The sequence below is a fragment of the Triturus cristatus genome, chromosome 5_1 (assembly GCF_964204655.1).
Source record: "Triturus cristatus chromosome 5_1, aTriCri1.1, whole genome shotgun sequence".
NCBI lineage: Eukaryota > Metazoa > Chordata > Amphibia > Caudata > Salamandridae > Triturus > Triturus cristatus.
The window spans coordinates 663,109,561-663,253,739 of NC_140587.1; positions in this window are offsets into that span (position 1 = coordinate 663,109,561).

Sequence of the window (144,179 nt, forward strand, 5' to 3'; positions counted from 1 at the left end):
ATGGGCCTCTCAGTGAGTAAACGTTGGAGTAGATAGAGCAAACAGTAAAATGCCAGTAGGGTTAGACCCCTTTTCCTATCCCCCCAGGGTCCTAACATCGGAATCGTATACTATCGAGTGGGTGTTTAGGGAAGGGGACTTCCCCATTTGGATTGCCTCTCCCGTCTGGTGGTATATGAGGAAAGGAAAAAAAAAAAAAAAAAAAAACATTATAGGTTTAAAAAGAATGTTAGAGAAAATATAAAAGTAGTAATTGGATGTGATGGATGTTTAGTGAAACATGTCAAAGGGAATTTTATCAACCAGAGAAACTGAGTTGGGAAACTGCAGATAAGAGAGAATGTTTGTAATTAGCGCTTCTGCAACTGTCAAGCCTTGGCATAGTGAAACAGAATTACTTGGAGATTTTGACTGCTATGAATATTCTTTTAATGCAACTAAAGTCAGCATTCATTGCACAATTTTTCCAACTTACCTACAAATGTTAAATGATGAGATTGAACAAGAAGGTACTATTGCAGCTGAAAGAGCTAGAGAAAGTTCACAAAGCAGTCAAAGTTCTGGTCCACTGATTCAAGATCCACTGGAACAACCAATTATTTAAAATGAAGCAGCAATAGCCATGAATGAGATGGAATCTGCAATGCAGCAAGCACAGCAGGGTATTATTCAGTTTGAAAAGTTAGAGGAACAACTAAATATTGAAGAAAAATATATCTACAAGTCAAACAACAGGTAGAACATGGAAAGCCCATGTTCATCATTTAAACGTATTCTATTCTACATTAGTGGTCTAGCTGGAACAGGAAAACATTTCTTAATAAAAGTTTTGACCAGTTATCTACACAAAACTACAGAATATCATTTATCTTGTGTCATAAAAGCTCCAACTGGATTAGCAGCACACAACATTAAATTTACTTTACAATGATTACTTATGCTACCTGTTGAACATGATAATAAATTGGAATATGAAAAGCTGTCGGGAGAAGCTTGTTATGAAATCTCAAGGCTACTGAAGAAACTAAAACTTTTAATCATTGATCAGGTGAGCATGGTGTCAAACTTAATGCTTGTGTTTGTACCCTTGCGAATGCAACATATTTTAAAAATAGTTTAAAATGTTCTGTTTGGAGGAAAGCAATTAATTGTATTTGGAGACCTACTACAACTTACTCCTGTTAAAGGACAAACTGTTTTTAAAACACTTTTCCATGATGAAACAAGGAAATCTTTGGGAAGTATTGGTAATGTAAATATTTGGTTAAACTTTGAATATAAAGAACTTGTTAAGAATATGCAACAAGCAAGTGATGAAGATTATGGAAATAAATCTTAAAGACATAAGAAATGGTATGTTGACAGAACATGGTAAACAAGCCTTAGAAAGCCAGCTACTAAGGAACTTGTTTACACCTGAAAAAACAGCAGCAGAAGTAATGTACAATATGCTTGTAGAAAACAAGTTTATAGTTTTCCTAATGCCTACATTGCAAGAGTGTTCTACTATATAAGCTATTGACAAAACCACCAGGGAGTAACAACTCTTCATACTGAGAAACTGCAGGTTAGATTCTTTGGAAAAGTCTGTATCTAAAACTGCAAGATTAGAAAAGACTTTACATGTATGTAAAAACTATCCAGTAATTTTGCGGTGTACTTTAAATGCAGAAGAAGGATTAGTGAAGAGAGCAATGGGAAAAGTTGTTGATTTTGTAAATTTTCAAGATAGAGATGGAATAACATTTTTGATTATAAAATTATAAAATTTGACCACATTAATGAGGTAAGACAGATTTTGCATTGTGTTGTAAGTTTTGTGCTTGTATAGGACTTGTATAGTCTTGGACAGCAGTTTTCTCTGTCTCTAGCATATGCAGTAAGTATTCATACATCTCAAGGTTTAAAAATATACAGTGCTTTTGTAAATATTGGGAGCAAGGTGTTCAAAGAGGGAATGGCATACGTTACATTGTCTTGAGTAAGAACATTGTCTTGTTTGTATTTAATCAATTTTGATGAGAAAAAGATGAGTGCTGATGCAAATTGTGTAAGAGAGTACAATCATTTAAGAAGACTTTATGCTCCTCATTTAGGTGAATATCCAATTTATGAGAAATGTGTAGTGCATCAAAATAGAAATATGTCAAACTTTCAACTGTGGTTGAAAATACAAAAACAATTGAAGACAAAATTAAAGGCTTTAAGAAAAAAAAAAGTGGAAAGTGTTGATGACATTGTAGGATACCAGTTGGAAAACATTTCAGGTATCAATTGTTATGCTAATGTGATTCTGAATGTTGTGTTTCATTTACTACATCTTCATCATGATATCATGGAAAATCTTGAAAAAAGATTTTGTTCTGCACTATGTTATTTATTTCTACAGTTGGTAAGTGACAGAAGTAAAATGCATACTGCGTATGGCATTCAGGATCTTTTAGATACATGTACTGGTTCATTGACATTTACTCTAAACATAGAACAAGATGCACAAGAATTTCTAATGCTCATGCTTGAAGTATTAGAATATGAAGGAATACACATTGATAACTTATTTGGGCTAAGTTACAAATGGAACCATAAGTGTGAAGAGTGTTCATTTATTTCTACCACTGAAATACAAACAGAACTATTCCTATACTTAACAATACCAGACTGCAAATTCGTACAATATAACAAATTGTTTAAAACATCAAGTTAGGATATGATCACATTGTAGATCAGAGATGTTCTCTACATTACATATAGAAAGATTTGGGAAATATGTATTTTTAATGTTACAACGCTGTGGAGAAAATGGAAGAAAATTGGAAAGAAAAATTACAAATTTTAAAGGAAGTCAAATATCTATTTCAGGAGGAACTTATACAACAGTGGCTATTTTCCATGATGGACCTACTACAACATCTGGGCACCATACTGTTTATCTAAAGTGTAACAAATGATGGACACATTTCAATGATGCCCACCTGGAGTTCGAAGCTAGATTGTCTTCTCAATTACCAAATTCTTATATCTTATTTCCCCAGCCAACGTTTTGAGAACATCATTCGGCCTACTGGGGAAGATGTCAACAGGAAACAGAAAGCTCTGCAATCTATTAGTGTTTAGAATTAGTATTTTCATTATTATTTTGCCTAAAAGATAAAATATTTTGTAAATAGTGTTTAAAAGCAAATAGCTTATATATTTGTTGTCAATAGTGTACCATATGTAAATGAGATGGTACATACTTTCGAAAGTATTTGTGATACAAAATAGACTTAATTTAGATGAAAGAAGTGATTAATAAAGTGTAGATAGGAAAATGCATAGGTATACATATTGATAATGATGTACTATGTTGATTTGTGGCTTTTTGTACAATCAATTTGATTGTTTATTCCCATCTGTTCAATTATGATGCTACATTCAAATCACTGTGTGTGGTGAAGTTATGTGCTACCTGAGAACATCAAAAAAGGGAACTGAGAATGTTATCTAATTATAAATTAATGTTATGTTCCCAAACATGTAATTTTATATTTTCTCTTATATATTACCATTAAATAATAGTTTTTCTTTTTCTTCTTTATAGAAGGTACTGTTCAAGATTGAAAACAGTTGTAATGCTGTTTAGGGTAATACTACTCTAAAATAGATTTACTGAATGATGTATCTAAATTACTTGAAAGTTAAAAAAAACATAATACAATATTCATGATACACTAGAGAAATGTTTAACATGTGTTATTTGTTTCTAATATAAATAATCTTTATCTTTTAGACTATTTGAAAAGTATCATCCTATCCATGAGGACCAGTATCACACTTACTTTCTGCAAAAGTGCATACACCAACAAAAGTGCTTTTATTGTGAGTTACTTTCTCCTCATTATAAAGGGCAGGTGTGTATTGAACTCTCTATTCAAGGACTTCTGTGATGCATACATAGGTAACAGATATCTGCTTCTGTGACTTAATGCTTTAGTAGAACTGATAAGATTTGTGCACCTGTTTGATAGCTACATAGTTTTTAAGTTAGGGTCTTCAGATACACGTGTCAGAATACATACCTCAGTCAAGATAGCACGAAGATATTCAAACTTGACAGAGTGCCCTTTCCATTTAAATCAGACACCTACATTTAACGCGGTCTACTTTATGTGTACCTTTCCAGACACTCATATGAATTTGCATAAACACAAATCCATCTTCCATCATGTTTTAAACCTCACTTTTCTCTAGCAGCTTCATTATTCACTGTCAGCTCATAAACTTAGGCCTGGGCAAATATGAAAGCCAACTCTTCTTGTGTTACTGTTGTAAGTCTCACTATGTTTCTCAAGCCGTCAATGTGTGTGTGTGTGCCTCTTTGTGGTGTCATGATACATCAAAGGAAGCCTCCACATACCAGAATACCTCAGTTTCACACTATATAATTCTAAATTTGTGAACAAGAAAGTGTATGTATTACTGTCTCTTCCTTATACAGGACAGGACAGTATTGAAAGTGCTTTTTATTATATATGAAAATTGGACAGTTTTGAAGTTTGATGTATTTTTCATTTGAACAGGTATTTTAACGTATATCATAGTGTAAATAGGCCTCAGGTTTAAATGATAGAATCTACTGTATATGGTACAAGCCATGCACTTATCCATTCATACACACACTACCTGTACACTTATGAGTCACATAGCGACTAGCTTTGCACTCATCCATTTACTCAGGGAGGACCTATGCACTCATTCATTAACTCAAGCACATTCCATGCACTCATGATCATCACACGACTTTATTCAAACTTGGTAACACAAGTCATAAAAGTACAAATTCATCCTAAATATTACAAAGCATATAATATAACCATATATATAAAGTTTAAAAGTAAAAAGAAAGAACGATATGTCAGAATTGTCATGATCATGATAAACAATTTTCGGTAAAACCCATTTAAAATTCAGTTAAAAATTCTATAAATCTCTTAATAACAGATTAAGGCCATATTACAAAAATAAAAAAACAAATCTATCTTAATTATTACTAATTAGACAGCGGCCCCCGTTTTCATCTTTCTAATACAAGCCCACAAAAATGAAGCTAGGGAAAAACATACAAACGAATCGGGGGGGGGAATCTTTAAGAAATACATAGCCTACCCTACATTGTTTGAATTTGTGATACCTTAAAATTGGGAGAATATATATTTTTTCTTTCATCAGTGTAGTACTCAAAAAATAATGTTAGATGGAGGTCTGACTGGACGGAGTGATTATTCCATGGGTAAGGTGACAAATCTGAGAATGTATATCTCTTTTCCGGGTACCCTAACATTAGTGGGATCAGGTTCATTCGGAAACGCAGAAGGATAAATCTATGCTGTGTGTTATTAATACAAGAGAGATAATAAAAACCTTCCCCTGGGTGGTACTAGATCATAGGCAATGGAGGATTTTTGATGGAGTTTTTTTCCCTTTGGCCGTCATTTGCTCTCTGCAAGAATAACTCTATTATCCTTTTCTTCGGAACCCTTCTACAAGATTCAGGGTCCTGAAATAATTCGCCTAGCCCTAATGCGTTCAGTTGTGTCTCCACATAGTTTAGCCAGCCAATCATCTTATAATAATCCATCTTACAGATTCAAGCATTATCCATGCGCTCATGCCTTCACCCAAGGAGTACCCTTGCATACATTTCAACATTCATACACTACTCCTTACACATATCGATTTGTTCATGCACTACCCATGCACTCATCCATTCACTCAGGCACTACTCAGGCAGTCATCCAATCACCCAGACACTACTCATGCACTCATCCAATGACTCAGGCTCAACTCTTGCACTCAACCATTCACTCAGGCATGATGCATACACTCAATACAAATACATACAAATGACGCAGGCACTACCCTTGCAGTCATCCATTCACTCAGGCACTACCGGTGCACTCATCCAATGACCCAGGCACAACCCTTCCACTCATCCATAGACTCAGGCACTACCGATGCACTCCTCTAATCACCCAGGCACTACACATATACTCATCCATTCACTCAGGCACTACCCATTGCTCCATCCATCATCCCCTTTGGTATCGATTTGTTCGCCCTAAGCTGGCAGGGTATGCCCAGATGTGGGTACCTTGCTCACTTTGCCACTGGATTCAAGATAGCCTGGCTGATGAGGGTTATGAACCTGAAACCGGGATGCTTGTTTCCGATCCAGGGAGGACATGGCTTGGCAGTTCGGGCTGGACTGTTCCCCTGAGGCACAGGGTCAGACTGATTTGCATATGGCTATGTCTGAAATGGGGTGGTGGAGTGAGCTAAAGAATGATGATGGATTAAACCCAGATCAGTTGACTGGGGGTGAGTGTTTGATTTGCTCTAACGCTCTGTCCATCATCCCCTTTGGTATCGCTTTGTTCACCCTAAGTTGGCAGGGTATGCCCAGACGTGGGTCCCTTGCTCACTTTTCCTCTGGATTCAAGATAGCCTGGCTGATGAGGGTTATGAACCCGAAACCGGTCCCAGGATGCTTGTTTCCAGTCCAGGGAAGACATGGCTTGGCAGTTTGGGCTGGACTGTTCCCACGAGGCACAGGGTCAGACTGATTTGCATATGGCCATGTCTCAACTGGGGTGGTGGAGTGAGCTAAAGAATGATGATGGATTAAACCCAGATCAGTTGACTGGGGTGAGTTTTTGATTTGCTCTAACGCTCCGTCCATTATTCCCTTTGGTATCAATACCCATCACTCAGTCATTCACCCAGGCACTACCCATGCACACATCCACTCACCCATGCACTACGCATTCACTCATCCAATCACTCAGGCACTAGTCTTGCACTCAGCTATTCACTCAGTCACTACCCATGCACTCATCCATTCTCTCAGGCCCTACCCATTCACTCTTCCATTCCCACAACATATACTTGTTCTTTTTTTAACCAGAATAATGGTTCCAAAAGAACCGTTTTTTATAAACTATTTTCTAAATTGTTTGTTTTGATCTATTTTGTAGTTCTTTTGGTGTTTTTTAACATTTTTAAAAATGAACATTTAAACAAAGAAACAAGCACAAAACAGCATGCCAAATTGGGGAGAAAGAAAATCAACAACAATGGTTGTTAATGGTGTCCAACATGGTTTGGACAACCTGTTGCCCCACACTCAAAACCGAAATACATTTAGGGCAAAAAAGTCCTGCCTAGGTGAAATCAGGCACTGTTGGAGAAATGCTCTGCAGCCTGTCGCCCGGTCTTGATGTTCCAGGCTGCGCATCTTGGCCACCTTCATTCTCTTTCAGTCTTGCAAGTTCTGCCCGTGCAAGCTGGTTTTCGTGCATGGTCTTCAGATGTTTATACATGGAAGACGTTCAACAAGAGTACTTCTTCTCAGAGACAGCACCTTACAAATGCTGCAGGTGATCTTCAGTGCCTCAGGACTTGTTCTGCCCCTCAGGAATTGTAAAAAATTCCCACACCACACTCTCCTTTTTCTTTTGAGGTGGCTCCTCTTCTTCCTCCAAAAGATTTTGCCCCTTTTTCTTCATGCAGGTCTGAAGAGGTGGCCATTTTAAATCTTCAAATTCAAGATCAAAAAAACACCAAACCACCTGAAAAATAGCTTCTTCTAGAATGAGTGTGTCTTTTGCCAACCACACCCTAAAGTAGAAGAAAGAGGGTGGGATCTACCTAGGTTAATGATGACAGGATGTTTAACCAATAAAATCTCTTTTTTTTGTGTCACATGCGGTGCGCGACCCCTATGCGGTGGCACCACATATCCAATGCGATTCTGCAACTTCTTTTAGTTTTACATTTCAACGATATTTGGTTGTATCTTATAATATTTGATTTACAAATAACTGTACCACTTCATTTGAAATAAAGCAAATGAATCTATATTTATATACAATGTTATTGTAAAAAAAACCTTTAGATTTGCATCCCCCACGCAAATCCGGAAGTTGCGATCTATGCCGACATTCCTCAACTCCTGAAATTATGATTAAATAAAGTTTTAATAACTTTTTCTTATTAATATACAAGTTTTTTTACTATCTTAGCAAACTTCTAACCTAGAATTTAAAATTATTATTGTCTATATATATGTATTAATATCACAAATAAAAAACAAAGAGTTGCGTCTGGACCGCGATTCTGCATTTAGATTTTGGAAACAAACAAGGAGAAACAACATATTTTAAACCAAAATATTAAATAAATCAGTGATTATAAGTTGTGCATTATCATAAATATGACTATTAGAAATCAAGCTGGAGCCACGATTCCTACACCCACCCGGAAGAAAGGCCCGGTAGTGTGCACGATGGTATCACAAACCCACAATTTTACATAAATTTCATTTTTGATTTGTCTTTAGCATAACTACATATTTATTTTAATACTCTACTAGTAAACTAGGACCCTTAAGATATACATAAAGTATTAATTTCACTATATTTTATAGTTTTAAATATATAAATGTGTTCACGCACAAAATATGGAGAACAACTCTATTTTTAAATTTATAAAAACCCAACTTTTTAATGCATTTTATATATTACCTACTGGCGGTCGCCAGTAGGTAGTTGTAGTTAGAACCTAGTTTCCATAGGAAAAGCATTTTTTGATTTGCTAATAACTTTGGCGTCATTTGACGAATCTTTGTGAAATTCTCCAAAAACAAGTCTATCTAGGTCAGCTCCTATCCTGAAAGTTTGGGGGTAATTTGTCAAGCGGGGGCTGAGAAAAAAGGGGGTCCCAAAATGTGTTTTCCCCATGTTAATTTCCATAGGATGTTTTGCGACGAGCTACATCCCGAACTGCTGAATGGAATTACCCCAAATTTGGCAGAAAGGTAGAGCTTGTTTCAGAAAGTGACCTTTTTTTTAAATGGTGTAAATCTGTTCAGTAGTTTTTGGTATGGAGACTTCGATAAATGTTTTTATAGAGTTATCCATATAGTGAGTTATCTACTGTGATGGTTAAAATTCATTATATAGTTATATTTTTTTATGTGGTGGTGGCTATTGAATTCCTGCTTTTGCTTTCTGCTTTTGCAATGTAACTGAGGGGATCGCAATGACCAACATTATCTCGATCTCCGGCCTTACAGCGAAAACGGGTATTAGAGATGGTTATTCTAAAATACACTAGAAAAACCTGAGTTTAAAGTAGACATCAATAAACCCCTAGTGTGTAAAATACTGTAATATGTGTACATATATGTGTTTCTCACTTTATGTAAAAGGCGCAATTGTCACAGTTAACGGCATCATCACAACGTCCCGAATAACGCCGAAAATGGAAAATAGATCTGAAAGATGCTTTATAAAGAAAGTTAGTACAAAAAATATGACTTTAAACATGCTTTGAAAGAACTTAGGGGCATATCAACAAGGGATTTATCTCTGCTTTTTTGGCTTTTAAAGCCAAAAAAGCAGAGATAAAACTAGCGCCCTATCAACAACAGGGTGCTAACACGCAAATTTGCATGTTAGCACCCTTTTACTCTACGCTTCGCCTTGCATCTCTAATGAGATGCAAAGGGGGCGTTCCAGAGTAAAATAATAGGAGAAATGTCGCTAAGCGACATTTCTCCTATTATCAAGAATGTCGCTAACCCTGTTAGAGACAAAAAAAGCAGCGCTAACCGCGGTTAACGCTGCTTTTTTACGTCTGCTAATTTTCAGACATAGCCATGATATCCTATGGAAGGAGGATAACATGGCTAAGTTTGCCTGTCCCTATCAACAAGGTAACGTGTGACTATCGCTGGGTTTCCAGCGATAATCACACGTTAGCCTGTTAGCGTGTAGATTTTTATCGCTATTGAGATAAGCGATGCTAATAGCACGCTATCTCAGCGATAAAAATTCACGCTAGCCGGCGATAATTATCCTCACGCTAAGAGCGCTGAGCGATAATTATCGCCGGTTGTTGTTGATATGCCCCTATGTATATAGTAATGAGTAGGACAATGTTCTGAATGAATTTTTTCACATATTATTTGGGATGTGTTGGTGGCCATTGAATGTCTGCTTTTGTTTTCCATTATCACGACGTGCCCACAGGGATCGTGACTAACGACGTCATTCCGGTCACCGGAGTCACAGCGAAAATAGAAAATCGGTTTTAGAGATGGTTTTTATATAAACTCTCTAGAAAAACATGACTTTAGAGAATACTGTAAGAAAACCCTAGTGCGTAAAACATTGTAATATGTGTGTATAATAGATCTGAAAGATGGTTATTAAAGAAACTTAGCACGGAAATATGAGTTTAAACATGCTTTGAAAGAAGCATGTACATAGTAATATATGTGTAGGGGAATGTTCAGAATGGATTTTTTACATAAAATTCTTGGATGTGCTGGTGGTCATTGAATGTCTAAATTTGTTTACCTGTTTTTGCGACGTGTCCACGGGGATTGCGACATTGTTGCTAAGATCCCCAGAAACCAAAGGAGAAAGCCTTTAGAAAACAACTTCACAATATTTTGGGTACTAGGGTGGCTCTAAAAAGAACCGTTGTGTTGGCTGTGTGTATATGGCCGCTATACATAAGAGCGGACGCGGAGTTTCAGGTTACTTAGAAATACCTTGTTGCCTTCATCTGTAAAGTGCACTTATCATTTCAATAAATTCCATGCATGTTAAAATGCAGATTCTTGTTGTAGATGAAGCCCATGCGATGGTCTCTGAGGAATGCAGTAACAGCTTAATTAACGTGTTTTCTGGCTTTGTCAATCTGTGGGCAGAATATTTTTGACTACTTCCATTTCTGTCTTTGGCATACATTAGAGTAGACCAAGATAGTATAAGGGGAAAGTGACATCAGTTCTGCCAAAGTTTCTTTCGTTAGGATTTCCAGCCCTTCCACAGTCAATGTGCCTAGGTTATTGCCACCACAGTGTAAAATCATGAGGTGAGGAGCTTGGGAATCCACAATGGATTTAACAAAAGCCAGCAACTGATTAAACATTTGGCAAACCCAAGTCCCTGTCAATACCTCTCTTTTTTGCAGCCTCTTTGACCCAATAGATTTAGCTGTGGCCCACAATCCAAACTCTAAGCATTTTGAAGTGAAGGAGCAATAGTCCAAAGGAAAAGCTGTTAAAATGGAGGTTTAAAAAAAAATATATATATTTCATTGGATGCTGTCAGCATGAAAGTGAATACAATTGGGTAGTGTGTTGGATGCCTTAGCAAGAAGTCTCATCATTGGCTGTTGTTTAAGAAAATAAATGAAATACAGCTATGGATGTGCTTTTGAATCTGTGGAGTAAAGCACAACTGCTGTATCTTATTTCAAAGCAGCATGTTCCTTCTAGAATGTGCTGTGAATGTGTGACCTACTGGTTCCACTGGATTGCTAGGTACACTGAGCTAAGCTCGAATTGGGGGCAATTATAAAAGTTGACGAGTGAATTTAAGTAATGGCAAGTTTTAATTTCCAACTCAGGTCTATGTAATAAACTGTTGTGTAGTATTTAAATTTCGGAAAAATAAAGCTAGATATAGGATGAACTCCAATTTTTTTCACGATTATTCAGCGATCATCGTGAAGACATCACGAAAATACGCCAATAGGAACCTTTTTTGAAAGAGAGGGAAAGGATTAACAGATGCTAACCATTCACAAGTGGAGATGCAGTAGTCTCAAATGAAAGACAGGGTTTAGTTTGCTGCTTTTCTCATGATGATAGAGTTGATAGTTGAAGAGTTGCTACTTTAGAGTTGCTTTTTGTGAGAGTGGTGTACCATTCTTGTCCTTAGGTTTTACAAATCTTAAAAACTATCCAGAAAGAGCTAAAACAACAATATAATCTACAAACTAAATTCACCGATATGTATATAACTTTGTAATTATTTTGCAAACTTACATTTTAGAAATGAAGATGTATATGGGAGTTTGATTAAAAGGAGTATCATAGTGATGTGAAAAAATATATGAGATGAACTGTATCTATTAGAGGGCATGTGTTTAAGAGGTTAGTGGTGAATGTTTTGGGAAGTAAGAGAAAATGAATTAGTGCCTCTTTATTACATTGTGTATTTTATTGTAAAATAACAGTATAGTCTTGTGGAACGTTGCAATGAGGAGCTAAGAATGTTTGAAATGTCTAAACATGATGTGCAGAATAGATACATCTGTTATGTGCATTCTGGAAGTTGTAGTACCTTTACTTACATTATTACACAGGAATAGTGTAGTGAGAAATAAAAGATGAGAACATGTTGCCTGTCTGTATGTAAATTAGAAAGAAGTAATACTTGTTAGGTATGTATTGGGAAGTGTTTGTCAATGTGGTTTTTAACTTATATAACCGCTTTGCAAATACTTAGATGGCGAGATACAGTTTTTATGCTTGCACATAGCTATATATACAGTGGGACTTTTGAGTTGATTTCAAGATGCAGAGAGGTATATATTTTTGGAAAGATGGCTTGAAGGTGTACATCTATTACAAAATCGCATATATAGTTACATGGTGCTCTATGTTCAGTAAGGCTGATGAAAATGTTATTTATATGGTGACGGTAGTGTTTTTTTTTAAACATGATTTGTTTAAAATTGAGGAGGATTAATCGTGCAGAATGCCTCGAGAGTTCTTGTGCTAGCTTCATTTCGAGTATAACTTTTGTTTGAGATATTCTGAATATATGTTTTAGAAGCAGAAGTATTTGAGAAGTGATGTCAAAGTCAAAGTCAAATGGTCTTTATTCGGATAAAAATATCCATAAAAGTACAATTCATCAACACCAAAAGGATATAAATACAGCTTAAAAACAGTGATAAAAACAAGAGCAATTTCAAAATTCTAAGTGCAGGTATGGGCAGAAGTACAGGAGGAGCAAATAAAGTGCAAGTATATTCAATGCATGTAGCATGTAAACATCAACAGTTATATCGTTTTTGGCAAGCAACAGTCAAAAACATGTTCTAAATATATAGGTGCAAGTTGTCCACCCAAATTCGAATAAATCAAACTTATCCAGACATATAATCAGGGTCATGAAGAGATGTACAGACTAACAATATCAATAGGTGTGCCAGGCATGTGGTAATCTAACAATGGCCATAGATGAACAAGGACAGCTGATGGATGCAGTCTTATGTAGTAACCATCGTATTCCGTGAGCGTATAGCCGACTGTAAAAATGAGCTTGCTCTGAAAATCATCTCATCGCTTCCTAACTGTAATATTTCAGTATATGCCAGTTTATGGTCAGTGATAGCTTGTGACCTGAAATAGGGGATAAAATACTGTTTTGTGTATCGAATGTAAAAATTACAAAAAAGCAGAAAATGTAAAGTTGTTTGTTTTAAACCATTACCACAGGGACAGGGCAGGTATTCAAGATTTTTATTAAAACCAAGTGGAAAGCAGAGTGAGTATTTTATGCTCCCATCCCTAAGGCGAAAGAGAATGCTCCTGTTCCATCTACCAATATTCCTTTTCAAATATTCCTGTGGGGAGGTTATGTTATATCCCGGACAGGACAAAATGGAAATATGTCTAATTATTGATGGTTTAAGAAACTCTGAGCGTTCTCGATCCCTTCGGAATGAGTCATATAGTAGCTCTCTCACTGTCTTGATATTCATGCTCTCTGCATTATGGTGATGGTAGAAGATGTGTTCCAAGTCCACACTAGATAAGCTTTCTTTTACAGCATTCAACCATGGTATAGACCTGCCCCTATCGCACTTAAGGCAATCACTGATTATTTTCTGTGTTAAGGTTGCTGCCGGGTTTTGCCAAATCTTCAGCCAGAAAAGAGCTGGCCGGGATTTGATGAAATCCTCAACATAGTGCAGGTTTAGCTCTTTGTGGCAGATGTAAGTGGGTGAAGATATTTGGGCCCCCAGAACCTTCCTGCAAAATCTGTTTTCTTCAGTTTGGATGCCACTGCTATTGGCGTACCCCCACACTTCGGCACCATAGGTTGCGGTTGGTAAGCATGGAGATTTGTAAATTTGTATTAGGGGCAACATAACCTCAGCCCTCTTTGGCTGTTGTAGGCTAATAATTGAATTGACTGCCTTGGCAAGTTTGTTTCTGCCGTGTGCTGCGTGTGCCAACCAAGAGCCCGTTTCTGAAAAAATCAAGCCCAAATACGGAAAAGTGCTTGTGCTTTTTAAGATGTTATCACCAGAAACTATGTGATTAATACGGTATTTATTAGGCCCGCAAGACATAATATATGACTTCTTAAAGTTGGTACACAAATCCAAACCAGCCATAAAAGAGACAAATCCCGTAATTAAAGTGCGTAGTGCTTTGGGTGTGCGGCCCATCAAGACCGCATCGTCAGCGTATAAAAGTACTGGGAGTAAGTTGCCATTGATATTCGGCACATCACATGAAAGATTGGACAGGGATTTATTTAATTTGTTTATATACAGAATAAAAAGTAGAGGGGCCAAGACACAACCTTGTCTGACCCCTCTGCCAATTAAAATATCCCCGGAGACCTCTCCCTCCTTATTTATCCTAACTCGTGCTTTTAGGTCTCTGTGCAAGTGTGCCAGAAAATGAACTAGTGACTCATCTAATCCATAATTTAAAAGAATATCCCAGAGTTTCGAACGGTTTACGAAATCAAACGCTGACGACAAGTCCATAAAACCCAAATACAGGGGGACTTTTTTAGCAACGGTGTACTTACTTAAGATGAGGTTTAAATTCAAGCATTGTTCAACTGTTCCCACATTGCTTCTAAATCCCAGCTGGCAGGGATGGAGAATGTAATTTTCCTCTGCCCAAAGTCTGATTCTATTAAAAATCACCCTGCCCAAAATCTTCAGTGTGTTATCTATTAAAGATATGGGGCGATAACAACTAGGGTTTAATCTGTCGTCTTTTTTAAAGATGGGTACAATGACACTACTTGACCAAGTATCAGGAATTTTGGTTTTGGACAAATTGTTGAAGACATTACACAGCAAAGGGGACCAAAAATCTGGTTCAGATTTAATCAAATCAATTGATAGTCCATCAGGACCAGGGGCTTTATTCCCTGCGCTTTGATTAATGGCATCTTCCACTTCGGAGATGGAAATAGCAACCTTGATATCTGTACAGAAAGGATCTGTAGTTGTTACTGGGGCTGTGTATATTTTAGCAAAATGCTCCTCCCATGACTTAGTTGGTATATTACAGTTGATGGGGGTTAAGTTGGATCCCATGGACCTCAGAGCTTTTACTTCGCCCCAGAACCCAGTCACATCTTTCAGTGCTGCGGTACGTGCCAGTGAATCCCACCTCTCCTTTAAAATCTCATCTGAACGTGATTTTGTGGCTTGTTTATAGCTTTTTCTCAAGGCCTTAACCAGTGTCATGTTCCGGGGTTTATCGGCAAGTGCCTTACGCAGGTCCCGGTTGGCCCGTGAGCAAGCCCCATCAAACCATCTATAGCTCTTATTGTGTTGTCTAATGGGCTTAGAAATTTCCTGCTTGATAGCAGAACATAGGCCAACAAAAGCCTCAACAATCTCTGTGTCCTGGCAATCGCTGGACAAGCATGTTTCCACAGTTGTAAGGTGAGATTTTATAATTCGTTCGAGTAAGATTTTATTGTTAATGCCTTTCCAAATTACTCTGCATTTGTCGGTGGATACGGCCAAATCCCTTGCCCCAATTTCTTTCCTTTTAGTAAATTTATTGACAAATTTAATCGTTGTCAAAATGGGGTTATGGTCACTGTAACAAGTTGATAGGACCTCAGCTTTAACAAGACAATTCTCAAGGGCCGATGATATAAAAACATAATCAATGGTGGAAGAACAGCCACGACCTGTATAGGTGGGCAACTGGTCGGTATCGGGAGATCCACCGGCTTTTGCCATTACATCGGTTAGATCCCTGGAGGATAAATAGTTGAACAGTTCTTCCCCTCTTTTACATGAAATAGTCGCGTGGGATGAGGCTGTGGTATTCTCCATTCTATTATATAAGTGTGCATTAAAGTCTCCCCCTAAGCAGATGCCGTCCAATTTCCCAAACTTATTGCCTGCTAGCAAATCATCGATAAAATCAAATAAAATGATAAAATTCTTATTCGGGAGTGATTTAAAATCATTATTATAAAAATTTATAAAACATAACGTAATCCCGTTTGAATATATTGTGGCCTGGAGATGACTATCGTTTGTCCATAAGGATTTAGTGGTGCATCCTGCGGTAATCTTTATCCATGTGGATAAGCCCCCGCTAGGTCGACCAGCTTCAGGGATTGGGGCAGTGCTATTAAGACAAACAAAACCCTCAAGTAGCAAGCTGCTGGTGCACCAGGTCTCCTGGAACATTAGAACGTCAAAATTGCTGACCATATTAGTCCACTCTACTATGTTCATTTTTGATTTTAGGCCAGCAATGTTCCAACTTAATATTTTTAGATGTTGGGCAAAGGGCATGTGAGTACAATTGGAAGTACTTGAGGTGAAACGCTCTACCAAGCTAGCCATTTGAGGGTTCTCGGTGGGACTGGGATTGGACATAGCCCAATTAACTGTTGAAACCTCCCGAGGCAGTGATGCAGTGTTTGAAAATTTGCACGAGAGTCAATCCTGACCCTCCAAGTCGGTCAGAACATCGAACCGATTATGTACGGGATAAGTTGATAAAATAAGGTGATGATTACTTTGAGGTGGTCTGTAGAAGAAGCCCAGTGGTAAGGCAGTTATAGCCGTTGCAATATTAGGGTGGATAGTGTTACATTTTAGAATCTTTTTTACCAAGGGGGGGTACCTGAAATTTATGACAATACAGTCACCCACAATATTTTTTGTCAGGGGACCAACCCATCCCACCCGTCTCACCATCAAGATTGCATTAGCAGACTCCGTGCCCACCCCCTTGAACCTACATAGCCAATCAATACACTTATTCTTGAGTTGATCCCAAGACTCACTTTGGTTCTCTTTTAGAGGTGGTACTCCGGCTAAGATTAAAGCGTAAGACATGCCTCTGGCGGTAGATTAAGTTCCGGGGTGGCATGTTTTATAGGCCGGGTAGGGATGATTGACTCATGGTTAGTAAGTGTAGTTAGATTGGGTGGTACTATCTCGGGGGCGGCTGCTATTGGATGTGGGGGGAGACGGGGGGATTGGTATTCACAGACATTGATGACAAAGATGGTGTGCTAACCAAATTGCTTGATGCAGAATTGCTGGGCAAGCACGCCCTACTGCCATCACATTTATCACATATGTTATCTACTGCAGTTAAGGTGCGTTTGCCACTTCCTTCTTGAGTCCCCTTATTGGTGGCCTCCATGTCTTTCAGTAACCGTTCCCCCCTGCATTGATCGATGATAAAAGTTCCTTTCCTTTTTGCATCTTCCTTCTTAACTAGGCTTTCCAGTCTATCCAGACGTTTAAAAATAAGATTAAATTGTTTATCCATTAGACTTTTCAGTTGATTAAAAGTTGAGTCCACAATAGTATCAATTAAGTTTTCAATTGGCCGTCCCGGCATGCCATGTACAAGTGTTGGCTCAGTTTGTGTTTGTATACACGATGAGTTAGTGGTTGCGGTAATGGTCGATGAGGCATCAGTACTATTGATTGGGCCCTGTAAGTGTGTGCTTACGTTAACCGATCCCGCGTTTGCTATAGATTTCCCACGTGTCCACAAACTCAAAGGGGTGGGTTGGGTTTTATTGTTGCGTGGGGGTTGTTTCCTTTTGGCAATAGGTGCTTTAGTAATGCCACTCTTCCTTTTTCCCCCAGTGGTCTTGGAAGCTGGGGCTGATTTAGCGGTGATGGGAACAGCATCCATTTCCTGCTGTGAGTCAGCTATTTCAATGATGGGGGTAGCAAACTGATTGACCTCTATAAGTCCAGATGAACTTTTATGTTGAGTGGGGTTTGCAACTATTATGTTAGGTGTGAGCGGCACAGGAATCAGAGAGTCAATATTAACCGCACCACGGGACATAGGTAGATCGACTGTTTCGTTAATAAGGGTATTTTGACCCAGTGAGAGTCTCCGTTCGGTGGCCTCAATTTCCGACGTGACCAACAGAAAAGCATCTTCTATCATGCTTTCCAGGGCCGACGTGATGATGGGAGGACTCCTAGGGCCCGGACCAGAGGGGTTTGCAGATGCTTTCCCCATGGAGAATAAATGCACACACTAACCTTTGTTCCAGATGAGGAGAGTGCTTGTCCGAACAGCAAATCAAGGGAGGTGGCCCGGCCCTGCCACTGTCTGCCCCTGACGGCCACAGACGGCCCGCCCTCTGCCCGGGCTCAGCCCGGCGACGCCCGCGCGCGTCCCGCGACGCGGGGGGAACCTCGGCTGAAGTAGCGCCTCCGGGCGCGCTTTCCGGCGGATGTGGGCGGGTCACTGGAGGGCTGCTGGGGGCTGTAGTCCTCCTCCACAGCGGCCTCGGTGCAGTGGGAGGCGGCGAGGGAGACTACCAGCGGCTCTGTCCCCCAGCCCTGGAGCCAGGAAAGAACTTCTGCGTGGCGCTGCGTTGGCTGCTCAAGGTACGATCCCCCCGCTCCTCCGGGGGAACCTCGGCTGAAGTAGCGCCTCCGGGCGTGCTTTCCGGTGGATGTGGGCGGGTCACTGGAGGGCTGCTGGGGGCTGTAGTCCTCCTCCACAGCGGCCTCGGTGCAGTGGGAGGCGGCGAGGGAGACTACCAGCGGCTCTGTCCCCCAGCCCTGGAGCCAGGAAAGAACTTCTGCGTGGCGCTGCGTTGGCTGCTCAAGGTACGATCCCCCCGCTCCTCCGGGGGAACCTCGGCTGAAGTAGCGCCTCCGGGCGCGCTTTCCGGCGGATGTGGGCGGGTCACTGGAGGGCTGCTGGGGGCTGTAGTCCTCCTCCACAGCGGCCTCGGTGCAGTGGGAGGCGGCGAGGGAGACTACCAGCGGCTCTGTCCCCCAGCCCTGGAGCCAGGAAAGAACTTCTGCGTGGCGCTGCGTTGGCTGCTCAAGGTACGATCCCCTGTTGCAATGAGGAGCTAAGAATGTTTGAAATGTCTAAACATGATGTGCAGAATAGATACATCTGTTATGTGCATTCTGGAAGTTGTAGTACCTTTAGTTACATTATTACACAGGAATAGTGTAGTGAGAATTAAAAGATGAGAACATGTTGCCTGCCTGTATGTAAATTAGAAAGAAGTAATACTTGTTAGGTATGTATTGGGAAGTGTTTGTCAATGTGGTTTTTAACTTATATAACCGCTTTGCAAATACTTAGATGGCGAGATACAGTTTTTATGCTTGCACATAGCTATATATACAGTGGGACTTTTGAGTTGATTTCAAGATGCAGAGAGGTATATATTTTTGGAAAGATGGCTTGAAGGTGTACATCTATTACAAAATCGCATATATAGTTACATGGTGCTCTATGTTCAGTAAGGCTGATGAAAATGTTGTTTATATGGTGACGGTAGTGTTTTTTTTAAACATGATTTGTTTAAAATTGAGGAGGATTAATCGTGCAGAATGCCTCGAGAGTTCTTGTGCTAGCTTCATTTCGAGTATAACTTTTGTTTGAGATATTCTGAATATATGTTTTAGAAGCAGAAGTATTTGAGAAGTGATGTAGGTATGTAATTCGTAAAATGTTTTGTGCTTTGAAAATTTTCAAAATGTTGTTTTCCATTTTAGAAGCTTAATGATGCATGTGCACACTCAGAAACAAAGCAATATAGGTTTCTAGAGATCCATGTGTGCAATTATATATCAAGTGTGATATCTGTATTTCACTCACACATAGCTCAGAAGAAAATAATATATACAGTAAAACAGGTTATTGAAAGAAGGAGATAACCATTGAGTCAGAGATATAGTCACAGCTGTTATTTATCTGACAGCAATGAAGATACTTTCACAGTCAGTCAGGCAGTATTAAGGCCCTCATGCAATCACCCAGCCACTGTTCCGGCAGTCGTCAAATCACTGATTCACTATCCATGGAGTTATTCAATTACCCAGACACTACAAATGTACTCTTGCAATCAGCAGGCAGAAATTATGTAGTCATTGAACTATGCAGGCACTACCCATACATTTATCTAACCACCTAGGTACTAATTATTGACTCATGCAATTAACAAGGTTGTAACTATGCAATCATTACAACTTTTGTGCAGAACCTATGCAGTCATCTAAACACCCACTTACAACCCATGTAGTCATTGAAATACTGAGGTGTACGTGCGCACTGATGAAACACTCAGGCACTACTCTTTCACACATCGAATTATGTACAGAGTACCATAGTAGTAAAGCTATCACCCATGCAGTACCCATGCAGAACCTATGCATTCATTTAATTACTTTCCTTCAATCTCTCAAGCTTTAACAAAGGAATCATGCAGTCACTGAGACACTAGTCATGCACTGATCTAATTAGCCAGGCACTACTGGTGCACGTATTCAATTCACCAGACACTACCCATACAGTTATCTAAACATCCAGGCACTAACATTTCACTCAACCAAAAACAAATGGGCAGGATTCAATCACTGAAACACTATCCATCCACTCATCTAATAGGCTAGCTGCTATGCATGGGCTTAAGCAATCATTTATGCACTATCCATGCACTCTGTAAATTACGTATATAGATACTCTGTATGCACTCTTGCAATCATCGAATGACTAGAATTGCACTCTTTTAATCATTCCCCCAGTATCTATGCATGTATTGAATTATTGAAGCATTAGTCATGCACTTGTCTGATCATTCAGGCTCTACTCATGAAATCATCCTAACATCCAGATACTAGTGATATACTCATGCAAACACGCAGGCAGTCACTATGCAGATATGGAATGACCCATGGAGTTATGACATAGTCAGGGAATCATCTACACACTACTTGTATCCTCAGGAAATCACCTAGGCACTACCTATGCACTCATTTAATCATCCAGGGAGCAATGATGTATTCAACCACAAACCCATGTATTTACACGTTTTACTGAGGAATATGTAGTCTTTTAGAAGCATGTGGGGGACTATATATGCAACCTGTCACACACTCTTTGCAAGTACTCGGAAGAATTAGTAAGATATATGGTTGGATATAGATTACTGTGCAGATTTTTATGTGCAGTGTTTCCCAAAATTTAAATCTGATACATTTAAGTAGTAAAGTAATGAGATACTAAATATGCCATTGACACAGTGGGAGAGAGGCATGCAAATAACTCTTATGGTGTGTTTTGGGATTTACAGTGTTGAGACACTGTATGTACTCCTACACGTGGGTAATGTGGCGCAGAGCTACAAACCCTTTGGCTGCGCCGTGCTCAATTACTTTCAAAGCACAGGGATGTATCATATGTACAACAAAATGATGGATCCATGTCCTTTCACATGCGCTTGCGCACAACTGGCTGTCATGCTCCAATGAAGGCACCCTTGCAGCAAGGTGCTAGGGTGCCTTTGTTGTGGGGATGATTGTTTTTGTGCAGGAACGCACACCTTCCTGCACAGAAACAATCACAGGGGGTGTTTTCCTCTTTCTATGTGTGCTGCAGAATGCAGCATGCATAGAAGGAAGAAACAATTAGTAGAAATAAAATTATTTCTCAATGTTGTGCCTCCATACGCCTCCCCTGGGTGGCGTAGAATTCTGACATATTCCCAGGTTTACGAATCATTGTAAATCTGGGAATGTGGCAAAATGTATGGGTGTTGCATGGGAACACCCACAGCAACACCCATGGCACACTCCTTTCACGCAAGGTGCAGCGTGAAAAGGACACATATTTACAAGGCCACAAAAAGTCACACAGAGTGACTTTGTAAATATTGAGCATCACACTATGCCAATGGTGTGTCAAAAAAAGTGACGCTTTGGCGCTTGGGGCTTGTTAATACGCTCCCTTGGCTTGATGTTCATTTTAAAGTTTACTTCAGAAGGGATAAACTGGTCTTTCACCATGTATAAGTTAAAAGTGAGATATGGTGCAGCTGTGTCATAGGACAGGATGCTAAAATGTTAAAAGGTAACTAATAAATAAAAAAATTTGTTTTGCTTTGGGTTTGCTTTATTGAATTGAAATAAGTGCATGCAATAATATAGCTAAGTTCATCTGTAGATTCAAAGCTGCAACATACCATAAAAACTGTTTTTGTATTATGTGTAAGTTAGTACTAAAGTAGTTTGTACGCTGGCTAGGGTAAAATGTAAAATATACTTGTTTTTTTTTCAAACAGAACAAGATATACATAAGTACACACAGTTAGAATGCCTACAAAAGCTCAGATGAAAAAGCAATGAATAATGGTAGTCCCATAGCAAAAGAGGTGATAGTACCTAGAAATGTAGAAGAGGTTATTGCAGAACAGGAACAAGGAAGGTGTAGTCAGGGTCCTGTATACAAATGGAATTGTAGTAGTGTTTGTAGTATTTGTCAGCAAGCCATTGGTATATTAAGAAAATTCCTATGTATCTTTCCAAGGCGAACTTTAAAACACAAAATAAGTTATACCACTCAACAATGCTAACTTTAGTTAGGAGGCTGTACTATGTGAAAACTCCAGCTTTATGTTTAGGAGAAAAGAATAGAGCACTTTTGCATGGTAGTGTGGCAGACGTAGAAAAGGTTTGTGGTGATATGCAGTTTTGTTTCTTTGGCCCTGAGCAGGAATCTAGGGAAAATGAAAAGTTATTAAAAGGAGACTTTGCAGAGCAGGACACATATATTACAGTTGGTAGTTTTAAAAAAGAGTTAACTAACTTTAACACAGTGTTGACTAAAAAAGTAGAGTATCTTTGTATATGTTGTCGATACATGTACTCGAAGGTTTAAACACAGACGGTTGACTTATATTTAAAAAGTGAAAAAGTAAATAATAATGGTTTGACTTGTCTATATGGAAAGTCATATGTAAGTAGTGTTACAATAAATTAGAAGATAATAAAATGAACAACACATAGATATTAGATACATTTTGTAAGATAATAAAATGCCTGCTAATGTAGAAAATCTATGAAGGGCCAAATATAAAAAATAAATCAACATTTATTATTCTTTGCAGCATTGTGAAGGGCAGTGATGGACTGCTCTCCAGAAGTCACTACAGCTCCTCAATCCATGCAGTATGATGCCATCAGGGAAAACTGTGAAGGCAAATATTGAAGTTGATATTGGATTTTTGAATGTACTCTCTGCTTCGGTATTGTTGTGGCTGTTATTGAAGTCAAGGGTCCTTCAGCTTTGCGTTGCCTTCTTGCTGCTCACTGTGAACTCCTCTAATGAAATGTGTAAAAAATATCAAAGGGGAAACATATTAGCATGTATGATTTTTGGCAGCATTGTGAATAGCTGTAACACACTGCTCACCAGCTCTTATAACAACACTACAGTACATGCAATACGTGGACATTCTTGAAAACTCTGGAGCCATATCTGTTGTAGTGGTCTCTACCTCTGAAGGGGCTTTCTGGCTGGGGATTGTTGCTGCTGCCACAGATGTAGATGGTCCTACAGCTTCCCTCTGCTTGATCGGTAGTTGGAGACGTTTTCTACGATAAGTTTTAAGATGATATAACATGAACGTCATCGCTCTGGTTCTTCTGATTCCACTTTAATTTTGTGGAAATAGTTTTAAAAAGTTAAACATCAGCACAATTTTTAAAATCAGTTTGAATGACAATCCTTAGTTTGATGAGTCTTTTATAGTTATGTTCTATTTGTTAGTTTTGAAGCTGAATTTTTTTAATCTGTTCTTTTTATGTATGTTTTGTTAAAATTAGGTCAAACCGGTATACTACTAAACAGCTAGTCTCAGACTTTGTGTCAAATATGTCTATATATCTGTTTTAGACTTTGTCATTTGTATCTGTGACTACTGAATTCATTGTGACCTCCGGTGTTGCTGTGAAGAAGGAAAATGCATTTTTTTATTTAGTTATTTCGACAAATGAATACAAAGGGGAAAGTTAAAATGATATCTTACTAAATACCTACACTGAAACCTAATGTAAAGTATCTCTATACATGTATTTTACACTTTGTTAAAAACACCCGGTATCCACAGTGTGTCCTTGGCAATGGCACTCAAAGAATCATACAGGCACTACCTGTGCAATCATTAAGGACGTCCTTTCTCCACAACTCTGAAAACGAGCCTCCTGGTATAGCACTATTTGGGGGATTAAATCCAATTGGCTAATGAGGGATATTTGGGGGCCAACTATCACTCTTGTTACCTCTAGCAAGTTCACACAGTCAGTTTGCTAAGAGGTCTTTAGAGGCCACATCTCCTTTCTGCACCACTCTGCAAATGCATTTCCTGGCACACTCCTGGTTGGGGAATGAAGTTCTCCTGGATGCTAAAGGAACCTGGGGATGAAGAAGCCCTCCTGGTACTTTCTGTAAGTTCTACTCAGCGGGATTCCTGAGAGCTTGTCAGAGACCCCGCCCACTCTCCACACCATTCTGCAAACACCATTGCTACTTAAAAAAAACATGGCAATTCACTGAAGGAAACCAGTAAGTTAGGAATTAGATTTTAAAAAACCTTAGAAATGTACTGAAAAAATAAAGCTTAAAGGGCTGTTATAGTTAGGAAATAGTATAATGAAACCTTAGATATTCACAAAAAAAGTTGCAGGGATGTTATAGTTAAGCTCAGATTATAAACACACAAAACCAGAGAAATTCAGCAGTTATAGTTAGCTGAGCTAACTATAACTCACACCCCTGCAATGCATTGCTTATGATCTCACATTTTAAATCACTCATGACATGGTCAATTACATCACTGATGACATCGCAAATGACATCACTGATGACATCTCTGATTACATCATCCACAGAATCTCTGACACACCCACTTACACCCCATGTAACCTTTCATATACCAACTCCAACTTTCACTCTATCATTCTCAAAACCATTGAAACACCCATACCAGTACTTACATACCCATTCACTGATTTATAGGTCTACCCACACATCTACTCAGTCACCCATACAGCCACTCATACACAAGCTCATTCACTAATAAGGCCACTAATTTATCTATTCATACAGCCACACAGTCGCTCACACACTCTCAGTCACTCACAGAGCTACTCACATACCTAGTCATTCACCCATAGTCAATCACACAGCCACTTACTCACCTATATAGTTATACACATATCAACTCACTTATTCATACAGATGCTAACACATACACACCCATCTATGCAGTCATTGACACAAGCACACACTCACCCATACAGCCACACCCACACTCACTCACACATACAGTCACTTATATACTCCAACACTCACCTATACTGCCTTTCACATATCCAGTTACTCACCCATATACAACTGACACATCCATTAACTCACTGATACAGCCATACTCTCACTCATTCACCCATACAGGCCCTCACAGATGCACTTAAGAACCCATACAGCCACTGACTCACCCCCTCACTCATCTATGGAGGCAGTCACATACCGCCTCGCCTACTCATACAGACACACATACACCAATACAGATACTCAGGCAACCAATCCATAACACATACAGCCACTCAAGTAGCTACTCACCAACCCATACAGCCACTTACACACCAACTGACAGACTGATACATTCACACAAATTAGTTACTCACCCATACATTCACTGAGACACGTATAATCACTCACCTATACAGTCAGTCACACATCCACTAAATCATCCAGACAGGCACTCATACACACACTGAATAATCCATACACCTTGGTGTATATATATTTAACACTCATAAACTTTTTAGAAACACTCAGTCACCGGATGATGTCATCAGTGATGTCATTTGAGACCACTTCTGATACCTCCATTAAGTCCCAACTACCCCTTCTGTTACCTCTAGTAAGTCCCACACAGCGGTATTTCTAAGAGGTCTTCGGAGGCCATGCCCCCTTTCCCTATCTGCAAATGCACCTTTTCACCAGGTAATAGGAGGGCATGTTGGCCCCCAAGGACCCTCAGCATTTAAAGGGACTTCATTCTCCAACCAGTAGTATGGCAGGAGGTACATTTGCAAGTGGTGGAGAAAGGGGGCAGGCCTCCAATGACCTCTCAGCAATACCACTGTGTGGGTCATACTGGAGGTAACAGGAGGGATAGTTTGCCCCCAAGGAAACTCAGGAGCCCAGGGGACTTCCTCCCCCAGCTAGTAGTACACCAGGAGTGGTAGTGGAAGGGGGTGACCCTCCGTAGACTTGCCAAGCAGGCATTTTTTCCATTTGTTTGTTTTCTTAGGGGAGGGGGGCCACATGGCCCCCTCCCAGGCTGATTTCGTCCCTGAAGACCCCATCCTTCTTGGGCCCGGTTTCCATTCTGGGTACCCTGGTCCCACCCAGTGCACTCAGTGACTTTCATTGAGGACCGAGGGGGGAGAGTGGAGGCCCCTGTGGTCCTTGCCGGTATCCCACCTCCAGCGGGAGCCAGCATTCCTTTCACACAGGGAGCTTCTGGAAAGGCAGCTCCCTGTGTGTGAAAGCAATTCTGCTCTGCTTTCAGCAAGCTGGAAACTGAGAGTTTGCTGTGGCTTGATGGGATCAGTAAAGCTCCCTCCAAACCACAGCAAACAGCTATGTTCTGGTGGTGGGCACCCCAGGACATAGCAGGAGCTGGCCCTGAGGAGTGGCAGTTCCAAGGACCATGTATGGCTCCAGGAGGGGAACTGCACAGTTCCCCCTTTCTTGGATTTTGCCCTGGGAGGTGGTGGTCCCAGGGGCGTGGACAGGCCAAGCATGCTAACACACGTACATATATTAAAGTGCCCCTAGGGTTTGTGGGGGTCCCCAGGGTCTGTGCAACCCCCGCATTCAATTTTACATGGCCCCAGGAAAGTGGCAGTCCCCCAGGCTGCTGGTGGGACTGTGCGCCACCCCACATTCAATTTCACAAATCCCCGGGGAGGTGGCGGTCCCCGGGGCTGTGGGGGGGGGCCAGGTGGGCCCCCACATTGCTACAATTTTTTGCATTGGGGAGGTGGCAGTCCCTGGTGCTGTATGGGGGCCATGTGCCACCTTCATTAATTTAGCATTCTTTGCCCCGGGGAGGTGGTGGTCCCCAGGGCTGCTGGGGGGCCATGTCCTCCCATTAGTTATTAAACAATTTCCCAGAGGAGGAGGTGGTCCCCGGGGTTGTTGCATAGGCACCCTTGCATAGTTACAAAACAGTGCCCCCCAGGATTTGGCCTACCCAGGGGCTTCTTGAAAAGAAGCACCGGAGCACGCACTTCTTTTTTTTTCAATTTTGCTATGAATCTGCTGAGTCACCTGTGAATCTGTGGCAAAATTAACCACCAAAAAATGATTTTAATCCCCTGCGTGGTCTGTGTGGGACCCCATCACCAATTCTAGGAGGTCAGGGTAGCACTATCCTGTCCCCCTTTGTTTCTTTTTAATGTTTATATGGGACTCAGCCTAAGCCAGGTCCCAGGATGTCCGGCAATACGTCCTGATTGAAGTGTTGGCAGCAATAACATTTCAAAATGGGCACTGTTAGATCTGCGGAGGATCCGCATCCCTACATTTGCAAATGTGTGTTCTGGTTAATATCTCTACAACTGGTGAACAGATTTTCACCACATTAGTGAAAGTCTGATCTGTGTAGCCAAATCTACGTTTCTGCCAAATAAGGTGTAATTCTGCCGAGCAGTTCAGGCTGTAGACTTGTTCAAAGGTCCTATGGGGATGAGCATGGGGAAAATTAGTTTTAGGACCCCCCTCTTTTCCCGGCCCCTGCTTGATAGGCCAACCAAAAAATTGCTGACATAAGTGTTGAATTCTTTTGGAACATTTTCAACCGGTGCCAATGATATAGTCAACAGCTTTTTAATAGAAATCATGTCCTAACTATACCTACCTATTTTCCATAGGAAATCCGCAACATTCTATTCCCAATAAGTCTATCGCCGGTTGTTGATTCTTCGCGAAATTTTCCAAACTTTTGGCCAGCTCTGGTCCGCTCCTATCCTGAAAGTCTTGGGGTGATTCGTCAAGCGGGGTCTGAGACAAAATGGGGTCCCAAAACGCGTTTTCCCCATGCATTTTCCCATAGGACCTTTAGCCGCAGCTACAGCCCGAACTGCTGAACGGAATTACACCAAATTTGGCAAAGAGGTAGTCCTCAGTTCAGACTCGTGCCTTTTGCTTAAATGGTGTCAATCTGTTGAGTAGTTCCTTAGAAAATTACAGTTAAAAATACATATATATCTATGGCCTTGGAGGATCCACGCACCCAATGTGCACCCTGAGCGCACCCTGCGCGCACCCTCTCGATCACGCACTGAATGCTAATTGGCTGTCAAGTGGTTGTCAACCTTCGAAACCAGGAACTGTTGGCAGCAATTTTGTGCCTCGGTAGAAGCGAGGCTGAAGAGGTCTGTAGAATAAGTGTGTAAAACATATAAAGGGGGCAGGGTAGAAATACTCTGACCCTCTAGACCTGCTTAGGGGGTCCCAGAAGGACTCCCAGGGCGCGCGCTGGGAGCGCGGATCCGGCTGTAAAAAAAAATGGGGGGCCAAATCCCAGGGGAAAATCCATAACATTTTATGGGGGCCCAGGGGGGCCCCTCAGCCCCGGGGACCGCTACCCCCCAGGGCTACAAAATAAATGGGTGGGGGGGCTCAACAGCCCCCCCAAGCCCCGGGGACCACCACCCCCGGGGCTTTATTTATTGAGGGAGGGGGGCTGCGTGGTCCCCCTCCTGGAGCCCTCGAGGGCCCTGGGGACCGCCACCCCCCAGGGCCGGCTCCTTCAGTGTCCTGGGGTGCCCACCCCAGGACACTGTTGTTTGCTATGAGAGGGCGGGAGCAAACTTTGTTTGGATTTTGAAAGCGGGAGCAGGGAAACCTGCTCTCTCTTTCAAAATCCAAACCATATTGCTTTTCCACACGGAGAGCTGCATGTCAGCAGCTCCCCATGTGGAAAAGCAATGCCGGCTCCCGAAGGATGCGGGGAGCCATCTGGGACCGTGGGGGCGTTGGGGCTCCCCCCACGGACTCCTACGTTTTTTATAAGCCCCGGGGGATGGGGGACCCGAGGATAATAAAAATTAGTGATAGGGGCTATTTGTTTTTTACGGTAAAATTAAGAGTTGCGCATCCACCCCCCTGGTGTGCACGCGTTGGGTGCACGATTCCTATCGCTTTGGGTGCACGACTCCAAGAAAAAAAAAAAGATTTTTTTTGAGATAAACATCAAGCTTATGTGTTTCGTTCTAGCGTGGCTCTAAAAAGAGCCGTTGTGTTGATTGAGAGTTTTTGGTACTTATAAGTAAGTACCTATACAGGTATTTGCTGAGAGATAACTGTTTTAAAATCGGTTATGTTGTCAGGTTTTAGTAGTATTAGAAGCCAGTCATTGCTAATGCATTCACAAAATGAGTCAGGCTTTCATAGTAGTGTGCAGTATTCAAATATGTAGAATCTCTGCAGTCACTTCAGCCCTTCCACACTAGTGAATGTGTTTTGGTAAAGTACAAGGAATAGTGTTGTTTGTCTAGAATCACACTGTGAGTCTGTGTGCATTTGGGAACCAATGTGAGAGAAGCATTTGGGTGTTTCATGTTTTTGCAGACACATAAGTGGTTAAAAACCTATCCTGTTCTTACATTTTGGTAGAAATAGAAACCATTTATTGTTTATGTGTTTGTAAAATGAGTCAGGCTTATACACTAATGAGCAGTAGTAAAATATGTGGAATGTGTGCAGTCACATTACCTCTTCAAGAATAGTAAATGTGTTTTTGTAAAATCCAAGGGATACTGTTTGTTTTCTAGAATCACACTGTGTGTCTGTGTGCATTTAGAAACTGTACTAAGAGAAGGATTTTGGTATTTCACGTGTTTGCAGACACATAACTGCCTAAAAACCTATCCTGTTCTCATACTTTGGTAGAATTAGAAACCAGTCATTGGTTAGGTATTTGTAAAAAGAGTCAGGGTTCTACAATTATGTGCAGTAGTACAATATGTGGATTGTGTGCACTCTGTTTACCTATTCCGGACAAGAAAATGTGATTTGGTAATATGCATGTTTGTTGTCTAGAATCACACTGAGAGTCTGTATGCATTTAGGAACCATTTAGAGAGAAGGTTTTGGGTACTTTTTGTCTTTGCATACACATACCTGCTTAAAAAACTCTAATCATTTAGTCAATACCCAAGTACTCATGCACTGATCCAGGTCTTAGCACATGGATTGATTCAAACGCCTATCCACTATGCATGCAGGCCTCTAACCACCTACACACTTGTCTTTCACACCTTCAATACCCCAGTCAGTATTCATACAGTTCCCACAAACACCCTGTCACTCTCCTTACACTCCTCCAGTGACTCATTCAGCACCATGTACTTATGCATTTACTGCGCCAAAAAACAAACACCTATAAATTCATCCAGGCACTCTCCTTGCAATACTCTGATCATTGAGTCAGTACCCAAGTACTAATGGAGTGAGACAGGCCTTAGCACATAGGTTGATTCAAACACCTATCCACTATGCATGGAGTCCTCTAACCACCTACATAATTGTCTTTTACTCCTTCAATTGACTAGTCAGTATCTATATACTTCAATAAACACCCTGTCACTCACATTGCACACCTCCAGTGACTCATCCAGCACCATGTACTACTAATCTATTCACTTCGTCAAAACCGAAAAACTTAAAATTTTCACCCAGGCACTCTCCTAGCATTATTCTAATTATTCAGTCAGTACCCAGGTACTCATTCAGTGAACCATGCCTTCGCAATTGGACTGCTTCAAACATCTATGCACTATGCATGCAGGCCTCTAACCACCTACACACTTGTCTTTCACACCATCAATACCCCAGTCAGTATTCATACAGTTCCTGCAAACACCCTGTCACTCCCCTTATACTCCTTCAGTGATTTATTCAGCACCATGTAGTAATCCATTTACTGCGCCAAAAAACAAACGCTTATAAATTCATCCGGGCACTCTCCTTGCAATACTCTAAGCATTCAGTCAGTACCCAAGAACTAATGGAGTGAGGCAGGCCTTAGCACATAGATTGATTCAAACGCCTATCCACTATGCATGCAGGCCTATAACCACCTTCACACTTGTCTTTCACACCTTCAATTCCCCAGTCAGTATTCGTACAGTTCCCGCAAACACCCTGTCACTCCCCTTACACTCTTCCAGTGATTTATTCAGCACCATGTAGTAATCCATTTACTGCGCCAAAAAAAAAACACTTATAAATTCACCCAGGCACTCTCCTTGCAATACTCTAATCATTCAGCCAGTACCCAAGTACTAATGGAGTGAGGCAGGCCTTAGCACATAGATTGATTCAAACGCCTATCCACTATGCATGGAGGCCTCTAACCACCTACATAATTCTCTTTCACTCCTTCAATTGACTAGTCAGTATCTATATACTTCAATAAACACCCTGTCACTCACCTTGCACACCTCCAGTGACTCATCCAGCACCATGTACTAATCTATTCACTGCGCCAAAACCGAAAAACTTAAAGGTTTCCCCCAGGCACTCTCTTAGCAGTGCTCTAATAATTCAGTCAGTACCCAGGTACTCATGCAGTGAACCATGCCTTAACATATGGACTGCTTCGAACGTCTATGCACTATGCATGCAGGCCTCTAACCACCTACACACTTGTCTTTCACACCTTCAATACCCCAGTCAGTATTCATACAGTTCCCGCAAACACCCTGTCACTCCCCTTACACATCCCCAGTGATTTATTCAGCACCATGTAGTAATCAATTTACTGCGCCAAAAAACATAAACTTATAAATTCACCCAGGCACTCTCCTTGCAATACTCTAATCATTCAATCAGTACCCAGGTACTAATGGAGTGAGGCAGGCCTTAGCACATAGATTGATTCAAACGCCTATCCACTATGCATGGAGGCCTCTAACAACCTTCACAATTGTCTTCCACTCCTTCAACTGACTAGTCATTATCTATAAACGCCAATAAACACCCTGTAACTCTCCTTGCACACCTCCAGTGACTCATCCAGCACCATGTACTAATCCATTCACTGCGCCAAAAACCAAACCCTTAAAAGATTCATCCAGGCACTCTCCTTGCATAATTCTAATGTTTCAGTCAGTACCCAGGTACTCATGCAGTGAACCATGCCGTTCTACAAGGACTGCTTGAAATAAGTATCCACTATGCATGTAGTGGTCTAACCAGTTTCACACTTGTGCTTCAGGCCTACAATTCCACAGTCACTATGCATACACTCCAGCAAACACACTTTGACTGCTGTTGCAAGCCCATAGTAAGTCTTTCAACCATGTAGTAATCTATTCAGTAATGTAAAACTCAACCAACTATGAATTCATCCAGTGTCTCTCCTTATAGTACTGTAATCATTCAGTCAGTACGCATGTACTCTTTCAGTGAGGCAGGCTTTAGGACATGAACTGCTTCAAAGTAGTATGCACTATGCATGTAGTGGTCTGCCCACCTTCACACTTGTGCTTCAGGCCTATAATTTCTTAGTCAGTATTTGTATAACATGTGTTTGTATAGTAATAGAAAAGTATAATTTATAAAGATATTAATATACATTTATTTGTGATTAATTTTTACAGATGCTGTTTATCACCATTAAAATAGAGAAAGCAAGCTGGACAAAGTAAGAAAAAGAAAAGAACAGAAAAAGGTCAGTTACTTGAAGAAAAATCAACCACAATTATTGAATGAACAACATAATGTGGCTAAAAAGAAAAAAATCTTCTGGTAAGATCACAAAGCAATTTATTAAAAATGTTTGTAGGACCAGACAGAATGTACAGAATGCTGAAACCTCTGAGAATGCTTCAACTAGAAAAAATACTCAAAATAATAGGAAAAGCAAAAAAGCAAATGGACAGTCAGAGGACACGGAGTTTGGTAAAAGAAGACAACATCAGTATAAAGAAATACGCAAAAAATGTTTTACACGAGAGTAGTACATAATTTGTTGAAAGATACGAAGAAATATGAAAAGAGAGCTCTATTTTATAAAAAGAAGCATATTGAAACCATTGTTGAAAAGGCTTTTGAAGTAAAAAAGGAAACTATTCATTTTAGTATTAAACAGAATTCAATCACTAGATAAACCAATCCATTTAATGAGGGCCAAAAGTAAGAGGAAAAGAATAATTAACAGAACAAATTTTTGTGATTTTTTTTGGGTGAATGGAAACACAGTTCAAGTTCAGAGTCTTTCTTTAATGAAGAGAGTTATTCAAAGAGCAATAATTTATTGCATGCAGTTGACACCAGTGGTCGAGGTTATGAGGTTAGAAATGGTTGTCCAATTGACAATGAGAAAATGGTTCAAAGAAATGCAGAAGAAGTGATAGCTGATGAAGTTCTAGGGAGACGTCCTAAAGACCCTATGTAAACTTGGGATTGCAGTAGTGTTTGTAGTGTACGACAAGAATCTATTAATAAATTCTGCAATTTCTTACAAGCATATAGTAAAAAAAGTGTTAAACAAAGGATTAAGGTGATGCAAGGACTAGACCCTTGCAGAGTGAGAAAAAATACTGGTTTGCAAGGTCATTCTCTGGCTTATCTTTCTAGGAAGTTTGTCAAAGTGTTTTTCACCATTTCCGGATGTTGGTAGTACATCATACTCAAATGCGGAAGTTAGTGAGAAGATTGTATTATGTAAAAAGTCCAGCACTAAAGTTAAATGAGTTGAACAGTGCTCTTTTGCGTGGGTCAGTATCAGATGTGCAGAAGGTTTGTGATGATATTGAGTTTTGTTACTTTGGTCCTCAGCAAGAGAGTGCAGAAACTGACACATTAATAGAACAAAATGTTGAAGACAATGTAGAACCCATGATTACAAAAAATGTTGAAGATCAAATCACAAAGTTTAAGGTGATTTCAGGTGAAAGACCAAATGTTTCTTGTATTCGTTGTCAGCGAACTCACTATAAAAATCAGACTAGGAGTGTCAAACTATATTTAAAAAGTGAAACAGAAAATAATGATAAGTGGAAGGATTTGCAACTTATTTGTTGGTAGAGGATTGTTTTGATTTGGGTTCTGACCAGTGTATTTGCAAGTATTGTTATAACAAATTAGATGAGAATAAAATTCCTGCTAGAGCTGTTCATAATAATCTAGAGTTGGTTGCTATTCCTCCAGAGCTGATAGATTTAAATACCTATGAGTCTATTCTCATTCAATGTGTGCAGCCGTTTCAGGCTATTGTTTGTATGGAGTCTAAAGCAGGTAAATTGCCTCCATCAGATTTACAAAGAGGATTAAAAGGAAGAGTTGTGTATTTACCATTAGATTTAAAGAAAAACATTGAAACTATTGGTGTAGACCGTGCAGAAAATGAACCACTAGTTATTCTAGTTAATGGTGTTCCTACTAAGAATAAGAAAATCTGGCAAGAGTTAGTGGATGTTAGAAAAGTGCAAAAGGCAACATTGTATCTGATAAAAAATAATGAGTACTATAGAAATGTGTTTTTGTAGGAGAAGAAGAAATAGATTTAGCAGAAGATACTGAAACGCCAAGTGGACAAATTGAAAAAGTGGACATGTTCAGATGTGAAGAAATCTATGAACATTACAGTGTACATCCACTTCATTCCAAAGAAGTGATGGGGAATACGATTGAGTTATTTCAAATGAAAAAACCAAAAGGAAGTCCCATGAGTGTATGGGAAGAGAGCTTGGAAGCTCGTTGGTTCCTTCAGTTGTTTCCAACAGGAAAAGGTGGACGATATGATGAACGTCCTGTGCAGATTCCTGCACCTGAATATCGGACCACAAGATTATATGCAGAAGATCCAAGATTTCGACAATGTATCCCTTATATGTTTCATCTTCTGTTTGAAAGTGACTTGTCTGGACTTTCATATGCAGTAAATCACATTTTAAAAACTGGAATGCATCTGCAAAATGTAACTGCAAAGGATTTTATGGATAAAGTGCATCAGAGAGATGATCATTTAGAACCTCAGTTGATTAATCTGATGGCATGTCAGCATGGGACTAATGAATATTGGTACCATCGTCATGGAGAACTGAAATGTATGCTACGGAACTTAGGAACTCCTACATGGTTCCTTACACTAAGCTGTGCTGAGTACGCTTGGGATGATTTACTTGAATTTCTTCAAGAGGCAAATTCCAATATAAAAAATATTGAATACAAGACACCTGGCGATTTGTGCTCTTTGGATCCTGTGAATTTATGCAGATATTTCAATCACAGATTTGAAGCTATGATGTCTTTCATCTGCAATAAAAAGAATCCTCCTCTTGGAGAAGTTGTGGATTTCTTTTGGAGAATGGAGTATCAAGCAAGAGGTGCTCCTCATATACATATGTTGTTATGGATTAAGGACGCCCCCAAATTTGGAACATATTCAGATGATATTGTTTTGTCTTTCATTGAAGAATATGCCACATGTGCTGTACCCAATAGCAGAAAGGATAAAAACTTAAAACAACAAGTCTTACGATTCCAAAGCCATACATGTGGAAAATACTGTCGTTGAAAGTACAAGTCTAAGGATAAGTTCTATACCAAATGTTGTTTTGCATTTTCACGTCCTGTATTATCCAAAGGAAGAGTGAACAGTTTTATGTCAGCTATGCGACATACCATCAAAAGAAAGTCTCTGAAAAATACCTACAACTTAAGAAGAAGTGAAGAGTGAAAATACATAAATGACTACAATCCAGTTATTTTATCCATGTGGAACGCTAACATGGATATTCAGTATGTTGCGGACAATTCCATTGCTGCTGCTCGATATGTAACGTCCTACATTACTAAATCAGAAAAGAAGGAATTGAAAGAAATGTGGGAAGTGATTTCTCACGAGAAGACTCTAAGTAAGAAATTATACAGTTTCAGTTTGAAGATGTTATCGCATCGAGAAATTGGAGCATATGAATGCTCAGATCGGTTATCATCTGCAAGTCTATACTCCAAAAGTAGAAGAATTATTTGGGTGAGTCTAGGTCTTGCAGCAATGCAAAATCGGGTACTGAAATCTGTTCAAGAAATTGAATATTTAGCAGAAAAAGAACCAGAAAGTACACATATTTTGAAAACGAATATGTTGAACACATATTACCCAAACAGAAGTCATCATCTTGAGAACATGTGTCTCTATGAAGTGCTGCAAAACTACACTTTTAAACGGAATACTACAGAGAACATCAATGATGGAAAATATGAAGTCATTGGTTACGAAGGATGTTTGGTGAAACAGGAAAGGAAACTTGATTAATCACAGGAAGTTGAGTTGCGACACCGTGGCGTTCAGAACTGGAATTACTTGGAGATTTTCAGAGCTATGAAGATTCATTTAATGCTTGTAAAGATAGCATACAATGCAGTGCTTTTGCAAATTATGTGAAAATGTTGAATGATGAAATTGATCAAGAAGCTACAATTGCAGCTGAGATTGCTAGAGACAGTTCTCAAGACAGTCAAAGTTCTGCTGCACTGAGCAAGATCCACTAGGACAACCAATTGTTGAAAATAAAGAAGCAATTGCCATGAATGAGGTGGAAACAGCAATGCATCAAGCTCAAGAAGATGTAATGGAGTTAGGAAACTTGGAAGAACAATTAAATGTTGAACAGAAACAAATATATCAGCAAGTGAGACAACAGATTGACCATGGATTACTTCATGAAAAGAAAGAGTGCTCATGCACATAATTTCAACCTATCCGAATGTATGTGAGTGGACAAGCTGGAACAGGAAAAAGTTTCTTAATTAAAGTAATTACAAGTTATCTGCAGAAAACAACTGAGTTGCATTTGTCTTGTGTTGTCACTGCTCCAACTGGGTTGGCAGCACAGAACATTAAAGGAATAACTTTACATCGTTTACTAATGCTACCAGTAGAGCATGAGAACAAATTGGAATACCACAAGCTATCTGTAGAAGCTTGTTGCGAAGTTTTAAGAGTCCTGAAGAAAATGAAACTTCTCATTATTGAAGAGGTAAGCATGTTCTCAAACTTAATGCTTGCCTTTGTGCATTTAAGAATGCAGCAAATTCTTAAAACAGAGTATGACGTGTTATTTGGAGGAAAACACGTCATAGTTTTTGGAGATCTACTGCAACTGACTCCTGTAAACGGACAACCAGTATTTAAAACACTTGCGCATGAACACACCAGAAAGTCTCTGGGTAGTGTTGGAAACGTGAACATTTGGTCATATTTTGAATACAAAGAACTGACGAAAAATATGCGACACGTAAATTATGCTGAATATGGAAGTATTCTTCAAGATATAAGAATTGGACTTCTGACAGAACATGGCAAACAAGCTTTGCAGAGTCGATTACTTTCCAATTTGTTTCCAAATGAAAATGTAGTCCCTGAGAAAATATACATGAAAATTGCAGAAAATAAATCTGTAATCTGCTTAATGCCAACACTGCGCGAGTGTTCTCTATTCAACGAAGAACTATTCAAACTGGAAAATGAAGAAATTATAAAAATGGAAGCCATCGATAAAATAGAGCATGAAGGAATCACTATTATTTTGATGGAAAAATTGAAAACAAAACTGGATTCTTTAGAAAAAAAGATATCTAAAACGGCTGGTTTAGAAAAGAATCTATATGCATGTATAAATTGTCGGGTAATTTTAAGGCGTAATTTGGATGTAGAAAAAGGTTTAGTTAATGGAGCAATGGGTAAAGTTGTGGATTTTGTTAATTATCAGAAAAAAGATGGAATTGAATTTTTAAAAATTTAATTTGATCACATTGAAGAAGTTAAAGAAATTGGTCGTTGTTCAGTTTGTTTTTTGCTTGTTAAAGATTTATATGTCCATAGAAAACAATTTCCATTTTCTCTGGCATACGCAGTGACTATTCATAAATCTCAAGAATTAAGTGTAGACAGTACATTGGTGAATATTGGATCTACTGTGTTTAAAGAGGGTATGGCATATGTTGCTTTGTCACGAGTCAGAACATTATCTGGTTTGTTTTTGATTGTTTTTGATGACACAAAGGTTACTGCAGATGAAAAGTGTGTAAAAGAGTATAATAGGTTAAGAAGAGCGTATGCTCCCAATTTAGGTCAACATCCTGTATTGGAAAAGCGTGTGGTTGGTCAAAAAAGAAGGTATGAGAATATCTGTACTGAAGGTGTAGAGAAGGGAAAAAAACAAGATAATGTTGTCATTGCAAGCAAAAAGAAAAAGGACACTGTTGAAGAGATTGTTGGTTATCAGTTTGAAAATAGTTCAAGTGTCAACTGCTATGCTTATGTAGTGGTCAATGTTGTTTTTTATCTTGAAGGTTTGCAACAACAAATTATGTAGAATCGGGAATAAAGATTGTTTTCCTTGTTGCATTCTGTTTATGAAAAATTGAGAACTGATACAAGTAAAATACAAACTGTTTCTGATGTTCATAATCTTTTGGATGTATGTTCTGGTTCTACACAATTTACGCAAAATATCCAACAAGATGCTCAGGAATTTTTAATGTATATGCTTACCGTTTTTGAAAATGAAGGCGTAGAAATAGAAAATATTTTTGGCCTTTGTTACAAATGGGAACATCATTGTAAAAATTGTATGTATACATCTAGCCCTAATGTAGACAATGAAAAAGTTCTATATTTAACATTACTGGACTGTAAATCAGTGTCTTTCAATAAATTAGTTCAAGCTGCAAATCAAAACATGGAGTGTAGCCAATGTAAATCAGAAATGTTATCAACATTATTTTTACAAAGATATGGACAATATATAATTTTAATGATGCAACGTTGTACAGCTGATGGAAGATAATTGGACACTTTAATAAAACATTTTGAAGCAACACAACTATCAATATCAGGAAGGACTTTTGTAGCAATTGCAATAATTTTCCATGATGGTCCTTTCACAACATCTGGACATTACACTGCCTATCTAAAACGTGACAAAGGCTGGACACTTTGTAATGATGCCCAGTTGGTTTTCAAACAACGTTTGCCTAGTGAATTGCCAACGTTTTAGGAAGATAATTCAGCCTCTGAGGAATTTATTATTATAATTTACTAGGATTACCATTGGACAATTTACATACAAAACAGTGCAAAAATACCATTTGGCCTCAAGGAAAGGTATATGTTTGAATTATGGACTTTTTCTTACACATTGACTCGGTGTATATTTTAAAGCAACAACATTTACAGTTTTTATAAATTTTTTATATATGTGTGATTTGTATTTTCTGGTATTTTACTGAGAATAGATTGTTGTTTTTTAAACAATCTTTTTGATTGTTTTTTTTTGCCCACTGTTATGTGATGAGTTCGATTGGAATCACTATTTCTAGTGAAATTCAATATATTCTGAGAACAGCAAAAAAGGCAAACAAATTACTTTGCTTAAATTATGCTGTGTTGTTAAAAATGTATTATTACACGTTATAACTATTTTTTCTTTTCTTTCACAGATCCTAATTCTAAAATAAGCAATTTACCCCAATTTACATTACAAAAAACATCTGAAAAAAATGTGTACCATTTTTTATTTCTATTACTGTGAAGGTAAGTTTTACTAAGTATTAATATGCACAATGGGCAGATCTGCAAGAAGCTACAAAGTTTGAATACGTTTTTCAAAACACCCTGTTTATACCTATGTAGCTTTGGAATGTCCCTGTCATAGGATATCATATGACCTGCAAAAACACCAGATTTGAGTGGTTCATAATATTTCCCATTGTACCTATTGAAGGACCGCAATGATTTCAATCATTCTTCTTTGAGCATCTTTGCAGACAAAACTCTGTGCTTACCTCCTATCATTCACAAGCAATTTTCCAAACAGAAATATGTCACTTTTTGTGACATAGCTATAGCGCAAGACACTCTTTCATATTTACAAAGAGAGGAAAAGGCACTCTGTGTACCTTTTCTTCTCCATGTAAATACGATCTCATCATACACACCACTTAGCGTTGAAAGGGCATTCTATAAGTGTTGCTGTGCTTGATTGCACAGAATACTCATAGAACAAGACACATCTCCAGATTTATCAAAAATCATAAATCTGGACATGTGTGTGAATGCTGCACCATTCTCCAATTGGTGTAGCAAGGCACAACAAGGAGAATTGTTTTCATTGCTCCTTATTTTTTATCTTTCAATACAAGCTACAATGCTCAGCATACTTTAAAGGAGAAAAATGCCTTTACTGATTGTTTTTGTGCAGGAAGGTGTGTCCTCCTGCACAAAAACAAACTCCACATGACACAGATATCCTTGCACCATGGTGCAAGGGTGCCTGTGTCACCACATGGCTGCAGTTTAAGCAGCCGTGCAAATATAAGCATAGACTTGCAACATATCTATGTACATATGTTGCATCCCTGTGCTTCGGAAGTACCACAGCACACTGCAGTTAAAGAGGTTACTGTGTAATGCTGCAGCACTTCCTCATAGTTCTGCACTTATACATTCACCATACACTACTAATGCATTTGTTCAGTCAATTATGCACTACACATACATTCATCTAAACTTTCACACACTAACAAACAAATACAGTGTTTTTTTTAAACCAGAAAAGTTAGTTACAAGAACTTTTTTTTCTTCTTTTTTCTTTTATATTATTTATCTTTGATTTTCTGAACAATTTTTAATTTTTTTTGTTTTTTCTTGAAAAAAGGAAAAAACAGAACTGGAGGAACAAAACAATGAACTTCAGGAAGAAAAAAAAACGAACAACGATGGTTCTCTTGCATCCTGCAAATTAAATCAATAGATTGCTCTCCGTAGCATAGGACTGCATTACACTTCAAGCAGTGCAATTTGAGTGTTGCAAACTGAGGACGGATGTCCAGGTGTTGTTCAGATGGATCCGTGCGAGAAGTACTTGGTGGTGATGTTTGTGAAGGTGCAGGAAGAACTCTCATTCTTCGGCACTCTTCACGTGCCAGGTTTGCTGAATGCATAGTCTAAGATGTTTCTTCATGCTGGCTGTATGACATGAGTACTTCTTTGCTGGATCTCCACGGGACTGCACTCTCTGACATATTTTGCACGTCACTTTGGTGGCATTTGTCTTGGTTTCCAGACAACAGATGAATATCTTTCTGGGCATGGTCGTTCAGCCAAAAATTCATCTTCTGATGAATGTTCAGATGCTGGTGATGCCTCCTGCCCTGAAGCCATTGTTTCTCAAAAAAAGTTTGAACTGAGTGTCTACTTATCCAAAAAAAGGTTCTTCTAAGCACAGAGATGCTCCTCCAAAGAAGGTCTAAGAAGAATGATTGAAATGGGTGGTGTCTTTCAATAGTTAGAATAGAAAGTCTAATGAACCAATCAAATCTCTTTTTTTCAGGTCACATGGGTTCCACACACCATGCGCATAGGCAGCACGCACCGAGCGCGAATTCGCGAAATTGCATTTAAAAGTAATATAGGTTGATTAAAAGTAAAAATATATACATTTTATGAGTAGCTTAGATTATGTCTTCCCTTAATATTTATATGAAATACATATATATACGATTTTGACATTTAAAATATTTCGCGGGAATCACGCACCCACCGCATCAAACACGTATATGACGTTTCGCGGTAGCGCGCGAGCGTCGCGTAACGTATTTCGTATGAGTCGCGTACCGGTCGCATAGCAAGCGCGCACGAAAATACATACCCAATGCACACCCTACTTGGATCCTACACAACAATCGTAAAATGCTGACTATGTTCCACGCAGAGATCAAGAAAGGTACGCATTGGGTGCGCGACTCCAAAAAATAATTGAAAAAAAAAAAATAATAACAAAATATATAGTTTAAAAAATATTCAAAAAAATAATAAAAAATAGATTCACTAAAAGTTTACAAATATTTTCAAACATTTTTTCATTAAAAACATGTAATATTCATTAATTTAAAAAATATATGAAAAAATAAACATTAAAAAATGGTAAAAAACAGTATAAAAACATAAATAAAGCAATTGATACACTGAAAAATAAAGATTTAGAAATCCTATGAAATTCAGTTAAAAACCATAGTTTAGAGATGTCATAGATAGGAATTAGCATTTAAAACACCTTTGAAATTCACTTAAAAAACCATAGGTTTCAGGTATGTTATAGTTAGGAATTAGCATTTAGAAAACCTTTGCAATTCACTGAAAAAACCATAGGTTTCAGACACGTTATAGTTAGGAATTAGCATTTAAAAAACCATAGAAATTCACTGAAAAAACCATAGGTTTCAGGGGCGTTATAGTTAGTTGGATATTTCCCTCGTACAAAACCATTGAAATTCCCCCGTTATAGTTAGTTCAGCTAACTATAACACGCGCCCCCGCAATGCACTGCTGATGGCGTCATATATTACATCACTCATGACATGGTCAGTGACATCACTGAGGACATCACTGATGACATCTCAAATGACGTCACTGATAACATCACTAATGACATCATCCATGTGATAATTTGATGCATCTTCTCACACCCTAATATAACCTTTGATACATCCACTCTAAATTACATACTGCCATTCTCAAAACCATAGACACTCCAACACCAATAAGTACATACCCACGCACTGATTCTTAGGTCTACACACCCATCCACTCACTCACCCGTACAGTCACTCATACTTATGGTCACTCAGTACAGGACTATCATATGCACTCATACACCTATATAGACACTCACACACCGGCACTCATCCATAGAGGTACTCACACACATACTCAGTCATGCAAATAATTAATCACACTGCCATTTACTCACCTATATAGTTATACACACACTAGCTCAATTACTCAGATAAATACTAGCACATTCTTACGCTCTTATACAATCAATGATACAAGCACACACTCATCCATTCAGCCACTCTCACAATCACACACTTTCACTTATAGCCATTTATGTACTCCAACACACATATATACTGTCTTTCACATATGTAGCAAATCACACATGTACCACTGAAATATACATTCACTCACTAACACAACCATACGCACACTCACCCACCCATACAGTCCATCACAGATGCACTCTTGAAACGATGCATCCAGTGAATCACCCACTCACATATCTATGCACAGAGGCACATACACCCCACCCACACAAACACTCAGGCACCCATACAGATACTCAGCCAACCGATAAATAACCCATATAGACAATCATGTAGCTATTTGCAAACCCATGCAGCCGCTTACACACCAGCAGACAGACGGAAACAGACATTCACACAGTTTAGTCACTAGCCCATGCATTCAGTAAGATACGTTTAATCCATCACTTATAGAGTCAGTCAAGCATCTACAAAATCATCCATTCACACACTTATTCACCCACTCATTCTTCAATATGCCTTTCCCTATATATAATAAACATATTTATACTTTACAGAAACACAGAGACACTGGATGATGTCATCAGTGATGTCATTTGAGATGTCATCAGTGATGTCATCAGTGATGTCACTGACCATGTCATGAGTGATGTAATATGTGACGTCATCAGCAGTGCATTGCGGGGGCGCAAGTTATAGTTAGCTGAACTAACTATAACGGGGGAATTTCAATGGTTTTGTACGTGGGAAATGTCCAGCTAACAATAACGCCCCTGAAACCTATTATTTTTTCAGTGAATATATATATATATATTCCATCAGAGCAAAAAGCATCAAAGCCATTTTACTGTCTAAATTGTAAATGTTCTTGATGTACAAGTATACATTCTGAGGGATAAAATTGAAACTAGGGTTTATCGTAAGGTAACTGCGGGGAATTCAACTCTGCACGCAAACCGCGCCCACCCCAGATATCTAGTAGACAGCATCCCCTACGGATTGAAAAGAATCCATGGCAATAATGAGGACCTGAAGTCTGCTAAATTTGTTGGTAAAATCAAATTCTTGGAACGTGGTTATTCACCTAAAGTAATAAACAGGGCAATCACGAACTCCATGACACTAGGTAGGGCTGTTTTATTGAGGGACAAAAACAGCAACCCAATGGGCAACATTGTTCAAACCGCTGGCAAGAGTACCCCCAACAAAGAGGAGCTAGAGGCCAATGAGTTTAGAATAATCTTGGGCTTCAGCAAACAGGAGCAAAGCCTGTGGTCTTTAATTGAACAGAATTGGCCCCTGGTGCTCAGTGACCCAGTGATTGGACATACACTACCAAACAAAGTACCAATCACTCACTGTAGGAGACCCTCTATTAGACAAAGCCTTGCTAAAACCAGCCCGGATACTATTGCGGGAACCAGTTGGCTGGAACAAAGCAAAGGCTTCTACAAATGTAAAACGTGCAGAGTTTGCCAACAAGGTGTGAACAAAACAACTTTTCAGACCCCGTTTGGAGACAAAGAAAGGAAAATCACTAAAGTCTTGACATGCAAAATTGACCAGGTCATCTAAGTGTTGAAGTGTTCGTGCGACTTACAATATGTAGGGAGTACAAAACTCCAATCACACAAGAGGATACTGCAACACATGAGAGCAATAACAAATCAAGATGACACATACCCAGTAGCATGGCATTTCAAGGACCTACACAATTCAAACACACAAGATCTCAAGCACTACCTTATAGATGCTGTTCCACCTAGCAGAAGAGGGGGCAACAGAGAGAGCAGGTTAAGAAAATTGGAGACTCTCTACATTCTAGAACTAGACTCCAAACATCCGGGGAGTTTCAACACATCGGAAGATCTATACACATGCCTCTAAAGATAAATAAAACCACAAAGATAAATATCATGGCAGAAATAAAATGAATTAGAGCTCAATCCAGTTTCTCAACCTGTCAATCCTACATTAACGCTATACGATAGAGGGGAATACCCACATAAACATAGTGTAAGGATAACAACATAGTTTACACATTATGTTAGAACAGTGCCAACTAAGAAACCAAAAGAAATATAAGTAATGAGGGCGTAAATTAGGTACTTATACCAATACAAAGTTACTGAGTCACAAACAAAACAAAGCTAAAACTGCCAATTAGGAGCTTACAAATGAAAAAACAACCATAAACAATAGAAAATAGAAATTAGAAAAAATTGGGTAGCTTAAAATAATTTGATGTAAATATAGGGTCTTCTTGGATGAACTTCACATTGCACTTATGCACTTTTTGACACAATGGAAGAGGGTGATAATAAGAGATGCACTTTATGTTACCATGAATATGTGCATTTGAACTTTATGTGACCATTTTGCACATGTACTAAATATAAGATGGAATATAGAACATTAGTAAATTATAGTCACTAAAGCCAAGGGTCAGTGGCAACAACAACATAAAGGAGTGAAATTTATTTTACAGAGATTCCGGAACGCTGGCCGACTTGATGCCCCTTATTTCCCTGAGCCGCATTATTTAATGTGTAAAATGTTTTAATAAGCCAAAACCAAATATTAATGTGATGTAGTCATTTTTAAGAACAATATTATGTTCTCTGCTTTTATGTTTTTTATGAAATTTGTGAAAAGAAAACAACGAATTTATATTGCGCAAATGTATCTTTTATGTCTATGATTGCGTATTTTGCACCAAGCACCTGACACTTTAAAAAGATCATTAAGGCTGCAGCGCTTGTCATAGGATCAAGGCTTGCAAGAGCCAAACCGCGTAATGGCTGCATTTGAATAAACTAATTTTCACTAACTTGATAGTCCGTGGCCGTTTGTGAGAAAACTCAAAAGAAGCAACGGAATTGATAATATATATATATAGCGGAGTGTTACTTGCAATAAAAACAAGTTAAGCACTTAACAGGGTCCACTCTTGTTTTGTTCCAGTACAGCGGAGTTGAAAGGTGAGCTTCCTTCATATATATATATATATTATATATATATTATCTACTGGCGGTCGCCAGTAGATAGTTATAGTTAGGACCGTGTTTCCATAGGAAATCTCAAAATTCTATTTTGAATAACTTTGGCGCCGGTTGACGAATCCTCGCGCAATTTTCAAAACTAATGGGGCGCTCCGTGTAGCTCCTACCCTGAAAGTCTCGGGGTGATTCGTCAAGCAGGGGCTGAGAAAAAAGGGGGGTCCCAAAATGCGTTTTCCCCATGCATTTTTCCATAGGACCTTTAGAAACAGCTACAGCCCGAACGGATGAACAGAATTACTTGAAATTTGGCAGAGAGGTAGCCATAAGGTCAAGGTAGTGCCTTTTGCAGGTCTGGTGTAAATCTGTTCAGTATTTCCTGAGAAAATAGCATTTGCGCGCACTGAGCAAGCCCTGTGCACGCACCCTGCCGTGCGCGAGCGTAATAGTGATAGGTTGTTACATGTTAGTAAACATTCGAATCGGTCGAAATCAGGAAGTGTCGGCCGCCATTTTGTCTGTCGCACTAAAAATGAAAGGTGGAGAATGTGAAAAGGGGGCATGGTAGGGAGTTCTAGACCCCATAGCCATTGTCAGGGGGGCACAGTAGGACCACGAAGGGCAAAAAAAAGATTTTAATTTTTTAAAAAACATCGCAGAGTGTGCGCACTCTACGCGTACCCGAAAAAACCTTTAAAACATCACGAGGTGCGCGCACTGAGCGCGCACCCGAAAAAAAGCCTTAAAAAAAATTGAAAAAAAAATCAATTTTAAGTGTTTAGATATTAGGTGGCTCTAAAAAGAGCCCTTGTGTTCATTGAGTGTTTTTTGGTACCTACAAGTAAGTACCGATGCATAGTCTAAAGTTCAAGAGGAAGACTCTGTTCCCTTCATCATTGAAATGTACACCGTCTCCTTTATAAATGACTTGCATGTTGTAACGCATGTTGTTGTGGTATATAGAACCCATACCATAGTCTCTGAGGAAAGCAGAAACAGACTTATTGACGTGCTTTCTTGCTTTGTCAATCTGCGGACAAAATTGGTTGGACCAGTTCCACTTTTGCCTTTGGCATATGTTAGAATATACAAAGGCAGATTGAGGAAAAAGCGACATCAATTGCACAAAGGTGTCCTTAATAAGCATTTCCAGACCTACCCCAGTTAAAGTGCCTAGGTCATTTCCACCACAGTGCACAATAATAAGGTTAGGCTGTGGGAGATGTAGAAAGGTTTTCACCAAAGGAATTAATTGGTGCCACTTTAACCCTCTCTGACCAATCCATTTAATGTCTACATTTGGCAAAGCAAGGTCTCTCACCATACCTCTTTTTTCTGCAAATTTTTCACTCCAGAAGACATAGCTCTGACCTACAATCCACACTGTGAACATCTTTGAAGGAGAACAGGATGCACTCAGGAGGTGTCTTTCAGTAGAATGGCAATATGAAAAGAAAGACAGTTGAAAAATGGAGGCATGCATATTTTTTTTTAATAAAAAGAACTCATTGGCTGTTTCAAACCATTCTACACTAAAAACTAGGCTGTATGTTTACATTTTTAAAAGCATGTTTTGGATTGGTTCAGAAAAATGTGTTCCCACTGAACAGTACTTTGGATTTGCTGTTAGGTTTGAAAAGTCAAGCAGTCTTGCTCTTTGGATTTGAAACATTGTCTGCTGAACTTCTGACCTCTCTGCTCACACCTGTGTTCCATGAGCTGTTGCTATGGTAGCAGGCAGAAGTCATGTTGGGGGAAGGGATGATTTTCAAAGGGGTTGAAAGTTGCAACCAATAGAAATGTGTTATTCCATTTGAAAAAATGTGGGAAGGACTGTGATTTTACATTAACATGTATATGTGGGAAAAAAAAGAGAGGGAAAAATTGCCATTTACTGGTTGTGGAGAGAGGAGAGAGGTGTACAGCTCTGAGATTCTGGCTCTGATAATCTGCTGTTTGAGTGCCACATTTCTTTCTCAACTAATTAATTTTAAAGGTGAGTTATGAGTTTGAGAGGGGAAGTATGTGGTGTATTTTGATATAAATAATAGAATTGTCATTCTTGTTTTAAAGTTGTGTTTTACATTTTGTGGTTTAGAAGATATTTAACTATCTTGAACTTGTAAGATATTATGGAGTATGTCTTCACTGTAAGTTAAGGTGTAGTGGTATCAGTGAGGAATATTGTTTTGTGCCTAGAATCACATCATGAGTCTGTCTGCACACAGGATTTGTTGACAGAGATTTAATTTGTGTTGCTTTTGTTCTATTAGCCTTGCACTTGCAGAAAAGGGGTAGTTTGTTATCTTAAAGTGTGATGGTTAGCATTCAGGAGAAATCATTTACTGGCCAATAAGAGGCAAATGCAAACACATTTGAAAATAGTATGTTACATTTTCCTACCACTTTAAAAGTTGTGTTTTACATTTTATGTTAAGGAAGATATTTAAGTGGCTTGAACATGTTATATATTATGGAGTATGTCTTCATTATAAGTTAATGTGTACTGGTATCACCCAGGAATACTGTTTTCTACCTAGAATCATACCATGAGACAGTGAGCACACAGGAAATGTAAACAGAGATTTGATTCGGGTTGGTCTTGCTCTATTACTCTTGCACTCGCAGGAAAGGGGCAGCTTGTTTTTTGTAACACATGGTGATGGCCTCAAGGAGCTGTTAGGACATGTGCTCCTTTCTGCCTGTCTAAACTAGAAGGAACATGTGTCAGGCTGTTACAGTAATGATCACTTGCTCTACCCCAGTAGTAAATGTGCTTTCAAATTGCCAAAGGAAATATCGCTTTCTGCCTAGAATCAGACCATGAGTCTGTGTGCACACAGGAATTGTTGTCAGCGTTTTAATTTGTGTTGCTGTTGTTCTGTAAAACTTGCACATTCAGGAAAGGCCCAGCTTGTTTTCTTCCAATGTGTTGGTTAGCACTCAGCAGAAATTAGTATCACAAAAATGTGAGGCAAACACATTTGAAAATAGCATGGTAGATTTTTCATCAATTCTTGCCATGGCTGAGGTGGTTTCTACATGTTGAAAACTCCAATTAACCCTTACCACACATGTACTCTTACACACATGTCTGTACTCTTCATGCAGTTGTGGGAGTCTCCATGCAGATCTCTCTTGCAGCTGACAATACACAGTCTCCAGAAACACACTATTTGCACACACGCAGCAGCTTCTGCTACACTCCCATGCGTAATAGTCAGCTCTGTGTGGTTTTTCAAAAAGCAGTGTGTAACGCAAACAGATTCAACATCACCAAGGCTCATTTCCTTTGCTCTAGTCTAATCACTCATCCTCTAACACATGGTCATGGTCTCAAGGAGCTGTTAGGACATGTGCTCCTTTCTGCCTGTCTAAACTAGAAGGAACATGTGTCAGGCTGTTACAGTAATGATCACTTGCTCTACCCCAGTAGTAAATGTGCTTTCAAATTGCCAAAGGAAATATCGCTTTCTGCCTAGAATCAGACCATGAGTCTGTGTGCACACAGGAATTGTTGTCAGCATTTTAATTTGTGTTGCTGTTGTTCTGTAAAACTTGCACATTCAGGAAAGGCCCAGCTTGTTTTCTTCCAATGTGTTGGTTAGCACTCAGCAGAAATTAGTATCACAAAAATGTGAGGCAAACACATTTGAAAATAGCATGGTAGATTTTTCATCAATTCTTGCCATGGCTGAGGTGGTTTCTACATGGTGAAAACTCCAATTAACCCTTACCACACATGTACTCTTACACACATGTCTGTACTCTTCATGCAGTTGTGGGAGTCTCCATGCAGATCTCTCTTGCAGCGGACAATACACAGTCTCCAGAAACACACTCTTTGCACACACGCAGCAGCTTCTGCTACACTCCCATGCGTAATAGTCAGCTCTGTGTGGTGTTTCAAATAGCAGTGTGTAACGCAAACAGATTCAACATCACCAAGGCTCATTTCCTTTGCTCTAGTCTAATCACTCATCCTCTAACACATGGTCATGGTCTCAAGGAGCTGTTAGGACATGTGCTCCTTTCTGCCTGTCTAAACTAGAAGGAACATGTGTCAGGCTGTTACAGTAATGATCACTTGCTCTACCCCAGTAGTAAATGTGCTTTCAAATTGCCAAAGGAAATATCGCTTTCTGCCTAGAATCAGACCATGAGTCTGTGTGCACACAGGAATTGTTGTCAGCATTTTAATTTGTGTTGCTGTTGTTCTGTAAAACTTGCACATTCAGGAAAGGCCCAGCTTGTTTTCTTCCAATGTGTTGGTTAGCACTCAGCAGAAATTAGTATCACAAAAATGTGAGGCAAACACATTTGAAAATAGCATGGTAGATTTTTCATCAATTCTTGCCATGGCTGAGGTGGTTTCTACATGGTGAAAACTCCAATTAGCCCTTACCACACATGTACTCTTACACACATGTCTGTACTCTTCATGCAGTTGTGGGAGTCTCCATGCAGATCTCTCTTGCAGCGGACAATACACAGTCTCCAGAAACACACTCTTTGCACACACGCAGCAGCTTCTGCTACACTCCCATGCGTAATAGTCAGCTCTGTGTGGTGTTTCAAATAGCAGTGTGTAACGCAAACAGATTCAACATCACCAAGGCTCATTTCCTTTGCTCTAGTCTAATCACTCATCCTCTAACACATGGTCATGGTCTCAAGGAGCTGTTAGGACATGTGCTCCTTTCTGCCTGTCTAAACTAGAAGGAACATGTGTCAGGCTGTTACAGTAATGATCACTTGCTCTACCCCAGTAGTAAATGTGCTTTCAAATTGCCAAAGGAAATATCGCTTTCTGCCTAGAATCAGACCATGAGTCTGTGTGCACACAGGAATTGTTGTCAGCATTTTAATTTGTGTTGCTGTTGTTCTGTAAAACTTGCACATTCAGGAAAGGCCCAGCTTGTTTTCTTCCAATGTGTTGGTTAGCACTCAGCAGAAATTAGTATCACAAAAATGTGAGGCAAACACATTTGAAAATAGCATGGTAGATTTTTCATCAATTCTTGCCATGGCTGAGGTGGTTTCTACATGTTGAAAACTCCAATTAACCCTTACCACACATGTACTCTTACACACATGTCTGTACTCTTCATGCAGTTGTGGGAGTCTCCATGCAGATCTCTCTTGCAGCTGACAATTCACAGTCTCCAGAAACACACTCTTTGCACACACGCAGCAGCTTCTGCTACACTCCCATGCGTAATAGTCAGCTCTGTGTGGTGTTTCAGATAGCAGTGTGTAACGCAAACAGATTCAACGTCACCAAGGCTGATTTCCTTTGCTCTAGTCTAATCACTCATCCTCTAACACATGGTCATGGTCTCAAGGAGCTGTTAGGACATGTGCTCCTTTCTGCCTGTCTAAACTAGAAGGAACATGTGTCAGGCTGTTACAGTAATTATCACTTGCTCCTCAACAGAAGTAAATGTGCATTCAAATTGCCAACTAAATAACTTTTTGTGCCTAGAATCACACCATGAGTCTGTGTGCACACAGGAATTGTTGTCAGAGATTTAATTCATGTTTCTTCTATTTTGTAAGAGTTTGACTCGTAGGAAAGGATCAGCTCATGTGATAGGATTTGAAAAGTTTAAAAAAAAATTGTAATGAATTTAAATTACATAAAGGTATGTTTTTTTTTTGTTTTTTGCAGGTATTGCTTAGCAACAGTGAAAAAATATAAAGATGGCTATAAAGTCAAGAAAAAGAAAAGAAAAGAAACAAAAACTATATTTGAAGACGACTGATAAAAAAAAAATAGGAGGCGAAGCATGTGTTGGAAAACAGAAAAAGTCTTCTGGTAAGCAAACTAAAGATTTTTTTAAAAATATCTTCCAAAAAAAAAAAAAATGATCGAAAGATACATTCAAACAGTGTTTCAAGTACAAAACAACAACAGAGTCGACAGCAAAAATAAAATGCTAATAAAGACTCAGAAGTTAGGAAGAGTGACTTAACACGGAAAATAGATTTTAAAAACATTCGTCGAAAAATGTTTCAGAGAAGAGTGATGTTAAATTTGCTGAAGGATATGAAAAAATATAAGAAAAAAACGAATTTTTATAAGAAAAAGAAATTAATTGAAAGTATTGCTACCAAGGCATTAGAAATAAAAAAAAACTATTCATTATAATTTTGAACAGGATGCGTAGATTAGATAAATTAGTGAATGCAATGAAGTCACAAAGCAAAAGGAAAAGAGAAGTAAAAAAAAAAAACTTTTGTAAAGTGTTCTTAGGAGAATGGAAGCATAGTTCAAGTACTGAACCATTTTTTAATGAAGAGAGTTATCTTCAAAGTAATAGTTTGTTGCATGCAGTTGACACCAATGGTAGAGCATATGAAGTTAAGGATGGGTGTGTAATGGAAAAGGAGAAAATGGTTCCAAGAAATGAGGAACAAGTGATGGCTGATGAGGTTATGGGAAGACGTCCTAAAGCCCCAGTATACACTTGGAATTGTAGTAGTATTTGTACTGTGCGTCAGGAATCTATTGATCAATTACGTGACTTTCTAAGAGAATATAGTAAAAAGAGTGTTAAACAGAAGATTAAGGTGCTTCAAAGACTAGATCCATGCAGAGTGAGAGAGAATACTGGTTTGCAAGGACATTCTCTGGCTTGTCTATCTAGGAAAGTGTGTCAAAGTGTTTTTCACCATTTTAGGATGCTGGCTGTTCATCATACTGAAATGAGAAAGTTTGTGAGAACATTGTATTTTGCTAAAAGTCCAGCACTAAAGTTAAATGAGTTGAATAATGCTCTGTTCCATGGATCTGTATCAGATGTAGTGAAGGTTACTGATGAGATTCAGTTTTGTTACTTTGGTCCAGAGCAAGAAAGTGTAGAAAATGACACAGTGATTGATGAAAATGCGGAAGAGAATGTAGAACTCACTGTTAGTAAAAATTTTGAGGATGAAATGACAAAATTTACTATCATCTCTAATGAAAGACCAAATATTACTTGTATTTGTTGCCAGAGAAGCCATTACAAAAATCAAACAAGGAATGTTGATCTGTATAAAAAAAGTGAAAATGAAGATAATTATAAGTGGAAAGATTTTGCAACATATATATTTCTGGAAAATTGTTTTGATTTGGGTGAAGATCAGCGTATTTGTAAATACTGTTATAACAAGTTAAAAGAAAATAGAATGCCAGCTAGAGCTGTACATAATAATTTAGAATTGATTGATATTCCTCCAGAACTTTCTTATTTAAATACGTATGAGTCTATACTCATTCAATGTGTCCATCCGTTTCAGACCATAGTGCGTATGGAGCCAAAAACTGGTAAATTACCTCCTTCGGATTTACAAAGAGGTTTAAAAGGAAGAGTTGTCTATTTGCCATTGGATTTGAAAAAAAATATGGAAACAATTGATGCAGATACTTTGGAAACTGAACCATTAGTTATTCTGGTTAATGGTGTACCTACAAAGAATAAGAAAAATTAGGCAGGAGCTGGTGGATGTACGAAAAGTACAAAGAGCAAATTTGTATTTGAAAAAAAATAATAAATGGTATGAAGCCATTTATATGGATGAAGATGAAGAAGAAATACTAGAAGACACAGGAATACCAACTGGCCAACTTGAAAAAGTGGATAAGTCAAAAGAAGAAGAAATTTATGAACATTTCAGCATACATCCTCTACATTCTAAAGAAGTTATGGGAAACGCTATTGATCTGTTTCAGATGAAGAAAGCACAAGGAACTCCCGTGAGTGTATGGGAGGAGAGCTTGGAAGCTCGTTGTTTTCCCCAGCTGTTTCCTACAGGAGAAGGAGGACAATATGATGACCGCCCAGTACAGATTCCTGCTTCTGAGTATCGGACTACAAGACTATATGCAGAAGATCCGAGATTTCGTCAAAGTATTGTGAGATGGATTAAGCCACGCCCTATTTACAACACTAAGTTAGCATAACCGGGATCATAGTTAACAAGCAAGCTTGTCGTTTCTGCTGCGCTGCACACGACACTGTTGTTATGTGTTATTCATTTTAGAAATGCTGACTCATCTTTGCCTTACAGGATAACAAACTGTTGTTTCACATTCTTAACCGTGAAATGTGCCCTTGGTCTGTACATCATGCAAAGAACGCGTCTGGGTCACTAGAAGGTACAGAGTGTTGTGTTTAGATTGATCGTAGACACTTGTTAGACATATCATGCATACCGCTGCCAATATCCGAAGGACAAGCGTCTTTAATATTGCAGAACAGTTTGGTTTTACATTCATTCGAACAGAAGAGCTGATGCATGCTGTGAGAGCTGATCCTTTGATGTGATTCTACTAAGCTGATCTATACGGTGTGGAGTCCCCCCTGTTAGCCTAAGAGACCTTCTAATAGTCTAATAATAATAATGTATTAGATTATAGTGAAAGGAGTGTGGCCGTATACCACTGTCATTAATAGTATGATTGCTCCTTTCATTCTATATGGTATTGTAATAATGCTTATGATTCTGATCTGTACTGTTAGTCTGCTAGTGTTAGCCAAAGTACTGCATCTAAGGACGTGAGGTTTATAAAATAAACTCTTTAAACTTTACCGTGTCTGTATTATTATGTTGTGGACTAACAAATAAGTACGAACAGGTATTTCGGATTCCCACCACTCCTGAGAAATATCTAAGTCGCTTGTTCTGGTTTGTCTATACATTGGGGCCACCTAGCTAGATCTAGGTTAACGAATGAGACACTAAGCTAGTCGGATAAGGGGTTCTGGGTTCTGAGGGGAGTTTTCTGGTACACCACAATTCTCTGAGGTCCTGGTCTCCTGCGCATAGTTCTGTGCAAAAGCAGAATCCCTGCAACATGGCGCACCTAACGTTTGGTCTTAACGTCTGAGACGCTTTAGTAGTGCTGGTTTTAGTCCACAACAACCCTCACTCTCGTTTCCGGAAAACTTGAGTGACGGTTTAACCTACCTAGGTTTAGACTAAAGGTTCTATCAAGCTTGAAAATTAAAAAGGTTATAAATTTTGAGCCCAAGTGCTACTGTAAATATCGTTGTTACTCTTTAAGGAGTCCTTATGGCGGTTAATATTCCCGCTCATAGTAGGGTTCCTCTACGCGCTCATTTGAGGGCGTATGGGGTACCTGATGACGGGATGTCCGTGGTCTTTGTGGTCAGTGCTCATACCACCTACCCGTATGAGCTGTTTTACTCATGGGTGACCTTTGCGGAGGTGGATACAGACGATAATTTGTTCCACGAATATACAGCCTCGGCTGTACCTGCGGCTTATGCCCCATATCGGACTCTGGAAATTCCTATTTCTGCCTGGCAGCATACAATTTGGTTTAATGGCGCCCTCCCCCATGAGGTCGTATCGGCGAGAATGGGCCCGTTGTCAATTGCAGGGGCTACATGGCCGGTACTGGCCGGATATACTCCACACCCACGCTACCTAACGGTGGGAGTGGGTGATTTATGAACACTACACACAGCCCTGATCACGGTCCATAGGGCTTTGGTGCAGTATGTGTCACGCACAGTTCAGGTGGGAGCACCTGCGGTTGCTGGACACGGGGCGGATCACCATCACGCGGTGGTGATTAGCCCTGTTATGGTTAACGCGGTTGTCGGCAAGCGCCCCCTCAGTAAGGATGAATTTCCTTACTGGCTTGCGGAAAAATTTGATCAATTAGAAGCCGTGTTTCCAAACACTACACCTGTGGATAAACACAGGATACTCACCATTACTTTGCCGAAAGACCTGGTCACTGAACTTGTTGATTGTGACAATTGGGGCAAGGTCTTTGCTGCGACATATTCGAAGTGCTATGGCTGTACTACCCTCCGTCATCAAGAAAGTTCAAGAAAGTCATGGTGCGGAGGCAGCTATTGAGTTGGGAATGAGGCTTGTCGACAGTTTCGATGTGGTTTGTTCCATGGTAATGGGCAACCTCAAAGGAGATGCCATGCAGTTCCAAGTTGGTAATATGCTGGAGCTTGTGGCTGATGCCGATAAGCCTAAGCAGTTTGCAAAAATTATTGCGAAAGCCTATAGGATGGTTGGACGTAGTGCCTTAGGTGTGAAACCCACCATCAAAATTCCAGATGTAGTGCAACAAACTAAGGTGAGTTCGTCTACAAAAGACGAAAAGCCCAACTTTCCTAAACAAAGTTGGCGAGCCAAAAAACAAGAGAAGCAGCAACAGAAACAAGTTTCTCGTCCTGCCTCACCAGTTCAGTCGTATAGTGAACGCACTTATGATTTGTGCGATCGTACTCGTATTAAGTCACCTGATAGGTTTCAGGTTTCTGAACAACGCTCTCCTCGTTCTTCACAGGAAACATCGACTTCGCACTCTGGTGGTGGAGAGCGTGGAAGAGGACGGGGCACTCAAGGTCGAGACCAGCCCCGCCAGACTGACGGTAAAGGCAAGCAGGAAGACGCTGCCAGACCACGTCCACCGTTTCAGAAAAAGAAAGTTGCTGCTATCTCAGCGAGATATGCCTCAGATGGTCAGGACACAGCTTCGGAACCTGACATGGGCACTAACGCTGCTAGACAGCGCAGCGGAGGTTACAGTAGTGCGGGAAGCATTGCGTCCGTTTCTGGAGGCGACAGCAACTGACATTTATGTGACAGTTGAAACTGCTGATACTCGCGTAGCCCCCCCGGAAAGATTATTTGAAATAGTCCTTAATATTGAGGGTGACATACAACGTTTTGGCGGAGCAAGATTGGCCTCCGGCTTTCATTTTGGATGCCCCTAGGGGAGAGGAAGTTATTCTTCCTTCCTTTGGGCGCGCAGTGCCCACGGAGGAGTCTACTAGGTTAGCCGGGGAGTGGGCACAGGTGCTTGCACCTGCGTTTTATCGTAATCAGGTTGGTTGGGATAAATGTTCTCCCAATCACGAGATTCCATTGCGATCCGATCCCCAGCCTCAACCCCAATATCCCATGCGTCGCGAGGCTAGACCTCACGTCGCGTCCATCCTTGAACAATTGGAATATCAAGGAGTGATTGAGACATGTGTGTCACCCATGAATAATCCTTTATTCACTGTAACGAAGCCTGACGGGTCGTACCACTTAGTTTTGGATTACCGGCATTTAAACTCACATTGCCGGACGTGTGCAGTACAAAATACTCATAGTTCGGCTCTCGTAGATAGTCTTGTGAGAAAACATTTCAAAACTACGCTCGACTTATCCAATGGCTTTTATTGCCATAATCTGGCCCCTCTTAGTTATGAGTGGACAGCATTCACCTCGGGTGGCAAACAAAAATTGTTCAAGAGGCTCCCGATGGGCTACAAAAACAGCCCTAGAGTTTTTGCCGCTCGCGTGGTCTCTCTCTTGGAGATGGTAGACCCGGAAGCATACTCGTATGTCGATGACATCTATCTGACAGACGACGAGTTGCTTCCACACCTTGCTCGTGTGGATAACATAGTGACTATGTTTGCAGACTTCGGTTACAAGTTTAACTTTAAGAAGTCGCACATTGCTGAATTTACAGTGTTGTTCTTGGGGTACGAACTCAATAATAAAGGTCGAGGCTTGGCACCGCAGTTCCTTGAGAAATGCGCAAACCTTCGTATCCCTACGACACTGAAAAAACTACAATCCTTGCTGGGTTTTCTGATTTGCGGTCGATCCTATATTCCTGATTATGCCCAGCGTATCAAGACGCTTTATGCCTTGATACATCCAACTTATACCAGATCTTGCTGGCTGCCAGAGCACTCGTTGGCATTGTATACTTTGCAAACTGATCTTCTTACAGCTAAATATCTAAAAACTCGTGACAACCACACCAACCTGGTCATTAGAATTGTTCCAGGTGCAGAAGGTTTCACGTACTTAACGTTCAATGAGGGTGACACAGTCCCCATTGCTTACAAATCTCATCTGTACACTTCAGCTGAGCTGCGATTTTCCACTGTTGAAAAAGTCTTGACAGCAGTTCAGATGGCGATCCTGAAAGAACGAGCGCTATCACAAGGAAAACGCATGCTGGTGGTAACACCGTTTCCTGCTCTTGAAGCAGTCACTAAAGCTAGTGTACCAAATTCTAAGGCTTTGCATCCAAGGTGGATACAATGGGCAACCTCCTTGGCTTCGCCAGACGTCGAATACATCTTTGACGCGGTGTTGCAGACTCTAGAGAGTTTGGAGTATGAATTCGTTCATCCTGCTCCGCAGTCATTGCGCCCCATAGAGGAATACTATTGTGTCATATACACTGACGGGTCAGCGCAACCCGCAACTGGATCAAGGCACGCTTATTCATCGGCTTGCGCAATTGTAGTCGGTACTTTCGTGAACGGAGAGTTCAAATCTGATGCAGTGCATACACAGTCATTGGGTGATTGTACCGCGCAACTGGCGGAGCTTCGTGCTCTGGTGCTTGCACTTGAGTTTGCTGATCACAGAGTCACTACTCTTATAGTGAGTGACTCTTACTATTGTGTTCAATCTTACAACGACAATTTACTTTTTTGGATTATGAACGGTTTTCGTGATTCCAAAGGTAGCGCAGTGAAGCATAAAACGCTTTGGGCTCGAGTGTCGGAACTCAAAGGGAGTCTGCCACTTGTGGATGTAATTCACACTCTTGGTCACCAACGAGTTGGTGTCCATGCTGTCGGTAACAGTTTGGCTGACGAGGCAGCTAAAACAGCAGTGGCGACATAGTAGCAGCAGTTACAAGATCAAAATCTAAGATAGATGCAGACATCTTAGCAGCTATAGCTGCATCTGAGACAGGAACAAACTTCCCTAGAGGTTTCCCTTCTCGATACCATTATCACTTAAGTCCTGATAACGTCCCATTAGTGAGGATTAACGACGTTGGTGATAGATTGATTCCCAACGCGGACTGCAGACCTAATCTGATAACAGCTGCCCACGAAGGTGTTGCGTTTGCGCATGCTGGAGTGTCAGCAACTGTGTCTCTTTTACAGCAGCGTTACTGGTGGTACAGCTTGTATAAACAAGCGCGGGCTTATGTACTTAATTGTGACATTTGCCAGCAGATCAAACCTTCTTCTGTTGCACGTCCACCTCCAACGCAGCTGCATATATCTAATCAACCACTAGCGTGTGTTTATTTAGATCACTGCGGTCCTTTTACCTCTGATACTGCGTACAAGTACATCTTGGTTGCAGTGGATTCGTGCACACGTTTTCTGTGGGTGTGGCCACAAAGGAGTGCTGATGCCAGGACTGTCATCAAAGCATTGCGTGTCTTTATAGGGAGTTTTGCGTGTGGTACCCTTCACTCTGATCAGGGCCCGGTGTTCGCCTCTAAGGCTTACAAAGAGGCTATGAGAAGTTTGGGGGTCCAAGTCAAATTTTCGTCTCCATACCGGCCTGAGGGCAATAGTGTTGTGGAACGGATGAACCGTGACCTAAAGCAATCGTTGACAGCCAAGGTGTTAAGTACAGGCCGGAACTGGCTTGCCCACTTGTATGACGTCCAACGTGCACTTAATAATCTCCCTAGAAGGTCTCTGGGTGGGCGGACCCCGTACATGATGCTCTTTGGAGTGAGAATGTTTGTTCCGGACCTTGATGGTCTAGACATGGCGGCAGCAGCCGCGCCTTTTGACCTCGATGACCACTGTGCTGTATTACAGTACCTACAAGAAGCAAGAGACACTTTAGCGAAGGAACACGTGCCCTCTACATCTGAAGAAGCGCTCCTGATTCCGGTGGTCGGCTGGCTGCCTCGAGTTGGTGATCTGGTCCGTGAGAACGTGGAGAACAAGAAGGAGTTTGGCCCCTCTTATCGTGCACCAGTCCCGGTGCTTGGAGCATTGGGTACACGTACAGTTGTTTTGCCACCACTTCCTGGTCGCAAGGAAAACAGGTACATTTCAATTGAAAATGTCAAGCTACACAGGGTGGCCGATTCTCCATAGTATGACACCTTCGGTTTCCTGCCCTTCAATGCTGAGAAACTCTGTTGTGTTGCCACCCTCTATCATCGTGCCTGAGGTTTCTGTTGAGATGATTACAGTTACTGATCCGATACCTACTGCTGGTGATTTGCCCGCTGATCCTGAGTATGCTTATCCTACAGAAGTCGCTTTGCCCCTATTAAATACAACAACACTTATCCAGTCACATTCTTCCTTTGAAACTGAATCATTGACTTCCACTGTCCCTTCCAAAATCTCTAAATTTTTTGCCTGGTGCAAGAGACATTGTTTGGTTGCACCTTGGACTTACATCTGGTTGGTGCTGGTTTGTATTTTTTTATTCATGACAATTGGCTTTGTGGTAGTGTTTTTTAGACTTATCAATGGACACTACCTGAATGAGCGTTCTACAATTCAATTAATTGATGGAACTTTGGCCCCCCATTCCTCATCACACATCATGAAAAGAGACCAGACGTTTGTGAACATCACCGCCTGGCCTGTACGTGATGGGATTGCTTGGGATGCGGTGAACTTTCAAATTCATGGTCCCACCGAAGTTATTAATGTGCCAACTGTTTTTCGTGTTTCTATGGGTGATGTAGTTAAACAAAACATCCGCTCAGATGATTGGGATGTACAAGCAATAGAAGCACTGTTTTCTGATTTAAAATATTATGCTGCATTTGATGCTGAAGATCGGTATTTAAATACTGCAAACTATGATGAGCAGTTTTGTTTTCAACATTATGGCACACATTTCCTACACAGAGCAAATACTTTTAGAAATTTTGTTAATTTCACACAATGGGAACATTGTCCTGTCCCTATGCCCGGCAGCTCTGCCACTTTATTGAAAAAATTCACATACTTTTCGGATTTTAGTGTGTCAAACACTGAGTCTTTTTATTTTAAGGTAGCGGTAGAACCCACTTCTAAGGTCAGACTGACACACACAAAATTATTATATTCCAAATCCTTTATGGATGAATTGGCTATTGGAGGTTATGACGTATGGAAAGCTACTGTCGATCTTAAATCGGTTTGGGGAACTAAACCGTGGCAGGTACAAGGAACTGAAGCTTTGCATCGTGCCTGTCTTATCCCAAACCATATTTTATTTTTAAATTCGTCTATTTTTCAGACCACCTGTTTTGGATTGGCAATATCTAAAAAATTAATTTCCCCCTCGATCCCTGATCTGGGTGCTTATCCTGGTTGGGAAAATCACTCAGATCTGTCCCTTACTATGTTGCAGTCGCTTGTTTCCAATGGCACCTTCAATATTTCGACATTGAATCCTGAGGGTTGGTTGGTATGGCAAACAAGCTCAGATTCCTGTCAATGTCGGTTTCTGGATTTGGCTCCAGGATATACACAACTTAGGGTTGACCCTCGTTTTACATCTTCCCACACAGTGACTACCTACTCTGTTGGTAAATTATGTCAGTCATGGCTGCAACATTCCACGTTGACTTCAGTTAAGCTTCATTTATCACGTTTAAATGACAAAATAGATTTAAATGATTTTATTAAAGGTCCTGCAAATGGCAGGTCTAAGCGATGGGCTTATGCTATTTACAATGAAATCTGGAAATTGTCGCAAATTGAAGCTGCTTCTAGATTACGTGCTATTGACCAGGCCCATATGGAAAAAGTATTGGCTGTGATGGATAATAGTATTAGTACGTTGTCTTCTAGAATTTATACATTAGATAATATTGTTTCTTCTGTCGTAGACATTGTGCAAGATGATGTATCTGTGTTGTATCATGGTCAAAATCAGTTGCGTTCAATTATGCAGTTTGCATGGACATTGCAAACGTTAAAGGCAGGGAAAGTCCCTTGGGATTACATGAATATTTCATCATTGTTCCTTCCGTTTAATTTAACTGAAAAACAGCAGTTCATGTCCATGAAAGATGCAACTTACGCATTGCTGCACATTGAAAAATTAGAACCTTTACCTTTTTCTGTAGCTGAGTTAAATTCAGCCGTGTGGTTAATTCACGGATTAGTAACTTTACCGTTCAGTTTGTTCAAGTTTAGTTTGTGCATGAAACACTATGCTATCGGCAGATATGAACAACTGGGTGATGCGTTTCTGCATGAAGTTTGGTCACTTCCGTTCACTTACAGATGCGTGAGAGATGGCAAGGAAGTTTACTTAAAAGGTGAAGAATGCAATTCCGCTCCTGATCACTCTGTTGTTTGCAGACATATACAATTACATGGCGCTTGAAATATACACGCTCCTAATTTAGCTTGTGTCCTAAAAGGGATTCCAATGCCAGTTATAACGTCTTGTTTTAAGCTGCTTGCCAACGGTAGTTATTTGCTTTTAAATAGTGAAGCTTGCTGTGGGATGCTAGTGGGTATTCCTTACATAGTGACTGTTTCACAAAAAGTAGTTTGCTGTAATAACGTCCTTTTCCCGCCCCCGCAAGGCCGACTCGACATATCCATCTGGCCAGCGATTCCAACCTTGAACGCAGAGTTCAATAGGATGAGCAGAATAAGGGCTCTTTTGTCTAAAAAAGAGGTTGCGTTGACTTCATCCCGTGAAACATTTCTTCTTAATGTTGTGAACACACGCACTGAGGTATAAGCTCTTTTAAATACCGACCTCCCCCTTCATTTTGGAACCTTGATTCAAACTATCTTTAATGCTTCGTCTACGACTGGCCTTGTTCATTTTTTTAAAATTGTGGGCTCGGGCCTCGTGACATCTTTCCAGACTGTTTTTGGTGTGATCCCCGCATTTTTACATTCTATTTTTTCGAGTGTCTTCGGAGGGTTCCCCTTGCTCCTCGCTTTGGTGGCTGGGATCCTCTTGTTGATTTGCGCACTTCGATATGGCTGCACACCGGGAGTTGCAAGACAGAATGCTGCGCTTGCTCCATCTTCGTAGCCGGATGCTTGATTTCTACGGCACCTTACCACTGCCGGTATTAAGCGTCAAGTATGGATTGTCTTTCCGGTTTCCCTTTTTTACGTGTGTGCAACCTGTTTTTCATTGCCTAGATTGTCCCTTCCAATGGGCTCTGGACTTGTGCCTGTCAAACTTGGCGTCACCTGACCCGGATTTTGATGAACTAATGTGTCCCTTAGTGGCTCATGAATTCGACTGTTCTGGTGTCGGGTTTATGGCTTTGGGTGCTGCACACGGAGTCCTTGGAAACTGGAATATCGGAGAGGCAGCTATTAATTTCCTTGAAAGGAGTTATATTGAGGAGAATGACAGTTGTCCTATCATGGTGCTGGATGCTCCGATAGTTGATGAACATGTGTGTTCCTTTCCCTTACTCAATTGGATGGCAGATACATTTGCGGAACGCTCCAATGATTTCCTCTTGGAAGCAGTCGCAAATTATGGTGCATATACCTTCATGGATTGACTGATTGACATTGTCAATGCAGCTTGCATCCAGAAGTGTTAATTTTCTACGAAAGTTTTGCTTATTTTTTACCACTTATTTTTCATTTTCTAAACGAACATTTTTTTATTCTCGGACTTTACACTTACCTTATATGCCCTTGGTTCCGTTCTACATCACTTGAACTCTGCGTTCTTGATAAGTGTATCCCTATTGGTTAGTGCTCCGATCATGGGGGGGTGTGAGATGAATTAAGCCACGCCCTATTTACAACACTAAGTAAGCATAACCGGGATCATAGTTAACAAGCAAGCTTGTCGTTTCTGCTGCGCTGCACACGACACTGTTGTTATGTGTTATTCATTTTAGAAATGCTGACTCGACTTTGCCTTACAGGATAACAAACTGTTGTTTCCCATTCTTAACCGTGAAATGTGCCCTTGGTCTGTACATCATGCAAAGAACGCGTCTGGGTCACTAGAAGGTACAGAGTGTTGTGTTTAGATTGATCGTAGACACTTGTTAGACATATCATGCATACCGCTGCCAATATCCGAAGGACAAGCGTCTTTAATATTGCAGAAGAGTTTGGTTTTACATTCATTCGAACAGAAGAGCTGATGCATGCTGTGAGAGCTGATCCTTTGATGTGATTCTACTAAGCTGATCTATACGGTGTGGGGTCCCCCCTGTTAGCCTAAGAGACCTTCTAATAGTCTAATAATAATAATGTATTAGATTATAGTGAAAGGAGTGTGGCCGTATACCACTGTCATTAATAGTATGATTGCTCCTTTCATTCTATATGGTATTGTAATAATGCTTATGATTCTGATCTGTACTGTTAGTCTGCTAGTGTTAGCCAAAGTACTGCATCTAAGGACGCGAGGTTTATAAAATAAACTCTTTAAACTTTACCGTGTCTGTATTATTATGTTGTGGACTAACAAATAAGTACGAACAGGTATTTCGGATTCCCACCACTCCTGAGAAATATCTAAGTCGCTTGTTCTGGTTTGTCTATACATTGGGACCACCTAGCTAGATCTAGGTTAATGAATGAGACACTAAGCTTGTCGGATAATGGGTTCTGGGTTCTGAGGGGAGTTTTCTGGTACACCACAATTCTCTGAGGTCCTGGTCTCCTGCGCATAGTTCTGTGCAAAAGCAGAATCCCTGCAACAGTATTCCTTATTTGTTCCATCTTTTATTTGAAAGTGACTTGTCAGCACTATCTTATGCAGTAAATCACATTTTGGAAACTGGAGTACATCTACGTAATGTGACTGCAAAGGATTTTATGAACAAAGTGCAACAGCGAGATGATCATTTGGAATCTCAATTGATCAATTTGATTGCTTGTCAGCGTGGGATGAATGAATATTGGTACCGACGACATGGAGAATTGAAATGTATGTTACGGAATTTAGGAACTCCTACATGGTTCCTTACCCTAAGCTGTGCTGAGTACGCTTGGGATGATCTTCTGGATTTTCTTCGAGAGGCAAATTCAAATATTGAAAACATCCAATTCAAGACAGCAGGAGAATTGTGCTCATTGGATCTGGTTAATGTTTGCAGATATTTCAATCATAGATTTGAGGCTATGATGTCCTTCATCTGCAATAAAAAAAATCCACCTCTTGGAGAAGTTGTGGATTTCTTTTGGAGAAAAGAGTACCAAGCCAGAGGTGCTCCTCATATTCATATGCTGTTGTGGATCAAGGATGCTCCAAAATTTGGAACAGATTCTGATGATGCAGTTTCAAGTTTCATTGAAGGATATGCAACATGTGCTATACCTAAAAGCACAGAAGAGAAAAATTTAAAAGAGCAAGTTTTACGTTTCCAAAGTCATCGGTGTGGAAAATACTGTCGACGAAAGTACAAGAGTAAAGATAAATTCTACACAAAATGTCGATTTGGATTTCCACGACCTGTTCTTTCAAAAGCAAGAGTAAACAGTATTATGTCAGCTGTGCGACATACTATTACAAGAAAATCGCCTAAAAATACCTACAATCTAAGAAGAAAAGAAGAGTCAAAATATATAAATGACTACAACCCAGTCATTTTATCCATGTGGAATGCTAACATGGATATACAGTATGTGGCTGACAATTCTATTGCTGTTGCTCGCTATGTCACATCTTACATCACTAAATCTGAGAAAACGGAATTGAAGGAAATATGGGAAGAGATTTCTCATGAGAAGACTGTCAGTAAGAAGCTATACAGTTTCAGTTTAAAGATGTTATCGCATCGAGAAATTGGATCCTACGAATGCTCAGATAGGTTATCATCTGCGAGTCTGTACTCCAAATCCAGAAGAATAATTTTGGCAAGTTTAGGTCTTGCAGGAATGCGAAATCAGGTACTGAAATCTATTCGAGAAATTGAGTATTTAGCAGAGTTCCAACCAGAAAGTACAGACATTTTAAGAACAAACATGTTGGACACATATTACCCACAAAGAAGTCATCACCTTGAGAACATGTGTCTCTATGAAGTGCTGCAGAACTTTATTTTTAAACGGAATGTCACAGAAGATATCAACAATGGAAAATATAAAGTCATTGGTGAGGAAGGATGTTTGGTGAAGCAAACAAAAGGAAGTTTGATAAATCACCGGAAGCTGAGTTGCGACACTCCTGATAAAAAGGAATTTTACTACTTGGCACTTTTGCAGCTGTTTAAACCATGGCGTTCAGAGGACGAACTACTTGGAGAATTTCAGAGCTATGAAGATTCCTTTAATGCTAGCAAAGACAGCGTCGAATGCAGTACTTTCACAACTTATGTTCAAATGTTAAATTAAGAAATTGAACAAGAAGCAACAATTGCAGCTGAAGTAGCTAGAGACAGTTCTCAAGACAGTCAAAGTTCTGGGACATTCAGTCAAGATCCTCTAGGACAACCGATCATCGAAAATGAAGCAGCAATAGCTATGAACGAAGTGGAAACAGCTATGAATCAAGCTCAGGAAGATTTAGTAGACTTAACATATTTGGAGGAGCAACTGAATGAAGAACAAAAACAAATTTATGAAGAGGTCAGAGATAAAATTGATCACGGATTACTACATGAAAATAAAGAGTGCTCATGCACATCTTTTGAACCAATGAGAATGTATGTAAGTGGACAAGCAGGAACTGGAAAAAGTTTCTTAATTAATGTAATTAGAAGCTACCTACAGAAGAAAATGGATTCCACTTTGGCTTGTGTTGTTACTGCTCCAACTGGGTTAGCAGCGTATAACATCAAAGGAGTTACCTTACATCGTTTGCTAATGTTACCAGTAGAGCATGAGAACAAAATACAGTACCACAAACTAGCAGGAGAAGCATGCTTGGAAGTTTCAAGAGTATTGAAGAAAATGAAAGTACTCATTATTGATGAGGTTAGCATGGTATCAAACTTAATGCTTGCCTTTGTGCATTTAAGAATGCAGCAAATTCTGAAGACAGACTTTGACGTCCTATTTGGAGGAAAACACGACATAGTTTTTGGAGATCTTTTGCAACTTACTCCAGTTAAAGGACAACCGGTATTCCATACACCTACACATGAAGACACAAAAAAGTCATTAGGAAGTATAGGCAATGTAAATATTTGGACATATTCTGAGTATAAGGAACTCATTACCAATATGAGGCAAGCCAATGATGAGGACTATGCAAGTATTCTGAAAGATATAAGAATTGGACTACTCACAGAACATGGCAGAAAAGCATTACAGAGTCGATTGCTGAGTAATTTGTTTCCAACAGAAGAAATAGTTCCAGAGAAAATATACAAGGAAATTGCAGAAAAAAATACTGTAATCTACTTAATGCCAACACTACATGAATGCTCTGTATTCAATCAAGAACTCTTGAAATTGGAAAATGAAGAGATCATAAAACTGGAAGCTGTGGATAAAATAGAACATGAACGAATAACTGTTATATTGACAGGCAAATTGGGTACTAAATTGGATTCTCTGGAGAAAAACATTTCAAAAACAGCAGGTTTGGAAAAGAATCTTTATGTGTGTATGAACTGTAGAGTAATTTTAAGATGGAATTTGGATGTAGAGAAAGGTTTAGTGAATGGAGCTATGGGAAGAGTTGTGGGTTTGATTAATTACCAGAAAAAAGTTGGAATTGAATGTTTAAAAATAAAATTTGATCAGATACAAGAGGTTAAAGACATTTTTCGTTGTTCAGTTCGTTTCTTGCTTGTGAAAGACTTATATGTGCCTAGGAAGCAGTTTCCGTTTTCTCTAGCATATGCTGTAACTATTCACAAATCTCAAGGATTAACTGTTGATAGTGCTTTTGTAAACATTGGATCTACTGTGTTTAAAGAAGGTATGGCATATGTTGCTTTGTCACGCGTGAAAATATTATCTGGTTTATTCATGATAGACTTTTATGATTCAAAGTAAGTGCTGATGCAAACTGTGTAAAGGAGTATAATAGATTAAGAAGAAGCTATGCTCCTCATTTAGGTCAGTATCCTGTGTTTGAAAAACGTGTTGTTTGTCGGAAAAGGAGATTTGAGAATATCTGTAATGAGGGTGTACAGAAGAGAAAACAAAAAGATAGTGATGTGACTGCAAGCAAAAAGAAAAAGGACAGTGTGGAAGAGGTTGTTGGTTGTCAGATTCTGTTCTTTGCTGAGTCTCCTCTATGAGAAGCTGAGTAATGATAAAACTAAAATAGAAAGTGCTTCTGATGTTAGAAATCTTTTAGATGTATGTTCTGGACGTACACAGTTTACACAAAATGTTCAGCAAGATGCACAGGAATTCTTGATGTATATCCTGATGGTACTGGAAGATGAAGGGGTAGAAGTAGAAAATGTATTTGGTGTCTCTTATAAATGGGAACATTGTTGTGATAACTGTATGAACACAAGCAGTAGTAATGTTGATTCTGAAAGATTCATATATTTACCATTACCAGAGAGTAAAACAGTGACTTTTAGTAAATTAGTTAAAGATGCTAATCACAACATGGAATGTTCTCAATGTAAATCAGACATATTGCCAACGTTATTTTTAAAGAAATATGGACAGTAAGTAATTTTAATGATGCAACGTTGTAGAGCTGATGGTTCAAAATTGGACACTTTAATAAAGAAGTTTACAGGACAACAATTATCAATATCTGGAAAAACTTTTGTTGCAGTTGCAATAATTTTTCATGATGGACCTTCTATAACTTCTGGTCATTACACAGTTTATCTTATATGTGAAAAAGGATGGGCACTGTGAAATGATTCTCCATTGATTTTCAAGCAACGTTTGCCTTATGATTTACCCAATTGTTACCTAATTTTTCTGAAACTAAAATTTTAAATACTAACATCATCATTGGAAGAAAGCATTATTAAAATTTAAAAGGATTTAAATTGGATATTTCGCTCAAAAGAGATTTTAAACTTACCATTTGGCCGTAAGGAAAGGTAAAACAAACAATTGTGGACTTCTTTGACAGATATTATTTTGGAAAATGTTCTTTTGTAACAAGGTTTACAGACGTTATTTTTTGGAAATTGTTATTCTTCTTAAAAGGTATTTTTAACATTTCTATTAAGGTATGTTTTAGTAAGGATACATTTGGGGCTTTTTTAAACAATCTTTCAGATTGTTTATTTTTTTTGCCCGCTGTTAAATGATGAATACAATTGATTTCACTATTTTCAGTGAAAATCAAAACATTCTGAAAACAGCAAAAACAGGGCAAAAAATTGCTTTGCTAAATATGAAAAAAAATGTACTGTTTAATAAAGTGTATTGTTGAATTTTAATACTTTTTTTCAGAACTAGAAAGAAAATTTAGAAGATGTTATTCAGTTATCTTTGCAATTAAATAAAAACATTTAATTGTAAATTATTTATTTTGATGGTCAGGTAAGTTTAACATATCTGTATGTGTCACTGGTTTAGTTTCATGCTTCTTTTTCTTCACCTCTCCTTACTCTACTTTTCTCATTTCTCTTCTCACTCTCTCTTCCTGCTGTACTACTCTTTTGTAACTTCCTCACTCCTTCTATACTACTCCCCTACCTTTACTACCTCCATCACTAATTTTTCATCCATGTTTCTTTTTCTGTATCCATATGTCTTAGTCTTTTTAACTGTCTTACTCCTTGTCAGTTGTTTGCTCTCTGTGTCTGTATCTGTCACTCTTGGTTTGTCTGTTTTACCCTTAATTTCCTTAACATCTCTGGGGCACATTTACAAGCCACCTGTGCCACCACTACGTCAATTTTCTTGGCGAACTAGTTGCGCAGGGTGCTTTTCCATATTTACAAGGAGAGGATAAGCCTCTTTGTGTGTCTTTTCCTCTCCTTGTAAATACAGGCAATTCTAATGCAGCACTGAAATGAGCTATTATCTTTTTTGGGTACCTATACATAAATACTGATGCAGAGTTTAAAGTTTAATAGGAAGACTCTCTTCCCTTCATCTGTGAAATGTACACCATCTCTTTTTTAATTACTTTGCCATTCCCCTCTCTTTCTCAGGGAGTCCCTGAAGGTTTACTAAAGGTGAAAAAAATGTGTGTTTTTTTTTTTTTAAAAAAAACCCATTGGGTGCGTGCTGGGTGCGCGCACTCTAAAAAAAAAAAAAGAAATAGATTCTAAAAAACAAGTGTTTGTGTTTTGATTTTAGGTGGCTCTAAAAAGAGCCCTTGAGTTAATGTAGGGACAGAGGAAGAGAAAAACGAAAAAATAAAATAAGAAAATGATGGCCTATCGCAAAGATGCTCCACAAATTTTCTTTGAATGAGATCAATACTGCTCTCACCCAAAGAAATAAGAGAACCACAATCCATGCAGTGTGTACTCATCCTCCCAAAACAAGGACGAATATCCAAAGGTGTGGAAGAAGGTGAAGGCACCACTGCAGAAGAAGTGCTCGCCTGAGCTGCCGAAGATGTGCTCGGCTGAGCTGCTGCAGATGTCGTCGGCTGAGCAGGTGGAGGGTTTGCTCCAGAAGCTCGACGAAAAGTCACTGGATGCATTGCCTCAACGTGCCTCGTCATAGTATGAATACTAAAAGAATACTTCTTGTTAGGATTCCCACGTGACAAGACGCGCTGACACAGTTTGCAGGTGACCTTTGGTTCATTCACCTTCTTTTCTCCCTCTGGAAAAGTGAAAAACTGCCATATAAAGGAGTCTTTCTGCTTCCTCTGCCTCTGTCCCTCAAGAGTGTCCTGTTCACTCTCAGAAGATGGCTGCTGCTCTGCCATTGTATTTCAACACACAGATTAGCTCCTTCTCCTAGGGAATCAGAACTAATAATGAGGGGGGTGGGTGTGTTTTTGGAAGAATCTGGAACTGAAAGTACTTTGAACCAATGAAAAGTGATATTTCTGGATCACATGACTTGCCATGAAGGGATTGGGTGTGGTGTTGAAACAATCTGAAACTGAAAGTAATGAAAACCAATTAAAAGTGTTGTTTTATTCATCACATACCCCGAGGTGCGCGCACCGAGCAAGCTCCCAGTGCGCACGCATGCGCTTACGTACTATGCGCGTACGTAACGCACATACGCAGCACGCGCGCATGCGTAAACGTCAGCGCACGTACTCTACGCGTATACGGAAGTGTACCACGTGGAGTACGTACGACGCACGTAAGCATGCGTACGTACGCATGTGTACTAAGTGCGCGCTCCGAGCGCGCAGTAAAACGTATGTATGCGTACGTAAATAACGTGCGCCGTAATTTATAAAAAATGTACGCAAGCGTACTAGGTGCGCGCTCTGAGCGCGCACCCTAAGAATTTATATAAAAAAGTGGACATAACTTAATAGAAGATATTAACTATGCTGTTCAACTTTATCATAATTAAAACTTTTAAAAAAATGAGCCACACCAAATTAAAGGATACAGATAATATATAAATGTATACGTAGGGACATTTTTGATAAAGAAATATTTAATAAATATAATTAAAAAATACAAAAATTAGCATTTAAAAAACCTTGCAAATTCACTGAAAAAACCATAGGTTTCAAACACGTTATAGTTAGGAATTAGCATTTAAAAAACCTTGCAAATTCACTGAAAAAACCAGAGGTTTCACACACGTTATAGTTAGCTGGACATTTTACTCGTAAAAAACCAATGAAACTCCCCCGTTATAGTTAGTTCAGCTAACTATAACTCGCGCGCCCGCAATCCACTGCTGATGACGTCACATATTACATCACTCATGACATGGTCAGTGACATCACTGATGACATCACTGATGACATCTCAAATGACATCACTGATGACATCACTGATGAGGGGGTTCATTTTCCCATAAAAAGTATGATTAGTGCTGCAGAAAGAAAAAATAGGGCACATTTTGAGTGACTTCTCAAATCCTCTTCTATTTCATTAAAAAATTCTGACATGCAGACTGAAACATGCACTTTCAATACCAGCAGCAGTTTTCCCTGGTGAGCAGTAGCTTTACTACAGTGATCTAATGAGCAAAAAGAGTCCTAACATTCTGAATTTATGGCAAATGTGTGACACATCTGAATGCCTTCTTGATGGAATCAAAGTAAAAAACTGAAAGTATTTCCTACTGAGGAGACTGCAGTAAATGAGGAAATTAGGAAACTTCATAACAAATAAGTCTCCCAAGATGGCCACCAGAGACAAAAGAGCCCAAATGTAACGCAAATATCACCCAGATGTAGCCCAAGTATAGCCCAATGACAGAATGTCCCAGAATGTTCTTAAAAACAACTAGAGCGCTTACTGTCTTCATTATGACAAAAGTATGGCACACCTGAAGCCATCTTGATTGGAATAAACTGGTTACACTTAAAACATTTAATTTAAAAAGGAACACAATGAGGGGGTTCATTTTGCCATAGAAATTATGATTAATGCTGAAGAAAGAAAATGAGGGCACATTTTGAGTGACTTCTCAAATCCTCTTCTATTTCATTAAAATATTCTGACATGCAGACTGAAACATGCACTTTTAATACCAGGAGCAGACTTCCATGGTGAACAGTAGTTTTACTACAGTGATCTAATGAGCAACTAGAGTGCTAACATTCAGAATTTATGGCAAATGTGTGACATATCTGAATACCTTCATGATGGAATCAAAGTAAAAAACTGAAAGCATTTCCTACTGAGGAGACTGCAGTACATGAGGAAATTAGGAAACTTCATAACAAATAAATCTCCCAAGATGGCCACCGGAGACAAAAGAGCCCAAATGTAGCCCAAAATCACCCAGATGTAGCCCAAATATAGCCCAATGACAGAAGTGTGCAAAACACTTATTATTTTGTGTTTTTGCAGTGTTATATAGTGCAGACTTCTCAGGTATTGGAGTGCTTTACATGAGCATTGGTTACATCACACAAGAACAAATTCATTTTGGTTGTAGACATGGGGAGACTAAGTGATTTGACCAGAATCACAGAATGTCGAGCTGAAGCAGAAACTTCAACCTGGTTCCCCAGTTGCAAAGTCTGCAGTTCTGGAAGTAACACCACATCCTCTCCCCTAAGTGCAACATTTAATCAAGTGGCCAACTGGATAAAAAAACATAAAGATAACAAATAATTTAAAAGTGCTTTGTCGCGATTTGAAAACTCAGGAAATATGTCCTTATTTTAGTCTTTTAGAGCACTAACCATAATTTTGATGCCAATAAGACCCTCTCATATATGTAATTTCTAAAGGAAATGCTCTAGGTATTACAGTTTTGATTACATCAAGATGATGTCAGGCGTTCCACACTGTTGTAATAAATATAGAATGTTAGCAATCTAGTTATTCATTAGGATACTGTTGAGAGGCAGAGGCCAGGGGCACGGACTCTGAAAATTGAAGGCAGGTAGGAGGGTGAAAAGGCAACAATTTAACCACACTGAGCAGGCAGGAAGGGCCGTGGAAGCACAACAGACTATAGAGGGCAGTGGAAAGGGGGGCAGGGGCAACAAACCAACAATACAGGACTTGCAAGAGAGGCTGTGGCAATGTAATAGACCATTGTGGGCAGAAGGAAGAGGCAATGGTAGTACAACCATACATGCCAACAGACCCGATTCAGCCAGGAAACGTCCAATGTTTTTAAGCTCAAATGGGCTTTATTTGATCTGTCTCCTGTCTACAATCTCCTCTTTTTCAATGTAACTCAAAGGGGAAAATCAATACCCCAGTTTTATTTCAAAATCTCCCTCTTACCAAGTTCAAAATGTTCGCAAGTATGGTACATTGGATCATGGAAGGAAATGGGATATGGACATGGACTTGGATAACAGAGGACAGGAGGGATATGGAGAGGTGCACCAAACTGACCCTGCAGGGCAGGCATCAGGGTTTGCAGCAGCACAATACACCACACAGGGCATGCAGGACGGGAGTGCAGCACAACAATCCATAGAAAGGAAGAGGGAGGGGACAGGACCATGCACATGGACAACAGAGAACAGAGGGGCAAGAGGCAATGGTAGCTAGCTGACCATAATGGACAGACAGGAGAGAAAGCTGCAGCATAACAGACCATAAAGGGCAGGAGGGACGGATCAGGGGCATTACAATGGAACAGACACGCCAGGAGGGAGGGAGTAGGGTCTGCACATGTAAACAGAGGGCTGGGGGCAAGGGGGCAGGGCAGGAGCAGCATGATAGCCATGGAGGTCAGGCAGGATGGGCACTAGAAGCAAGACACACCATGAAGAGCAACAGTGAGACTGTGATGGTATACACACAGACCATGGAGGGAAGGTGAGAGGGGGTCAGGGGCAGCTAACTGACCACACAGGGAAGGTGGGAGGGGCCATGGCAGCACAGAAGACCATGCATGGCAAGTGGGAGGGTTAGTGGCAGCACAATGGCTATGATGGGCAAGAAGGAGGGTGCAGGGGCATGCACAAAGGACGATGGAGGATAGAAGGGAGGGTCAGGACCTGTGCACAGACAAGAAAGTTCAGGGGAAGGGGCCTCACAACAGACCACACGGGGCAGGCAGGAGGAGCAGTTGCAGCACAACAGACCAGGGAGGGCAGAAGGGTTTGGCAGTACAATGGACCATGTAGGACAGGAGGAAGAGGATAGGGGCATGGCATGTGGACAGGCAGGGTGGAGGTGGCAGGGACAGGTTACAGTCATCTGACAATGCTAGGCAGGTGGGAGGGGAGTGTCAGCTCAACAGAACACTCAGAGTAGATAGGAGTAGCAGGTCCATGGGACATGGTGGGCAAAAAGGATGGAGCAGGGGCATGCACAAAGACATCGGAGGGCAGGGGGAAGGAGAATAGGGGCAGCAAGCTAAGCACAGAGTTTAAGCAGGAGGTCAATGATGGGGCATAGAATTGGGCAATGGAGGGCAGGAGGAGTGGACTGGTACATCATACTTAATTGAGGGCAGTGGCATCACATCAGACCATGCATGGCAGGAGGGAGGAGGCTAGTCCATGGATTCACACAACAGAGGATAGGGAGGAGGGGGATGGGGCAGCAAGCTAACTGTTCAGAGAAGGCGGGTATTAGGAACTTTATTGTTTTTAAAACATTGTGTCTGTGCGAACTACTTAAAATATCAACAAGTATGCAGCATAATCTCACTTCTATTCAGGAAGAAGAGGACGTTTGTGACTGTGACTCCGGGCTCACTTGGCAGAAACACCCCCTGACCCTCCACCTCCTATCGCAAAATGTAATGCCCGTGAAAAGGGTAGGTGAACACAGTGTTATATAGAACATAGTCCTGAGAGCACGATTGAAAATGAAAACTAGATATAGTGTATGGTATAAACTATGCACCAAAAAGTGTGAAATAAGATGAACCGGGAATGAAATATAATATGCAATACATTGTGCGCAATGACAGATTCATTGGAGAGCGCGAGATAGCACAGGCACTAGCACGTGCTATGCGATATACGCCTTGGAGTGTAATATGCACAGGGCAGTGTTGTGTAACCTAACTAGTCTCTAAAGTTGTAATATAAAATATGTGCTGGGGAGTGTAACGTTGCATATGCACTGTGACAAAGATATGGATCCCAGATTGTAATATGTATGGCATAGCACTGTGCGTTATAACATAGGCATCGAGGAAGGCACGTTAGATGGGGCAATATAACCCGTGCGAAGACAAGTGTGGCATGACATATTCACGGGGTGGTGTTACAGTGCACATGGGCTAGAGAGTGTCATAGCATATGCACTAGCTAGTGGAATACAACACAGAGGTGTGTGGCACTCGGCAGGCAATGGTGGGTGTAACACAGCATTGGGCTCTGTCAGGAGCGTGCTGTGACTCTCAAGTGATGTTCGTCCCCTTTCCAGAGAGTAAAATAAAAAGTATTACACATCCGGCAGTGGATGTTTGTTTTATTACCCGTGAGGGGGGTTTCTTGCATAGTTTTGGACGAATTTTTGTCGAATCCCCTTTGAATGGCTTGGTGTGCATGTGTATTAAATGTGCCCATCAACAGCTACCCATGTTTGTATAAATAAACGACAAGGGTGTCTACCGGCATCAGACATGTCAGAGCTTCACTAGTGGTGTAAATACATTCCACGTGGATTCATTGCATGCATAGTCGCCTTTTAATGAATATCACGCAAATCGTCATGGTGATAGGTACGTACGGTTTGTCCAGCATGTCCTAGGTGTGTCTATAAATATATATTTAAAAAAAATAATAAAAAATAGTGGCCGGCCCTGGGGATTGGGGTCAAAAAAATATAATTAGGAGACAGGCCCTGGGGGATGGGGTCATCAGGGCCAATAAATTAGAATAAGAAGGAGAACCACACAGCCCCCCTTCTTAAAAAATTAAAATAAATAAAAGACTGGCATCGTGCCGGAGGCCATGCCCCCTCCGTGCAGCACTCTGCAAACGCGCCCCCAACAGGCATCTCCAGTATGCGCCAGGGAGCTGCGCTGCAGACAGGTGTTCTGAGGCCCCGCCCCTTTTTACACCTCTCTGCAACGCAGCTCTGTGGCGCTTACTGGAGGTACCTAGTGGTCTAGTTTGACCCTAGGGACCCTTAGGATTCAAGGGGACTTAATTTCTCAACTTAGAACAGCCACAGGGCGCGTTTACACAGTGGTGAAGGGAGGGGACGGGGCCTGAGGTGACGTGTGCAAACACGCACTATGGCACGTTTTAAATTGGGGATATAATTTCCCTTCAATACTGAGGGCCCTTGGGGGCTAACTAGCCCACCAAGTGCTTCCAGTAAGCGCCACTGAGCTGCATTGCAGAGAGGTGGTCCAGGCCGTGCCACTTTTTACACCTCTCTGCAACGCAGCTCTGTGGCACTTACTGGAGGTACCTAGTGGGCTAGTTGGACCCTAGGGACCCTTAGGATTCAAATGAACTTAATCTCCCAACTAAAAACGGACACAGGGCGTGTTTACACAGTGGTGAAGGGAGGGGACGGGGCCTGAGTTAACGTGTGCAAAAACACCCTGTGGCCTGTTTTAAGAGGTAGTTTTAATCCCCATGCCCTATTATATACTAGAGGCTTACAGAGGAGGTCATGGTAATCACAGGGGGACCCCAAAGCATAATGTTCTCTAGTGTATGTAGGTGTTTTCACTGTATTCTAAGTGTCTTTTAACATAGCACTGGCTCTAGGACTGGTTAGTCTGGCTCAGTTACCACCAGTATCCGTCTGAAAAAGTTGAGGGTACAGGATGATTTTGCAACAAGGCTTCTTTCTGCTCTTCTTTTTGTTCTTTCTGCATGTTATCCTTCTTCCTGCACTTATCTTCGTATTTGAGGACTTCTGTTGCTTCTTTCTGCACTTCTTTTGTTTCTTTCTGTGCATTTTTACTTCTTTCTTCACATGTCCTATATCTGTAGGCATAGTTAGAAATTAGCATTTAAAAAACCTTTGAAATTCACTGAAAAGACCATAGGTTTCAGGCACGTTATAGTTAGGAATTAGCATTTAAAAAACCTCAGAAATTCAGTGAAAAAACCCTAGGTTTCAGGGGTGTTATAGTTAGCTGGACTTTTCACTTGTACAAAACCATTGAAATTCCCCCGTTATAGTTAGTTCAGCTAACTATAACTTGCGCGCCCGCAATGCACTGCTGATGACGTCACATATTACATCACTCATGACATGGTCAGTGACATCACTCATGACATCACTGATGACATCTCAAATGACATCACTGATGACATCACTGATGACATCATCCTTGTGATAGAGTGGCAGACCTCCTCTCTCCCTAATATAACCTTTGATACACACATTCAAAAATAGAGACTAAAATTTTCAAAACAATGGACATACCAATACCAGTTACAACAACCTCTTCAGTAATTCTAAGATCCACATACACATCCACTCATTCACCAACAGTCCTATACAGTCACTCATACATGTACTCACTCATCATATGTACTCATACACCTATACATCCTGTTACACAATGCCACTCATCCATAGAGTTACTCACACACATAGTCACTCATGCTAATAAAGAATCAAACATACATTTACTTGCATACAGTTATACACACACCACCACACTTACTTCTACGGAAACTTACACATACTTAGTCTTTTAAACAATCACTTATAGAAACACATACTTATTCATACAGGAACTCTTTCAATCTCTCACTCTCACATATATACACCAATAGTCACATATACTAGTTTAAAACATATGTAGTTACTCATAAAGACACTATTGAGACAGTCATTCACTCACTAACACACCCATACACACACTCATCCACCCATACAGTCCTGCACACATGCTGTGTTCAACACATACAAACAGTGAGTCACTCATTCATGCACCTATGCACTATGTAATACCCCCACTGAACCATGCAGACACTCAGACTGATACTCAAAAAACCAACTAATAACCTATATAGACACCCATGTAGCTACTCACCAACCCATGCAGCCACTTATACACAAAGTGAGAGACTGATACAGATATTTACATATTTAAACATTACTCACTAAGCAATGTATTCACTATGATACACTTAATCAGTCAGTTACACAATCAATTTTTCAAAAACAAATCATCCATTTAGACACAAAAAAAACCATTTATTCTTCCATCGACCTTGAGATATACATATATAAAACATATTTAATTTTCAGAAAAACACACATTCACTGGATGATGTCATCAGTGATGTCATCAGTGATGTCATTTGAGATGTCATCAGTGATGTCATGAGTGATGTCACTGACCATGTCATGAGTGATGTAATATGTGACGTCATCAGCAGTGCATTGCGGGCGCGCGAGTTATAGTTAGCTGAACTAACTATAATGGGGGAATTTCAATGGTTTTGTACAAGTGAAAAGTCCAGCTAACTATAACACCCCTGAAACCTATGGTTTTTTCAGTGAATTTCTGAGGTTTTTTAAATGCTAATTCCTAACTATAACGTGCCTGAAACCTATGGTTTTTTCAGTGAATATATATATATATATTATCTACTGGCGATTGCCAGTAGATAGTTATAGTTAGGACCTATTTTCCAGTGGAAATCCGCAACATTCTATTGGGAATATCTTTGGTGCCGGTTCACGAATATTCGTGAAATTTTCCAAACTTTTGGCCAGCTCCGCTCAGCTACTACCCTGAAAGTTTCGTGGTGATCCGTCAAGCGGGGGCTGAGAAAAAAGGGGGTCCCAAAACGCGTTTTCCCCATGCAATTTCCCATAGGATCTGTTGTCGCAGCTACAGGCCGAACCGCTGAATGGAATGACACCAAATTTGGCAAAGAGGTAGTCCTCAGTTCGGACTCGTGCCTTTTGCATATATAGTGTGAATCTGTTCATGAGTTACTGAGAAAATTAAGGTAAAAAAGTTAGTGATATCAATGTCCGGGTGTCCCCCTTTTTAAAAAAAAAAAACGTCAAAATGTGCGCACGGGGCGCGCATCCTATCGCGTTGGATGCATGGATTCTCTCGCGGTGGGTGCGCGGATACACGGCAACGTTTTTTGAAAAACGACAAGAAATCATTGGTTGTATGACAACTTTCTACACTGAAAGGTAGGGTGTATGTTTTTGTTTTTTAAAGGTATGATTGTTATTGGTTAACAAAAACAGATTGTAAGGAACATTATATATGATAAGCTGATATGTTGAAAAGTCAAGCACACTTCCTGTCTTGTGTAGTAACATTGTGTGCTGAACTTGTGACCTGTGAGCTCAGTGCAGTGTTCCATGACCTGTTTCTATGGTAACAGGCAGAAGGCAGATTGGGGGAAGGGTTGAAATGTATTTCAGTTGGAAAGGGTTGAAATGTTTAACCAATAGAAATGTGTGTTTGCTTTTGAGTTTATGTGCGAAGGATTGTGATTTGATGTTTACATGTATATGTGTGGAAAATGAAAGGGAAACTTTTTCATTCTTTGCTTTTGCTGAGAGGTGCACAGTGCAGAGATTCTGTAAAAGAAAATATGGTGAGTGCTTGATATACTCCTTAATCTACAAAAGAACTTGAAAGATGAGTTATTTAATTGTGAGGGGATGTATGTAGACTATTTTGATTTTAATCAGACTAATGTATTTTTCCTGCTAAAGTGCAGGGAGTACTTTTTTTCTCTACAATGTGTGTGCATGTAGAAACCATTCTGTGATAAGCATCTGTGGTTTTCATGTGTTTGTAAAAACATAACTGTGCAGTTTTTATATTTTGGTAGAATTAGAAACCAGTCATTGTTTATGAATTTGAGAAATGAGTTATGTTATGTTTCTATACTGAAATGTAGTACTACTTCTAGATGAAGAAATGTGTTTTGATATAGTGCAAGGGATAGTGTTGTTTGTCTAGAATCACACAGTGAGTCTGTGTGCATTTGGGAACCACTGTGAGAGAAGAATTTGGTAACATTGTGTATTTGATAACTGTTTTAACTTGTCATGTTGTGAAGTTTTAGTAGCATTAGAAGACAGTTATGGCTTATGATTTGATTAAATGAGTCAGGCTTTGACAGAAAAGTGCACTCCTGAAATATGTAGATTGTGTGCAGTTCCCTTACCAGTTGCACTGTAGTGAATGAGTTTTGGTAAACTCCTAGGGATAGTGGTGCATGTCTAGAATCACAGTGAGAGTTAGTGTGTATTTGGGATCAGTGTGAGAGAAGCATTTGGTGATATCATGTTTTTGCTTACAGAGAACTGTTTTAAAACCTGCCATGTTGTGAAGTTTTAGTAGCATTAGAATCCAGTCTTTGCTTATGCGCTGATTAAATGAGTCATGCTTTGACACTGATGTCCTGTACTTAAATATGTAGATTGTGTGCAGTCCCCTTACCCCTTCCATAGTAGTGAATGAGTTTTGGTAAAGTCCTAGGATAGTGTTGATTGTCTAAAATCACACTGTGAGTCTGTGTGCATTTGGGTAAGGATTGTGAGAGAAGCATTTGGTAACATCGTGTATTTACTGACAGATAACTGTTTTAAAACCTGTCATGTTGTCAAGTTTTAGTAGCATTAGAAGCCAGTCTTTGCTTATGCGTTGATTAAATTAGTCAGGCATTGACATTAAAATGTAGTCGTGAAATATGTAGATTGTGTGCAGTTCCTTTAACACTTCCACTGTAGTGAATGAGTTTTGGTAAACTTCTAGGGATAGTGTTGTTTGTCTAGAATCACACTGTGAGTCTGTGTGCATTTGGGAACCACTGTGAGAGAAGTGTTTGGTATCATCGTGTATTTGCTGACAGATAAGTGTTGTAAAACATGTTATGTTGTCAAGTTTTAGTAGCATTAGAAGACAGTTATGGCTTATGCTTTCATTATATATATATATATATGTTGTGAAGTTTTAGTAGGATTCAAATCCAGTCTTTGCTTATGCGTTGATTAAATGAGTCATGCTTTGACACTGATGTGGTGTACTTAAATATGTAGATTGTGTGCAGTACCATTAACTCTTCCAGAGTAGTGAATGAGTTTTGGTAAACTCCTAGGATAGTGTTGCTTGTCTAAAATCACACTGTGAGTCTGTGTGCATTTGGGTAAGGATTGTGAGAGAAGCATTTGGAAACATCGTGTATTTGCTAACATATACCTGTTTTAAAACCGGTCATGTTGTGAGGTTTTAGTAGCATTAGAAGCCAGTCTTTGCTTATGCTTTGATTATATGAGTCAGGCTTTGACATAAAAGTGCAGTCCTGAAATATGAAGATTGTGTGCAGTTCGCTTACCACTTCCACAGTAGTGAATGATTTTTGGTAAACTCCTAGGTATAGTGGTTGTTGTCTAGAATTACACTGTGAGTCTGTGTGCATTTGAGAACCACTGTGAGAGAAGCATTTGGTAACATCGTGTATTTGCTGACAGATAACTAATTTAAAACCTGAGTCAGGGTTTGACACTAAGGTGCAGTGCCATGTACTATTCTGTTCACTGTGGCAGAACTGAAAATGTAAAAGTTTTACCTAAGCACTGTCCTAGAAGTAGTCTGATTATTTAGTCAGTTTCTAAGTACCAAATAGACTGCTTCAAATGTCTATGCAGTATGTATGTAGTGTTCTAACATACTATACACTTGTCTTTTACACCTTCAATTCCCTAGTCAGTATCCATACACTTCCAGGAAACATCCTGTCACTTCCTTTGCAGTCCTCTTGTGACCCATTCAGCACCATGTACTAATCCATTCACTGTGCTAAAACCCAAACACTTATAAATTCACCAAGATACTATCTTTGCAGTACTCTAATTGTTCAGTCAGTGCCTAAGTATTCATACACTGAGCCAGGCCTTAGCACATGGACTGCTTCAAACCCCTATGCACTATGCATGCAGTCTTCTAACCACCTAGACACTTGTCTTTCACACTTTCAATTTCCTAGTCAGTATGCATACAGTCCAGCACTTGTGACTGCCTTTGCACTCCTCTAGTGACCCATTCAGTACCAAGTACTAATCCATTCCCTGTGCGAAAAGCCTAGCACTTATAAATTCACCTAGGCACTCTCCTTGCTGTACTCTAATCATTCAGTCAGTACCCAAGTAGTCATGCAGTGAGCCAGGCCTTACCACATTGACTGCTTTAAATGCCTATGCAGTATGGATGCAGTCCTCTAATCACCTACACAGTTGTGTTTCACATCTTCAATTCCCTAGTTAGTATTCATACTCTTCTAGCAAACACCCTGTCACTCACCCAGAGTGTCTCCTTATAGTACTGTAATCATTTAGTCAGTTAGCATGTAGTCTTTTAGTGAGGTAGGCTTTAGGGCATGAACTGCTTCAAAGTAGTATGCACTATGCATGTAGTGTTTTAACGATCGTCACACTTGTGGGTCAGGGCTATAGTTTCCTAGTCAGTTTTTATATAAAATGTGTTTGTACAGTAATGGAATAGTATAAATTTGAAAGTTATTAATATACATTTATTTTTGATTCTTTTTTACAGATACAGAACAGGAGTGTTTCTCATCTGTTTGCACTCTTCTCGTGCAAGATTGTTTGGATGAAGGGTTCTTAGGTGTTTCATCATACTTGCTGTGCTGCACGAGTATTTTTTCTTAGGATCCCCTCGTAACAGAACTCTTTGGCAAATCTTGCAAATGAAGAAGGTGGCATTGGTCTTTGTTTGCCCCTTGGAAAAATTTAAAAATGTCTTCACCACTGATTAAAAACGTTGTGGGTGTGGTGCCTTCTTCAAAAAAAATTCCTCAGATTCGGTAAATATTTTAAAGCGGCAACCTTTACAGTTTTTGTAAGTTAAACTTATAAAATGTTGTTAGTTGTATACATTTTATATATCTGTGATTTGTTTCTTGTGGTATTTTGTTGAGAATACCATGTTGTTTTTTTTTAACAATCTTTCTGATTTTCCAGGTCTGTCGTCGACATCGGTGGTTCCCACAGGAGTGTTCTGCCTTGTTGTTTTGTATTATTGTTGTTACATTTTGTTTATTAGTTTATTGTTTATATTTATGTTAATAAAAAATAAAGTTTGAAAATAGTGTATCAGTTATATATTTATTATTATGAAAATAAAGTTTGAAAAAAAAATTTATAATGTTTTTGGTTGTTTTCTTAACTGCTGTGTGACTCTTTCTTGTTCTTATTACTGTTATTTGATGGAGTCCACCATGGTGTTAAATTTTGGGGCAATTATCGCTGGAATACTGGTGATATCTGCAGTTTGCACCGACTTCTGAATGGTGTGTTAGATTTATCTCAACTTTACTTCCGTTAAAGTGCTAATAATGAAATGGAGAGTAGCCGTTCCCGTGCAAAAAGACACGAGGTGCACCTTTGCGATTTATTCTAAATAGTAAAATCCTGTATTGTATTGCACTGAGGTGTTGGCTGCACTTACAATGTACACACAAAATCTATTAAGAAATCTCATTGTATTTATATTAATTGGGAATAGTGCGTCAGGTGCTGGATGTTGACGAGATACACTGCTCAGTTCGAATATTGTTGTGCACACGAAAAAAATCACATCACAACTTTTTCACCAATTGCAATGCGAAACAAATTCCGGCGATAAGACACGTTAGCACCAGGGATTTTACACCTGCTTTCTGCTGGTGTTAAGCAGGACAACTACCTGCACCATGAAAGTGGACACACCCAAGAGCCACACCAGAACACCCACAGGTGCCATAGAGTCAATGAGCATGATACAGGGATACCCATGAGGGCCAGAAGACTCATCTCAACAGCTCCAGGACCGCCAATGCCCCCCAAACCCACATGTTAGTAAGTGTGTCCCTGTGGTCATTGTCTTAGCATGATAGGCATGAGCCCTGCAACATCACAGTGTGCTGTCACCTCAGCGTTGGCAGTGAGCCTGGATGTGTAGCTACGTACGCATCCTCCTGCATGCACAACTGGCATGTGCTGGTCTGTCGTTCACAGGTCAGTGCAGGGGTGTGCTTATCCGGCAAGGGGAACGGGTGTCTCGGACATGTCCGTGTACAGGAAGTGCGGTAAGTGTGTCTCTGTGTTCTGGTGTGGCCTGTTACAAGAGCCGCAGCAGTCGATGTTGTAAAGTGGCATGCACCACCTCCAAACGGCACTGTGATGTTGTAGTTGGAATGTAGCAGGACATGCGCAAATAGGCATTACAATGGCGTGCCATACGAGTGCACGAGATACAACAGCTCACCGTACAAAAGTGTGGGGGCTCGTGGGAGGGAGGAGCAGCCATTTGGCAACATAACACACAGTGAACTCGACCATGTGCCACATGCTGGGCATCTCATCCATGATGACCACGGTCGCAGGCATCCCACAACACCAACGACTGGCCTTTGTACACATCCTGTATGAATGCAGCGTGGTTTTCACTTCTATGCTCGTTCAGTGGTGTGATGTTGGCAGGTTGTGTGACTTGTGCTCCTTGTTGGTGTGTTTCATTTTGGCCATTGTTAGTCTATATGTGTGTTGTACTTAATTGTGCATGTGTGCCATTCTGCCGATCTCCCCCCCCACTCCCTGCTTCTTCCTCTTCCTAGTGCTGTTGTGTCTATAATTTTGTTGCTGCACGCATAAATACATGTAAAGAATAAATTAGAATAGTTCCTTGATTCTTTTAGGTTTCAAAACTTCTCTATTGGTTTCTTTTTAATTTTCCATATGAACCGTTTTTTTAAATATTCAACAACACATAGAAGTCAGAAGTGCAACGTATTCTATCAACACACTTTCTAGAACATTCTACAATACGTGCAGGTTAAAAGTTCATCAATTTTTTAAAACTTTACGATATTTTTTTGTAACATTTTCTCGAACATTTAACGACATGTGCAGGTTAAAAGTTGACGATTGTTTTAAGTTCAAACAGTGCCTTCCAAATGCAAGTAGCAGGTGTGGTTGATTTTATCCTATGATATGTACTCCACGTTGAAACTGCTTTTTCTTAACAATCACAAAGATGCTTTTCCACAAAACTAATGTGCATCCTACTTTTAAAAAAGAATGCTTTTCATGATATCTTCAGAGATAAGTTATAGATAGGAATTAGCATTTAAAAAACCTTTGAAATGCACTGAAAAAACCATAGGTTTCATGCATGTTATAGTTAGGAATTGGCATTTAAAAAACCTTTGTTTTTGATTTTGGGAGTGGCTGTATGGATGAGTGTGTGCTTGTATCAGTAATTGTATCAGAGCATCAGAATGTGTTAGTATTTTTATGAGTAAGTGAACTTGAGTGTGTTTAACTGTATAGGTGAGTAAATTGGACTGTAATTAATTATTTGCATGACTGACTAGGTTGTCAGTACCTCAATGGATGATTGGCGGTGTGTGAGTGTCTATATAGGTGTATAAATGCATATGATTGTCCTGTAGTGAGTGACTGTAAGTATGAGTGACTGTACAGGTGAGTGAGTGGAGGTGTATGTAGACCTAAGAGTCAATGAGTGGGTATGTAGTTATTGGTATTGGAGTATCTATGGTTTTCAAAATGGCCGTCTGAAATTTTGTGTCAGTGTATCAAAGGTTATATTAGGGTGTGAGAAGATGCACTAATTTATCACATGGATGACGTCATCAGTGATGTCATCAGTGATGTCATTTGAGATGTCATCAGTGATGTCATCAGTGATGTCACTGACCATGTCATGAGTGATGTAATATGTGACGTCATCAGCAGTGCATTGTGGGGGCGCGAGTTATAGTTAGCTGAACTAACTATAACAGGGGAATTTCTAGGGTTTTGTACGAGGGAAATGTCCAGCTAACTATAACACCCCTGAAACCTATGTTTTTTTCAGTGAATATATATATATATATATATATATATATATATATCGTGAGCAAGGTGCCAGGTGGCATCGAAACGCGTAGATCTAGCTCTGCTACGGCCCTGATGTAATGAAATAAAACGATTGAAACTGATACTTTGGGAGTGCGGCCCGTTTTTCCGCCTGTCCAGGAGGATTGTGTGCAAATTAATAGCGGTGTGGTTCAACCGCGGGGTAACGCACCCACGAGGAGCGCTGCAAACAACCGGCAAAAAGGAACCATTGTGGAGGATATATTATATATATACATATATTTTTATTTTTCACTGAAAAAACCATAGGTTTCAGGCATGTTATAGTTAGAAATTAGCATTTAAAAAACCTTTGGAATTCACTGAAAAAAACATAGGTTTCAGGGATGTTATAGTTAGTTGGACATTTCACTCATAAAAAAACCATAGAAATTCCCCTGTTATAGTTAGTTGAGCTAACTATAACTCACGCCCCTGTAATGCACTGCTGATGACGTCACATATTACATCATTCATGACATGGTCAGTGACATCACTGATGACATCACTGTTGACATCTCAAATGACATCACTGATGACATCACTGATTACATCACTGATGACATCATCCAGTGGATGTGTGTTTCTATAAAATGTAAATATGTTTTATATATATATATGCCAAGGTGTATTGAAGAATGAATGGATGTATAAGAGTCAGGATGGATGATTAAGTAGGTGTGTGACTGACTGTATAAGTGAGTGATTAATTGTGTCCTGCTTAATGCATGTGTTAGTAACTGATACAGACATTCACACAGTTTAGGTTGTCAGTTGGTGTGTAAGCAGTTCCATGGTTTAGTTAGCAACTAAATGAGGATCTATATGAGCTATTGATTGCTTGTCTGAGTACCTGTATGGGTGCCTGAGTGTCTGTGTGGGTGGGTGAGGGGTGTGACTCTGTGCATAGATGTGTGAGTGGATAATTCACTGGGTATATGTGTTCAAGTCTGTATCTCTGAAGGTCTGTATGGCTGGGTGAGTGTGTGTATGAGTGTCTTGGTGAGTGAATGGATGCCTCAGTAGTACATGTGTGTGATGGAGTGCAAAAACCCTGGTAACGGGGAAAGCAAACCCGTACCGATATCCTCCCTTCGTCACAGACCCAACGTCACACTAACTCATTCACACATGCAGTCATTGGTGGGGCCCATAACACCAACACTCACACTATCCATTCACTGGTCTGCACACAGTTGGAGGGATGATGAGTTCAAGCGCTCGACATGTGGGGGGCATACCTTATATCCTATAGGGAAAGAAAGGTTAATTTACAGAATATACATCAATATCCCTTCCACCTACAGATCTCAATCCTAAACATCAAGGCACTCCTCCCACGTGGCCAATGGACCAAATAGTTGGATTGGTTGATGGTGATCTAGAACCAGCTAAAACACATTTTAAGATTTAGATCTTACCCTTCTCAATAAATCACAAACTCATTCTTTGTCAATCAATATCTGTTTATCTAAAATTTCTTAGCAAAGTTACATTTGCGTTTGAAGAGTTTGTGTCAAATTTCAATTAAATGGCAGAACATCATATTTACCTATTCTGACTATCTGGAGTCCTCTAAGTCTGTCGTCATTCGTCAAAGCAGATTAATGTTTAAGTTCTGTGCTCAGCACACCACAGTCTCAAAGATCGGCCAAGACCAGAGACGTGCAAGCATCTGGCAATGCCCATAGAATTAGGAAAAGTTTGTAGTTATCAGGTAATTGGGCAGCATCTGGACCATTTAGGATTCAGGAACGCAGCAGTCACCCTAAGTAGTAGAGTTCGCAAAGCGTCACCGTCGTCGTCATCGGTCAGTAGGGTAGGAAGATTGGTAGGTCCCTCTCTATTCTAGCATGTACTTTTATAACAAAAATCACAGTAAAAGTTACATTTTGATAATTTCGTACAGTCGTGATTGGTTGGTTGAGATTGTCCGATGGGGTTTAGCACAGTTTGAGGGGTGAGGTCACAGTTCAGTCTTTTCCAGTTTCTTTTGTAAACGTCCTTTGTTTTGTCACTTGGCTGTTGTCCCACTGAGGCCATGCCTTAGTACAGTGGGTTACGGGTCATGCAGAGGCTGCAGTCATCTTTGTTGCACATGCGCTGTTCGCTCCGTGCCTCGTGGTACGTGGCCACATCATCATGTCACGTTGACGGACATTTTTATTTAGGCCCAAACGCCAACTTAAGCGAAACAAACACAAAAGAGTAATTAATGAATAGAAATAATAAATCTAATGTTAACCCCTTACTAATCCCTCTATGTGCTTGTATTTATCTAGTGTATAGCAACTTTGAAAGCATTTATATTCACCCTTTACATTGTCTTCTCGGGCAACATTACAGAGACATCACAAAAGCAACATATACCATGGAATATTCTATTTATTATATATACTACCGTTAGTATGCGTAAGGATTTTAGTCATAAAGGTTATTTAGCCATGCAAAATGCAAATCCCACGTATATTTTGTATATTAATAATGTTGATTAATAAAACATGCAAACTCATTTAAAATATTATAGTTAATAGATTATTCAATTAGTGATCACATGCAGAATAGGGGGGTATACAAAATTTCGTACTACCCGCTCCATCATGTGAGTAACTCCATATGTGAAAGGCAGTATATATGAGTGTTGGACTGTATAAATGACTATATGTGAGAGTGAGTGATTGTGAGAGTGCCTGTATGGATCAGTGTGTGCTTGTATTAGTTATTGTATTGGAATGTAACTATGTGTTAGTATATATTTAAATAAGTGACATGGTATGTGTATAACTGTACAGGTGAGTAAATGAAAGTGTGATTGATTATTTCCATTACTGACTAGGTGTGTGAATAACTCTATGAATGAGAGGCGGTGTGTGACTGTCTGTATAGATATGTGACCGGATATGATAATGCTGAATTGATGGCTGACTGTATGTATGAGTGAGTGTATGGGTGAATGAATGGATGTGTGTGTAGATCTACATATTAGTGAGTGGATATGTACTAACTGGTATTGGTGTGTTCATGGTTTCGAAAATTATAGTCTGTATTTTAGAGTGGGTGTATCAAGTGTTATATTAGGGTCTGATGAGGTGCATCAGATTTTGACGTGGATGATGTCATCAGTGATGTCATTTGAGATGTCATCAGTGATGTCATCAGTGATGTCACTGACCATGTCATGAATGATGTACTATGTGACGTCATCAGCAGTGCATTGCGGGGGCGCGAGTTATAGTTAGCTCAACTAACTACAACAGGGGAATTTCTATTGTCTTCTATGAGTGAAATGTCCAACTAACTATAACGTGCCTGAAACCTATGGTTTTTACAGTGAATTTCAAAGGTTTTTTAAATGCTAATTTCTAACTATAACGTGCCGGAAACCTTTGTTTTTTTCAGTGAATTTCAAAGGTTTTTTAAATGCTTGTTTCTAATTATAATGTTCATTAAACCTATCTTTTTTTCTGTGTTTCTAAATTATCATCCCATTCTCAACTTGGTGAAAACTGCAAATCTCACCACTCTTCCATCGATACCTTACGCCAACAAAATCGCCACAAACAAGAGCCACAACTAACGGTAAAAAAATGCAAAGTAGGCATTCCCGTGCAAAATAAACATGAAAACACCACTTCCCCATATTTTCAATGACCAGCCAAATCTGCAATGCGATCCAAAAAGCAGGCAATAAGCTGAGTTAGCAGTAACAAATTAACATCAACCTTTAACTGGTGTAAGGAGGTCGACTATCTACTCCGTGAATTAGACCCAACTCACAGCCACATATAAAGACCAACACTTGATAGACCTATTGATCATGCAGCTCCGACACCCAACAAGGCCACAACACCCAGCGCCACCACCACCAGAACCTCCTCCCCACAACCCCCCTATTACCACTGAGGCAGCGCAAAACAGGGCAACGAACCTTCCCAAAACGCCATGTCCCTCAGCCACACAATAGCTGAATGTTGGGAGATGTGGCAACCAACTATATATGAAGGAGGCAAGTCACCCATCAACAATAAAGCACACAATGCCAAGTGTAACGCTGATGTGCTGCACAGATCTCACTATGCAAAGCACAAACCTCTCCATGTGGATATATACTATTGATACTTGTAGTGTATTGCACAGTGGACGCAACCATGTTACCTCAGGCAGTGGGGAAGATCTCAGTCATGTAGCTGTGTTGTCCCCCCCTGGAAGTGGAAGCGGAGTGGGCTGCTCCAACGTACACCACTCCAGCGTAGAAGTATGAATAAATAGGCCAGGCCCTAGGCGTCGTTTCTCTTGTGGGAAGACCAACAAGTCTGTCACAGTGGCAGCCCTCACCCTGGCATGTAGCTGCTGCCATAACCGCAGGCCTCCTAGACACAGGCCCCCTGCAAACCCAGCGGCACACCACCGCAGACTTATGTCTGTACCAACTACTGCCCTCGACCTGCACTGCGGACAGCAGGGCTCACAATTCAGATGCAGTGGCGATTGCAGATGTCGCAGTCCAGTTCGCAAGACACGTTGCTTCCAGTGCGGCCCACCCAGACTACGCATCATCGCAGGATGTGCACACGCTGTGTGCTTCAGGTGCTACTAACTCACTGCACCATAAGTCATCGCCACATGGCCTCATCTAGGCAGAATTCATTAGACAAAACACATTGCTCCCAGTGCGGCCCGCCGGATCCACGTATCATTGCAGGGTGCACACATGCTGAGTACTCCGGGTGCCACTAACTGTGCAGCTCAACTCAATGCCACGTGGCTGTGCGCCCATCCTGACCGCTGCCTCTGCCCTACACTGGGGTTACATGGTTCACAATTAAAGATTAGTAGCGATGCAAATTGTGTAAGAGACTTTAATGGGTTAAGAAGACCAAATGCTTCCAATCTGTGCCATTCAAGTCAACATCACCTGCCTGTGGGCCTTTGCTGACCGCTGCCTCCGGCCTACACTGTGGAAGACCGGTGACACGTGGTGCCAACTAACCCTGTTCAACACAAGCCGATCCCACATGTGTAACTGTGTCCTGAGTCCTGAATGGCAGCGACCACAGCACCAGACTCCCTCTGATTAGTTAGGCATATTTCCATATGAAAGGCCGGCGACACGTGGTGCCACTAACCCTGTTCAACACAAGCCGATCCCAAATGTGTAACTGTGTCCTGAGTCCTGAATGGCACTGACCCCAAGTCCGTGGCACCGACCTCAGCACCACACTCCCTTCGATCAGTAAGGCATATTTCGATATGCAAGGCCGGCCACACGTAGTCCCACTAACCCTCTTTAACACAAGCTGATCCCACATGTGTAACTGTGTCCTGAGTCCTGAATAGCAGTCACCCCAAGGCCGGGGCAGTGACCACAGCACCACACTCCCTTTGATCAGTGAGGGGTATTTCCATATGCAACTACAGACTCCAGTAGGCAAGTAACTATCACAGTCCTACACCCTACATATTATCCTTTTAGTATCCTCGCTTCAAGAACTTTTTTTTATATATCAGTTATAGCTTTACTACAATGACCAAATTAATCTTCATATGCAAACTAACATGGAATAGCAGTCTACACTGCAGGCAGTACAGCTCACAATTCCAATTTTAAATGCTAATTTCTAACAACAAGATTGTACTCAGAAAATCCAACACTTCGTGAGTGTATGCTATACTTATTTCATCTTTTCATCATACGCCTATACTGCACTCAGTAGGGCTCACAATGAAAATTATTTCTTCATTCATTAACTACAGAGTCCACTAGACAAGTAACTATTACAGGCCTCAAATCTACATAATATCCTTTTAGTATCCTTTCTTCTTGAACATTTTTTATATCAGTTATAGCTTAGGTACAATCACCAAATTCATTTTCAAGTACAAACAAACACTCTACACTGCGGGCAGCAGACCTCGCAATTTGAATTTTGGACACGTGGTGCCAACTAACACTGTCCAACACAAACCGTTCCCATATGTGTAACTGTATCCTGAGTCCTGAATGGCAGTGACCCCAAGTCCGTGGCAGCGACCACAGCAGCATACTCTCTTTGATCAGTTAGACATATTTCCATATGCAAGGCCGGCGACACGTGGTCCCACTAACCCTCTTAAACACAAGCCAATCCCACATGTGTCCTGAGTCCTGAGTCCTGAATAGCAGTCACCCCAAGTCTGTGGCAGTGACCACAGCACCAGATTCCCTCTGATCAGTGAGACATATTTCCATATGCAAGGCCGGCGACACGTGGTGCCACTAACCCTCTTTAACACAAGCCGATCCCACATGTGTAACTGTGTCCTGAGTCCTGAACGTCAGTGACCCGAACATCGTGACACCGACCACAGCGCCACACTCCCTTTGATTAGTGAGGGATATTTGCATATGGAAGGCCAGCGACACGTGGTGCCACTGAACCTGCACTACGCAGGCCGGTGGTGCCATCAATGTATGCACATGGCTGTGGGCCCTTGCTCACTGCTACCTCTGGCCTACACTACGGTCAGCAGGCCTCACAATTCAGATAGAGTCCTGATTTCACATGACGCAGTCCAGTAGCCAAGACACATTGCTCCCAGTGCGGCCCGTCCACACCAAGCATCATCACAGGCTCATACAGTCTTAATGCTTCTGGTGCCACTAACCCTCTTTAGCACAAGCCGATCCCACATGTGTAACTGTGTCCTGAGCCCTGAATGGCAGTGACCCCAAGTCCATGGCACTAACAACAGCACCACACTCCCTTCGATCAGTAAGGCATATTTCGATATGCAAGGCCGGTGACACGTATCCCACTAACCCTCTTTAACACATGCCGATCCCACATGTGTAACTGTGTCCTGAGTCCTGAATGGCAGTGACCCCAACTTCGTGGCAGCGGCCACTGCACCAGACTCCCTTCAGTCTTATTTGTTGTTCTTTTCTTTAAATAATGTTTCTATATGTAAATCTGAATTCTGCTAACTATAACTCACGCGCCCGCAATGCACTGCTGATGATGTCACATATTGCATCATTCATGACATGGTCAGTGACATCACTAATGACATCACTGACAAACAAAATGGCATCTGGAAAGCAGCAGCAGCAGGAGGAAGTATCTTCTGAAGAAGAATTCTTGCAGGAGGCACCACGTCCACAGAGGCCGTAATCTGTCGTGTGGAAATTCTTCACTTTTCCACCTGGAGAGAAGAAAGTAAATGCGAGAAAGGTGACGTGCAAAATTTGTGACTGAGTCCTGTCAAGAGGCAGTGAAAAAAATACTCTTGTGGCACTGCTTCTATGTACAAGCATCTCCGGACCACACATCCTCTCAATCTTGCTTGGGAGGAAATTAGGCGAGCTGCTTTGAACCCCTCACCTGCTGTGGCAAGTACATCTGGAGCGTCCTCAGGCCAGAATTCGCCTTTTTTGAGCAACACTGCGTGAAGTGTAAGTAACTTATATGCTTCGGTGAGCAGTCGGTGGATGCAGTGTGTGCTGCGCAACGCAACCATCATTGTTAATTTTTTTGTTTTTTGTATTTGGAATGATAAGTAATTCATGTTTCCTGTTTTATTCGTTCTTTTTTTGTTCATTTTTTGAAAAAACACCCAAAAATACAAAATTGTTAAAAAAAAAAAAATACAAAAGAAAAAAGAAAAAAAAAGTTCTTATCAGAACTACCTTATCTGGTTAAAGAAAGAACTATAATTGCAAGGTAATGTGTGAAAGTTTGGTTGAATATATGTATACAGCATGATTGACTGAAAGAATGCATTAGTAGTGTATGTTGAATTTATAGGTGAAGTTTTATGAGGAAGTACTGCAGCGTGACACTGCAAGCTCTTTAGCTGCACTGCACTGTGGCACTTCCGAAGCACAGGGATGTGACATATGTACATGAATATGTTGCAACTCTGTGCTTCCCTCTGCACTGCTGCACAAACTGCAGCCATGTGGTGACACAGGCACCCTTGCACCATGGTGCAAGGATGTCTGTGTCGTGTGGAGATTGTTTTTGTGCAGGAAAGTACACCTTCCTGCACAAAAACAATCAGTAAAGGCATTTTCCTCTTTCAATGTATGCTGTGGAATGCAGCATGCATTGAAAGAGGAAAAAATTAGGAGAAATGAAAACAATTCTCCTTGTTGCGCCTTGCTACACCAACTATAGGATGGAGCAGCATTCACACACATCTCCAGATTTACGATTTCTCATAAATCTGGAGATGTGTCTTGTTCTATGGGTGTTGCATGGGAACACCCACAGCAACACCTATGGGACGCCCCTTCAATGCAAAGTTCTGTGTATGAAGGGGTCGTATTTACACGGAGAGGAAAAACCATGCAGGGTGGCTTTTCCTCTCCTTGTAAATATGAAAGCGTGCCTGGCGCCATCACTACGTTACAAGAAGTGACGTACTGGTGGCGCAGGGTGCTTGTAAATCTGCCCCATAAGTAATTAGGTATAGGCAGACTGATACAATAAGAACATAGTGCTGGATGGGTGATTGAAGAATTGCAGGAGACTGACAGGAGGTATCCTATGCTGCATGGGTACTACTTCAGTATTTAATGGAGTGGACCAATAGTATGTTTCTGCTTAGAGATTTGTAGGAATTATGCAAAGAATATTTTATGTGTACTTGTGTTGGTGCCTAGGTCATTTTATAAGAATACCACTAGTAACTGGAATGATGACAGTGCTGCAAACATAGTGAACACTTCATTTATAAGTGCTTACGTATTGGTGGAGTGATAGGATAAGTAGATAGTGGTAGATAAGTGATTAAAGAAAAGTGCATGAAACAGACTGGACGATTCCTACACTACATACGTACTAACTGGGTATTTAGAAGAGTGTATCAACAGTATGTAGCTAGTTAGAGGTCTGCTTGGATAGTGCACAAAATATTAGAGATTTACTTGTGTTAGTAGCTAGGCCATTCTATAAGTTCATGACTAGTAACTAGAATAATTATAGAATTACAAACAGAGTGTATAGTCAATTTATAAGTGCTTAGGTATTGGTGGAGTAATAGGATAAGTAGATAGTGCTGGATGGGTGATAGGAGAAATGCATAGGACAGACAGGAGGATTCCTACACTGCATAGGTACTAACTGGGTATTTAGAAGAGCGTATCAATAGTTTGTAGCAGGTTAGAGGTGTGCATGCATAGTGTACAAAATATTATACCTGCACTTGTGTTTTTGACTATGCCATTCCTTAAGTATACCACTAATAACTGGAGTAATTTCAGTGTTGCAAAGAAAGTGCGTGCTGAATTTATAGGTGCTTAGTTATTGGTGGAGTGATAGGATACGTAGATAGTGCTGGATGGGTGAATGGAGAAGTGCATGGGACAGACAGATAGATTCCTAGACGGCATAGGTACTAACTGGGTATTTAGAAGAGTGTATCAATAGTATGTAGCTGGTTAGAGGTCTGCATGCATAGTGTACACAAATTGTATCTGCACTTGTGTTAGTGGCTTGGCCATTCCTTAAGTATATGACTAATAACTGAAGTAATTTTAGTGCTGCAAAGAGAGTGCATGCTAAATTTATTAGTGCTTAGGTATTGGCATAGTGATTGGATACGTAGATAGTGCTGGATGGTTGAATGGAGAAGTGCATGGGACAGACAGAAGGATTCCTAGACTACATAGGTACTAACTAAGTATTTAAAAGACTGTATCAAAGCTATGTAGCTGATTAGAGGTCTGCATGCATAGTGCACAGAATATTGTAGCTGTACTAGTATTAGTGTGTCTGTGGTTTCAAGAATGGTAGTCTGTATTTTAGGGTGTGAGGAGGTGCATCAGATGATCACATAGATGATGTCATCAGTGATGTCATTTGAGATGTCATTAGTGATGTTATCAGTGATGTCACTGACCATGTCATGAGTGATGTAATATGTGATGTCATCAGCAGTGCATTACTTTAATCCAAAAAGATGGCGGCCATATTGGCCTGGTCACTATGTGAAAATTCAGGAATTGATACAATAAAGAAAAGAAAACAAGTGTTAATATGCACACAATGTAATTTCAGGATATCTTGCCCCATGACCGCCATACCGGTATTTTCGTCAATGTAACTTATTCATAATAAACATACTTAGAATTGCAAACATCAACATAAACAATAAACTACACATTACTTTAAAGTGAAAGGCTATCGGCCATATTAATCTGGGCACGTTGCATATTATAATGGTTCTTACACAAAAGAAAAGGAAAAAAGGGGTGTTAATATACACACACTATCCCTAAATAAAGTTCTAGCGATTATAGTTCCATTCCATTCACAGCTCATTTGAGATGTCATGAGTGATGTCATGAGTGATGTAACTGATCATGTCATGAATGATGTAATGTCTGAGGTCATTAGCAGTACATTGTGGGGGCGTAAGTTATAGTTAACTCAGGTAACTATAACTGCTGAATTTCACTGGTTGTGTATGAGTGAAATATGAGTCTAACTATACCGTCCCTGTAATCTTTGTTTTTTTCAGCCAATTTCTATGTTTTTTTAACGTTAAGTAAGATGCATATCACAATGGATGGTAGGGGTTGGAAGCAGGGCCTGGCATTGTGCTGCCCCCACCTAAGCTTGCTGCTCCTGCCTTCCCTCCTCCTAGCCATCCATTGTCCAAGTCCATGTCCCTGCTCCCTCATTACAGCCCTGTGTGGCCGTTGTTCTTCCACTGGCCTTCCCGCCTTCTCTGAACAGTTAGCTTGCTGCCCCATCCACCTCCTCCCTATCCTCTGTTGTCTGAATCAATGGACTAGCCTCCTCCCTCCTGCCATGCATGGTCTGATATGCTGCCACTGCCCTCCATTTAGCATGATGTACCAGTCCACCCCTCCTGCCCTCCATTGCCCAATTCTATGCCCCATCATTGACCTCCTGCTTAGCCTCTGTGCTTAGCTTGCTGCCCCTATTCTCCTTCCCTGTTGTGGCCTGGAATCCTCAGGATCGTACGTTGTTCAATAATGGTCCACCTCTCGATACCCCCACGGTCTGACTAGATGCACACAGACTCAATGGGGTGATCAAGCGGGGGAAGGGAAGTAAGGGGACAACAGGGAGGGAGACCTGTAAAGATAACGAGACAGGGATCAGCAAACAACAACACAGTTTTATTTCCTACCCTGACCCTACTTCACCAAGTACCAGTTCAGGAACCGTACCTGTAAAGAAAGAAACTGCTCTTCACAATCGGGCAACCAATAAGGCATGCGGTAGCGCTCAGACAGATCTAAAGGGAAAGCATGATAGGCAGCAAGTGCAGCAACCCCACATTATCAGTATTCTCTGCGAACAGTAGCTGTAGCGCTCTGACCTACCGCTTGGTTAGCAGTTAAGGCTGAGACAGGGGTGGGAAGAGCCATCCTCCTGCTCACTATCTGTACCCCTGCTAAAGAATACACAAGGAAATAGGTATGACTCCAATGATCTCACGGCACCACACACCCATAGGCAACACACAAGGTAAATCCGGCACAAATCCGCAATGCTTCTTGGTCAGTGGCCGAACACAATTATGTTCATGAATACAACCAGGAAAAAAGCATAGCCACAGTGTTTGTTGGTTTTCTGGCTATATCCCCCTTTTTGCTGAGGGCAATGATTCACCTCATGTCTCTCATGCACAAACAAGAACTGAAAGGAGTGCTGTACGTAAACTATAAGTTCCCAGGTAAGTAACTCCTCATTACTTCTTCCAACCTGACTAAGTCTCTAACAGTAGGTATTTGAATCCAGTAGGCGTTTTCCCCACATGAACCGCTACCTGCCGGTTCTCCAACGCGAGAAAACACACCTGTAGAAAACAAGCCTAGAACAGGCTCTGTGCCGTGCAATATCCCAGGATGGCACCTTTGTAGGGTACAGACTGGGTAAGGGCAAGGGAGGGTCTATTCCTCATGACCTGTGCACCACGGAAGGTTGCTCCGCAATGAACCACCGATCCGGGTTTAACCAATGGAGCAACGTGAAGGCTGCACAATGCCCTAGCCACACAGGAAAGAGCTGCCGCTCGTATGGAAGTAGTAGAGAGAAGGGTGGTACTCATAGCACCCTTACCAGCCTCCTCGCGTTGCCGGCACAGCTCCTGGAAAAGAGTAAGCGGCACCACTCCAGTGCCCCGGAAGCCTTTTCTGCGCACTGCTTCAGCACGTCCCGACGTCACCGCCATCGGAACCGCAAAGGCTCATGGGGGTTGTAGTCTTGCGTGCCGATTATCACGCTCTTGCGCATCACTGCAGTGTTCCCCTGATGCCCTTCCTATGGGACGTGACAGTACACCCCCTCCCGAAGAACACTGACAGGGACAAATCTTCCTAGGGAAGCGATTGTGGAACAGTCTGACATAACGAGGCGCATGAACCCCTTCCGCAGGTTCCCAGGAGCTCTCCTCCTCTCCTTATCCCTTCCAAGCTATTAGATACCACAATTTGGTACGGTATATCTTGGAATCCAGGATACCCATTACTTCATGCTCCTTCGCCTCGTTTACCATCATCGGTGGTGGGCCTCTTTTGTTACCGGAATGAGAGGGTTTGAGCAAAGAGGTGTGGAAGGTGGGATGGATTCTCAATGAGGAGGGCAAGGCCAATTTAACAACTACGGGGTTGATGAGTTTCACTATTTTATAAGGGCCGATGAAATTTCGGATTGAAAATGCTATGCCTTTTGAATCTGATGTTCCGGGTGGACAGCCAGACATAATCTCCTACCTTATAAATGGGCCCTTACGCATCCGCACCAAATGGTAGGCCCCTTTGAGATCCAGCCGAGTGCATATAACGGCCTTCTGTACTTGCTACAATAGTACCGGGATCAACAGTAGAGGATACTGTTTTTTGACTGTGATGGCGTTTAATGCTCTGAAATCTATGCAGGCACGCAGCTCGCCGTTAGCCTTGGGGATGAAAAACAGCGGAGAAGCCGCAGGAGACATGGAGTTGCGGATAAACCCCAGCGCTAGATATTTACCCAGGTAAGCTTGCAGGTGGATGTTCTCCGGTTTGGTCAGGGCATATACCCTTCCGGTGGGCACAAGGGCCCCTGGTATCAAGTTAATCTGGCAATCGTATTGCCTATGGGGCGGAAGTGTTTCGGCTTTGGCATCGTTAAACAGATCCGCATAGTCTTGGTATTCACTGGGCAGCGTAACTGGGTGTTCCGCTGCTGTAGCGATATGGTGCAGCACAGCCAACGCTTGCGACGGGCTGTGGGTTGGCAGAACACAATGCATAGAACAATATACTGAGGTAAACCGCACAGTTTTTTCCACCCAGTCCACCGGGGGATTATGTTGCCTCAGCCAGGGTAACCCCAATATTACCCCATATTGGGGAGCTTGAATAACGTTGAAGGTGAGCCTTTCTACATGGTCAAGTCCGTGGCGTACTTCCAGGGTATCCATATGGAAACGGATAGGATCAGCTGCTAGATGTCTCCCATCCACTGCAAACACCATTTCCGGTGTTTCCTTTTCACGAAGAGCCAAACCCATCATCGACGCCTGTTCCTGATCCATAAAACACCCAGTAGCCCCAGAGTCTAACATGGCTGTCACTCGACACCATTCCCCTCTTACCAGCAGGGAGAGGTCCATAAAAAAATTCTGTCTGCGGGGTTACGTGCGTGGGTTCTTTGTTCTCAGGGTACATTCCTTAATGTAGTGGCCTTTCCTCCCGCAGTAGATACATACGCCTTTCTTTCACCTGTACTCTCTCTCCTCGCTGGTGAGGGTGGAATGGACCACTCCTATCTACATAGGCTCGGATTTGGCTGCGGTTGTGGCTTCAGAGTTCCGTGGTTGTTCCATACGCCAGGAGCTTCGGTCTCTCCGTTTGTTTTCCCCTCTCCTTTCACTGAGGCGATGATCTAATTGGAGAACCAGATTTATTAAGTCTTCGTACGTCGCGGGTTGTGGTTCGATCTGGGCCAACACATCTTTCATTTCTTCTCTCAAACCTCGATGTAAAATGGCGGACTGTTTGGCCTCCGGCCATTTGGTTTCAGTAACCAGCCGCCGAAAATAGTTAAGATAGGCTATAAGGTCTCTATTCCCTTGTCGTAGCTCCAACAGGTCTTTGTCGGCCGAAAGAGTGGCCGTTCGATGATTGAAAGTTCTTTCAAAGTCCTTAATGAACGAATCCCAATCATACAGCAGGGGGTCATCTCTCTTCGCAAGAGGAACCTCCCATTGGGCCACGTCCCCTGCCAGATAGGATATTAGAAAGGCTACTCTTGCATGGTTGGTAGTGAATGCCTTAGGTTTACAAGAAAAGTGCAGCAGGACCTGAGTGTGGAAGACCTGTACCTTGCTACTTTCCCCATGGAACCTCTCGGGTGTGGCCAAGGGAATGGGGGTGGGTATCTCTACCACCAGTGGAGCAGATTGGGATGCTAGTGGTATGCCTGCATTGAAAGGATTTCTCTGCATTCTATCGACTGTAGCTTGTAAAGCAGCTGTCTCTGCCCTGGAGGCTGCCAACTCCGTCTGTACTATGTGTAAGGCGGCAATCACGTTCTAGTTGTTCTTTAGAACACTCTGGGGCATTCTGTCATTGGGCTATACTTGGGCTACATCTGGGTGATATTTGTGCTACATTTGGGCTCTTTTGTCTCTGGTGGCCATCTTGGGAGACTTAATGGTTATATGAAGTGTCCTAATTTACTACAGTCTCCTCAGTAGGAAATACTTTCAGTTTTTTAATTTGATTCCATCAAGAAGGCATTCAGATGTGTCACACATTTGGCATAAATTTAGAATGTTAGCACTCTAGTTGCTCATTAGATCACTGTAGTAAAGCTACTGCTCACCAGGGAAGTCTGCTTCTGGTATTGAAAGTGTATGTTTCAGTCTGCATGTCAGAATTTTTTAATGAAATAGAAGAGGATTTAAGAAGTCACTCATAATGTGCCCTAATTTTTCTTTCTACAGCACTAATCATACTTTCTATGGCAAAATGAACCCCCTCATTTTGTTCCTTTTTAAATTAAATGTTTTAAGAGTTACCACTTTATTCTAATGAGGATGGCTTCAGGTGTGCAATACGTTTGTCATAAGTAGGACTGTTAGCGCTCTAGTTGTTCTTTAGAACACTCTGGGAAGCTGCAGTAGAACACAAAGGAATCAACTGACAGTCTCTGCCCATGTTGGATGTACATGTTTTACTGAGAATGTCAGACTTCATTCTCACATGATTGAGAAAGATAATGTGAATTTACAGAAAAGATGCTCTCAGTTTAGCTTATAGATCACCTTCCAAACCTCTGTGGAAGAAGCATGAGAAAATAGTTGTCTCCCAAACATGATTCATGATATCCCAGCAGAAGGCTTTTTCACATGGTAAAATCACTTCAGAACACACCACAATTCCTAAAATGAGCATGGTACCATCAACAAATGATTTATAATGTAACTAAAGTCTTAAAACCTTCTATTAACTGCAATGCTTTTTAATGAGGTGCTAGCATGTATATTGGTCCCAAGATGGCTGCCAACACTGCTTGGATGAATTGCTGACAGCCAATCAGATCTCACGATGAGATTTGTGGTTAGGCTCCGCCCAGATATATATATTTATTTTTCCATTAATATTTTAAAAACTACTGAACAGATTTATACCATTTAATTAAACGGCACGACTCTGAACCAAGGGCTACCTTTTTGCCAAATTTGGTGTAATTCTGTTCAGCATTTCGGGCTGTAGCTGCGACTAAAGGTTCCTATGGAAAATTGCATGGGGAAAACACGATTTGGACCCCCTTTTTTCTCAGCCCCCACTTGAATAATCACCCCGAGACTTTCAGGATAGGAGCGGACCGGAGCTGGCCAAAAGTTTGAACAATTTCGCGAAGATTCGTCAACCGGCGCCAAAGTTATTGGGAATAGAATGTTGTGGATTTCCTATGGAAAATAGGTCCTAACAATAACTACCTACTGGCTACCGCCAGTAGGTAATATATATATATATATATATATAAATTCACTGACAAAACCATAAGTTTCAGGGGCGTGCTAGTTACTTGGACATTTCACTCATACAAAACAATAGCAATTCCCCCGTTATAGTTAGTTGAGCTAACTATAACTTGCGTGCCCGCAATGCACTGGTGATGACGTCACATATTACATCACTCATGACATGGTCAGTGACATCACTCATGACATCACTGATGACATCTCAAATGACATCACTCATGACATCACTGATGACATCATCCTTGTGATAGAGTTGAAGACCTCCTCTTACCCTAATCTAACCATTGATACACACACTCAAAAATACAAACTAACATTTTCAAAACAATGGACATACCAATACCAGTTACAACACACCTATTCAGTAATTCCAAGATCTACACACACATCCACTCATTCACCAACAGTCCCTATACAGTCACTCATACATGTACTCACTCATCATATGTACTCATTCCCCTATACATCCTGTTACACACCGCCACTCATCCATAGAGTTACTCACACACATAGTCACACATGCAAAGTACCAAATATCCATTTACTCACATATACTAGTTTAAAACATATGTAGTTACTCATAAAGACCCTATTGAGACAGTCATTCAATCACTAACACACCCATTCACACACTCATCCACCTTTACAGTCCTGCACACATGCTGTCTTCAACACATACAAACAGTGAGTCACTCATTCATGCATCTATGCACTAAGTAATACCCCCACCAAACCATACAGACACTCAGACACTCATACTCAAAAAACCAACTAATAACCCATATAGACACTCATGTAGCTACTCACCAACCCATGCAGCCACTTATACTTAAAGTGAGAGACTGATACAGATATTTACATATTTAAGCATTACTCACTAACGCATGTATTCACCACGATACACTTAATCAGTCAGTTATACAATCAATTTTACAAAAAAAATCATCCATTTAGACACTTATATACCCATTTATTCTTCCATCGACCTTGAGATATACATATATAAAACATATTTAATTTTCAGAAAAACACACATCACTGGATGATGTCATCAGTGATGTCATTTGAGGTGTCATCAGTGATGTCATGAGTGATGTCACTGACCATGTTATGAGTGATTTAGTATGTGACGTCATCAGCGGTGCATTGCGGGCACACGAGTTATAGTTAGCCTAACTAACTATAACGGGGGAATTTCTATGGTTTTATACAAGTGAAATGTCCAACTAACTATAACGCCCCTGAAACCTATGTTTTTTTCAGTGAATTTCTAAGGTTTTTTAAATGCTAATTTCTAACTATAACGTGCCTAAAACCTATGGTTTTTTCAGTGAATATATATATTTATTATACTATGTATACATGTGAAAATGTCTCGGTCTGCCTGTTTGCCTCGGTGGCACAGAAAAAATGGGTGTAACTGATGTCAGCACGCCACGAGGTCCTCTAATGGCTCCGATGACGTCATACGGTGTCGTGAGCAGAGCCACGTTATTATGACGTCCTCGTCGACTTGGGAGAGCTAGGAAAGAATTTCTGTGGAATACTGGTGCAGGGGATATTCACCTAAGTGTTCAGGCTAGTCCTTTTGGAGCAACTGTTTATGTTGCCACTCCACAAACCAAAAACAGTGATCCGAGGGCAGTGGCCCTGCAGATGGCACATGAAGTGGGGTGCCCAGTCGTGTGCACCGGCAGGGCAGCGAAGTGACAAGCACCACAACCCACAAAAAAGGTAACGAGGGCACTGAATAACACAGGATCTTCTCTTTGCATCTGGCAGGAACAACAAAGTTAAAATGCCCTAGTAACAAAATGTAGTATTAGTGCTACAACGCTCTTCAAGAGGACCTGCGATGCCACTTCGGTCTCCCGTACCCTGGAGGCGGCACATGGGTCACGCGGTACGGTCATACTGCGGTGAGACGCACACTCGTTGACCTCTCATGGCACTGCTCCACACTTCAGGGAGAACGCTTTCCATTAGCTACGGCCCCGTCCAACAACAGAACTCCTTTAGAGCCAAACAGACTCTTCCACTTTCTCACCGGAAGTGAAACCAGGCCACGCGGACACTTTCACAAAACAACAGCTGGGACTGCACTTTTTTCGGTAAAAAAACACATTCCATCCTCCTAATTAATCAAATAAATGTCTCACTGAAGAACAGGGGCCAGCTTCAATCGGTAAACAGCCGTTACAACGACTTTTTTACTTTGCGATACCATTACAACGCATGCATTACCACGCATGCGTTGTACATCGCAAAGTCATTACTGCACATTTTTTTAGAATGCATGGTCATTTACCACGCATGCCTTTACAACAAATTTTGTTGTAAAGGTATGTATGGTAACTGACCATGCATTCTAAAAAACATGTAGATGATCCACGTTGTTGTAAGGAAACAGAGGCTGTTCTGTTTCCTCACAACGATGTGCACCGCCCCTCAGAGACGACGTGAAGCAGGAACCACGAGGAGAGAGGAACCACGAGGAGAGATAAGGGGGATTGGGCATGGGGTGTTTTTTTACTAGGGTTTAGAGTAGTGCAGTGGTGTTTGGGTAGTGTAGGGGTCGTGCTGGGGGTAGTGTTTTAGGGTTTAGGGTAGTGCAGTGGTGTATGGGTAGTGTAGGGGTCATGCTGGGGTAGTGCTTTAGGGTTTAGGGTAGTACAGTGGTGTTTGAGTAGTGTAGGGGGTCATGCTGATGGTAGTGTTTTAGGATTTAGGGTAGTGCAGTGGTGTTTGTGTAGTGAAGGGGGACATGCTGGGGGTAGTGTTTTAGGGTTTAGGGTAGTGCAGTGCAGTGGTGTTTGGGTAGTGTAGGGGGTTGTGCTGGGGGTAGATATAGGGTTTAGGGTAGTGCAGTGGTGTTTGGGTAGTGTAGGGAGTCGTGCTGGTGGTAGTGTTTTAGGGTTTAGGGGAGTGCAGTGGTGTTTGTGTAGTGTAGGGGGTTGTGCTGGGGGTAGTGTTTTAGGGTTTATGGTAGTGCAGTGGTATTTGGGTAGTGTAAGGGGGTAGTGCTGGGGTAGTGTTTTAGGGTTTAGGGTAGTGCAGTGGTGTTTGTATAGTGTAGGGGGTAATGCTGGGGGTAGTGTTTTAGGGTTTAGGGTAGTGCAGTGGTGTTTGTGTAGTGTAGGGGGTAATGCTGGGGGTAGTGTTTTAGGGTTTGGGGTAGTGCAGTGGTGTTTGTGTACTGTAGGGGGTCATGTTTTAGGGTTTAGTGTTATGCAGTGGTGTTTGGGTATTGAAGGGGTCGTGCTGGGGGTAGTGTTTTAGGGTTTAGGGTAGTGCAGTGATGTTTGTGTAGTGTAGGGGGTTGTGCTGGGGATACATTTTGGGTTTAGGGTAGTGCAGTGGTGTTTGGGTAGAGTAGGGAGTCATGCTGGTGGTAGTGTTTTAGGGTTTTGGGTAGTGCAGTTATGTTTGGGTAGTGTAGGGTGTTGTGCTGGGGTAGTGTTTTAGGGTTTAGGGTAGTGCAGTGGTGTTTGGGTAGTGGAGGGGGTAGTGTTTTAGGGTTTAGGGTAGTGCACCCAACCAGCCACAATATCCGTCTCTTTTGAAAGCTCCGCCAAATGAATAATTTGGGTCAAGGGCACTAACACGTCCAAGACCTATCAATTCCTTTCTTGGGATCCCTCATATACTTGGAGAAAAAGGTACATAGTTTCTCATCAATTTCAGGCTTGTGTGCCACCTTCCCCTTCAGAGAGGGCCTGGGGCATTCTCCCCTCATCCAATTCCTGACCTCCCTTTCAAGGGGTTGATGGATTTTCCCCACCACATACTCTGCCACTTTGGTGTCAGGGGTCCACTCCGCCGACCTAGGATGGCAAATTTAAGTAGGCTCGAACATGTCTGAGTGGACCCCGTCCCCAACCCAGGACTGAGAGGAGTGGGACTCTGGATGCCAGGGACGCCCCGAGTCCTTATCCTCTTTGGAGGAGAAATCATCCTCCGATACACCCTCTCCCTCTAAGGTAAACCCGCTGTCGGGGTCTACAATGGTGGTGACAGCATCGCAATTTTCTCCGGACTCCTCCTCCTCCTGGCAGGGTGCATGTTTTAGCGTTCGTGCACTCTTGAGGAAGGTCTCCGTAAGTTTATCAAATCCTTGCAAGTGCAACGCATTATGCTTAACGGCCCTTTTATTCCCCATCTGGGACCTACTGGGACCCGCTGGAGGGAGACGTTGGGGGGCCATTCCTCCTCCACTTTCTGGTAGGAGGAGTAAAAATGGTCTTCTGGAGAAGACATGATAGCAGAGGGTGTGAGCACAGAACAAATGCCGTTAAAATCCTTAAGGCAGCCCCCTCGCCGGTGCTCCAACAGCTGGGCTTTCCCCGAAGCTGTTATAAGAATAGACTGAGGCGCAATACCAATTACAACCACTAGGTGGCGATAGCCACTAACGTGGCTGTGTGGGGAAATCACTGCGTAGCGGTGTCAAAGTTAGGCGAGGGTTGGCCGTGAATCAAGCGGACACTAAAGGAGTGACCGGATTCCCAAACGCGCGTAAAGACAAGCGGGAGCATTCAACGGAGCTGCCTTGCTCGGACCAGACGCGCCTGACAGGATGTCACCGCCCGCAGAGCGCACAGTGGGAGAAACTGCGAGGGGGAGAACACTCTCGGGCAACAGCCTGCTACGCAGGGAATATGAAACAATACCAAGGCAATAATGCTAATAACGTGCACAAGAAACCTCTATGCAAACAGCAACAACGTCAGATTAAGCCAAGAATGTAAGGAATGCACTTAACTGACGAGCAGTGAAGAAAGAGGAATGGGAAGGGACGTGACAATATTATATACGATGGACTGTGATATGATTGGACAATAGTTGCCTTGGAGACTACCCCCCTAATGGTTCGTGGGTTGTGTAGTCTTTTGTTTAATGATTGTTGTGTTACGTTTTATTTGAACTGCTATGCAAATAAAGTGAGGAAAGATATGCATGATCCTTGCCTCCGTCCTGCCATAGAATTCATTAAACTTTATTCGATCTGATTTAGAAGCATCGATCATAAGAGTGTACATAAAAACAGTAAATCCTCTTTCCTAATACAATATAGTGAGAATTAATTAAAACCAGTAGGTAAACACGGGTGTTACAAAGCCCGGTTCAGAGCAACTTCAGGTAGACAGAATCGTAAAGTTCAATGTTTCGCAAGATCAACCTCATGAACTTCGTGCAAAATACGCAATAAGGGGTCCAAGTAAGATGTAACGCTCCAATACCTGATCAGTCTGCACTATCTAAAACTACAGAAAAAATAAAAATAAAAAGTGTTTTGCACACTTCTGTCATTGGGCTACATGTGGGCTACATCTGGGTGATATTTATGCTTCATTTGGGCTCTTTTTTCTCTGGTGGCCATCTTGGGAGACTTATTTGCTATGAAGTTTCCTAATTTCCTCATTTACTGCAGTCTCCTCAGTAGGAAATGCTTTCAGTTTTTTAATTTGATTCCATCATGAAGGCATTTCAGATGCGTCACACATTTGCCATAAATTCAGAATGTTAGCAATCTAGTTGCTCATTAGATCACTGTAGTAAAGCTACTGCTCACCAGGGAGTTAACTGGAAGTCTACTGCTGGTATTGAAAGTGATTGTTTCAGTCTACATGTCAGAATTTTCTAATGAAATAGAAGAGGATTTCAGATCTCACTTAAAACATGTCCTAATTTTTCTTTCGACAGCACTAAACATAATTGCTATGACAAAATGAACCCCCTCATTTTGTTCCTTTTTAAATTACATGTTTTAAGTGTTACCAGTTTATTCCAGTCAAGATGGCTTCAGGTGTGCCATCATTTTGTCATAAGTAAGACTGTTAGCGCTCTAGTTTTTCTTTAGAACACTGTGGGAAGCTGCAGTAGAACACAAAGGCATCAACTGACAGGCTGCTCCTGTTGAAATATAACAGGAAGACATTTGAGATCACACTTGAAACATGTCCTATTTTTTCTTTCTACAGCACTAACGATAATTTCTATGACAAAATGAACCCCATCATTTTGTTCCTTTTTAAATTAAATGTTTTAAGTGTTACCAGTTTATTCCAATCAAGATGGCTTCAGGTGTGCCATACTTTTGTCATAAATAAGGTTGTTAGCGCTCTAGTTGTTCTTTAAAACACTCTGGGAAGCTGCAGTAGAATACAAAGCCATCAACTGACAGGCTGCTCCTGTTGAAATATTACAGGAAGATATTTGAGATCTCACTTAAAACGTCCTAATTTTTCTTTCTACAGCACTAACCATAATTTCTATGACAAAATGAACCCTCTCATTTTGTTCCTTATTAAATTAAATATTTTAAGATTTACCAGTTTATTCCAATCAAGATGGCTTCAGGTGTGCCATAATTTTGTCATAAGGAAGACTGTTAGCGCTCTAGTTGTTTTTTAGAACACTCTGGGAAGCTGCAGTAGAACACAAAGGCATCAACTCACAGGCTGCTCCTGTTGAAATATAACAGGAAGATATTTGAGATTACACTTGAAACATGTCCTAACTTTTCTTTCTACAGCACTAACCATAATTTTTATGACACAATGAACCCCCTCATGATGTTCCTTTTTAAATTAAATATTTTAAGAGTTACAAGTTTATTCCAATCAAGATGGCTTCAGGTGTGCCATAATTTTGTCATAAGTAAGACTGTTAGCGCTCTAGTTGTTCTTTAGAACACTCTGGGAAGCTGCAGTAGAACACAAAGGCCTCAACTGACAGGCTGCTCCTGTTGAAATATTACAGGAAGATATTTGAAATCACACTTGAAACAAGTCCTACTTTTTCTTTCTACAGCACTCACCATAATTTCTATGACAAAATGAACCCCATCATTTTGTTCCTTTTTAAATTAAATGTTTTAAGTGTTACCAGTTTATTCCTATCAAGATGGCTCCAGGTGTGCCATACTTTTGTCATAAGTAAGGCTGTTAGCACTCTAGTTGTTCTTTAGAACACTCTGGGAAGCTGCAGTAGAATACAAAGCCATCAACTGACAGGCTGCTCCTGTTGAAATATAACAGGAAGATATTTGAGATCTCACTTAAAACATGTCCGAATTTTTCTTTCTACAGCACTAACCATAATTTCTATGACAAAATGAACCCTCTCATTTTGTTCCTTATTAAATTAAATATTTTAAGATTTACCAGTTTATTCCAATGAAGATGGCTTCAGGTGGGCCATACTTTTGTCATAAGTAAGACTGTTAGCGCTCTAGTTGTTGTTTAGAACACTCTGGGATGCTGCAGTAGAACACAAAGGCATCAACTCACAGGCTGCTCCTGTTGAAATATAACAGGAAGATATTTGAGATCACACTTGAAACATGTCCTACTTTTTCTTTCTACAGCACTAACCATAATTTTTATGACAAAATGAACCCCCTCATGCTGTTCCTTTTTAAATTAAATGTTTTAAGTGTTACCAGTTTATTCCTATCAAGATGGCTCCAGGTGTGCCATACTTTTGTCATAAGTAAGGCTGTTAGCACTCTAGTTGTTCTTTAGAACACTCTGGGAAGCTGCAGTAGAATACAAAGCCATCAACTGACAGGCTGCTCCTGTTGAAATATAACAGGAAGATATTTGAGATCTCACTTAAAACATGTCCGAATTTTTCTTTCTACAGCACTAACCATAATTTCTATGACAAAATGAACCCTCTCATTTTGTTCCTTATTAAATTAAATATTTTAAGATTTACCAGTTTATTCCAATGAAGATGGCTTCAGGTGGGCCATACTTTTGTCATAAGTAAGACTGTTAGCGCTCTAGTTGTTGTTTAGAACACTCTGGGATGCTGCAGTAGAACACAAAGGCATCAACTCACAGGCTGCTCCTGTTGAAATATAACAGGAAGATATTTGAGATCACACTTGAAACATGTCCTACTTTTTCTTTCTACAGCACTAACCATAATTTTTATGACAAAATGAACCCCCTCATGCTGTTCCTTTTTAAATTAAATGTTTTAAGAGTTACAAGTTTATTCCAATAAAGATGGCTTCAAGTGTGCCATAATTTTGTCATAAGTAAGACTGTTAGCGCTCTAGTTGTTCTTTAGAACACTCTGGGAAGCTGCAGTAGAACACAAAGGCATCAACTGACAGGCTGCTCCTGTTGAAATATTACAGGAAGATATTTGAAATCACACTTGAAAAATGTCCTACTTTTTCTTTCTACACCACTAACCATAATTTCTATGACAAAATGAACCCCATCATTCTGTTCCTTTTTAAATTAAATGTTTTAAGTGTTACCAGTTTATTCCAATCAAGATGGCTTGAGGTGTGCCATACTTTTGTCATAAGTAAGGCTGTTAGCACTCTAGTTGTTCTTTAGAACACTCTGTGAAGCTGCAGTAGAACACAAAGGCATCAACTGACAGGCTGCTCCTGTTGAAATATAACAGGAAGATATTTGAGATCACACTTGAAACATATCCTAATTTTTCTTTCTACAGCACTAACCATAATTTCTATGACAAAATGAACCCCATCAGTTTGTTCCTTTTTAAATTAAATGTTTTAAGTGTTACCAGTTTATTCCAATCAAGGTGGCTTCAGGTGTGCCATACTTTTGTCATAAGTAAGGCTGTTAGCGCTCTAGTTGTTCTTTAGAACACTCTGGGAAGCTGCAGTAGAACACAAAGGAATCAACTGACAGTCTTTGCCCTTGTTGGATGTACATGATTTACTGAGAATGACAGACTTCATTCTCACATGACTGAGAAAGATAATGTGAATTTACAGAAAATATGCTCTCAGTTTAGCTTATAGATCACCCTCCAAACCTCTTTAGCTTCAATTTTCTCTCAAACATGATTCATGATATCCCAGCAGAAGGGTTTTCACAGGGTAAAATCACCTTAGAACACACCACAATTCCTGAAATTAGTATGGTACCATCAACAAATGAATTCTAATGTAACTAAAGTCAGTTATCACCCTTTATAGTTCTCATTTTGGTAACCCTCAAAATCTTCGATTCACTACAATTCATTTCAATGGGGTAAAATCATGTATATTGGTCACAAGATGGTTGCCAGCAATTCCAGGATGAAGTGCTCACAGCCAATCAGATCTCACAATGAGATGTGTCGTTAGGCTCCGCCCAGGGATGCATTTCGCTAGCTTATCAACCTGATCCCTAAGAGGAGCAAGCGGTCTAGAAATAGCCAGAGAGAGGGCTTGGTCCATTGCTGGAGGGAGACGTTGGGGGGCAATTCCTCCTCCACTTCCTAGTAGGAGAAGTAAAAATGGTCTTCTGGAGAAGACATGATAGCAGAGGGTGTGAGCACAGAACAAATGCCGTTAAAATCCTTAAGGAAGCCCCCTCGCCGTTGCTCCAACAGCTGGGCTTTCCCCGAAGCTGTTATAAGAATAGACTGAGGCGCAATACCAATTACAACCACTAGGTGGCGATGGCCACTAAAGTGGCTGTGTGGGGAAATCACTGTGTAGTGGTGTCAAAGTTAAGCGAGGGTTGGCCGGGAATCAAGAGACACTAAAGGAGTGACTGGATTCCCAAACGCACGTAAAGACCAGTGGGAGCGCTCGACGGAGCTGCCTCGCTCGGACCAGACGCGCCTGACAGGATGTCACTGCCCGCAGAGCGCACAGTGGGAGAAACTGCGAGGGGGAGAACACTCTCGGGCAACAGCCTGCTACGCAGGAAATATGAAACAATACCAAGGCAATAATGCTAATAACGTGCACAAGAAACCTCTATGCAAACAGCAACAACGTCAGATTAAGCCAAGAATGTAAGGAATGCACTTAACTGACGAGCAATGAAGAAAGAGGAACGGGAAGGGACGTGACAATATTATATATGATGGACTGTGATATGATTGGACAATAGTTGCCTTGGAGACTACCCCCCTAATGGTTCATGGGTTGAGTAGTCTTTTGTTTAATGATTGTTGTGTTACATTTTATTTGAACTGCTATGCAAATAAAGTGAGGAAAGATATGCATAATCCTTGCCTCCGTCCTGCCATAGATTTCATTAAACTTTATTCGATCTGATTTAGAAACATCAATCATAAGAGTGTACATAAAAACAGTAAATCCTCTTTCCTAATACAATATAGTGAGAATTCATTAAAACCAGTAGGTAAAAACGGGTGTTACAAAGCCCGGTTCAGAGCAACTTCAGGTAAACATTTTGTTCCTTTTTAAATTAAATGTTTTAAGTGTTACCAGTTTATTCGAATCAAGATGGATTCAAGTGTGCCATACTTTTGTCATAAGTAAGGCTGTTAGAGCTCTAGTTCTTCTTTAGAACAGTCTGGGAAGCTGCAGTAGAACACAAAGAAATCAACTGACAGTCTTTGCCCTTGTTGGATGTACATGATTTACTGAGAATGACAGACTTCATTCTCACATGACTGAGAAAGATAATGTGAATTTACAGAAAATATGCTCTCAGTTTAGCTTATAGATCACCTTCCAAACCTCTTTAGCTTTAGTTTTCTCTCAAACATGATTCATGATATCCCAGCAGAAGGTTTTTCACAGGGTAAAATCACCTTAGAACACACCACAATTCCTGAAATTAGTATGGTACTATCAACAAATGAATTCTAATGTAACTAAAGTCTGTTATCCTTTATAGTTCTCATTTTGGTAACCCTCAAAATCTTTGATTCACTACAATGCATTTCAATGGGGTAAAATCATGTATATTGGTCACAAGATGGCTGCCAGCAATTCCAGGATAAAGTGCTGACAGCCAATCAGATCTCACAATGAGATGTGTCGTTAGGCTCCGCCCAGATATTGACCTTTTTTCTTTTTCTAATTTCTCATGAACTACTGAACAGATTTACACCATTTAACAAAAAGGGATCTTTCTGACCCAAGAGCTACCTTTTTGCCAAATTTGGTGTAATTCCGTTTAGCAGTTTGGGCTGTAGCCGTGTCTAAAGTTTCCTACAGGAATTAACATGGAGAAAACACGTTTTGGGAACCCCCTTTTTTCTCAGCCCCCACTTGCCGAATCACCCTGAAACTTTTGAGATAGAAGCTGACCGGAGCACCCCACGAGTTTTGAAAATTTCGCGAAGATTCATCAACCGACGGCAAAGATATTGGGAAAAGAATGTTACGATTTTCCTATGGATAATAGGTCCTAATTATAACTACCTACTTGCAACCGCCAGTAGGTAATATATATATATATATATATATATATGTATATTTTATACCAATCCTGACAGCGGCGAACAAACAGGCACTGACTCCGTGATATGGTGACAACAAAGAAGATTTAATCCTACAAAGACCTAGATGCGTTTCGACGGCGTATTTATATAAATGCATCTCTTTTTCCCTTTTAAAACCCTGATGTAGGAGGAATTACCTTGTTAGGGCCTTCTTTACTTTTTAAATGCTGGCATGCTTTGCCTGGTAGTTCACATAAAACACAAAGACCAGATTTCATGAATTGTCATTCATAATAGCAATTGCGGCATACTAATGTCCCCATTAAGTACCATCATGACTGCTGCAACTTTAAAAATGCTCAAACTGAGGAATTGCTGGTAAAATGTAAAACAACCACTTGCATTTCAAATGTTAAATTCAATGTAGCGCAAAACTGTCACAGTTCGTTGGTGAAAACAAGGGAAGCCGGACATAAAAGAGTCAACACATTACCGCTCTTCTCTCCTTTCTTGCCTCCAAATTCCAGATATCCTTGAAGAATCCACTGCATGGCAAAGAAGCAGGCGGATCGTGCCCCCACTGTAACATATTACCAACTGGCGGTCCCCAGTAGGTAGTTATAGTTAGTTTCCATAGGAAAAGCACTTTCTTGCCAATAACTTTTGCGTTGTTTGATGAATCTTCACGAAGCTTTCAAAACTAGCTCGCCGTTCACTTCAGCTGATATCTTGAAAGTTTCAGGGGGATCTGTCAAGCAGGGGCTGAAAAAAAAGGGGCTCCCAAAATGTATGTTCCCCATGTTAATTTCCATAGGAAATTTAAATAAAGGCTACAGCATGAACCGCTGAAGGGACTTACATCAAATTTTGCAGAAAGGTAGCTGTTGATGCAGAAAGTGGCCTTTTTGTTAAATGATGTAAATCCGTTAAGTAGTTGCTGAGTTATTTAAAGAAATGTCCAGTTGGATATAAAGGAATGCGATAGACCCGCGACCTCCCGATCTAGTGATGAGATATGATTGGCTGTAAACACTTCAAACTAGGAAGTGTTGAAAGTCATCTTGTGACTCAAAAAACATAAAAAAACATAAAAGGGGACGGGGTAGAAACACCTTGACCCCATAGGACCACCTGTGAATCCCACCAAAAAGTATTTGAAAAAAACAAAGGGTGCTCTCCCGTGCTTTGTTTCAAACTGGCCCCAGTATGGGCCAGGTCCGTGCGGCATGTCCAAATATGTAGGAGGGGGTGCGCAGGCCTCCCCTCCTAGGATCCCTAAAGCCCTCTGGACCGCCACCTCCCCGGGGCATTTTTTCAAAATGTATGCAGGTGTTGCCCTCACAGCAACCCCTGTGCCCTGGGGACCACCACCTACACAGGGCAAATGGTTTAATAATGCAGGGGCCCATCTGGCCTCCTACAGCTGTAGGGACCACCACCACTCCGGGGAAAAAGATGACACAAATGCATGGGACCATTCGCTTCCCGCAGGTCTGAGGAACACCACTTCCCCAGGCTATGTATAATATTAATGTGGGGGGCTCTGCCCCCCCCCACAGCCCCAGGAACCACCACCTCCCTGGGGCAAATGGTAAAGATTAAAGTGGGGGCCATACGACCCCCACAGCCCTGGGGGCTACCACCTCCTGGGGCTGTCCTGTAATGGAATGGAGCTGTGACCATAGATGGCCCAGGGCCAGCTCCTTACTTCATACTTACACTCACTGGCTGCTGTCATGAGTAATGTCATTTGAGATGTCATCAGTGATATCATCAGTGATATCACTGACCATGCCATGAGTGATTTAATATGTGAGGTCATAAGCAGTGTATTGCGGGGGCATAAGTTATAGATAGCTCTGGTAACTGTAACTGCTGAATTTTACTGGTTTTGTATGAGTGACATCTGAGCCTAACTATAACGTCTCGGTAACCTTTGGTTTTTTCAGTGGTTATTCAAGATAATTGGACTGCCATTGCTCGCACGCTGTCACAATGTTCGCCTCTGAAGAAATGCCTCACAGCATGTAACGCATCAGGCGATTAATGTAGCTCCTGTTAATTAAAACGGAAGAATTAAACCTACCTGAGTGTGGCTATCTTGAATGGGAAACCATGTGATTTGGATTTTTGACGGCCGTTCCCAGTCGTAAGAGGAGCCCTGCCGCGGTGTGAGCAGACCAAGTTGGAACCAAACAGCTGCCAACTTCATGGACAGGAGGTTGTTGTCACAGGCATTTTAAAGTGCAGCATAGTAGGAGGAGGACGCTTTCCTGACCCACTGGGGTTTTTGATGTTTTCAATGCATGTCAGCGTGGAGCAGCTCACTGTAGTATTACAAGGCACTACAAGAACCATCAGGCTCAGTGCGAGCCGACGCCCACTTGGGGGGTGGTTATTCAAGATAATTGGACTGCCATTGCTCGCACGCTGTCACAATGTTCGCCTCTGAAGAAATGCCTCAAAGCATGAAACGCGTCAGGCGATGAATTTTGGCGAGCTTTCACTCTACAATGCTGTAGCTCCTGTGAATTAAAACGGAAGAATTAAACCTACCTGAGTGTGGCAATCTTGAATGGGAAACCTTATGATTTGGATATATATGTATATATATATTATCTACTGGCGGTCGCCAGTAGATAGTTATAGTTAGGACCGTGTTTCCATAGGAAATCCGCAACATTCTATTTGGAATAACTTTGGCGCCGGTTGACGAATCCTCGCGAAATTTTCAAAATAGGTGGGGCGCTCCGCTCCGCTCCTACTCTGAAAGTCTCGGGGGGATTCGTCAAGCGGGGGCTGAGAAAAAAGGGGGGTCCCAAAACGCGTTTTCCCCATGCAATTTTCCATAGGGACCTTTAGTCCAAGGTACAGCCCGAACGGCTGAACAGAATTACTTGAAATTTGGCAAAGAGGTAGTCCTTAGGTCAGGCATGTGCCTTTTGCATATATGGTGTCAGTCTGTTCAGTAGTTCCTGAGAAAATCAAAAGTAAAATCATATACATATCTGGGCGGAGCCTAACCACAAATCTCATCGTGAGATCTGATTGGCTGTCAGTACTTCATCCAAGAAGTGTTGACAGCCATCTTGGGACCAATATACATGATAGCTCCTCATTAAAAAGCATTGCAGTTAATAGAAGGTTTTAAGACTTTAGTTACATTATAAATCATTTGTTGATGGTACCATACTCATTTTAGGAATTGTGGTGTGTTCTAAGGTGATTTTACCATGTGAAAAAGCCTTCTGCTGTGATATCACGAACCATGTTTGAGAGAAAACTATTTTCTCATACTTTTCCCACAGAGGCAGGGGTGGGGGAATAATATTGCCCAACGCCCGAACTATGTTGTTTATATTGACGGGCAAGAAGATTTATTGTCTATTTATGTCCGAAGGACATGTAGACATTAATCACGTTTTAATCACGTTAAAACAACAGGCTGTGGGCACTCTGGGGCTCACAGCCAATCCGAAGCTTGCAGAGAGCCTTTGGCGGCATCTGATTGGCTAGCAGCCCATGACTGGGCTCTAGCCAGTGATTGGCTGGGGGAGTGAAACGTCACTCAGCCTCTGCAAGCAGTAGTCTGTGGTCGCCACAAGGCTTGCAATAAGCATTCAGGTAAAATAAGCAGTTTTGCCCGCTTGAATTGTGTGATATTGTGACGGAGGTGCTGCGATTTTCTTTTATTTATATTTTTAGCAACCGTGCGTGGGTCGATTAATTAGTACAAAAGCCTAGGCCTGGCCCGCCTCGGCGCCTCAGATGAGGACGTCAAAAAAGCGTATCGCAAGCAGGCGCGCTGCGCCACCACCGCTTCATGGGGGAAGCACCCATTACAACGAATTCAGATTCACGAGCTGCCATCGCAACGCGGGTTTAACATCGTGGGTCCGGAGCCTTCATACCGCAGATGGAAACAGATCTGCAGATTAATGCTTTCAAAAGAGACATCCGTTGGTGACTTGCAATTTATAACTTAAAGTCCTAATATAGAATAGTGAACTATTAACTTTCAGCCCAGAACTGCATAAACACACTGACAAATATACCTTACAAAATTGATTAATGTTGCAAAGAGGGTACATTTGGTGAAAAAAACGATTCTTATTATTAAAGGAAGCTCCCAACTTTGCTGTTTCTTTTTCGACTCTGCGTTTGTGCTTCTCCACACCAAGCACTCTTAAACTACTGCCTACCAGTATGGGTGACATGTGACTCCTACACTTTCACTCCTTTGGCTTATGGGCACAAAAATATTGTCGCACAGGGTGCTGCCTGCACTAAAAGCTTTCAAAGCACCTGCTACAGCGTTTCTTTCCGCCGGCAATTACCAGGCCTCACAGAAATGTGTAGAAAACTCTTGTGATGAATTACCATCCTGGAAAGAGATCTGTGTTTTGTATAGTTGAGGTTGTGACCTCTGTGAAGTTAGTGCAGAGGGTTAATATGCCTGCTGCAAAGAACATGTACGAAGTCGATTACAGAGTGCATAGGATGGAAACAGATCTGCAGATTAATGCTTTCAAAAGAGACATCCGTTGGTGACTTGCAATTTATAACTTAAAGTCCTAATATAGAATAGTGAGCTATTAACTTTCAGCCCAGAACTGCATAAACACACCGACAAATATACATTACACAATTGATTATTGTTGCAAAGAGGGTACATTTGGCGAAACAATGATTCTTATTATTAAAGGAAGCTCCCAACTTTGCTATTTCTTTTTCGATACAACTTACCGATTCGCAAGGAACGTAGGGCTCTCGTCTGGCCAGCTGCAAAAGTGAGGGGAAAATGGCAGGAGGCACGCTGGCTGACACCTTTTATATCCCACCCATACGTTTTTACAAGGGTGACGGTAAATTAGTACATTACGTATGGTTTGAAATGTACGTATTTTGTGGGAATAAATACACAGCCAAAAAAAATGGAAAAAAAGGGGAATAGAAATAAAAGAATTGCCGTCAGGGTTAGGGGGAGGGGGCGCAGGGGGGCTTGACAAGTTTTCCTTTAGCATTATTATTGCACAGCATTCAATGGTTTACTGATTTTAATAAAGCAAAAACAGATTAATGTTTCTCTGTCAGCCGGAGCCCTTAGGTTTGATGTGGAACGGGGGTAGGTGGGACAAGTGGATTTTACAGGACACGTAGATCTCAGTGGCATTTTGTCCCTTGGACAACTAGATTATTTGGAAAATTCCACACCCCTGCAGAGGTTTGGAAGGTGATCTATAAGCTAAACTGAGAGCATATTTTCTGTAAATTCACATTATCTTTCTCAGTCATGTAAGAATGAAGTCTGACATTCTCAGTAAAACATGTACATCCAACAAGGGCAGAGACTGTCAGTTGATTCCTTTGTGTTCTACTGCAGCTTCCCAGAGTGCTCTAAAGAAAAACTAGAGCACTAACAGTCTTAATTATGACAAAAGTATGGCACACCTGAAGCCATCTTGATTGGAATAAAGTGGTAACACTTAAAACATTTAATTTACAAAGGAACAAAATGAGGGGGTTCATTTTGCCATATAAATTATGATTAGTGCTGCAGAAAGAAAAACTAGGGCACATTTTGACTTCTGAAATCCTCTTTTATTTCATAAAAACATTCTGACATGCAGACTGAAACATGCACTTTGAATACCAGCAGCAGACTTGCCTGGTGAGCAGTAGCTTTACTACAGTGATCTAATGAGCAACTAGAGTGCTAACATTCAGAATTTATGGAAAATGTGTGACACATCTGAATGCCTTCTTGATGGAATCAAAGTAAAAATCTGAAAGTATTTCCTACTGAGGAGACTGCAGTAAATGAGGAAATTAGGAAACTTCATAACAAATAAATCTCCCAAGATGGCCACCAGAGACAAAAGAGCCCAAATGTAGCCCAAATATCACCCAGATGTAGCCCAAGTATAGCCCAATGACAGAATGTCCCAGAGTGTTCTTAAGAACAACTAGAGCGCTTACTGTCTTACTTATGACAAAAGTATGGCACACCTGAAGCCATCTTGATTGGAATAAACTGGTTACACTTAAAACATTTATTTAAAAAGGAACACAATGAGGGGGTTCATTTTGCCATAGAAATTATGATTAGTGCTGAAGAAAGAAAAATTAGGGCACATTTTGAGTGACTTCTCAAATCTAGGCCTGGGCGGTATATTCCGTTCCGCTCGCGGAATTTGCGGAATTTCGGTAATTTCGCGTTCCGCGGAGAACGCGAAATTGCCCAAAATTCTGCTTTCCGCGACTTCGCGAAATTGTTTCTTGTTCGCGTGCTCAAAATGCGTGATCGCGAGATATTTCTTCCCGAGCACGCAAACAGCAACTGTGAACAGGAAAAAAGAATCGCGAACAAGCAATTCCGCGTGTTCGCGGAATTTCTGCATGTTCGCGGATTCATTGTATGCATAGTCGCCTTTTAATGAATATCACGCAAATCGTCATGGTGATAGGTACATACGGTTTGTCCAGCATGTCCTAGGTGTTTCTATAAATATATATATATATTTTTTTTTTTAAATAAAAAACAAAGGCCGGCCTCGGGGGATGGGGTCCCCGGGCCATAATTGGCCTGAGGAGGGGGGCAACACAGCCCCCCTCCTAAAGAATAAAAAAATTAAAAAAAGGCCATGACCTGGGGGTTGGGGTCCCCGGGGCCGATTAAGGCCTTGGGAGGGCCAAATTAATTTTTTTCAACAAAACAAATTAGGGTGTAGGCCCTGGGGGATGGAGTCCCCAGGGCTAATAAATTAGAAAAAGAAAGGGGGACACACAGCCCTCCTTCTTAAAAATAAATAAATAAAAGACCGGCATCGCGCCGGACACCACGCCCCCTCCTTGCAGCACTCTGCAAACGCGCCCCCTGGCCAGTTGTAAGTTGAGGAATTAATTCCCCTTCAATACTGAGGGTCCCTGAGGGCCAACTAGCCCAACAGGTATCTCCAGTATGCGCCAGGGAGCTGCGTTGCAGACAGGTGTTCTGAGGCCACGCCCCTTTTTACACCTCCATGCAACGCAGCTCTGTGGTGCTTACTGGAGGTACCTAGTGGGCTAGTTTGACCCTAGGGACCCTTAGGATTCAAGGGGACTTAATCTCTCAACTCAGAACGCCCACAGGCCCTGTGGCGCATTTTTAAGTTGGGGAAATAATTTCTTTTCAATCCTGAGGGACCCTGGGGTCCAACTAGCCTACCAGGTGCTTCCAATAAGCACCACTGCTCTGCGTTGCAGAGAGGTGGTGCAGGCCGTGCCACTTTTTACACCTCTCTGCAACGCAGCTCTGTGGCGCATACTGGAGGTACCTAGTGGTCTAGTTGGACCCTAGGGACCCTCAGGATTTAAGGGGACTTAATCTCCCAACTTAAAACGGCTCCAGGGCGTGTTTACACATTGGGGAAGGGAGGGGACGGGGCATGAGGTGACACGTTCAAACACGCCCTGTGATGCGTTTTAAGAGGTAGTTTTAATCCCCTGCCCTATTATATACTAGGGGCTTACAGAGGAGGTCATGCTAATGTTTCTCTGTCAGCCGGAGCCCTTAGGTTTGATGTGGAACGGGGGTAGGTGGGACAAGTGGATTTTACAGGACACGTAGATCTCAGTGGCATTTTGTCCCTTGGACAACTAGATTATTTGGAAAATTCCACACCCCTGCAGAGGTTTGGAAGGTGATCTATAAGCTAAACTGAGAGCATATTTTCTGTAAATTCACATTATCTTTCTCAGTCATGTAAGAATGAAGTCTGACATTCTCAGTAAAACATGTACATCCAACAAGGGCAGAGACTGTCAGTTGATTCCTTTGTGTTCTACTGCAGCTTCCCAGAGTGCTCTAAAGAACAACTAGAGCACTAACAGTCTTAATTATGACAAAAGTATGGCACACCTGAAGCCATCTTGATTGGAATAAAGTGGTAACACTTAAAACATTTAATTTACAAAGGAACAAAATGAGGGGGTTCATTTTGCCATATAAATTATGATTAGTGCTGCAGAAAGAAAAACTAGGGCACATTTTGACTTCTGAAATCCTCTTTTATTTCATAAAAACATTCTGACATGCAGACTGAAACATGCACTTTGAATACCAGCAGCAGACTTGCCTGGTGAGCAGTAGCTTTACTACAGTGATCTAATGAGCAACTAGAGTGCTAACATTCAGAATTTATGGAAAATGTGTGACACATCTGAATGCCTTCTTGATGGAATCAAAGTAAAAATCTGAAAGTATTTCCTACTGAGGAGACTGCAGTAAATGAGGAAATTAGGAAACTTCATAACAAATAAATCTCCCAAGATGGCCACCAGAGACAAAAGAGCCCAAATGTAGCCCAAATATCACCCAGATGTAGCCCAAGTATAGCCCAATGACAGAATGTCCCAGAGTGTTCTTAAGAACAACTAGAGCGCTTACTGTCTTACTTATGACAAAAGTATGGCACACCTGAAGCCATCTTGATTGGAATAAACTGGTTACACTTAAAACATTTATTTAAAAAGGAACACAATGAGGGGGTTCATTTTGCCATAGAAATTATGATTAGTGCTGAAGAAAGAAAAATTAGGGCACATTTTGAGTGACTTCTCAAATCTAGGCCTGTGCGGTATATTCCGTTCCGCTCGCGGAATTCGCGGAATTTCGGTAATTTCGCGTTCCGCGGAGAACGCGAAATTGCCCAAAATTCTGCTTTCCGCGACTTCGCGAAATTGTTTCTTGTTCGCGTGCTCAAAATGCGTGTTCGCGAGATATTTCTTCCCGAGCACGCAAACAGCAACTGTGAACAGGAAAAAAGCATCGCGAACAAGCAATTCCGCGTGTTCGCGGAATTTCTGCATGTTCGCGGAGATTTTTTACCGTTTCGCGGAGATTTGCCTAACGCGATTACGCAAATTACGCCCACCTCTACTTAAATCCTCTTCTATTGCATGAAAAAATCCTGATATGCAGACTGAAACATGCACTTCTAATACTAGCAGCAGACTTCCGTGGTGAGCAGTAGCTTTACTACAGTGATCTAATGAGCAACTAGAGTGCTAACATTCAGAATTTATGGCAAATGTGTGACATATCTGAATACCTTCTTGATGGAATCAAAGTAAAAAAACGGAAAGCATTTCCTACTGAGGAGACTGCAGTAAATGAGGAAATTAGGAAACTTCATAACAAATAAATCTCCTAAAATGGCCACCAGAGACAAAAGAGCCCAAATGTAGCCAAATATCACCCAGATGTAGCCCAAATGTAGCCCAATGACAGAAGTGTGCAAAACACTTATTTTTTGTGTATTTGCAGTTTTATATAGTGCAGACTTGTCAGGTATTGGAGTGCTTTACATGAAGATTGGTTACATCACACAAGATCAAATTCATTTTGGTTGTAGACATGGGGAGATTAAGTGATTTGACCAGAATCGCAGAATGTTGAGCTGAAGCAGAAACTCCAACCTGGTTCACCAGTTGCAAAGTCTGCAGCTCTGGAAGTAACACCACACCCTCTCCCCTTGGATGCAACATTTAATCAAGTGGTCAACAGGATAAAAAAACTAAGATTACAAATCATTTAAAAGTTCTTTGTCGCTTTTTGAAAACTCAGAAAATATGTCCTCATTTTAGTTTTTTAGAGCACTAACCATAATTTTGATGCTAATAAGACCCTCTCATATATGTAATTTCTAAAGGAAATGCTCTAGGCATTACAGTTTTGATTACATCAAGATGACGTCAGGCATTCCACACTTTTGTAATAAATATAGAATGTTAGCAATCTAGTTGTTCATTGGGATACTGTTGAGAGGCAGAGGCCAGGGGCAAGGACTCTGAAAATTGAAGGCAGGTAGGAGAGTGCAGAGGCAACAATTTGACCACACTAGGCAGGCAGGAAGGGCAGTGGCAGCACAACAGACTATGGAGGGCAGTTGAAAGGGGGGCAGGGGCAACAAACCAACAACACAGGACTGGCAAGAGAGGCTGTGGCAATATAATAGACCATTGTGGGCAGAAGGAAGAGGCAGTGGTCATACAACCATACATGCCAACAGACCCGTTTCAGCCTGGAAACATCCAATGTTTTTAAGCTCAAATGGGCTTTACTTGATCTGTTTCCTGTCTACAATCTTCTCTTTTTCAATGTAACTCAAAGGGGAAAATCAATACCTCAGTTTTATTTCAAAATCTTCCTCTTACGAAGTTCAAAATGTTCGCAAGTATGGTACATTGGATCATGGTAGGCAGGAGGAATTGGGGTAGGGACATGGACTCGGATAACAGAGGACAGGAGGGACATTGAGAGGTGCACCAAACTGACCCTACAGGGCAGGCATCAGAGTTTGCAGCAGCACAATACACCACACAGGGCATGCGGGACGGGAGTGCAGCACAACAATCCATAGAAAGCAATAGGGAGGGGACAGGACCATGCACATGGACAACAGACAACAGAGGGAAAAGAGGCAATGGTAGCTAGCTGACCATAATGGACAGACAGGAGAGAAAGCTGCAGCATAACAGACCATAAAGGGCAGGAGGGACGGATCAGGGGCATTACAATGGAACCGACAAGCCAGGAGGGAGGGAATAGGGGTCTGCACATGGAAACAGAGGGCTGGGGGCAAGGGGGCAGGGCAGGAGCAGCAAGATGACCATGGAGGTCAGGCAGGATGGGCACTAGAAACAAGACACACCATGGAGAGCAACAGTGAGACTATGATGGCATACACACAGACCATTGAGGGAAGGTGGGAGGGGGTCAAGAGCAGCTAGCTGACCGCACAGGGAAGATGGGAGGGGCCATGGCAGCACAGAAGACCATGCATGGCAAGCGGGAGGGTTAGTGGCAGCACAATGGCTATGATGGGCAAGAAGGAGGGTGCAGGGGCATGCACAAAGGACCATGGAGGATAGAAGGGAGGGTCAGGACCTGGGCACAGACAAGAGAGTTCAGGGGAAGGGGCCTCACAACAGACTGCGCGGGGCAGGCAGGAGGAGCAGTTGCAGCACAACAGACCAGGGAGGGCAGAAGGGTGTGGCAGTAAAATGGACCATGGAGGACAGGAGGAAGGGGATAGGGGCATGGCATGTGGACAGGCAGGGTGGAGGTGGCAGGGACAGGTTACAGTCATCTGACAATGCTAGGCAGGTGGTAGAGGAGTGGCAGCTCAACAGAACACTCAGAGTAGATAGGAGTGGCAGGTCCATGGAACATGGTGGTCAAAAAGGATGGAGCAGGGGCATGCACAAAGACATCGGAGGGCAGGGGGAAGGAGAATAGCGGCAGCAAGCAAAGCACAGAGGCTAAGCAGGAGGTCAATGATGGGCCATAGAATTGGGCAATGGAGGGCAGGATGAGTGGACTGGTACATCATGCTAAATGCAGGGCAGTGGCAGCACATCAGACCATGCATGGCGGGAGGGAGGAGGCTAGTCCATGGATTCAGACAACAGAGGATAGGGAGGAGGTGGATGGGGCAGCAAGCTAACTGTTCATAGAAGGTGGGTATTAGGAACTTTATTGTTTTAAAAATGTGTGTCTGTGCGAACTACTGAAAATATGAACAAGTATGCAGCATAATCTCACTTTTATTCAGGAAGAAGAGGACGTTTGGGACTGTGACTCCGGGCTCACTTGGCAGAAACATCCCCTGACTCTCCACCCCCATCGCAAAATGTAATGCCCGTGAAAAGGGTAGGTGGACGCAGTGTTATATAGAACATAGTCATGAGAGCACGATTGAAAATGAAAACTAGATATAGTATATGGTATAAACTATGCACCAAAAAGTGTGATATAAGATGAACCGTGGTGTGAAATATAATATGCAATACATTGTGCGCAATGACAGATTCATTGGAGAGCGCGAGATAGCACAGGCACTAGCGCTTGCTATGTGATATGCGCCTTGGAGTGTAATATGCACAGGGCAGTGTTGTGTAACCTAAGTAGTCTCTAAAGTTGTAATATAAAATATGTGCTGGGTAGTGTAACATTGCATATGCACTGTGACAAAGATATAGATCCCAGATTGTAATATGTATGGCATAGCGCTGTGCTTTATAACATAGGCATCGAGGAAGGCACGTTAGATGGGGCAATATAACCCGTGCGAAGGCAAGTGTGGCATGACATATTCACGGGGTGGTGTTACAGTGCACATGGGCTAGAGAGTGTCATAGCATACGCACTAGCTGGTGGAATACAACACAGAGGTGTGTGGCACTCGGCGGGCACTGGTGGGTGTAACACAGCATTGGGCTCAGCCAGGAGCACGCTGTGACTCTCAAGTGAGGTTTGTCTCCTTTCCAGAGAGTAAAATAAAAAGTATTACACATTCGGCGGTGGATGTGTGTTTTATTAACCGTGAGGGGGTTTCTTGCATAGTTTGGTCGAATTTTTGTCGAATCCCCTTTGAATGGCTTGGTGTGCATGTGTATTAAATGTGCCCGTCAATAGCTACCCATGTTTGTGTAAATAAACGACAAGGGTGTCTATTTGGAGAGTACCCACCAGCGGGGGCACCGGGATTAGGCACGGTAGGGTGTCAGACATGTCAGAGCTTCACTAGCGGTATGAATACATTCTACGTGGATTCATTGTATGCATAGTCGCCTTTTAATGAATATCACGCAAATCGTCATGGTGATAGGTACATACGGTTTGTCCAGCATGTCCTAGGTGTTTCTATAAATATATATATATATTTTTTTTTAAATAAAAAACAAAGGCCGGCCTCGGGGGATGGGGTCCCCGGGGCCATAATTGGCCTGAGGAGGGGGGCAACACAGCCCCCCTCCTAAAGAATAAAAAAATTAAAAAAAGGCCATGACCTGGGGGTTGGGGTCCCCGGGGCCGATTAAGGCCTTGGGAGGGCCAAATTAATTTTTTTCAACAAAAAAAATTAGGGTGTAGGCCCTGGGGGATGGAGTCCCCAGGGCTAATAAATTAGAAAAAGAAAGGGGGACACACAGCCCTCCTTCTTAAAAATAAATAAATAAAAGACCGGCATCGCGCCGGACGCCACGCCCCCTCCTTGCAGCACTCTGCAAACGCGCCCCCTGGCCAGTTGTAAGTTGAGGAATTAATTCCCCTTCAATACTGAGGGTCCCTGAGGGCCAACTAGCCCAACAGGTATCTCCAGTATGCGCCAGGGAGCTGCGTTGCAGACAGGTGTTCTGAGGCCACGCCCCTTTTTACACCTCCATGCAACGCAGCTCTGTGGTGCTTACTGGAGGTACCTAGTGGGCTAGTTTGACCCTAGGGACCCTTAGGATTCAAGGGGACTTAATCTCTCAACTCAGAATGCCCACAGGCCCTGTGGCGCATTTTTAAGTTGGGGAAATAATTTCTTTTCAATCCTGAGGGACCCTGGGGTCCAACTAGCCTACCAGGTGCTTCCAATAAGCACCACTGCTCTGCGTTGCAGAGAGGTGGTGCAGGCCGTGCCACTTTTTACACCTCTCTGCAACGCAGCTCTGTGGCGCATACTGGAGGTACCTAGTGGTCTAGTTGGACCCTAGGGACCCTCAGGATTTAAGGGGACTTAATCTCCCAACTTAAAACGGCTCCAGGGCGTGTTTACACATTGGGAAAGGGAGGGGACGGGGCATGAGGTGACACGTTCAAACACGCCCTGTGGTGCGTTTTAAGAGGTAGTTTTAATCCCCTGCCCTATTATATACTAGGGGCTTACAGAGGAGGTCATGCTAATCACAGGGGGACCCCAACACATAGTGCGCCCTAGTGTATGTAGGTGTTTTCACTGGATTCTGAGTGTCTTTTAACATAGCACTGGCTCTAGGACTGGTTAGTCAGACTCAGTTACCACCGAAAAAGTTGAGGGTACAGGATGATTTTGCAACAAGGCTTCTTTCTGCTCTTCAGTTTGTTCTTTATGCACGTTATCCTTCTTCCTGCACTTTTCTTCGTCTTTGAGGACTTCTGCTGCTTCTTTCTGCATTTCTTTTTTTTCTTTCTGTGCGTTTTTTCTTCTTTCTTCACATGTCCTATCTCTGTAGGCATAGCTAGAAATTAGCATTTAAAAAACCTTTGAAAGTCACTGAAAAAAACTTAGGTTTCAGGCACGTTATAGCTAGGAATTAGCATTTAAAAAACCTTAGAAATTCACTGAAAAAACCATAGGTTTCAGGGGCGTTATAGTTAGCTGGACTTTTCACTCATACAAAACCATAGAAATTCCCCCGTTATAGTTAGTTCAGCTAACTATAACTTGCGCACCCGCAATGCACTGCTGATGACGTCACATATCACATCACTCATGACATGGTCAGTGACATCACTCATGACATCACTGATGACATCACTGATGACATCATCCTTGTGATAGAGTGGCAGACCTCCTCTCCCCCTAATATAACCTTTGATACACACATTCAAAAATAGAAATTAAAATTTTCAAAACAATGGACATACCAATACCAGTTACAACAACCTATTCAGTAATTGTAAGATCCACAACCACATCCACTCATTCACCAACAGTCCTATACAGTCACTCATACATGTACTCACTCATCATATGTACTCATACACCTATACATCCTGTTACACAACGCCACTCATCCATAAAGTTACTCACACACATAGTCACTCATGCTAATAAAGAATCAAACATCTGTTTACCTGCATATACAGTTATACAAACACCACCACACTTACTTCTACAGAAACTTACACATACTTAGTCTTTTTAACAATCACTTATAGAAACACATACTTATTCATACAGGAACTCTTTCAATCTCTCACTCTCACATATACTCACTTATATACACCAATAGTCACATATACTAGTTTAAAACATATGTAGTTACTCATAGAGACACTATTGAGACAGTCATTCACTCACTAACACACCCATGCACACACTCATCCACCCATACAGTCCTGCACACATGCTGTCTTCAACACATACAAACAGTGAGTCACTCATTCATGCACCTATGCACTACGTAATACCCCCCACCGAACCATACAGACATCAGACACTTATACTGATACTCAAAAAACAAACTAATAACCTATATAGACACTCATGTAGCTACTCACCAACCCATGCAGCCACTTATACACAAAGTGAGAGACTGATACAGATATTTACATATTTAAACATTACTCACTGAGCCATGTATTCACTGAGATACACTTAATCAGTCAGTTATACAATCAATTTTTCAAAAACAAATCATCCATTTAGACACTTATATACTCATTTATTCTTCCATCGACCTTGAGATATACATATATAAAACATATGTAATTTTCAGAAAAACACACATTCACTGGATGATGTCATCAGTGATGTCATTAGTGATGTCATCAGTGATGTCATTTGAGATGTCATCAGTGATGTCATGAGTGATGTCACTGACCATGTCATGAGTGATGTAATATGTGACGTCATCAGCAGTGCATTGCGGGCGCGCGAGTTATAGTTAGCTGAACTAACTATAACGGGGGAATTTCTATGGTTTTGTACGAGTGAAAAGTCCAGCTAACTATAACGCCCCTGAAACCTATGGTTTTTTCAGTGAATTTCTAAGGTTTTTAAAATGCTAATTCCTAGCTATAACGTGCCTGAAACCTATATTTTTTTCAGTGAATATATATATATATATATATATATATATGTTTTTTTTTCATTGGAAAAAGCAAAGGTTACAGAGACGCTATAGTTAGTTTTATATATGAACCAAGTCATCCAAAAAACATAGGACACCGTTCACATACAAGGCAGGTAATGAGTGAAAATCCAAAGATTTATTTATGGTAAAACTTTATGACACGTTTTGGACTCATGGCCTTGATCACATGGTCCACAGCGCTTCAATCCCACATGATAACCACTGTTGTCAGTACTAGACATAGAAAAACGCGAGAAAGGAATACAAGTGCATTGCTAACATGGGGGCCATCTTAAAACAGAAGAACATATTGTAAATTGTAATAGTTGTTATGATGCCTCAGAGAGCTGAAAATGTCAAAAGCAAGAAAAAAATGAGTCATCTTACAAATGAGTATTTCATGACTTTATGTGCAAGAAATATAAATAAATAAAAATAGATACTAATGACAAAAATAACCTAAGGCTCGATATCCTCTCTTGTTCAAAGAGAAATATCACACCCACATGGGCATGTAGAGGAGAAATTTGGGGAATTAGAATATAAGAGAATACCAATATAATACCCTAATGTCACAAGCACCTCTTCTATAGCCATATCTATGTTGCCCAAGTGGGCACAGAAAGGCTTTAAATTGGAGACTGCAATGCAAAAGCACAAGTGGGAAAATAGTAGCAACATATGGCAAAGACGCGTACCAACCTTGTGAAGAACAAAATAGACCACAAAATAATGTAAAAAATATATTGTCTCAAGTTACATAAGATTCTTATCTGTACAGTAGTGTTCTATACTACCACATCGGTTGAAGAAAAAAGGGGTAGGGCAACTCCCCACCATAGGTGAAGGTTCCTTCCTTTCCGCCTGAAAAAAAAGAAAGAAAAAAACATAATAAAACAAATAAAAACACTAGATAATAGATGCAAAAAAGCACTATACAAAACAGAAGAGCACACAGTTACAACACATGGTATCTCAAAAATTCTCTTTTTAAAGAGTTAACATGATCACAAATATACTTTAAGCTCCTGCTCAGTGTTCCATCCAAAAGGGATCTTGGTAATTAATTCAATTATATACCTGGATTCTTTCCATCTGAGGTGAAGTTCCCTGTTTCCACCTCTGGTATTAAAAGGCAAAATAGGACAGTTTGCTTGTATCACTAAAATGGCTCTCCTGAAAGTGTCTGGTCATGGGGTAGTGTGGTTCCCCTTTGTGAATCACACTGAGATGTTCTAAAATCCTCTTTTTCTCAGAGTAGATAGAGCTACCCACATATAATTTATTACAGGGGCACACAAGGATGTAAATGACAAATTGAGAATTGCATGTCAGGATCTTTTTTAATCGATTTGATACAACTACCAAAGGGCACCGTGAAATCTTTCTTAGAGCAAATAGTTTTGCAGGCCTTACAATTTTCACAGGGAAAGAAACCCTTCTACTGTTTGTCCTTAGAGGTCCATGTAATATTGCTGGAGTGGGGTTTTCTTTTAAAATCGTATACCCTCTCCATTTTGCATGTTTAGATTAATAAGATTAATTAATTAATAGTAATTATACTAATGGTTTGCTGTCTGAATTGATCAACATTACTAATATGAGAAAAACACATGGGAATTGTAGTGGTATGGCCTAACTAATGACGTAAACTAAATTTGTATGCGTATTAATAATATATATTCAGAAATTGCATGTTTATATGTAGCTTTCGTGATGTATCTGTGATTTGTGCTTTATTAATGTGAATATAACCGCATTAAGTGTTGCTTCTGCTAGATAAATACATACACATATGGGTATTAGTAAGGGGATAACAGATTATTAGTCATTTCTATGTATTAATTACATTTTTGTGTTTCTTTGCTTAAGTTGACCATTTGGTGGCCACAAAATGGCTGACGTCCCTGTTAGACGAGAACAACTCCATTATGAGCATCTCTGGGTGAAGTGCGCATGCGTCGCCATCAGCAGCCTTTACATGACCCCGACTCAACTGTGACAGCCAAGGCTATTTCCCGGGCTTTCGGACAGCTGCTCTGAAAGAAACAATGAAAAGATACTATTGCGTGAATTGGAACTATATCTAAAGACACATTATATGTATGGGAAAGAAGTCGAACTTTCCCTGACGGACCAATCAAACTTGTCCAAAATATCAATCGTTACACTTTGGAATGTAAATTTACTATAAAAATGGTAGACTAGAGAGGTTAGGGGGATTATTATTCTGAAAGATTTTGGTCGAGACCCTTCAGAAGATTTGCGATTTCCTGACGTTATGCTGACAGAGAGGACGGTGACACTGCAGGACAGCTGTTTTCCAAAGACTCTGACAGTATGAACTGATGACCAAGATTTTGACTTAGAGGGCGACTTTTAGCCAGAATAGGTAACTATGATGATCTATTTTGCTTGATTAAAACCCAGGGAATCAAATTCCAATTATTTAGATAAAATTCAATATTCATTACAAGAACTGTGTTGGGTCGTTATTATTTGAGAAAATGTATTTATATAAATTATGTTATAGATTTCGCTATCACTTCAACCTGCAGCTAGTAGATCCATGGCCTATACATGGGAGAAGTACTAAGGGTGAAGTTTAGATCTATATGAATAGGGTTATGTGAGTACTCTCTTCCATTACAGCGAGTGGAACAATCACCTCTTTGAAACAGGTTATTAGATGGGTGTATGTTGTTGTTATGGGCCCCACCAGCGTATGTAGTATTGTGTGTGATCTATGATCTGTGACGAAGGGAGGGATTTTGCATTCCGCGCTGCATCAATATCGTTTAGAAAGTCCCTAATGCTCTTGCCCCCCCCTTGTATTTAAATCTTGGTCTGTCATCCAACAAATGACCTATGGGAGTGTCACACTTAAGTATATTCCAAATTTTCTCATTATTCAAATAACATCCCTTGATTTGTTATTAAAAGCAGTGAAGAACCTGGTGGTCTCATTCTCATCATTGACAATGGATTGATTATGAAAAATAATGGTGTCTCTGGAGATTTGTTTTGATACAAGCCTTCAACTAGTCCAAAACCCAAACTGGGTAACCTCTCTCTCTAAGTGTGGAAATGTGGATTTTCCTGATCAGTTATGTCCCCTATCTTGGACCCCAACGGTTCTATATGCATGTTACAAGTACATGTATGTTCCCTCCAGTTCCAGTTTCTAAGACGCAAACATATGTGTGTCTACCGTCGACATGTTCTCTGTCAGATCCGCCATCGATGGGCTGGATATTCGATTCCTAGGTATGAAAGGCCACCGACTTTATATGGCTAAGTTACTCCATTTTTTCAGTTCAGGCAAGTAGGCCCGATTCTGTCCTCAAAGCCTCTCCCTGCTCTCTGTCTCTGACAGCTTCAGCTTGAGCTCGCATCTGTATCCATGAACTTTGTCCTACTCCCTGTGCAGCTAACAATGTCTGCCTCGGCCAGTTTTCGCCTGCCTGCCAAGAAGTTGTATTTCACCTTCGAATTATCTATTTTGCTCTTCAGCCGATGCATTCCTGTCAAGTGATTTAGGTAAACATTTCCTTTAGCTCACAAGCAAGGACTCAGCCTTTCCGTCCTCCTGCAAGTGATTCATAGCCCTGCTGCCATGGAAAGTTTTCTGCCCCTCGCATCTCATATAGACACTTAGACGCTTGTACACGCACACACAGTTAGTATAGAATAGATTCTGTCCGAGAGTCCTTCCTTGTGGATAACATAGTTCTCCAAACATAGGATGGTAGATATGATTTGGGATTAGGTTGACTTGACCCCCCAGACTTCTCGTCTCCACATGTAGAGCTAAATGTCAAGTCCCCTTCACCCCCTAGTTGCACGTCAATTACACGTCATGCTGCTGCGCGCGCATCTATGCCAAGTATTATCTTATAGATCCACCTATGTCTGATAATGCAAACCAATCATGTTTCTTTTATTCCTTATTACGCCTAGTTTCGATTACGTACCTGTTTTGTCACCCTTCTTATCAAATGTTACGCCTTCTACATTCGTTTCATTGTAATGCACTTATTATAAAAATACATGTCTGTCAATAAATTATTGTACTTCACTTCCTGAACCCTCGTGGTGACGGAACCTGAAGGCCGCGACTCGAGTCGGCCATTTTGAATGGAATAAAGCCCATTTAGAAAACCTCTTATACCACGGATTCTGCCTCTTGTTATTTTGAGCTATTTTACTTTATTTTAGGATTCCGTATGAAATTCAGTCCGGTATTTTATTTACCACATAATGGCGCCCGAATAGGGACACTTTCTCATCTCACGCGCCGGCGGTGCGTTGCAGGCCCGGTCTCCTGCCACAGCTGGACGGACCATAAACGCGTACCAGCAGGATTTCCTGTAAGCTCCCTCCGGTCAAGCGGGGGCGACTGAGGCTGCGATCAACCCAGACGAGGCGGTGAGAAGTGCGAAGTATCCCGACCAGAGCCTAGCTGAGAGAGCAAGATCCGAGGTATACAGAGGCCCACCAGGTTTTCCGAAATCCCGATGTCCAGAGGGTCCGCTGTCCGCAGTCATCGAGTCCTGTCCATTCTCTGAGGCCTTCCGTTTCAAGGAGCTACTCGGTGAGTACCATCGCCGGGGAGGCGTGTTGACGCGCACATAGGTTGTGCCGGTCAAGACGGATTTGGGTACACAAATCCGGTCTGCACTGTTTAGCAGTGTATATGTACTGTTTAGCAGTATATCAAGTATTCCGAAGAATTCAGTTATTGTCAAGAATTCAGCGTGGTGATTAGTTAGGCAGACTGTCATCATTGTCGATCATTGTTACAATGTTTTAATGTTTAATGTTTAAAGTATTCAAAATATTGTAGTATGAATGACTGTTCATTGTTCACTGTTCATTTATTGTGTTTTTCGTATTAAGAAAATTCAAGAGTAAGTATCAGATCAGTTGTAAATATGCCGCTCTTCTCGAAGTTAAGACAGATTACTACCAGAAAAGGGGTGCTTGAAGAAGCAGTTCCTATTCCTCCTAGGGACACTCCAGGGCATTTTATGTACCATAAACATGGCTTAGATGCCATATTATTTCTTGATCTATGGGTAGATTATACCAAGGGATTACCGGAAAGTCAAAGGTGGCCCATAGCGGGAACCTGGGATGCAGAGTGCATCATGAAAGTGGAGGAAGAGTTATGGAAAAGAAAGGTCAGACAGTCACAGAAAGACGCTGTTGAGTTATGGCGTAAAGAATCTCATAGACGAACAGAAAAAGCACGTAGACAAGAAGAGAGGAGTAAAGAAAGTTCAAATAAAGTTCAAGAAAATCTATTAATTGAGGAAGGTATCCGAGTGAGATCAGAACAAGTAAATAGACAAAGAAATGCTCTTATGAATGGTATGTATCCCCTACTAGCCGAAGGATTACCTAAGGCTGCTCCAGAGATACCAAAAGACTTGCCACCCCCATTATTTCCAATTAAGGTACATCCAAAGGGGCTTCCCAGAACCGCAGAAGATGTTTTTCTTTCCTCATATCTAGATGACGCAGCTCCCGAGTATGCTAACGCCGCACCACATAGACCGTCTGGCGGAGGGGTTCAACGTCAGGATCAGGTATCTGTCCCCGTGCAACAGCAAGTTCCGACACAAGCGTCGGCAAGCACATCTGTTTCCGCATCTGTCTCCGCAGTCGACTCTACAGAGGTATCGACACCCATAGTTGCTGTGTCACGTTCAACGAACCCATTCACACCCGACGCCCCAGATAGGGCCACGGGAGGTGCTAGCAGTACTTTTACACCACCTAGAATAAATAAACTTGTCTTTCAAGAGTCAGCACATTCACGTACACCTAAATTCGTAAGTGAACGTACGCTTAAGGAACTCCTTGTAAATTGTAGATATGACCCGGTGGTTGGTAAAGAGGACGAAATGGTCCTGGCATCATTACGTATCAGGCGAGCCGCAGAGTATTTAGCGAGGTTACCAGGGATGACTACGCATCTAGACAACATATATCATTTTGTTCAAACAGGACGAGATCCAGGATGTATTAACAGAGCTATGGAATTCCAGAAAGTAGAGATACAGGGGGAACTGTTACGTTTCCTCATAAACTGTATGATCAGAAATCAAGATCGTCCGGGGGTAGACCCGAATGCAATGCTTATTTTTACAAGATGGAGTCAGAATATATCAGAAGGGAGACACGATAAGCAAAATTGTATAATAGCCATGTGCCGAAAAATACGTAAAGAAATAGAGCGTATTCATGAAGAAAGATTGGGAACAGACGAGTTTGAGCAAGATGAAGTGTCCGAATCAGGGAATTCCGCAAGACAGTCAGAGACCATAGCCTATGTAGGCAGAGGAAGATCCTGTGAAAATACTAGATGTTTTCCTGATCCAATACATTCTGTATGCCCAAAAAACAGCAGAACGTATCCGACGCCTGTAATAAATCTGAAGTCTCCTGAACATTCGTTTCAAGCCGCAGATAAGATACTACGAGAACGAAGGGGTTACCACCTCCTCGATTCCATGGATGAGCAAGAATTAGCCAGATCAGCCGTTCACTGGATTGACAGTCCTGAAAAATACGGTGATGAGACCGTAGCACACACGTTTCTCAATCTCAGTACAGATGAACAACGCTTAGCTGGAATCTATATGATTCAGCAACTCCTCATATTATATAAGTGCCAACATGCTGACCCTGGTCCTTTACCTGATATATTAACGGAACTACTCACAAACAGATGGAGAGGTTCTAGTAATAAGCTAATTAAAGAGATATTAGTGTCACGTAAACAGTATGTCCTTTTTGTAAGTCCGGATTCTCTCTCGCTGCCCCACAGAGAAAGAACGCCGTACTATATGGATAGACAAAATCCTTTACGAGAAGTGCACCCAATAAAAGGCGAAGACAATGAGTTTCACCGTGTATTTGTTTACACACCCATATCAAAAATGGAATTATTAGAAATGAAGAAAGTAGTACCTAGTCATGACAAAGACCCAGCGGGTTTCCACCGAGAAATTAAAGACATGTTACTGATGGGAGAGTACACCTTTCCTGATATTATGACGATATTAAAGGTGCTTTTGCCTGCTGGCATTTATGAAAAACTGAAAGAAAAAGAGTGGGAAGTAGGAGACCAAAAGATAGACTGGACAGCATTAGCAGAGGAAGAAAGGAGCCGAACTGCAGGTTCGGGGCTCGGGGATAAAGTTAAACTGTTACCAGGTTTACTAGTACAGGTACTGCCACGTTTATTAACTACAAAAAAGGAAGATTGGGGTGCAATCACAGCCTGCAAACAAAAGCAAGATGAAGACACAAGCGATTATTATGCTCGATTTGAAAAATGTTTTGGTATAAATAGTGGTATAAAAGCAAGTAGTGACTCATATCCACATTTATTTGTGACAAAATTGGTGGAAAATGCATTGCCTCCAGTGAAGAATAGAATATTGAAATTCGAGAGTACCTGGCAAAGTAACACTCCGTCGCAAATGCTACAAATGTTACAGTATCATCACAATAGAATTAGGGATGAACAAGAACACGAGCATAGACGCATGAAGGATACAAAAATGAAAATGCTAGTTTCTCAGACAGTACCAGCAGATGGTCACAAAAAGGGTGTGACACATTCTGGTGATTCTGCAGTTCCTGTAAAAGGAACCTGCAATTACTGTAAACAACTAGGCCATTATGTACATGATTGTCCAGTCCTGAAACGTAATATAGCTACGGGTATTGCAAAAGAGAGACCACGATTAGTTAGACAAGATCAGAATGAACAAGGAGCTATGCAGCATGGACAGTCCATGCCAGTTCAGCAACAGTCCATGCCAGCCTCACAGCAACCCATACAGTTTGTGCCAGCTGCACCACCGTTGCCTGCTCCTGCCACACAAACAACAACACGACAAATGTATCAGACTGCACAGTATGAATACCCTGAATATCAGCATTACGCATGAACCAGCCTAGAGAGGGAAGTTGACTTACCGCTTATCGAGATTCCTGTAGATCAAGAAGGACCTTATGTACATAGCGAATTATTAGGTCAAGATAGAAAATTCTTACTCGATACAGGGGCAAGTCGAACAACTATAAAACGTAGTGAAGTTCCAGGGGCACCCCTCTCAGGCTCTCAAAATGTTTCCCTTGGTTTTTCAGGAAAACCTATTGTTAATGAAGTATCACAGCCTCTACCACTTACGATAGGACCTTTGACACGAACTACAGATTTATTGCTTACTAAATCATGCCCAGAAAATCTGTTAGGAATTAAAACTCTGAAAGCACTAGGAGCCATAATATGTTGTTCTCCGGAAGGAGTAAGGTTGTTTTTACGTGATTTTAAAGGTCACTATGTGTCTAGAGACATGGATCCCCGACTACAGACTTTACCAGTACATCTATGGGCACAAGGCCCTACGGATGTTGGCTGCATGAACATTACACCCTATCGAGTTACATTGAAAGCAGGAGTGGTACTACCACGAATGCGACAATACAAGTTACCGCATGATGCTGTAGTGGCTTTGCTGAAAATCATTGATGAGCTGATTGCCCAGGGAGTAGTTATAGAAACAGACTCCAATATATGTAATTCACCGATAATTCCGATTCTTAAACGAACTGACCCTACTGCCCCACCAGTATACCGATTGGTTATTGATTTGCGTGAACTAAACAAGTGTATTGTACCACAATTCCCTGTGGTCCCTGATATATCATCATTGTTGACAGCAATTGATTCCGAAGCAACATTCTTTACTGTAATTGATCTCAAGAATGCTTTTTTCAGCGTCCCAATAGATCCGGAAAGCCAATACTTGTTCGGATTCAGTTTAAATGGGCGCAGCTTTAAATTCTCACGCGCTCCCCAAGGATTCACAGAAAGCCCCAGCATCTATAGCCAAGCACTGAAACGAGAACTTGACAGTATCCACATGCCAGTCAATACTGCACTGCTTCAATATGTCGATGATCTGCTGATCACCGCAAGAAGCGAGCCAGAATGTGAAAAGGCTTCTCTGACAGTTTTACATTTCCTAGCCGACAAGGGGCACAAGGTGTCCCCTTCTAAGCTGCAATTCTGTGTTCAGCGAGTTATTTATCTTGGTCACTCGCTGTCCAAGGAGGGAAGGCAGCTTACACCAGATCGCATCCAGTTAATTGCTAACATGTCAATACCCCAGACACAGAAGGAGGTGCGGGCTTTCATAGGCCTCACTTCATATTGTAGGCAGTGGATCCCTCAGTACGCATTTCTAGCAAAACCACTCATTCAGTTAACCACACAGGAGGCAGCCACATCGACTGTTCTCCCTTGGACTCAGGAACATACACAAGCTTTTGAAAGCCTAAAGGAAGCTTTATGTCAAGCACCTGTTTTAGCAACGCCATGTTATAGCAAACATTTTACACTTTTTGTTACAGAACGCGAAGGTACTGCCTTGTCAGTACTCACTCAGGATCAAGCAGGATCACGCAAGCCATGTGCTTATTTTTCCAGTACATTAGATCCCGTAGCTCAGGCTTTGCCTGCATGCCTGAAATCAGTGGCAGCGACAGCTTTAGCAATCAGACAAAGCGATGCCATAGTATTAGGACACCCATTGACAGTACAAGTACCACATGCAGTAGAGGTTCTTGTGAACCGAACACAAACACAACACTTGACCATAGCAAGACTTACCGGTTATGAACTGACATTGTTTCAACCACACATAGAGATCCGACGGTGTAATACATTGAATCCTGCTACACTATTACCTGTAATTGGAACAGACCCACTAGCTCATGATTGTGTTGAAATCATTGAAATAAAGACGAAACCTAGACAAGACTTGACAGACGTTCCATTGTTAGATCCAGACCTGACGTTGTATGTAGACGGATCGTGCATGAGAACAAGTACAGGAGATTTAGTGGCCGCGTATGCAGTCACAACAGACACTGAAGTTATTGAAACAAATTGTATAGATACTTTGTCAGCCCAAGCAGCAGAACTTATTGCTCTAACACAAGCCTGTATTCAAGCCACAAATAAGAAAGTTAATGTATACACTGACTCACGTTATGCATTCGGAGTTGTACACGACTTCGGCGTGCTGTGGCGAGAGAGAGGTTATTTAACCTCCCATGGTGCCCACATTCAGCACGGACCCCTCATTCATGCTTTGTTAGACGCAATACATCTACCCACTGCTATATCGATTATGAAATGTAAAGCACACACGAAGGTTACTGATACCATTTCTCAAGGCAATGATTTAGCTGACAAAACAGCTAAACAGACTGCTCAGAATCGCACATTAGACATGACAAAGCCAATAGTTCAGACACCAACACAGTGTATGACAATTAAGGACCCCGCACTTGACGTAATTGACATACAGACACATGCCACAGCAGAAGAAATAAAGAAGTGGACTGAACTAGGAGGGATCCAGACAGATCAAGGATGGATGACGAAGGAGAAATCTGTATGGTTTCTCCCTGATTCCATGGTTCAAGCCATTATAGCTACAGTTCACAGTCCAGCACATTTAGGAGAGAAGGCTATGCTAGACAGCATTCAGCACATTTGGTTCAATAAACATTTACGAGCAGCAGCTAAACAAAAAGTTCGTACCTGTATGATATGTTGTCAGTTTAATCCAGGAAAGAGTGTTCCCGTAGAGCAGGGTGGATTTCAGCCTCCTGACCATCCTTTTGAAGTCCTCCAGATGGATTATATTCAGATGGAACGTTGTCGAGGATTCAAATATGTTCTCGTAGTTGTCTGCGCTCTCTCCCGTTGGACAGAGGCGTATCCCGTATCAGATTACACTGCCCCGACTACTGCCAAGCAGCTAATTAGAGAATTCTTCCCACGGTACGGTTTACCACGTGTTGTATATTCAGATAACGGTCAGCCTTTCTCATCCGAATTAATGAAACATGTCTCACTCTTGTTGGGATATCAGTGGAAATTCCACTGTGTCCGACACCCCGAGGCAGCAGGTCTCGTGGAACGACATAATCAACTTTTAAAAATCAGATTGTCTAAAATATGTCAGGAAAAGGGTGTGGACTGGATAGTAGCCTTACCAGTTGCGCTATTTTACATGAGGATGGTAGCACACTCTCGAACAGGGCTATCGCCTTATGAGGTGATCTTTGGTAGGCCACCGAATATGTGGGGGACGCCTATACCCCGTAAAATAACTGATGTTGACTGTAATATGCTGACAGATTACCTGGCTTCCTTGATGTCTGCACTACAATCTTGTCGTTCACAGGTAGTCGCAGCTTTTCCTGACAACACCGAGGTGAAACCTCATGACGTAATTCCCGGCGATTATGTTCTCGTCAGGAATTTTGATCGGAAAACCCAACTGGAGCCAAGGTGGAGGCTTCCTAAGTTGGTCCTGCTGACGACCAGAACAGCTGTGAAGATCGAAGGGAGGAAAGGCTGGGTGCACTCCAGCCATATAAAAAAATTTCATGGACTTCCTCCTGACACAAACAGTACTCCCCGTGTGTCTTCCCCCATTGACTCAAAGCTACCTTTGGCTGAGGCCAGTAGCACCGAACTCTATAAACAGAAACTCAGGTCCAGATCTAAACTGTCGGACGATTTGATTGTTTAAGTCCTCTCCAAGGTGAAGCGGTTGAATCTGTCCCGACATGTATCCCTTAGGTCTGAATCATGTAGAGTCCAGAATCATAATGAAACGACATGCTTATTGTAAATCACTGCGTAGCCACTGTATTGTGACTTTATTAATTTTGTTTTTCTTGAGTTTTTTAATAGTTACTGCAAGTATATTGTTGCATATGTATTATCCTGTTTCTAAACGTGCTTTCAATATAACTGATGAACATTCTTTTAGTGACTTACCCCCACATGAGTTGTCCTATAGACTTGCGCTGCGTAATAACACATTCATTAGTATGTTACATCATTTCCATCAGACTAGTAATGCCACCAATTGTTGGGTGTGTGGCCGACTCCCTCCCTATCAGAATACCAAAGGAGTTCTGCCTTTCTTTCCACATCCGTTCACACACAATGGCTCCTGTGGAGCATGGTTTAGTTTATTAAATTCCATAGACCCAGACACAGCAGTTTATCAACAACATTGGATATGGGGAAATTTGAATCTAGTTTTATTCAAAGTCTGTCACCCTAATAAGGAGGGTCACCCCAGTAGAACAGGAACTGATTTAGAAAATGAAGTGTATAAATTAGGTAATTTTACGCCTAATCTTATGATTTTGAATGTCAAATCCGAAGTTGAACTAATTCTGCCCACTATGTCAGTATTTCCAGTTAAGGGTGAATTATGTGTGAGAAAAGTTGGTTCCATACATATGGGCCATAGCCAATGCGTTACTATAGTAGAATATAGTGATCAAGGTAAATCTTCATTTAGAGCTTCTCGCCATTCTTACTTCATATGTGGCCAGACGGCATATATGCGTCTGCCTCTAGATTGGGATGGTACCTGTTACATAGCATTCCTTTTGCCACCTGTTTTCCTAGCTCCCCCTGATTATTATCGAAATGTTCATTTAGTACACAATAGAGAGCGAAGAGATCTCCCAGTTGTCGATTATACTGAGACAGCATGGGACAAATATGTAGATTTCAATAAAGGTATCTTTCCCTATATAGGTACTATATCAAATAGTAAGCTGATACGCAGACTCACCAAGACTCTTGAAGCTGTAGTAAACGAGACTATAGCCGCCCTAGGCAATCTGACAGAGGAACAATCAGCGATGAGAATTGTTGTTCTCCAGAATCGTCTTGTCCTTGACGTCATCCTGGTCGATAGGGGCGGAGCTTGCAGGGTCATCGGATCCAGCTGCTGCATATTCATACCAGAAAATTCGCCATCTGTATATAAAGCTATAACACGCCTTCATAAGATTGTAAGCCAGATACACGAGAATCCAGGCACTTGGACGTGGTCCGGGTGGTTTTGGAGTGTGATATCAGCCTGGGGATGGAGAGTTCTATCCTTCCTAGGTATTGGCCTTCTCATACTATTCAGTTGCTGTCTATGTCTACAATGTGGACCAGCGATTTGTGGTCTGTGTGCCACATCGTGTATTCCACCACCAAGGTCTCGTTCAGAATGCCGGAAGAAGAAGGAAGAAGAAATGATGCTCCATGAGCAAATCGATGGAATGATGAAGATTGATGTCTCTTGAAGGGCAAGAAGGGGACAAGGAGGGAATGTGGAAATGTGGATTTTCCTGATCAGTTATGTCCCCTATCTTGGACCCCAACGGTTCTATATGCATGTTACAAGTACATGTATGTTCCCTCCAGTTCCAGTTTCTAAGACGCAAACATATGTGTGTCTACCGTCGACATGTTCTCTGTCAGATCCGCCATCGATGGGCTGGATATTCGATTCCTAGGTATGAAAGGCCACCGACTTTATATGGCTAAGTTACTCCATTTTTTCAGTTCAGGCAAGTAGGCCCGATTCTGTCCTCAAAGCCTCTCCCTGCTCTCTGTCTCTGACAGCTTCAGCTTGAGCTCGCATCTGTATCCATGAACTTTGTCCTACTCCCTGTGCAGCTAACAATGTCTGCCTCGGCCAGTTTTCGCCTGCCTGCCAAGAAGTTGTATTTCACCTTCGAATTATCTATTTTGCTCTTCAGCCGATGCATTCCTGTCAAGTGATTTAGGTAAACATTTCCTTTAGCTCACAAGCAAGGACTCAGCCTTTCCGTCCTCCTGCAAGTGATTCATAGCCCTGCTGCCATGGAAAGTTTTCTGCCCCTCGCATCTCATATAGACACTTAGACGCTTGTACACGCACACACAGTTAGTATAGAATAGATTCTGTCCGAGAGTCCTTCCTTGTGGATAACATAGTTCTCCAAACATAGGATGGTAGATATGATTTGGGATTAGGTTGACTTGACCCCCCAGACTTCTCGTCTCCACATGTAGAGCTAAATGTCAAGTCCCCTTCACCCCCTAGTTGCACGTCAATTACACGTCATGCTGCTGCGCGCGCATCTATGCCAAGTATTATCTTATAGATCCACCTATGTCTGATAATGCAAACCAATCATGTTTCTTTTATTCCTTATTACGCCTAGTTTCGATTACGTACCTGTTTTGTCACTCTTCTTATCAAATGTTACGCCTTCTACATTCGTTTCATTGTAATGCACTTATTATAAAAATACATGTCTGTCAATAAATTATTGTACTTCACTTCCTGAACCCTCGTGGTGACGGAACCTGAAGGCCGCGACTCGAGTCGGCCATTTTGAATGGAATAAAGCCCATTTAGAAAACCTCTTATACCACGGATTCTGCCTCTTGTTATTTTGAGCTATTTTACTTTATTTTAGGATTCCGTATGAAATTCAGTCCGGTATTTTATTTACCACATAAGTCTCTGTATCATGGATTTCTCTTCCTCAAAGTAGGCCTATTCACAGTAACAGTTCCTTTTTGCCCTCAGCAGTTCTCCATATGGGATGTCCTATTTTACTTTATCCTGGTGTCTGCTGAGGGCATGCAGGACACTATTCCCCACTTTGGAGTTCCCATATTGATTAGTTACAAGTTTGTTCTCTGTGACCGTAACCAGACCATCAAGAAATTCTAGTCTGTTCTTACTGATCGTATACGTGAAGCCAAGATTCAAATTATTCCTTTACAATTTACCAAAATAATCTTTGTCAGCGTGTTCAGTGCCTCTCCAGAAAATGAACAGGTCATTATTTATGTAGCAAAGCCACATGACGGCCCTGTCCATATTCTCCATAGTCTCTGGTGTGGTGGACATCAGCTCCTCCCACCAGCCCGTGAAAAGATTCACAAAGCTGGGAGTGAAGCAGGTGCCCTCTGCAGTCCTGGATTTTGTCTGCAAAGTTTGTCATTGAAAACTACAATGTTGGTCTGCAGGCAGGTTTTATCCTTCTCAAGGAGCATATTAGTATGGGCAAACAAATACATAGATCTAGCCCTCAGGAAATGTCTGCAGGTCTCAATATCTAGTTATTGATCAATACTAGTATACAGTGAGCAGACATCCAATAACATCAAAGATAATCATTGGATGATTTAATACCTTCCAAACAACTGAAGAAATATTTGGTATTCCTTATGGAAGATGGGAGGGTAGTAACAAAATCTCTCAGGAAAAAATCAACATACTTAGAGGTATTCTCAAACACACTTCCCCTAGAAGAGACAATGGGACTCCCTGAGGATTGGCCCTATTCTTTTGAATCTTGGGGAGTAAGTACAGGATAGGGAGACAAGGATGTTCTGTCTAAAGATAGCAATACTCCTCCAGTTCCAGGAGACCCCTATCCCTCAATTCTGCAAGTTTGATCCAATATCTGAGTATGGAATCTATGTATGTCTTTCTGTCTGTCTTGGTGTAACACTCATTTAATTATGCTGTCTCATGGCATCACTACCATACATCTCCCATGACAT